The following is a 121,896-nucleotide window of genomic DNA, read 5'->3' on the forward strand; positions in this document are numbered from 1 at the left end:
CTCATTTTATCAATAATATTTTATTTACTTATATATTCATACTTTTATACTTTGTAGCTGAAATCCTGTTATTTTTATTTTTTTGAAAATGAAATCCTGTTATCTTTTATAGAGAAAATGATTAATTAAAGGAAAATAATTTTAACAATCAATATAAGCTCTACCTTCACAAGAGAAATAAACAAATGGGCATGGACATGAAAGGACATATATGGTTCCAGCAATTGAATTTGAGTACATAAAGATTGAAACACCAAAATACATAAACCGATTAGAAGAAGATATATGTAAACAGCCAACACTAGCTAACCAATTACATAAAGATATGAAGACTCAAATATTGTTAGACATTTCTTCATTGTATCTATATTGCCATCAATTGACCCTGCAATGAAAAGAGTAGGCATATGTCAAATTTCTAATCTGTAGCTGAAATCCTAAAAAAAACCAATGCTAGGTGATAACAAATGAGAGAATAGTTGTGGATGCAAGGACCCAATCAAATAATCACTTCAATGAGAAATAGAAAGGAAAACATTCCGGATTCAAAACTAAATTTCCAAACTAGTGGCAAACATGACTAACCTCACTAACATTAGTAAAATCCTTTTGCATGATCAGCAGTTTCAATCGGTTCATCGTAAAATTGTTGGTTTGAGTTAGTTCTTGTTCCACCTGCTCCTACATGTCATTTGGGTGAGTTGATAGCATGTCATTAACTTAACTTATTTTGAATCAGCAGCACAAAAATACAGTAAAATAAGTATGGTTACATGTATAAAATAATAATCATAACTTAAATAAACTTAAAAACATATGACATACAACCCAAGGGTGGAGGCTCCCTTTGAGACATAGAAACACTTCAGCACACTTTATCTAAAAGAAAGCATAATACTCTACAGTTCAGATAGATGTATTACCAACAGTATATAAAACCGTACAAATTTTGTAAAAGCAAACACCCAATCTGCTAATTGTGAGAGACAAAAAAAATTACCTGAGAAGACTCCGGATCATCTGAAGACGAAGCCTTAGCTCGACTTCTTCTTCCTTCTAACACAGCATGCACATTTAGATAGCTAACCATGGGTGTCTGCAATAAAAGAGTTGCAATGATTTTATCAATTATTCTTTTCAAGTTATCACCGAAAGAATACATGTAATAGGGCAACACTGCAATGGTTTACCTCGTCCGCAGTATAATCAGTTCCAATATTATTATCCATTTCAATCGCTGCACCGTACCAAGTAAAACTTGCAACACTACAATGGTTCTGGAAAGAGTACCTTGTAGGACCTATTCACAATGGAAAGAAGCATAAAACTTTCAAAACTCTATCGAACATAAAGACCAAATCCGACTTTACTCAAGTACACATATATACCTTCTCCACGATGATGATACGCCCTTCAAGTACACATATATTAGATACTAATATAACCATAATGTAGATAAAAATTATAAAATTACTGCCTCACTCTGACTGTATGCACCAGTTGCTCTCCCAGGAATCTGATTCAGAACTTTCCTTGATTGCTTTATTGCATTAGCACTGTTATTTTTCAAAAGGAAGATCATAGAGGGGGGAAAAGAAATCAGAAAGATAAGAGGAAGAATATTGAAATCCAGAAACTCATGATCATATCATCAACAATGAAAGCAAATTTTACTCTTTTTTGTTTCACTTCACATGACAATTATAGACTACGGCAGTTAAATAAAACAAAATCTACAAAACTAATATATATTCATTGAAAGATTCAAACTCATATGCCCCCGTGGTTCTTTGCTAGTTAAACCCATCCTGAACCAAATTGTGTTACAACAGCAATCTTGAACTCATCTAGGATTCTTTAAAATGAACAAAAGTCTCTCCCGTTCGTCAAACATGCTAATAGAGTACAAAGCCCCCTACTTTTGAAATGCAGCATAAATATACCCTAATAAAAGAGCAGGAGCAGCATAGCTTACGATTTCAAACTTTACTTCATGTTTGCATGAAGGCATTAACTCACTTTGACCCCCTCACCCAAGAAAAAAAAATGCTTACTCCAGGCAAATGCATAATCAAAGAAAAGATAAGGTTCTTAATTCTTATAGGCTACCTCACCTCAAAGACATAAATTCTTGTAACATGAGGCCCACTCTGTTCCAAAAGAAGTTTATTTTCCTGTGGAAGAAAATATCAGTGACATAGGAAAAACACTATCGGATTATTCACTGGATCACCTGCTCATAAGTCATGAAGAAACAGGAAAAGGATCAATCATAAAATATCAAAGCTGAACTTGTGTAACCTAAGATCACTACAAATCATACTTTCCCCCTCAGGAAATTAATTCTTAGTGCAGCTCCTTAACAAATACCATATCACTAAGTTCAAGTTATCACTTAAAAAGAAATTATCTGAGCTCACATTACTAGATCTCTAAAAATAATGAAAAGCAACCAAAGCATATTGAATTATGTCTATAAAGTCAAAACAACCACATATAACTGCACAGTGTTAAGAGGCAATATATGGATCATTGATCTAAGAATTTGTAATGCAGAATCAAGGGCCATAACAAAATACACAATGCTGGAGTATGCTGATAAGGGGACAGAGTTGGTAAGCAAAGACTCCAAGAAGATGGTAGTAGCGACGGTGCCGCTAGAAGTGGAAGCGAAGTGGAAGCCCATCAAATCATATGACTCGGATAATATAAAAACATCTATGATTGCTACCTAGATGAAACTATACATATACATTTCAAATCTCTCTCTAAGTCATTTCATCAAACAGCTTATGCACAATTTACCACCTCCTTGTCATTAAGTGGATAAATCAAGAGATTCAACATTGAAGCTAAAATCATTACCTAGTAGTGCAATAATCATGGTATCAGTCAGTAGTAGTAATTATGGGAAACAAATGAGTATCCTCTCACCCTTTTTTCATAATCAAGACCAACTCTCTAATCAATCTCAAACCAAAATCATGATTTTCAAATCATCTTAACATAACTCAGAACATATCCATCGCCATTTGCAAGGTTATAGCAACATAAATCAACAGTTCAGAAGCATTGTTAATCAAAATTTCCACAAATTTTCAAGTTAATCAAAATTTCCATAAATTTCCAAGTTACCCTAACTATAAGGACTATCAGAACATGAAAAAAGGTTGATCGAATCATACCAAAAGAAAAAGCTGCACAAAATCCAGTGACGAGTTTCAATGACGATGAACCTCGACGGAGCCCAACACCATTCAAAGGTATCTCAAAAACCCTTCGCATTCTGGATCTCTGCATCACCGTTTTGCAAATTTCCTGAACCCTAACATGACTCCCCCTTCGCTCATAACGTCTCCGCCAATTTCCTCTGTACCCTCGCCGCAACCCTGTCTTCGAGTTCACGGTTTCCAACGCCATCATCGTCGCCCTCCTCGCTCAATCAAGCAACTTCTCTGCCAAAAACGCCGCTGGTGAACTCTACCACGAGTTCCTGAATGGCACCAACATCGTCGTCGATCCTCCGCTACCTGAGACAGTTATCTCCAAAACGGTTCAGGATCTGACGCCGGAGTGGGTTCTAATGTGACGACGGAAAGAAAACCCTTGCTCGGAGACGGAGAAGCGGCGAGAAAACGATGATCAAGGGAGAGAAATCGAGAAAGTGTGCTCTTTTAGAGATTTTAGAAACTTAAGTAATGAATGTTTGATAATTGAGCTTTGCAGAGTCTCTCTCTAGCACACTAGTAATTAGGTGAAAGACCACTTTAGAAAACTTGCTGCCAAATAGCTACTAATTCACTAGGAATGCAGTAGTGACATTCTAATTAAATGCCAGAGTAATATCGGTTTGTTGCCAAATAGCTGCTAATTAGCTAGGAAGCGGTCCTAAATTAGTGGCATTCTAATTAAATGCCAGAGTAATATCAGTTTGTTGCTAAATAGCTACTAATTAGCTAGGAAGCGGTTTTAAATTAGTGGCATTCTAATTAAATGCCAAAATAAAATTAGTTTGTGGCAGTTTTTGGTAAATGCCACAAATATAGTGCCACTAAAAACAAGTTTTTTTGTAGTGTGACTGCATGATTACAATTTACACCACTTTGCAGGGTTGTGGCATTTTTTTAGGAGGCATTATTCTATTATTAGATAATGTTAGTGTATGAAGTAACTCTCTTGAAAGAATATACGAGTTTTATTACTGATCTAATTAGTATATATAAGTAAAATTGACTTGACTTGTACATTAATAATAATATTAATTAGTTATTAATAAAATTTAATATTATTTATTATATTAATTTCTAGTTTCAAAAGAAATTCAATTTATTATATGTAAAAAAATTATTATTATTTAAATTGTAATTATTAATGACGATTTGAGAAAAAAAATTAAAAATAATAATGATAATAATAAGTAAAAATAATAAAATTTATTTAACCTTCACATTAATAAAAAAATTAATTAGTTATTAATAATATTTTTATATTATTCATTATATTAATTACTAATTGTAGACAAATTGAGAAAAAATTTAAAATAATAGTGATAAGAATAAGTAAAAGTCAAATTGACTTGACATTCACATTAATAGAAATATTAATTAGTTATTTATATTACTTTTTGCTATCATGAATATATATATAAGGCACATTAGCCTCTACCCACTCAAAGCCAAAAGTTTCACATGACATCTCTTCACAACTCTTCAATCCATTTTCTCTTTCTCTTCCACCACACTCTTTTTCAATTGCTTTTCACTTTCACATTTCTCTATCTTCAGTTAAGAAGTCAACTCGTTCACGTTTCTCTTTCTTCATTTCATCATTTGTTCGTTCCTTCTTCTAGCCATCCACACACCAGAGATCTCTCTCATACAAATCATGTTCCTGCCTCTCTATATTGTACGATGCAACAGTGAGAATCATCAATACTCGCGGCCTCCCAACACTGCACGACGCGACGGTGACGACTTAGGTATATTTATCTTGGTTTAGGGGTAAATTGATTTAGGATTTTAAATTTCTGATTCAAACTTTGGGCTAAATTGACTTAGGGTTTTAAATTTTTTATTCAAATTTTAATCCAATACTCAATGACATGATTTATGGTTTCTTTTCTTTCCAAAATATTTTGATTTTTTATATCTTCAAGAAGTAATTTAGATTCATTTGGGCAGTAAAGGAATCATCTTTCCTTTAGGCTTAGTTTTTTTCCGCTTTGTCCACTCAAATATGATTTGATCGGTCACCATCAATGGTGGGTTCATCCAAACCGTATAGATCGTTTGATTTCACTCAACTAGAAGCTAGATTCAAAATCATACCTTAACCCGACCAAATCAAGTTAGTGGTTGTGATTGCGTTGAAGATTGTTGGATTGTAAAATCTTATAAGATTTATCCTAATCTTAATAACCTTGACAAATATTCTAGTTTTTAGTAAACAACTTTTGGTAAATACTTGAAATCAACTAATTATAAAGAAAACTTTGATTTCTTTACTTTAAATTAAACCTTTGTATGATTAGTTCGATGCATTAACAATCACAGATACAACCAACCACAAGAGACATCACACAACAAAACCAGCAACAAATCGAAGCAGCAAGCTGCTCGCAAGCAGTCATTTAGAATCAGATCAATGAAAAGAAAAAATAGGGTTTGGAAACTTGCCGGCCACTTGGAGGAACCACCACGCACACCCACCTTCCTCACCCATCGATTGAAGCAGTCAAGTACTGAAGCAATTCCAAACACCAAAGATCCAAGCAGATCGAAGGGTCAAACGATAGACAAGGTAGAATGAGAGAATGGGTTTAGAGTGAGATGGGGTTCTCAACTCAAATAATTATCTTTCTCTTAACCCCTTCTCTCATTCTACATTGTCTTCATTTGACCCTTTGAACTCCTTGGATCCTTGGTGTTTGGACTTGCTTCAGTACTTGACTGCTTCAATCGATGAAAAAGGAAGGCGGGTGTGTATGGTGGTTCCTCCAAGTGGCTGACAAGTTTCCAAACCGTATTTCTTCTTTTCCTTGATTTGATTATGAATGACTGCCTACGAGTAGCTTGCTGCTTCGATTTTGCTAGTTTTGTTGTGTGATGCTTCTTATGGTTGGTTGTATCCGTGATTATTAACGCATCGAATCAATCAGACAAATGCTAAATTTAAACTAAAGAAACCAAAGTTCTCTTCATAATTAATTAATTGCAAAGAGTTACCAAAAGTTGTATACTAAAAAATGGAATATTGATCAATGTTGTCAATATTAAGATAAGTTTTATAAGATTTCACAACCCAAAACCTTTGGCTGATAAACCACCATTCCTCTCCGGCAAAGTCAAAATCTCATCACCAATAGTGGAGAGCACAAAAGAACGAGAATGTCGACCTCTTTTCTACTTCTTTGGGCGGCCACAAGGCTTTGGAACCACTGCCTCCTTAGTAGGCTTCTCCTTCAATTTTGATCCTCAACCATTCAGCTTCTTTGTTCGCCCTCTTTTTCTAGGCTTTTCCATCCCATAAACATTGAAAGACGAAATCTCAACATCCACTCATTCATCACTTGACCGAGAGAGATCCACAACATATGATCCTCTCTACAGCTCCATCATAGATGGAAAATCTATAAAGAAAAAGTCGGGCTTTCCCCAGGACAGGATCATCCAGCAAACACCCAACATAAGATTTGTAATACATTAAAAACTAAAAACTGCACATGTATTTATTATTATTATTTGACCAGTTATTATTATTTATAGTATAAGTATCTATTCTATAAGATAGATTTAAATAAGCTCTTTCAAATGTTATAATGCAAGCACTACTTAAGATTAAAAAAATTTGTGTTCTTTACGTAAGATGGATGTGGACCATGTAGTTAATCTTCTTGCTCGTAAAATAAAATTCATTTCTCGTAAGGATCATGTGTGAATGTGATAGAAAAAAAATATTTTTATAGTTAAATAATCATATATTAGAAGTAGAAGAACTAGCGTCATATACAATCAAATGTGAAAAATAAGGAGGATAATCCTCAACCCAAACTGATGATGGAAAACAAAAAGTTATTTTGGCTAGAGTGTCGGCAACAACACTCGATTGATACTTCACATGCGAAACTCAGACCTGTGCAAAATCACTTGATAGGAAAGAGCACTCTTGGATAATAGTTGAGTGATAGGATGTTGAGGATCAAGACCAAGACTTCCAAGCATAAGCCAACACCATAAAATTTGATTCAAAATTACAGACGAATTTTTTTCCCATGATTAGTTATTGCCAAATTACCGATGGTTTTGCTGACAGGGAAAAGTCGTCGATAATTTTAAAATTTGTAATTTTTTCCTACCGATAACTTAACGGGCTTTAAAAAAATTCAAAAATGTGTTAATGACGGCCTAGGTCATCGGTAATTTCAACATTTGAAATTGTTGCCTACCAATAAATTGGCGGACTTTAAAAAATTTAAAAGATATTTATCAACAGTCAAAGCTGTCGGTAATTTCCAAATTTGAAACTTTTGCCTGCCACAGACTTTAAAAATATTCCAATGTTAGTTTCTTACGGATTGACCGACAAAGCAGACGGTAACCTATATAAATATCCTAGAAAACCATCGGTAAAGTACCGATGGACAAAACTGTCAGTTTGCAAACCCTCCTCCTCCTCAAACGGTAATTAATGACGATAAAAGTCGTTAGTACGTTAGCAATGGAAAAAATTATTGGTAATTATCGACGGATTTATGAAAGCCTTCGAAAAAATCCGAAGATTTTATGAAAGACTTCGGAAAAAGTTAGCGATGATCCAAATAGTGATGACTTTTTGGCCGTTTGGTAATTAAGCATGATATTATCTTCATTCCTTACTTGATAATTGGCGATAAAACCTCCACACAAAGAATAAAGAGGTAGGGCGAGAGGGGATCCCCTTGACGCAAACCCCTATGAGGTACAAAGATGGAAGTAGGGTGGGATGTCAATGGGTACGGGTGGACATGGATAGCATATACCCACCACCCGCTCCACATGTAAAAATTTATACCCATACCCGCTCCATACCCACATGGATATCCATTAAGTGAGTTTTAATCGGATTTTAAAATATCCGTGAATATCCATGGGCACCCGACACCCATGAACATATATGAATTCACATATATTTGTTCAAAAGAAAATTATATTAAAAATAAAATTTAAGATTGAACTTTACTGTCAATCAATGTGTAAAGCAAAATACTTATTTTCTACCATTTTTTGGGTCTAAGGACTTCTTTTTACCATTACCATTGTATAAGTTTACTTGAAGGAGAACTATAACTCACACAAATTCATTAGATATCAGGCTTAATAAACATCTATGTATATTTAAAAAAGATATTTAATATTTTATACATCGGGTGGGTATCCATGGGTATGGATACATCAATATCCGTACCCGCCCCATTAATAAATGGATAATGGAAATATCCATTAAATAAATTCATGGATACCCATGGGCACGGATAATTTTACCCATAGTGGGTTTTTATCCGCGGATATCCACGGGTGTGGGTAATTTTGACATCCCTAGGTGCACATTCAACATAATAGAGAAAGAGACATAAGTGACACACCTCATAATCAACTCCATCAAGATAGAGGAAACCTATCTAGAAGAGAGTGTCTCTAAGGAAGTCCCACTTCACCCTGTCATATGCCTTGGCCATATCGAGCTTAAGTGTCACAACTCTTTGATAACTGTTATCTTCTTCATATAGTGGAAGTATTCAATCACAATCATGAAATTATCTGTAATGAAATGGTTAGGCACATAAGAACTCTTGGCCTCATCAATAATATCTGGCATAATCAATCTCAACTTTTTTTTGGTAAAATCAATCTCAACTTATTACCGTTGTTTTCGTGGCCCGCTTAAAAAAAACATTACATAGGCTAATGGCTCGATGATACTGACTAGTATTTTTTACTTTAATAATTCTCAATGTTTTATTCTTTTCACTGATTGAGCAGACAAAATACTGATTATGTATCCATTCACCTAAAACAGTATTATATTAATATCAACATTGGTGACCAAAAAAAAATATTAATATCAACATTGGTCAAATAAAAAAAACATTGGTAAAGTCAATTTTTTTAATATATTCTTTAATTTAAAAAAAATAATAATCTAAACACATTTTCATTGACAATTAATTACAATAATGTACATATATGAATTTTAATTATTAACTTTCATCATATATCTTATATAAAATGATCATTTATAGTAATTTAAAAATGAGTAGTGATAGTTTACTAATTTATACGTACTTTAATATATTTTATTTATACTTTCAAAAAAATTCATCAAAATTTAATCTTGAATAATTACACCGTCAGTATATTTTTTTAAGTTAACGAAATTTGAACAATTACCAATTTCATCAAAATTGGGCTGAATATTATTCTTTCGCAGTATTAAGCTGGAGATTGCGCGATAACATTGTCGTTGAATACATTTACTGCTCAATTACTTTCAACTTGGCCTATTAGCTCAGTTGGTTAGAGCGTCGTGCTAATAACGCGAAGGTCACAGGTTCGAGACCTGTATAGGCCAATTATTTTTAAAAACTATTCTGAAGTGCTGTGTTGGGTTTTTTACTTTTTTTCTTTGTTCGATAATTGCTTCAATGTTCAAATGTTATGCAATTTGGCCCAAAGAAAATGTCATGCAATCAGAAAAAAAAAGACCACCTCCCTAGTCCAAGAAAATTAAACCCACAAAATACACCAAACCCAAAATTTATGATAAGGAATCGCGTCACTATTTTTTATTTCATAAATAAATGAAGAGCTATTATATAAGCTTTAAGAGAAAAAAAAAAATTGATGATTGCTTAGTCATAGAAAATATACATGTACATGCATATAAGTTAAGGAAAAGTTTCCAAATTTGTAGTTCATCACTAAATAATCAAGTGGTGTTTCATAAATCCTTTATGACGAAGCATTAATACTTTTCACGGATCGTTTACTTAATTGTATCCTCTAACTGAATGCATCTGTCAGTTTAATGCTTGTGACATTCATGAATCTCTAAGTATCTAGATTAACAAAAATTTAGTGATTTTTTTCTCAAGAAGTGGTCGAGATATTGTTGTAACGTCATTATTCATTACCTCATGGTAAATCTTCAAAGGTGTATCATTCTATGATGTGTAAGATTCATAACGCCCTCTGCCAACTTGCAGCCAAATGATTCTTCACCTCTCGCTCAAATTAATCTAGATTTGTAGTTTTTCACCTTCTCTTTTTCTCTCTTTTATGATATCATTTCTCTGATCATTTTGATGGACTCAAAATAGATAGTGCCGTTCAGAGAGATAGTAATCATCCTGATATGCAATTATCTTTTATTTATTCAAGTCGATCCAATTCAATTTGTTCTTTAAAGGAAAATTGATATGAATAATTAAGCAAGAGTAATTGTCTGGCAGTATTCAAAACATTTAAGTATGAAAGAAAAAATTTAAGATTGTTACCGAAATGGAAACCTAGCGTTTCATGGTTTAAAAATGCCGAATCCCGCCTCAATCATCATTTGTCAGGACTCTTTGGAGTTAGTTCCTTGGCTTGGACAGGACATTTAGTCCATGTCGCTATTCCGGGATCTAGGGGAGAATACGTTCGATGGAATAATTTTTTAAGTATATTGCCTCACCCCCAAGGATTAGGTCCACTTTTTACAGGTCAGTGGAATCTTTATGCTCAAAACCCCGATTCCAGTAGTCATTTATTTGGTACCTCCCAAGGGGCTGGAACTGCTATTTTAACACTTCTCGGGGGATTCCATCCACAAACGCAAAGTTTATGGCTAACCGATATGGCACACCATCATTTAGCTATTGCCATTCTGTTTCTACTTGCCGGTCATATGTATAGAACTAACTTCGGTATTGGGCACAGTATAAAGGATCTTTTAGAAGCACATATTCCTCCCGGGGGTAGATTAGGGCGTGGACATAAGGGTCTTTATGACACAATCAATAATTCAATTCATTTTCAATTAGGCCTTGCCTTAGCCTCTTTAGGGGTGATTACTTCTTTGGTAGCTCAACACATGTATTCTTTACCCGCTTATGCGTTTATAGCGCAAGACTATACTACTCAAGCTGCGTTATATACTCATCATCAATACATCGCAGGATTCATTATGACAGGGGCTTTTGCTCACGGAGCTATCTTTTTTATTCGAGATTACAATCCTGAGCAGAATGAAGATAATGTATTGGCAAGAATGTTAGATCACAAGGAAGCTATCATATCCCATTTAAGTTGGGCCAGTCTATTTCTGGGGTTCCATACTTTGGGACTTTATGTCCATAATGATGTTATGCTTGCTTTTGGTACTCCGGAGAAACAAATCTTGATTGAACCCATATTTGCCCAATGGATACAATCTGCTCATGGGAAAACTTCATATGGGTTCGATGTACTTTTATCTTCAACGAATAGTCCGGCGTTCAATGCGGGGCGAAGCATATGGTTGCCTGGTTGGTTAAACGCTATTAATGAGAATAGTAATTCTCTATTCTTAACAATAGGACCCGGCGACTTCTTGGTTCATCATGCTATTGCTCTTGGTTTACATACAACTACATTGATCTTAGTAAAAGGTGCTTTGGATGCGCGTGGTTCCAAATTAATGCCGGATAAAAAAGATTTTGGTTATAGTTTTCCTTGCGATGGTCCGGGACGGGGCGGTACTTGTGATATTTCGGCCTGGGACGCTTTTTATTTGGCAGTTTTCTGGATGTTAAATACGATTGGATGGGTTACTTTTTATTGGCATTGGAAGCACATTACACTGTGGCAGGGTAATGTTTCACAGTTTAATGAATCTTCGACCTATTTGATGGGATGGTTAAGAGATTATCTATGGTTAAACTCTTCACAACTTATCAATGGATATAACCCTTTTGGTATGAATAGTTTATCAGTCTGGGCGTGGATGTTTTTATTTGGACATCTTGTTTGGGCTACTGGATTTATGTTCTTAATTTCCTGGCGCGGATATTGGCAGGAATTAATTGAAACTTTAGCATGGGCTCATGAACGCACACCTTTGGCTAATTTGATTCGATGGAGAGATAAGCCAGTTGCTCTTTCCATTGTGCAAGCAAGGTTGGTTGGAATAGCCCACTTTTCGGTAGGTTATATATTTACTTATGCGGCTTTCTTGATTGCCTCTACATCGGGTAAATTTGGTTAATTTACTTATTTATTGTATCCACAAGAAACATCATTTTAAAATTTCTATGGAGAAGGGGAATCAATTTCTTATATTTCTACACCTCGGATCCGACTTCTATCCTACATTTTCCTAACTTCAAGATACTAAAAGCGTCCTTGGCAGGCAGGGGGAGAGCTTCCATAGCAGATGAATTTAAAAGCATAAGCAGATTGAGCTTAGCACTTTGAAGAAAGCCTTTGGCCAGTTAAGAGATCAACCTTCGTGGACAAATATAAATAGGCAGCTATAATGCCGTGCCGTGAATAAGATAGCCACGAGGAGGTTCTCTATAAGTTGAGGCACAGAAGGAACTCCAATCGAATATGCCCCTAGTCAATATACGAGATAAGCAAGGATCAATCAAATAGCCACGGGCAGCTGTTACAGAATACGCAGCACATGAATACCATTTCTGGATTGATGGTCAATCAGTGAAAATCAGTTATGCAACTTTTGAAGCGACATAAACTGACAAGCTCCACTTTTCTAAAAAACCAGAAAACTTCATTCCTATCTTCTAAGCTTATAAAGTCGAACTTTTTTAATGAAAGATGGGAACTAAGAAGAGCAAGCACAAGCAATGGGATAAATAAGGAATAGCACAGGAACCTAAAACTACCTTATCAAATCATATTAAAAAGAGAAGTCGATCCCCAGTCTGCTTTGACTAAAGATTTTATTTTTTAATACGGTAGTTATCTCTTCAAACCAATTATCCAAAAGAGCCCAATAAGGGATAGCAAGAGAAAGCCCTTGCCTCTTTTCATGCTTCCCGAGTTGGAATAGCAGTTAATCTCAGATTGCTTCAGTCTCATCTCATAAACCCAGGCTGGGGACTCACTATCATATTAATGCCTGTGACAAGGACTGAGAAGACTATTCTTAGCCTGTTATTCAAGAATCTTTCCTCAGAATGGATGATGAATAGAAGCGAGATTGGATTCACGTATATAACAACTACAGATTTGATCCTTTTCTCATAGGGAATCTCGACTAGACGAGGGAGATAAGATATAAAGGCAACGTTGACGCTACGAAAATAAAGTAATTGCATAAGTTAAGTAATGAATGAGCAAATTTATTATTATAATATAAGCTTATTATATTTTACTAGACAGGTCTCCTTTACCGGGGGGTTCACACAGAGAAGTCTTGCTTTTAGTCCATTAGTGACAGTAGGAATGCCATTCAGTCAGTAGGAGTTCAGTAGGTCTTCCAAACGAAGGAGTAGCAATCCGGTTAAAGTCTGCGGTTCTTTAAGTTCATTCACTGTAGGTTCTTTTATTTGCTCTAGTGGCTGGCAAGGGCCAACCGAGAGGGGGGAACGAATGGCTTAGGAATCGACCGGTTCCGAGCAGACTTGTGGTTGTGGAGCTGCAGCTTGTATTATCGTACAATAAGAGGAGCCGTCTTAGGATTAGGAAATGACTGAACTTAAAAGACAGATGCCGCCGGGGCAGGGGAGCTACTTGTCTGGTCTTGCGGTGCACTCACTCCCGTTACGAGAATGAAATGACGCCCCAGCTCGACTCGAGACCAAGACTCCTTCCTTACAACTCGCACCAATAGCGGCCTTATTAGGTCAGGGGCGGCCGGAGATTGATTGAAAAGGCAGCCGCCCCTCCCCCCTAGCCGCCTACCTACTCGTGCTCGTAGCTCGATCGGAGGTTAAGAGTGTGGTCCGGCGGAAAAAGAGAATTCGTCCGTATCAAGTGATACGTTAATTGCTCAGTAGTGCTTCGCCACTACCGTAGCTGGCGGAAATAGCTTAATGGTAGAGCATAGCCTTGCCAAGGCTGAGGTTGAGGGTTCAAGTCCCTCATTCCGCTCCTGGCTTCGTCGTTTAGTGGTAACGAGTGGAGTGCATAAGCCCCTTTAGAGATAGGTTAACCTAATCCTAACAAGTTGCTGGCTTTTGCCTCTTCCATACTGGGCTGGGGGATTTTATCGCTTTATGGCTTATCTTCTAATTGAAGCACATCGATGACTTTGACAGAGGAAGGGAGGCCCGGCTATTGGATAGAGAACTTTTAGAACACAGTAGATCCGTCGATACAGCTTTCTCGCTAACTAGGGTAAGCTTCTTTCTTAGCTCCTTAGCCGCATCTAAATAAAATCCATAACGATGGTTTCAAAAGTCTCGCTCAAGCAAAAGATTTTGGCCTCTGAGATGACAAAGGATATCTTTTCTGGCACTTCTTGACTCTGACTTTCTCGTGAACTACCTTTTCATCCAAGGGATGAAGGAAATTTCTTCTCTTATGCAATTGTCACAGTCGATTCAAGTTATACCCTTCGTCACCACTTTGCGGAAAATCGTTAAGTATCAATATGTTAAATACCCGTGACTCGATTGGTGAAGTAGTATCTCTCTCCAAAAAAGCATGTTTTTTTTTACCGCCGCACAAAGAAAATCTTTTGTTGCGAATGAACAAGATATTGAGGAATTGTCCATACGTAAAATCATAATTATTGATACAGGCCTTTTCCACATAAAAAGGCAATCTTTTGTTACAATAGAAGCAGAAGTGATATCGATTATTCAAGAATCGAAGTCGATTTGCTTTATAAAAAGAGGATATCAATGAACTTCTATGAAATGGTTTCACGGGATTCAGCCAATTATCTTCATCGTGGGATATCATTGAGAAATAGGAATCCGTGTTATCAAAAAATTTTCTACGATTCTTTATAGTATCGAAAGAGTCAATCATCCACTTAGGTATCTTATTGAACAAAAATGGTGATATTGTTCCTCCATTGATCAAGAATCTCGATTTTTGGGAAGTATCATGGTCATCTAATAAGAAGGGTTTCCATTTTTGAAAAAATAAACGATTTGAAGACCTATTGATTCGAACAGCTGATTACAGAGTGGATGATTCGGACTTTTCAATTCATAGATGTGGATCTCGGACCTATGAATGGGGATACTCCCGAAACTCACAAAGAAAAAAGGAAGTGATTTAGACAAAAAGAGAAGAAACTTGGAAAAAAAGAGAAGAAACTTGTACAAAAAGAAACAAAGTGACTTAGACAAATCTTTTTTGTCGATAACCTCAGACCAATCAATCGAATATTGATTAATACGTAATCGATCGAACACTACTTCAAAGCGGTCTACTAAGGCCCTATTGAATTAAGCGAGAGAAAGCTCAATCGATGGGATGGAAGGGAAGCTACTACAGCTGGGAAAGTATCTAAAGTATCTTTGGATATTGGATAGAAGGAGGGGTAAGAGAGGCGCAAAGCCCTTGATAATCTTTGAGACCAATTTCGATTTCGCTCGCGGGGTCGTACGTAATATTACATAAGATTAAGATAAAGTGAGTAAACTTGCTCCTCTTGGCATCCCTCTTCAAGTAGGCTTTTTTCTTCGCTAAGGCTTGGGAATTCTTAGCAACTCAGAGACTGAGTTTCCTTGAATTTATAGCTTTTTAAGAGCTAACTATTTCATTTCGTAACTGGGCAGGCGGGTCGAGCGAACAATCGCATACTCGCATATAGAAAGGTGGGCGAAGACTGAATTACATACAGCCTTTACTGAAGGAAGACTGTGATCCCTTGGATCTCTTGCAAACTTCTTTCATATTTCGAATTAGGGTTCCCATTTAGAAAGTGTAAAGTGAGCCTGAACGCACTTCATAAGTCTTGGTTGCCATTTCGGTAGGTTTTAAATTGAGTCATTAGAGGAAAGGAATAGCAGACCGTGGAAAGCAAGTATCTTTAAACTAAATGGAAAAAGAGCTTATCTTATAGCAGCTCTCTCAGGGAAGCTTCCTTCGGGATTAACCAATAGGGTAGAGGTGAATCAGCTTTCTTTCCTGAGGAGGACGTTTTTCTTTATTTTGATTGAGGCTGCCTTCGCACAACCGGCACAGGGTATTCATAGCTGTTCGGTGACTTTCGCGGTCGCCCTCACTGAACCGACTTGAATCTGAACTACGATTCAGATTGAGTCTTACCGAAATCGGATTTCCTTTTCGTGCCATATGCGCGGGTTCATCTCTCTCGACCTGCTGTTCAGGTTCGACGGGAAGGTTGATCGAGGGGACCCAGACTTTAGATCTCGCAGGAGAAGAACTGACTAGAATAGAGTAGGGCTCCTTCTCTAGTTTCACTTGAAAGTCAAGAAGAATTACTATATTAATTACCATATTGTTTAGAATTCAACTGCACTTGGCACTGAGGCACCTCTTTACTGATAAAAAGAATAGATAGAAAGAAAGAATGAGAACTCTTAGCGATCGGGGCTGTCTCGCCCGAACAAAAATAAAAAAATAAGAGGGAAATCCACGATTTTGTTTGTTAAATCCCTTTTCAACTGAGAAAGAAAACAAGATCATTTCGTTCCATTTTTAGTAGAATAGTTAAGGATATTCCATTAGTAATGAAAAAAGGAGGGTTGATCGAGCTGTCAATTTTGGTCCCTATAGCAAAGTTTAACACTTGTCAATTTTAGTCTCTATAATACTCCCTCCGTTCCTAATTATAGGACTTAGTTTTAAATTTTTCATATTCCTAAATATAAGACCTTTAACAATAGGGGAATGCTAACTTACTCCCACTTGATTTTATGAAGGAGTAAGTTAGCACTCAATACCTTTTCCTTTTGACAAAAAAACCCAACACCCTTTTCTTTCAAGCCAATTAAATCCTAGGTTGTTATGTAATTTTCTTTTTTATATTTTTGATCCAAAAAATATTTATTTTCTCTCTCCTCCCACTTCCCACTTTCTCTTCGGTTCTCCTCCTATTTCATCTATGGTGTCTCCACCTTCTTCTGATGAAAAAAACTCCTCCACGTTTCAGACCCATTCACTAACCACACAACATCACTCTCATTTTTTCCATAGATTCTTTTTCCATCCATGGTGTCTCCATCTTCTTCTCATAAAATTCATCATTTGTGGTCATCCAAAATTAGGAAAATGTATAAAGCCAACTAGCCAAGCACCATTGATGTTTTGATTGTTTTCTCTGGTAAGCAACATAACTAGTTTGAGGAGAGAGAGTAATTTTTTCCAAATAAATGAAAGAAGAAGCCGAGAAGGTAAAGGAGAAGAAAGAGAAAAAGGAAAAAAAGTGATAAATGAAGAGAGAGAAATTATTAATTTTAAAATACAATGAATTTGAAATTACATTAATGCCCTAAATTGTAACTACTTTTAAGAAGAAAATGTTGGAGCTTTTTGTGAAAAGGAAAATGTGTTGAGTGCTAACTTACTCCTTCACAAAATCAAGTGGGAGTAAGTTAGCATTCCCCTTAACACAATACTCCCTCCGGTCCTATTTATAAGCATGAAAGAGAAGAAAAATCTTGGTCCTTTTTATAAGAACCAAATAAAAGTTTGAGCTATATTAATTATTTTTTTCCAATGATGCCCTTATTAATTCTAACTTGTAAAATGTGTCTCATTAATTATTCTCTCTCTTTCCCACTTTCCAATACTAATAATAAAGGGTAATTTTGGAAATTTATTTTAATTCAAGACAAATTTAATGTATTTTATCTAGTTTAACTACATTTCTTAAACTATGTGAATTTTTTTTTATTGCTTATAAATAGGACCGGAGGGAGTAATATAGTAAAAAGTATTCTACTCTCTCATATATACCCTCACATTTATTGTGTGTTTTCAATTCCCAAGTTTTAATTACCACTTGTATGAAAACTGAGAGTAGAATATAGTAAAAAGTATTCTACTCTCTCATATATACCCTCTCATACAATTGTTTTCAATTCCCAAGTTTTGCTGAGAGGGTATATATGAGAGAGTAGAATACAAGTTTTGCTTATAAAAAGTTTTGGTTAAAATGTCCACAATTGTATGAAAACTGAGAGTCTCTCAATTCCATCTCGTCCCGCATTGGTTTTATCGTGTTTCAATCGGATGAGTAGATTCTCATCAGCCATATATAAATTTATCTAAGAAAATATTGTATCAATTTAATTAATTATTATGCATAAAAATATAAGCATTTAGTTTGGAAGTTCATAAAATTTTTGATTTTTGAAAGTAAATTTGTTGTGCCTAAAAGTAATATATTAGGATTAATTTTGAAATTTTGAAAAAAAAGAATGTCATGAAAATAAATTAGTAACCACATCTAAACAATGGTGGTTCAAAGAATTTTCAAAAAATGAAAACCTGAACCACATTTTTTTATATTAAAAAATAAATAACACTCATAAGGAATCAACTCCTAAAGCTTCTTATACCAAACTCATATATCTCTTCTTCCGCCAAAACCCAAACTACATTATATATGCATGTGATCACTCTTTATTTCAAAAAGATTATGGTTTTTCACATTTCCAAACTTAACCTTAATATTTCAAAACATATGTTGCTCCCTCTAATAATGAATAATTATTAATTTTTATATTTAAATAAATAGCTATTATGACTACTCCCTCCGTTCTTATATAAAAATCAAATTGAAAGTGCTCGTGGTCCTTTTTTATAAGAACCAATTTGGAACTTATTAAACATTAATTATTTTTTACAAGAAGGGCAAGGAACGGAGAAATTTTTAAACCGTTGAGCAATAAAAAATAATGTCTTAAATTCTTATAAATTTAAGTGGCAGCAGTGTGTTTAAAATACAAGTTCGAGATTCTTAAAAATTCTTTTATAAATTATAAATAAAAAATTGAATTAATATATGAGTAATTTATTTTAAATTTAAGATTTATGATATATTTTAAAATAAAACATGAATTTTAAAAATTATAGGTTTTTTATTCATAAAAAACTAAAATGTTCTGAAATGTAAGTTCCAAGAACTACATACTACATTTAATTCAAAAAAAAAAGAACTACATACTCCATAACCTAATAGCTAAGCTAGTAGCCGAATAATCAAATTGGGCCTCATAAGGCTCCATATAAAAAAAGATAGGAATCCGTGAAAATTAAAATTCTGATTTGGGTTTCCCCAGCAGCTATTCACCCAAGCTTCAACTCAAATTCAACAATTAGATCATAAATTGTTTCATCTTTATTTAGATCTACAAGATATAAATTTAAAAAGGTTATTTTAAATGGATTGGATTAACAAAAAACATACAAATCAACATGAAAGACGAAACTATGTGACATGTTAATTGGTAAAAAAAAATCAAAATCATGTAAAAACAAGGGAGGGTTTGAAAGAAGGGAAAGATGTAGGGAAAATGATTGTTGTGATATTCAATAGAAAAAAGATGAAGCACAACTGCCCATTTTCTCAAAATTGATGTTGCAGGGAACTCTTTCGGAAGAATGCATTGATTTAAAGCACAAAACCGATACACACAATCCCTGCAAATCTTAAGTATTTGTTCTTGCTATGTCATGAAAAAGCAAATTCACAAAACCCCTAAGATCTGAAACAGAAACCAAAAACCCTAAGCAACAGAAACGATGAAAAGAAAGCAAACGTTGTTTTGAGTCGCAGAAGAGAGACACATTGGAACAGCTACCAGACGCTGTGTATATATAGGGAAGTAGCAAAACCCTAAAAACGATTTTTGCCATATTGTTTGTGGGCTTTGGGCTTGTACTGACTATTGATGACTAATGGACCAGTCTTGCAAATAAAAAAATAGGTGGGAGTTCTTGTTCTCACCATCCTTTTCAATTCCATTTTTCTAAAATAAATCATCCTTCTTTCACCTATTTTGGAACATGTAAACTAGTTTTTTTTATCTTTTGGAAACTAATTTTCAGAATGAAAAAAATAGGGCTTGTTTGATTATTATATTGTAAATTAAAGTAGTCTTTAGTTTTAAAAACTGAGAAATAAACCTTGTTTTGTAACTGTTTTAAGAAATAGTTATGAGTGGGAAAAATAAAAGAAATTATGAAATTAAAGCATCATAAACAACAAAGGAATAATAATGTCTAAGGGTTCATCAATAGTAGTAGAATCAGACTGGTGGCTAGCACTAAAGGATGCAAGGCAATCTGTCAGGTTATTAGCCTTACGAGAATGTGACGGAGGTGAACATCTAAATCCCGTGCAAAAAGAAGGTGAATATCCATACAGATACTAGCGCGCATGAAACCTGAACCTGTCATGGTTAAGGGTCTCCACCACATCCAAGCAATTTGATCCGCAGTACGACTTTCTGATATTCCGCCTCTAAAGCAATTGGAGTCTCATCCTCATTGCACGGAGCTCTGATAATAAGGGATCTCCACCATCCATACTTGCAAAAAAACCAACCTACCAAACATTTTGGGAGTCACTTATAACCTCTCTCATTCCCATATGCTTTTGGGTGTGGCTACACACACCATCAACAGTGAGAAAGGCAAACCCCTTACGAGGTAACAACCAACGCTCAAAACGCAAGGGCTCCAGAACCTCTCATGGCTCCAATCAAGGCAACGACGATCCAAGTACAAGTGAACTTCACTGACCATATATCATCCCCTATGACCTTCTCATTTTGCCATCTCCAAAGCCCCCACCTACACCGCAAAAACGAAGAATGAGCACCCAGAATCTGCACGCAAGCCCAATCTTAAAACTTCTTTTTATTTTTCAGTTTCTAAAACTAAATTTTAAAACATCCCAAGGATAAATAGATCCTTGCCCTTCCTTCACGTTTAGTTTGCACATACTAAAATTCAAACACATCAAATATTTTATGGTCTTTACCGTCAAGCACTTTAAGTGAAACTATAATGATTGTATTATATTTTTTTGTCAATGATGTTTGGAATAAATACCCTAGCCAACAACACTTACATAAGTGGAAATAAATCTCAAAAAGTGATATGTAATGCACAAAAATAAAATATTAAGAACAAGCATGTCCACTCAAGCAAATTGGCTATACATACAGCTGAAACATGATGAAAACCCTAAAGATCATACAATACCTCCTAAAAACCTCAAAATTATCAGAGAAACCAATTAAATTCTTATGGAAATAATATTAACTTCCTAATTAAAAATACAATGTTGATTCACGGACAACTTTTTGGTGTCCAAACACTTATTTTGTGGCAGTTTTAGACCATCACAAAGTGAAAAACTTGACAAAATACGTTCTACAATAGTCTATAATCTTAAGAAATAGAAGTGTTGATTTACAGTACCGTGGTTCACCAATCTTTTTTGTGAACAATACTCTCATTTTAACAACACATTCGGCTCTACTAAATTGCAACTATGAGAGAAACACATATCTTGGCTTCATCAGCACAAATAGGTTTAATTTGGTTTGGTCATATACTCATATATTATTTTAAGTAGGTTTAAAAGATCTCATTTTATGATATGCTCAAGACCACATACATTTGGGTGGCCCAGATTTACTCAGTTATTATGTGGCGAAATGTGCATTTGGAAAGTGCGTGAAACCAACTTGTTCTTGTTCCACAGGAATTGACTGCAACTTAATTATATCACAACAAAAGAAACTGTGGGGAAAAATATCAACATTCTAATCTTCACTTTTATGTAAAAAACCATTCAGCTTAGGTTCAAAAAAGAAAACCAGAAAGAAAGAAAGAGCCACTACAGCCATTGCTTATATAATTTATTCACAATTGGTGTCTTTTCGTCTCAAATAAAGGTGATTTTGTAAATTGAAGAATAAAGTCACCCACAATATTTTCCGAAAAGAAAAAAAAAACTTTGTTGTCAAATAGATATGAAGTTGGATTCCTCTTGTAACAAAAAAAAATAGAGATATAAAGTTGCTTAAATAGTACACACTTTAATTAAACCGTGAATATTCCTGCTCGAATAATAATTCTCACGCAGACAACAACAATTCAGCTATGGAAACTTAGGTGTTTCCAACGTAAAGTCCGTCACATGATGCAAATTATGATTATTATTTAGTTATAATATCATATCATTGCTTATGTTATGAAATATATATAAGTTTGGTAAAGAGGGATATGAGGTAAAGCCAACCATTGAGTGAGTCATGGAAAAATCAAATTCTGTTATTACAGAATCCAACAACAACAACAACATCAAAACAGATGCAGACTCTGGTTTTGTACTTGAGGATGTTCCTCACCTTTCTGATTACATCCCTCATCTCCCTGTAATTCTCTAATTTCTGCTAGTCTTGTATATGGTTGATATATGATCAAATGAACTTGTGTTGTTTTAGTGGATTGATGCATTTATATTCATTACATGTGTTTGATTTTTCCTGTTTGCTTTCTTGTTGATTGATCATGATGCAGACATATCCTGACCCTTTACAAGACAATCCTTCCTATTCAGTTGTTAAGTAAGTTACTATGTACTTTTAAGTGTTAGTTTACTATTAGCGTGTAGGTTCTGGAGTTACTGTATTTTGTATTTTGGATTGTGTGCTTATAAGATTGTTAATTCAGTGATCAAGTTGGTTAATTTATGTTTCCACAGGCAGTACTATGTGAATGAGGATGATACAGTTGCGCAACAGGCTAGTAACTATTGACCTTTTGTTCTTTTGATTCTCATATCTCCCTAATAGCATGTTTGGACCGGCTTTTCTTTCTAACACTCAGAAACTACTTATAAAAGCTTCTGCCTATAATTGATTTTGGCTTTAAAATCAATTGTAAGAAAGATTTCTAAACATGCACTAAGACATAGTCTACCATTTGCACTTATTCTATCCAATAGTATGTTTTGTTTCACAATAAAAGACTCTAGAATCACTTCTGGTTAGAAGCTTCAAGTCTTAGCTTCGGCACAAACGCATGCTAGATTATGTGCAAATCGTAAAACCAAACATCTACTAAATTGTTCATAACTCATAAGAATCTATTTTTTTTTTGGGTGTAGATAGTGGTGCATAAAAATAGTTCCAGAGGAACCCATTTCCGGCGTGCCGGACCTGCTCAGAAGGTTTGCTTTTTTTTGGGGGTAGAAACTGATTTCTAAAGATGTAATTTATGGGGAGACAATAGTGATTTGAATGTTGTCCAGGTATATTTTGATTCAGAGGAAGTGTATGCTTGTATTGTCACATGTGGAGGTCTTTGTCCTGGTCTGAACACAGTGATAAGAGAAATAGTTTGTGGCTTGTACAATATGTATGGTGTGCACAGAGTTCAGGGAATAGAGGTACAATTTATGAACTAATCACCATATTTGTTTGAAAATTTTCACAAGTATTGGATAGTTTTTGGTGAAGGTGTTTCATCAAATTAAAATCTAGTGTGTGGTTAAATGCAGGGAGGGTATAGAGGTTTTTATTCAAGAAACACAGTTCCTTTAACACCAAAGGTTGTCAATGATATCCACAAACGTGGTGGAACCATTCTTGGGACATCATATGGAGGCCATGATACATCAAAGATTGTCGATAGCATTCAGGATAGGGGCATTAACCAGGTTTATATACTTGGAGGATATGGAACTCAAAAGGAGGCAGCTATGATTTTTGTGGTAATTAATTGATGCCATTTGAGTGCTGATACTCACTCTGCAGATCTTGGCATTTTGTTATGAGCTTATAAATAAGCGTTTATGTCATAAGGGCTCATTACCTTAACCGCTTAATTAAACTGTTTAACCAAACGCACCCTAGCTTGATGAGGTCATAGTAGATATTGTACAAGCATAAGATATGGTTACAAACTTTAGTGATAAGTTATCAACCATTTTGCATATAATTGCCAACAAGTTACAAGTGGTGTACTAATACACAATCTACTCAGTGGTAGATGTTAGAATTCTCCATAACTTTTTCCTGTGAAATCTGTACTCAGAAGGTTTAGTTATTTATGCAGGAAGTTAGAAGACGAGGCTTGAAAGTTGCAGTAGTTGGAATTCCAAAAACTATTGATAATGATATACCCGTAAGAATACACTGATTGTATATGTGAAAATCATATACATTTATATGCCATTTGAAAACACCTACTAATGTCATTACTATATGAATCAGGTTATTGATAAGTCAATAGGTTTCGACACTGCTGTTGAAGAGGCACAAAGGGCTATCGATTCTGCCCATGTGGAAGCAGAGAGCACTGAGAATGGTATTGGTGTTGTTAAGTTAATGGGGCGTTGCAGTGGTAAGCTCTATTCCTTCCTTTGGTAATTTACAACTTCAGCCTAATGCTATCATAATAATATAGTATAGATTAGAGAATGTACTTGTATGTATGCTGCTATGATAATTGTTTAGTGATACATGTTTGATTCAACTTGTGATTGGTTCAAGTGATACATGTTTGATTTATCTTAAGTAAGGTCACTAGGATCACGAGGTGGTAGATATTCTCAACTCAAGCCAATAGTGATAAAAGAGTCTATCTTAAATCCGTTTATTAGAGACCACTCACACATGAGTCACCCGAATATGTCCAGACCTGCAGATTACATACTCCAATGTCGAGTTCTCTGGGTGTGAGTGAATGTGTTAAGGTCTGACATTGACTAGATATGGCAAAATTAGTTCATATAAGAGCAATCATCACCTCTAAACTATAGCTTTTAGAAAATAGTTAGATCTAACCTGAATTATAAGAATATTGCATTCATGTCTGATCCTTTTCGTTCAATACAAGTCTATGGAAGGTCTAGTTTTGGTTTTCAGGTCAATACAAGAGACAATGTTCTTGTCATTCTTAATATTTGTTTTGTCTTGAATTAGTTGTTATGCTCACCATATGATGACATGTTGATGCAGGATTGATAGCCATGTATGCAACTCTAGCCAGCAGAGATGTGGACTGTTGCTTGATTCCAGAATCACACTTTTACCTTGAGGGTCCAGGTGGACTCTTTGAGTTTATTGAGAAAAGACTTAGAGAACAAGGGCACTTGGTTATAGTAATTGCTGAAGGTGCAGGACAAGAGCTTCTTCCTAACCACAACTCATCTAACATGAATAAGAGAGATGCTTCTCCAATGGAGTTACCTCATGATGTTGGTCTGTGGTTATCCCAACAAATTAAGGTTAAAACTCTGTAGGTTTAGCTTTACTATTGAGGTAGATGTGTTTCTTGTGGATTGTCTAAATGACTCGTGTGGGTTACTAACTCACAACTCAATAGATCAATATGATTTTTTATAAATAAATTAATAAATAAAATATAAAAATTTTAACTCACTTATCTTCAATGTGATTAAATGATGAGTTATTTAACTCAAACTTTCTTATGGGTCATTTAGACAACCTGTTTCTTGTAGTTAAATCATGAGCTTCTAAGGTAGACAATTATGAAGTTGGATAGCCCAAGAATCTATGGGAAAACCATGTGATTAAATGTAGAATTCATTGGGTATTTTCAAGTTAGCAACATAGACAGATATATGAAGCTATTAACAACTGTTATAGGTTATAAGATATTAAGCACCATAGCAATAGTATCAACAGTGGTCTAACTTGCTTTGGCTGCTTTTGAAATTCTGAATTTTTTTTTTCCAAATTCATAAGAACAAGTTCTGTATTTGAATGAATATATTTTCATACAGCTGAATTTTACACTTTGTTTTTACATTTAGAATATTTATTTCTGTTGCAGGATCACTTTGCAAAATGTCAAAAAATGACTATAAATCTCAAGTATATTGGTGAGCTCTCTCTATATATATAATATATAAATATATGTATATATTATTTTTATTTCAAATAGAAAAAACAAGTGAGAAATTATAATATTGTCCGACAGATCCTACTTACATGATCCGTGCTATTCCAAGTAATGCATCTGATAATGTGCATTGCACCCTCCTTGCCCAAAGTGCTGTTCATGGTGCAATGGCTGGATATACAGGCTTCACAGTGGGTCCAGTTAATGGCAGAAATTGTTACATCCCATTTCATGTAAGTTCTTGTCACTAGCAAAACCTGTTTGCTGTTGCACCAATTGTGTCTTGTTATCCACTTAACAGACCTCTGTTCAAGACATTCATAGGTTGCATAATGATCAAGCCAATTGCTTGGTGCTTATTTTGATCATTATGTCTACTCCTGAGCACGATGGAGCGTGTTAAAGCCTCATAATAAGTCCTTATAAATGAGGACAATCCTCACATTTAAGCTAGCTTTTGAGGATGAGCTAGGTTTAAGCCAAATCCAAGAATTGAACTATATAATCACTTCACACTAAGTAAAACTTTTTTTTTGTGCAGCTCATAAATGAGGGAGAAAAGAAGGTTGTGATAACCGACCGAATGTGGGCAAGGTTACTGGCTTCAACCCATCAGCCAAGCTTCCCGAATCCTCAAGATATCACAGGAGAAGCAGATGAAAGAACAGATCACCAAAAATGACTAAACAGGATAAAACCTTCAAAACATCTTTGATACCAAAAAGAAATTACATCTTAAATTCTAGTAATGATGATTTTGATATTGGTGGCTGAAGTTTACAACAGCAAATTTAACTTGCATGTAAGAGATAAGAATCATAAGTTAATTGACACAATAAAACCAAATCCATTGCATCTCATGCAGTACTTAAGCCATGATGATTACCTATATTTACAACCTGTTGAAGGGGGGAATTTGACATCATAGGTACCAAAAAAGAGAGATTTACACAACACTTGGAGCTTCTTTTAATTATCTCATCTGAACACAGTGTTAATAAACTCTTTCAGATTCCTGCAACATACAACTTGCATGTTTTCTATACCTACAGTTCCTAAAACTTTTTCAACTTGCTTCGGCACTACACACATTCTGTAACCCAGCTTTGCCACTGTGTGTATCCTTTTCTCAATTCTAGGAACCTGTATAAATTAATAAACAAACAAACTAGGCTTAGGCTTGATAAAATAAATAAATAACACAACAATTTGTCACATTTAGACTTCATAAATGAAAGAAAAGAGCAGTTCTTTGGGCCCAGCTTTAGCGGCAATTGGGTCCACAGTGCTGCAATCACAACCTCTCAAGGCATAGGTGAGGATGGGGCAACTAACTTCTCAAAATAATCACTTAAAGCAACAAAAAAAAAATTGTTTCATAATATATGCCCACAAGGAATTCGAAGGGATTAATTGATATTTTTCCATATAATGCCAGTATGAGAAAAATAAATGAAATAAAAATACACTTTAAAGGGTAAAATAGAAAAACAAATAATATGTTTTAAAAAGTTATCAATATTAATTGTATTTCGTAATTTGCGTATTTCTTCTCTTTCTAGAGAGCATTGTTGTTAATTGTGGAAAGCCAAAATCCCACCACACATGACAAATAATGGCGGAAATGAAGGTCATATGGCGGGATATCGGCCATGGCAGAAAGCCAAAAAAACCGCTACGGCGCTGCTATGGATATTTGATAACACTACTGGAGAGTTTTTTGAAACGGAGGTAGTACTTGACTTTGACGTATGAAGTTATGTTATTTCAGAACTAAAACCAATTAGTGCATGTTTGAAAAATCCTTCTACAATTGATTTGATACTAAGGCCAAAATCACTTCTGGAGAGAAGATGCTAGGTGCTAGAATTGATTTTGAGGAAAGATAAGCAAATGCAAGGAACACTGGTGTTTAATAAATTAATCTCTGCAGTAGTTTCATATCTATTTAGAAATATGAAAATGCCACAAAGACAACACATGAGATCTAACAAGCAACTGATCTGAAAATCTCACAAAGATCAGGCTTTTATAGCTGGATGTGCAAATTGGTATGATTAAGCCCTTCAATATAGCAGTCAGCACACCAGTATGCTATTGAAGACTCTTAATTGGCCTTTAAATATCATAGTAGCAAATAGCAACATTAAATATTAAAAAAAACATGCTCACCGTGCGAAGCTCTCCACTAAGGCCAATTTCACCAATGAACGCAATGTCCTTTGGCATAGGGAACTCCAAGAAACTGCGGGGTGGGGGGAGGAAAAAAGAAGTTATTTAACCAATGATATGAAAAATGAAAAATTGAGAATATTATACTGGCAAAGAAATCATTAGACATTGTCAGAACAAGGATGTTCAAATAAATTAGAACACACACCTGCTGCAAATTGCAGCTGCTAAATAAATTAGAACACAAACCTGCTGCAAATTGCAGCTGCTATTGCAAGATCTCCAGCAGTCTCACTCTCTTCCAATTTCATTCCACCAACAACATTTAAAAACAAAACCTGTTGTACAAAGGCAAGATAAGGAAATAAAATATAATACAAATATCAAAAAGGAAATACTTCCAACAGTTACATTATAAGCATTAAACAGACTTGGATGTGACAGAAAATGAGACAACTATTTTGGAAGATAAGAGAATTCACAAATGAACCATTACAGATTACAAAGACAAGCCAGAAGTGAATATTTATATTTGTTGTGGTTTGCACCTATCAAATGCCTTCTAAGTTCACTGAGCTATCTGCACACGTAAGTCTAAATTCTCAAACCAAAGATGCAGACCATGCTCATAAGTGTAAAATAGGATGGGTAAAGGATAAGCAATTAGAATTAGGAAAATTTATGGTATTACAGTAACAACCCCCCAGCTTACATTTTCTTGGAGATGGAGACCCGCTTGCTTTATAAGAACCTACAGTTCAATGAACAGAGCACTAATCAACTGAACAAATTTAAATCGCAGTAGATCATATATTTTAAACAAGAAAATAAATATCCCACACAAGCATCCATTTTCTCATTAAGATAGAGTAGAAAAAAATGGCCAACCAGTGCAATTATGAAAGGAAAGATAGTAAAAACATCAAAAATAACTTACACATTTGATCATATTAGCTCTATTTGTTTGGATCCCAACTAGCTGTGGAGATGATACAGAGGATTTTGGAAGGCAAAGTGCCTGCAAAATAAATTTGAAAACTAATCTATATAATATCTTTTAAAGGGTGTTGGAGTACAAATAATAAAGAGGAACTAGAAGAGTACAAGACACAGATGATGCAAATTCAGGTGTATTCAGAGATCTGTAAAATAGATACATGATGGTAACAGTGTGCTCAACTTGGTTTGAGGGGAATGGAGGGGAGGGATTTTTCTTAAACTTATCATCAGAGCCCTTTTTATTCCTACAGGAATATACTTTCCCTACTGAGGATTTAAATCATTCATAACCTGGTCACAATTTAAGCACAATTCAAATACTGGTAGAGGGTTGCATGACTTGCATCACTCATCTGCAAATCATTTTGTTAATGGGATGCACCACTCATCTGGTCTAGTTTTGCTGTGGGTGTATCCTTTAGGGGCAAAGTCAGAGAACACTCCCTCAGATGCCTCTAGTGAGCTTTTTATGGAGGTAAATTTATTTCCTGAGACACATTCAGGCTGTTTTGCATTGTCAAGGACTCTTCATTCTATATGTTGTGGGATTAAACTGTTTGCCCCTCACCAATTCCTTGCGGTTGATTTTCATTTAACTTCTCCATTCCAGCATGTTGATCCAAGTATCCTAGGCAAGCTGTTTATTCCCTTACTGTCTCTAGCCTTGGAAAATGCATTATCAGAATTACTTGTGTTGATTTGCAAACCATTTGATCCGGGAATTTTAGCTGAAAAGTCACTTGTGACTCATGAACCTCTACATGGCTTTCAAGCATACCACTTATGTGAGGTTCAACTGGTTCTCCATTTGTGGTTCTGTTTGGTGAAATTGGAACATCTTCTTCAACATGTCACTCTATGGCAAGGTCACTCTATTGGTGATGGATTTTTATGGCATAGCATTGTTGTGGACAAGTCCATTGGAACATCTTTGGCAGTTGGACGTGACTCTTGGTCTTATTTCTCTCAATCCCAACTCAAAATTCTTGAAATGGAATTGGACAAGACATGTTTGGCTTGGGACCCTTTGGTTTGCTTCAGGACAGAGTTCACTTCACAGACCTTGTACTCCTTTCATGGGCTTTGGACACATAGCACTACACTTCTTGAGTGGATTCTTATTATTGCTTGGATAGTCTATTTCTCATCCTTGAGGACAAGGATGTTTTCAAGAGGATGGTAATAGTAGAGGGTTGCATCCTTAATGGGCTTCTAAAGCTGCATCTCTTATGGGCCTAAAGTAACTAAGCCAATTATAATTAGTTATTACTATTTCTATGTTTATTTCTAGTTTGTTATTTAGATTCATGTTCTAGAATATTCTATTACTTAGGATTGTGCCACTTGTAAGGTCACCTTTCATCCCTTAGAGTGGATAGTTAGTATAAGTTGTATGGATTCCATTATGAAAGATTAACAAGAAATTTGGCAAAAGCCTTCATTTTATCTTCTTCTCTTAATTTTGTTTTCATTTTCTTTCTTTGATTTTGCTTGGTGGGGTTTCTCCCTACCAAATACCTAGATCACAAAATTTTAGTGATTGATTTATCTCAAAAGCTAAAAAGGAAATATAATCTTATTTTCAATGATAATATTAGATAAACAAACTTATAAATATCAACAGCGATAAAAGAAAATTACCTGAATTTCAATCACGAAAGCTCTTGAACCATCCATTATTACAGTAATAGCTAACCCAGCTAAAACATCAGAACCAGAGTCTTGTTCCGTGAGAAACATTTCACTGGCATTTGAAACCGCCCGGAATCCTAATTGTGACATCTCAAAAACTCCAAGCTGTTCACACAAGTCGAAGACAGCATGGATCAAACACCAATTTTTGAAGATCATCATAATTACAGATGGGGGTAAAGTAGAAACCCAAATACCACAAAGAAATTGAGATAATAGTACAAGAACTTCTTTAATCTCTATTTAGTTGAACTTGTTTACTCTTAGGTCAATGGGATATAATTTTCATTCGCAGAAGATACGTTTGGGACGGTTGTCAATACTGTATCTTAACACATTTAGATAAAATTCATATAAATTCATTAACTATCTGCATAATTAAATAAGTAGCAGCACAGTCAGCATAACTAGATAACTGCAAAATTTATATAAGTTCAGCAAATACAAGCAAAATGACCAACAAAATAAACACAGGCAAAACAAATATAGAAAAGTTCTATCAGAAAAAAGTTCACAAAGAGGTTCATTTTGTATCATACCTCATCAGTGGATCCAAATCGATTTTTTACTGCCCGAAGCATTCGATAGGTAGTGTACCTCTCACCCTGAGAATTAATATAAGCAATTGGCAAGGAGAAATTTGTAATGAAAACCAGTGATTTCAAGAACCAAACTATAAGTATTAGGCACATAAAATGCCAGGCAAACATAACACGAGATTTTAAAGTAATATCATAAAAAACAAATAGCAAGCCTATAAAAAAACAAATAGCAAATATTTATAGAAAATTTGAGTAGAGATAGCAATATCCATGTGCTGTAACCATAAAAAGTTTCTGGAAGGAATAAAAGAATTGTCACCAAACACCAATGACTATTTCTTCGCTGCTTGACCACCGCAAATAGGGCATTCTATGTGGCCTATGTTAGTGTTTTTCCATTTCATATCTTCCTCCTTTTACTTATTACAAATGTGACGTTTTACTATGGATCTTTTAATACTGTTTCATCATTACTTGAGGGAGCTTGCATCAAACATGGAAAGGCAGTTGAAAAAAGGTTGGTATTGAACAAAAGACAACTAAGTTTTCCTCAAACTTCCACAGTTAAATGCATGTTGCTCCCAAACATTAAGGTAGAATCTGCACTGAAAATCAACATGTGATTCGTCCACCATCCCCTTTCTAAAATTTTATTGTGATTTTGCAAATGCAAAACTGGAAATAGATACCCCTGGTCAAAACTTATTATCTTGCAATGCCACAATATAGTACTTTAAAGGTAGGATATAAAGGCTTCACAATCTAGGAACAGTCTTATATATCCAAAAGGGTAAGAGAGGCTACAAAAAAAAATGCCAAGTAAACTATAATGATAGGCAGTGGGCAAAAACATGTTTGTTAAATATTCAAAGAAGAGCAAGATAACAAGGTACGAACTTCCATATACAAAACAACATCAACAATATGCTCCAAGAGACGAGGCCCCGCTATATCCCCAGATTTTGTCACATGTCCAATCTGAAATTTGAAACAACAAGAAAAGTTTAAAAAAATATAAATTAACTTACGCACAAACAATACTAATCATATGAGCTTTTAGGATCATAAAGAGAGTATAAAAAGGCATTCCCATTTTTTCCAAAACAGCATATGAAAATAATTGTTGGCTGACTAAGGAGATTAAGCGAGGACTAGGACAACAAAGGAAATTCTCTGAGCTCAATGACAGCTTCCCCTAACAATAAGAATCCCTTTGTGCCGGACTCCTTTGCTGGCTCCAGAAAATCGCACAACTCCATCCAACATTCCTCTGACATTCTCTTATCAAATCAGTGAGACTCAATGGGAAAAAAAATCCTGTAATGGAAATTCAAGTTGAAGGTGTTCTTCAAGGTCACAAGCGTCATAGTGAATCCAAGGATTCCTCTGTTTTTCTCTCGAAATCGGATTGTGATCTTGGTGAAGTGAATCCAAGCTACACTGCATGGGAGGACAAGACTCCCTGCTTTACACATGGCTTCTCTTCCTTCCTCGTGCCCTTGCTTGTCACCATTCATGGCAAGTGTGAGATAGTGTTCATGAGTACTTTCACAATCTGACGCAGACTCGGTCATGGGCCTCACGGCAACTTCGACTTGAGTTGCAATCCATTTCCAAAGGAGGCCGCTTAATTTCTTAACTTCTCTCACCATTCAGGCCATTGTTGATGCACTTTCATCAATTGTGATGATGTGATCTGATTCCTCTTCGTGTGTGTTTTGACATTATCATTGAATCTCTTCCCGCCAAGTATGATCCTGATGTTGCAGCCATCAATTGAGAAATCTTACCTCCATGAGTGAGTCAGAGTCACAACTACTTGTGCTGAAGCTTGATTGGAGCATAACAAGAAGGATACCTTCGGATTGTTTTTCGTATCCCTCTCTTTTTATCTCTTCTCTTTCTCTCTTCTTGCTTATTTTTCAGTTTTAAATATTCAAAAATATAAAAATTACTCCTATCCTCCCCCTTTTACCTTATGGCTGCTTTTAGGATTTTTCAAATCCCAACACAAACTCAGGATGTTTGATAAATAGATGTTTGATAAATATAGTGTTGCTTCCCAACCCAGAGTTTGGAGGGGGCATGTCAGTGTATTAGTAGTGCCTCGGTTATATTGTGCTACACTAGTGACAGCTGAATGTCTTCAGTTCAATTAGTGAAATCAATTAACATATTCAGTTGTTCATTCTATATTCTATTAACTGCAGAAATGGATAAAACTCGCTATCTAAATATAATTCAAAAAAATTGATAGAGCATGCATGCTCACCAAAAGAACTGGGATGTTTGTTGTTTTTGCAAATCGCATCAAAGCCCAAGTACACTCCTTCACCTGTCACACACCTGTAAAAGTCATGTACCACAGAAACACCATTTGACTGAAAATAACAGTTATAGTTAATGGATTTTGACAGCTGTTGATTAAGGAGCAGATTAGAACAATAAGGTGGGGCAAGAGAAAGTAGATCATTCGTCTCAGCAACTAAATTAACCAATTAAATAATTTTAGCAACATAAAATTACTAATCATGAGTATATCCTTGTTTAAAAAAGCCTTTGTTTGACAACAACCAATACAAGAAAGACGAAGTTAGTGTGGAAAAAAAGTAGAGTTAATAAATATCAATAGATAAACTTCAAAAATATATCACCTGACATCATTTCAAAAATTCCAAGATGAAAACATAGCACACTGCAGCTAAAACATCCAACGTAAATTTAAAATATATTTAGGGTATGTTTAGGATGGAGAGTTTTGGAGGGAAAGTGAGGAGAGCGTAAATTTTTTACTGTTAATATGCATTCTCTAATTTGATAATTTTTTAACATGGAATAAATAAAATGATACTCCCTCTGTTACTTACGAACTGTCCAGAAATAGAAGAAACACATATTAAGAAATGCAATTAATTTTGTTAACTTTAAGAAAGATATTATTTGTTTTCCTATTTTACCCTTTAAAATGTATTTTATCTCTTCTAATTTATTCTTCTCACAAGGGCATTATATGAAAAAACATCCGTTAATGCTCTCTTGATATTCTTTTTTTTTTTGCTCCATCGGAAAACGCTCTCTTGATATTCTAAGTGGACAGATATATAAAAACAATTTTTATTAAGTTGACAGTTAATAAGGAATAGAGGTAGTAGATTAGCATAAATTTAATGTCCTAACTTTTGTTCATTTAGTAAACATTATATACCTCTCAATTTAAAAATAAAAAATTGCTCCCTCCCATTTTCTCCAAAACCCTCCAAACAAGCATACCCTTAGGGAATTAAATTTGGTGGACTGAAAACCTGCACAGGCCCTCCAGCACTAGCTGCTATTGCTTTCGAATAAACAGTTTGTATTGAATCAACAACCAGAGCACGCGGGGAAAGAGACTGTGCTTTCTTCAATAGATCCTGACATCATGGAGAAAACAATAAAAGATAAGACAATTAGTGAGACTTGATTATAATTAAAGCAATTAAGAGCAACGTTCTAAGTGAAACAAACTCCAGGATAGTTCAAAGACAATAACTTTTTGATGAAAATTCAAGTATTAAAATAAATAATAAAGCAGGAAAAATGGCAGCAGAAAAACCAATACAGAGAACCCAAGACAATACCTCAATATCAGTACTGGAATATAAATAAATATCAGATTTAATCCCAAGGCGATCTGCTCTGTGGCCAATTTGCTGAAGGCTCTGTGTCACATAAAAGAAATCATCATTCTCATCAATGGCATCCAAACGAAGGAGAAGATAGAAGGTCAGACCACAGAAATATTAAAAAGGCGTAGAAGAGCTTCGATCAGTTAGATACTTAGATTAATAGTGGGTTTTCATGGTTAGTGTTTTCAGTGAAGTGAATGTTTTCAACCTGAAATAGATCTAAAAGCATGTCAGAAACCGGTGAGAAAATGGGTCTTTCTGATTCAGGTCGCGAACCAAGATCCTATGTTCAAGATCATGATCCCAGTTGCGATGGTACCAATTTCTGATCTTACATGCGACCTTAATTGGAGAAGGCTTCTAGGCCGAGGCTCGTAGATCACGCAATCTTACTATCAACATGGTCATTTTGACAAAATGGCATGCTCTGAAGTTATTTGTGTGTGTGACAGAAGTTAAAAAGATTAAGAAAAAAAACTCCAATTACAAATTAAAAGAATCATATGACAATGAGCTTATTGATGGAAAGCATAATTTAAAACTATTTAGGGGTGTATTAAAAGCGAACCTCTTCACCAGAGACATATACAACTGGAGAAGCTTCACCACCCTTGTGCCCATCTGCTATCATTGCTGCCACCTTCCAATCCAATGTCACAATTAAACCAAGCACTAATGACCGTTGACAAATCCATAAAAAATGTTGATCATTGGACATTTAAATCCAGTTTCACCATCCAAATAAAATCCATACCTGCAACAACAATGTACTCTTCCCAACACCAGGATCACCGCTAACTAAAGTCAAAGAGCCTTCAAAACCACAATTATAGATAAAATTAAGAAAAAAATTCCATGAATAATCAAATTTGTTATGTGCCAAAACATCCAGCAAGCTGAATTAGGAAAGATTTTATAACTTTCCAGACGATCAGCTAGAAGTATTCAAGCACAGATTCAGTATATACAGTAGCTCTCAAATTTGTCCCATCCACAAAACAGACATTGCCAAGGCAGAAAATTTACTCAAAGCATTAGGCTTCATTAAATTAGAGTTCTGATAAATGCCCACAGTCATAGCAGATAAACTAAACTTGATGAAATTTATGAAGAATGGAATGTTTATACAATTCTTACCAGATGTATTTCTAACTTCTAAGTGAAAAAAAGTGTTAAATAATGCATCTGATAACTCTGGCCTGACTTATCCAACAAACCCCGACAAACATGGAGAAGGAAAAAGAAATACAATAATCTCAACAGCTACTGCTATATCACTATAGATAAGTAAGTTGGACTAAACCTGGTACAAGACCACCACCAAGCACTCTGGAAACTTCATCTCCAAAAGGACCAGACCTGATAACAAACAGAACTACAAAGTATAAAACTTGAGAACCACCACACAAGTTTTGTTGAAGATCAAATGCTCTGGCACACACCAAGTCCTTCTAGTTAACTCACTCACAAAAAGATGACAACTTTTTATAGAAACAATCTGTTAATAAGTAGAAATGTAGAATTATTAGTGTAGATTTTGATTACGCAGACATCGAACTGACTTCCCCAAATCAGAAAATACATTTTTTTTAATAAAAATTAAAAACAAATATAATTGTCTCTCCAACAGAGCATAGTATGATTGGATGTCAGTGCAAAATTGCAGTGGATCACAATTAAACCCTAATAAGCACTTGCAAACCTCAATGTTAGTTTTATTTATTTTAACTACTCCACAAAATTTGAATCAACACTTAGTTACAAACTACATAGAAAAGCTCCAAACCAAATACTACATGATCTGAAAAAATGGGAACTCACAAAGGAATTCTCCAATCCTGCTGATTAAATCCTCGGTTAACCTCGCCTAATTTCATGGGCCGCAACTGATCCGGTCTCTGCGGGAGCCACGAGCCCACAACATCAGCTAACCAATTTCTAGCCTTGTCATCAGCATCACCTAACTTGGGCTCATGAAACACTTTCATAGTGCCAACCATGTCGCACGAGGCGCAAGTCCCCCACCATTGCCCTGCTTCATGGCCACAGTTAATACAAACCCACTGAGTTTTCACCTTCCCAGATTTCCTCCCCACTCCTCCTCCACCCTGCACCTTCTTCACCCTCCCAGTTGGGGTTGGATTCTCCCGCGGAATGTCTTCTACTTCAGTGTCACTGTGATCACTTGGGGTTGGCTTTCCAACTTTGGCGTCACTGTGATCATTTGGTCTTTGCTGCGCAACTGGGGGGTCAAAAATGCCGCCGTAACTGCTCCAACCGGTGCCCTTATTGTCGGCGTCGCTGGTTGAAGAAAAGGGGTGGGAAAAGAGAGATGAAATGCAGCGTTTGGGGTGGAGGAGGTGGTGCTTGTGTTGGATGAAGATGGTTCTGAGGAGTCTCATGATATAGTGAAATTTGATGCTCACAACAAGATGAAGAAGAAGAAGAAGAAATCTGAACTTGAAAATTTGGTGTGCAGAGAAAACCCAAGTTGGTTTTGTCACATTTGCATAAACCCTCTGGTTACTGTTTCTAGGGTTTATGCCATGGCAGTGGACAAAATCAATCAGCAGGTTCTGCTCGGAAATGAACCGCGCCAGGGCTCCAAGAGTTCAAATTATAATTGTACGAGGCACGAGGTGTTCCACTTGTAGCCTGTTGTATTTAAATAGAATTTTGAGGGTGAAGTATGTTTTTTATTTTATAGAAAATCAGCAAATTTTTAATATACACGGGAGTGCTCTCATTTCTTTGTCAAAATATTCCCGGCGTGCGGCTCTCCTAGGGTTTGGGAAAAAGAGTCAACGTCAAGGGTTTAACACCAAAGTTGACGGCGGCGGTCAAGAACCACGACGGCAGTCAGCGAACCAGGCGTGTGTGGTGCGAGCGACGTACGAGGAGATTACTACTCTTATTAGACTGTGATCCCACGGTCTGTCTTGTTGTTTCCTGTCAAACGGTGTGCATAAGTCCTTGCTATTTCAAGCATCACTACTTCTGCAACGTGCGATTATGGAAAGGCTGCATGATATCATCCTGGAAGGGGATGAAACAGAGGTGTTGGACGTGGGGGCCCTGGAGGTGGATCCGGCGCTGGAGGACGACGTGTGGCTACTCGGGAAGGTTCTAACCAAGGCAAGGGTAAGCGCTGGGCCTTTCCGGGCAGCGCTGCAACCATTGTGGCAGTCGCGAAACTGTGAAGAGATCCGGCAGGTGGGCGCTAACCTGTTCTCCTTCAGATTCAAAAAGACTAAAGATAGGGACCTTGTCCTTAAATCTGGACCATGGTTCTTTGATCGCCACATGTTGGCGCTGAATGTGTTTGACGTGAATGCCAATCCCGTGGATATACCGATGACCCAGATACCCTTCTGGGTACAAGTTCACGGTCTCCCTTACACCTTTCAGACTGAGAAGGTTGCTCGCTCTCTTGCTGGAAATTTTGCTGGGTTTCTAGATTGGGATCGGAGGCGCAGCGGAGAATGTCTTAGAATCCGAGTGTGGGTGAGCCTTGATCAACCACTGAGGAAAGGGAAACTGGTAGCCGCATGGGGGAAGCCACCTTACACGGCTGTTTTTAAATATGAAAAGCTTCACAACTTCTGCTTCAGGTGTGGTCGCCTAGACCACTTGGATAACGATTGCATGCTTGCGGGAGTGGGTGAGGGTGGACAACAGAAGTTTGGGGCGTGGATGAGGGCACGCATACCGGGTGGCCAACGCGAAGGTGGCGGAAATAATGACAATAGGTACCGTGGTGATGGGAACTCGAATCATGGAGGAAGGGAACGTGATCATCACCAACTGGCAAGGAACCCGAGAGAGAATGGGAATAATGTGAACCAGAACGTGAAAGACAAGGCAGAAGGAGGAAAAAACAAAGGGAAGTCACCAATTGAGGAGTTGGAGGATGAGTTCCTAGATGACCTGATTGAAAATGAGGTGGCACCAAGTGATTCTGAGTTCAACACCAAGATTATGAAGGAGGCAGAAGACTTTTTGAATGAGACAGAGAACGTGAAGACAAGGATGGGTGGTATTCATATTGGGGGTGCCTCTCATGGTAACAATAATGATCAGTACAGTAGGAAGCGGCCAAGTGGTTCCTCTTCAACACAAGGCGGCATAAAATCAAGCATCTCACCTCCCTTGAAGAGGCTTAATACTGATAGTGGATTGGGCTCGGCGGCGGCTGCGGGACAGCCCCGCCAACCTCAATGAGATTTTTGTCGTGGAACTGCCGTGGGCTTGGGAACCTAGAGGCAGTACGGGCTTTGCGTAAGCTCATCCACTCAGAAGCTCCCGATCTGGTGTTCTTGATGGAGACAAAATTGTACAATTCAGAGATGTTGACCCACAGAGGGATGAGTGGGCTTGGTAACATTTTTCCGGTTCAGTGTGCGGGTAGGGGGAGATCCCGAGCGGGGGGTCTTTGTGTACTCTGGAAGAATGAGGTTGATGTAACTATTGTGAATGCCTCGTTGCATCATATTCTTTTTACGGTGGTCCATCAGGACTATCCGTCTGCTGTTATGCAGGTTTTAGCTGTGTATGGCTTCCCGGAGACTCAAGATAAAGTCAGAACCTGGGCTTTAATCCGTCGCTACAAGCCGGATGCTAACACTCCGTGGCTATGCATTGGCGATTTTAATGACATACTTTCCCCGACTGACAAGCTTGGAGGTGATCCTCCCAATTTTGAACAGTTGCAGGTGGCAACCCAAGCTTGTACAGATTGTGGGCTTTCTAGGGTGGATGGTAGAGGGAACTCTTTCACTTGGACTAATAATCGATCCCAACCGGCAACGATTGAGGAACGATTAGATTATGCCCTGGTAAATGAGGCGTGGCAAGAGTTATGGCAGGTGTCATCGGTTTTCCATTTAATCCGACATCAATCGGATCATAGTCCGATTGTTCTCCAGTGTGGAAGACGCAGCCAAGACTTCAGAAGGCAAAGGGTTAGGCTCTTCCGGTTTGAAGAGGTGTGGTTGCAGGGTGGTGATGAATGTGCGGAGATTGTCACTGAGGTATGGGGCGATACAGAATTAACGCTTACTGACAGAATTGCAGGTCTAGGTCGAGCTCTTGATACTTGGGGGAAGGCTAAGTATGGTGATCTCCCTAAACGGATTGCTGAGACAAGGGCCTTGTTGCAACGCCTACAACGGAGCCCTCATACAGATCAGATCCATTTGGCAATCAGAGATGCGGAAAAGGAGTTGGATGAGCTTCTAAAGCAGGAAGAGATCCGTTGGGGACAACGGTCAAGGGCGATTTGGCTCAAGCATGGTGATAGAAATACTAGTTTCTTCCATAAAAAAGCTGCCCAGCGGAAGAAGATAAATTGTATTGAAGAAATTGTGGACGATAGAGGCACGAAGTACGAGAGGGAGGTTGATATTGCTATAGTTCTGACGGATTACTTTGAGGACTTGTTCACGTCCTCTAATCCTACAGGAATAGAGGAGGTGGCTTCTTTGGTTGGTAACAGGGTGACTGATGCTCACAGGTCCGTGTTGTTGGACCCGTTCACAAAGGAGGACATTGAGGAAGCTTTGTTTCAGATGCATCCGACAAAAGCGCCGGGGATAGATGGCTTTCCGGCACTGTTTTATCAAAAGTTTTGGCACATAGTGGGGGATGAGGTTGCTGCCTTTTGCCTTCAGGTGCTCAATGGAACGCTTTCATCAGGTATGATTAATCAAACACTTTTGGTGCTTATCCCTAAGGTTAAGAAGTCTGTGCATGCAAACCAATTTAGGCCTATTAGCCTTTGCAATGTGTTGTTTAAATTAATTACTAAGGTGCTGGCCAATAGGATGAAATTGATTCTGCCTGATCTCATTAGTGAAGCACAAAGTGCGTTTGTCCCGGGTCGCTTGATCACGGACAATGCTCTAATTGCCTATGAGTGCTTTCACTACATGAAAAAGAGGGTTACAGGTAAAAAAGGTATGATGACTCTGAAGCTTGACATGTCCAAGGCTTATGACAGAGTCGAGTGGCCGTTTTTAAGGGCGGTGCTTACTCATATGGGGTTCCCAGCGAGTTGGGTAACTCTTATTATGAATTGTGTCATGACTGTGAGGTTCTCGATTATGCTTAATGGTAATCCACAACCGTATTTCGCACCCAAGAGGGGTTTGCGACAAGGTGACCCTTTGTCCCCTTATTTATTTATTCTTTGTGGTGAGGCTTTCTCTGCTTTGATTCAAAGATCCATAGCAGCCTCAACCTTGCATGGGATTAAAATTGCGAGAGGTGCACCAATAATTTCTCATCTTTTATTTGCAGATGACAGCATTCTTTTTGCTCGGGCTTCTTTGGAGGAGGCAGAATGTGTACAAAACATTCTTGCAACCTACGAAAGAGCCTCTGGGCAGATGATAAACTTCGACAAGTCTATGCTTTCAGTTAGCCGCAATGTGCCGGAGAATTGTTTTCAAGATTTACAATAGTTGTTGGGAGTAAAGGCAGTGGAAAGCTATGACAGGTACTTGGGTTTACCAACCATTATTGGAAGGTCTAAAACCCAAGTTTTCAGGTTTATTAAAGATAGAGTGTGGAAAAAGCTCAAAGGTTGGAAAGAAAAAACATTGTCGCGCGCAGGGAGAGAGGTGCTTATCAAGGCGGTGGCTCAGGCCATCCCATCATATGTAATGTCATGCTTTATATTACCTGATAGTTTGTGTCAGGAGATTGAGGGGATGATTGCTCGCTTCTTTTGGGGAGGGGATGCCTCCAAAAAGGGGCTTCATTGGTTGAACTGGGGAAAACTTTGCCGGCCCAAATCAGAAGGGGGTCTCGGCTTTAGAGGATTTAAATCCTTTAATTTAGCTTTGGTGGCAAAAAATTGGTGGCGGATTTACAGTAATCCGGGATCAATTCTAGCCCGAACTTACAAGGCTGTGTATTATCCGGCGACGTCCTTGATGCAGGCGAGAAAAGGATACCGCCCAAGCTATGCTTGGTCAAGTATTCAAAAAACGTCTTGGATGTTTGACGAGGGGTGTTGTTGGAGGGTAGGTGATGGCAAGAACATGAGAATTTGGGAGGATAATTGGCTCCCAACGGGGCCCCCACTTAACTACCGTCAGGATGTGGCTGATGAACATAATCTCCGGCTTGTTGCGGATCTCTTACTGCCGTTTGGTAGAGGTTGGAATAAGCCTCTTATTGAATGGACTTTTTGCCCAGCAACAGCGGAAAGGATTATTTCCGTCCCTCTTCCTCTCCATCAAATGGAAGATGCTTTGTTTTGGGCTGCTGCACAAGATGGAATTTACTGCGCAAAGTCAGGTTATCAATTTTTACAGGAGAAGGTGTCAAGGAGCTCTCCTTCATCTTCCAGTGCACCTACTTTGTCTGAAGCCCAGTGGGGTTTCTTTTGGAAATCTCCAGCGCTTCCTCGCTGTAAACAACTAGCTTGGAGAGTCTGGGTTGGAGCTGTACCAGTTAGACACTCTCTTCGCAGGCGGGGACTTGATATCGACCCGTGTTGTGTCATTTGTGGGGTCGAGGAAGAGACGATGGACCACTTGTTCCTGCGTTGTGAGGTGGTGCGTGCGACGTGGTTTGGGACGGAACTTGGAGTGAGGATTGATGATGGAGTTTCATTCCATGATTTCATGGGGCAGGTTCTGCAAACCCGTGATAAGGAGGTGGTGGCTGCGGTTCAAACAGTTTTATGTGCCATTTGGGAAGCCCGGAATAAGGTGGTGTTCGAGGGCTATGAATTCAGGTGGAGGAACGTGGTCTCGCGCTTCCAATCTCTAGTGTGCCCTTTTGATCCAGGAGCTGGTACAGCAAGGGATGCAGATGACCGTCGAGCGCATACAGCCAGGTGGAGAAGACCACCACGGGGACGCGTGAAGATGAACATTGATGCTGCAACAAATCAGAGCAAGATTGCGGGGTTTGGGTGTGTAGCAAGGGACTATAATGGTGATATTTTGGCTGCTGCCTCTTTGTTTCCTACTGTGGTTATCTCGGCTACTATAGGAGAAGCTCTCAGCTTAAGGTGGGCAATGGTTTTGGCAACACAACTTGGCTTTAGGAGGGTGCAATTTGAAACTGATAGTTTATTGCTTCATCAGGCTTGGAAGAAAAGAAGAGGCTCATCTTTTTTATTTACTGTTATTGCAGATTGTGTTAATTTAATGCATTTATTTGATTATGTAGACCTTAGTTTTGTTCGTAGAGAAGGAAATTCCGCGGCGGACTTTATGGCACGGAATGCTTCCTCTCTATCGAATGTGGTTTGGGTGGAGGAAGGTCCTCCGGGTTTAACTGCTATTTTGAACTCTGATGTATTGGCCTCTGTGCCTTCTTAATTTATGAATGAAGTTCTGTTCAAAAAAATAATAATAATATACATAAGTAAAAACTTGTGACTTATTATAGCAGGTTTTCAGGTTTTTTTTTTATAAAAAAATTCAAAAAAGATATTTTATTAATCACAATATTACTGCTAATCTTTTTCGTTGTCACCTTAACAACTAAAACCCAGAAAAAAAAAATTCATCATCATCCAACAAAAACCCATTAAACAGATTGAGCAGAAGAAAATTCTCTCCATCAAACACAAAACCTAAGCTGCAACTTCCTTCATCTTTCCCACATGGCCTTAAAGTTCAGAGCTTTTTCCAACCCTTAATAACAAGTTTGAAGCTTTTTATTTTAAGAAAGAACAAACTGCAACATTCATAGATCCAAAATAGAACAAATGGTAGTTTGAAAAAAAAAAATTAGAACAACATTAGAGCATCTCCAATGCAAGGTTCTTAGTTCTTATTTTGGAGTTAAGAACTAAGAACTAAGAACTAAGAACTTTACCATTGGAGGTGCTGACATGGACTTCTTAGTTCTTAAAAATAAGAACTCAGTTATTATATAAGGAGTTTTGTTTTTTGAGTTCTTAGCTTAAAATATTAATTATTTCTCTCTCATCCAAATTACTTTATGAGTTTTGTTTTATGACTTTACTAGTATTTTTTACCCGTGCGATGCACGGGGGATATTCATATTTTGTTTTTTTGTGTGAATTTTTTAAAATTTGTGTTATTTTTTTAAAGATATTTCACGGGTTAAAAGAACACCTTTTTTTAGACATATATGAAAATAAGAAATCATAAATTTGTAAGTTTTTTTATCTTTTTTTTTTTGCATATGGAAAAAGTTTTTTGTATTGAATGTTTGTTTTTATTTTTTATTTTTGAGTTACAATTTATTTTACCTTTTGTTTTTTTTCTCCCGAATGCTTGATTGATGGTTATTTTTTTATGTATTAAATAGTTTATTACAGGGAATTGAAGTAATATGTATATGCTAAGAATATACGTTAAGTTACTAATAATATTAATAATAATTTTTATTTTTGTTACAATTAAAAGTAAGCTTAAAGGTCAAAACAGATTTTGTCCATGATTCCATGACAATCTATACTCTAAATTTGTAAGAGCAACAATGTTCTTGAATTAACACTTTAAAGTAAAATAATCATGCATTTACTTAATGCAACCATTATTATAGAGGTGTCACCCCCTCAATGTTCATAAATCAAGGATCAGATACAAAGCACACCCATGATATTATATTATATGGTTTAGCTAGCTTTCTTGTATGTTCTACTTAGTCACACCCATAAAATACATCTTTAAAAAGGAAGAAAAAAGAAGGCAAAATCTTGTACAAAAACTCAATTATTCAAGTATCTGAAATGCAAAAATCAACAGACAAATATGTAGATGACAAATAAACAGGATGTTGTTAATTTTATTATTTATCATTATTAACACTGCAGTCCCATTTACTGATCACATTACTAATAAGCTCAAAGCCATGCTAGGTTCTTCAAAGGAGTAAGAACTGTCTTCCTTTGCAAACTACGTTACTTTTTCTCTACCCTGACCACTCATCTTGTATCCAACAAAGGTAATTGCAGCATTCAAGAACAAAGAAGCTGAGTAGATAAAAGTAAGGATGAAACTTGTCTTCCCCATGGTATGAATTGAATTTTAATTCAATATGCATCTTTTTCAAATCAAAGTTGTTGATAGAATGCTCCATAAATCCCAAGTGACCTGAAATTCAAACTTCAATGTGTAAAGCTAGATAAACCTACACTTAAAATAATGAATAACAACATCCATTATTTGCATAAATTAAGAGGCTTCCACCATAAAAAAGATGGATACATTAGAAATAAAACAATTTACTTAGTCACATGGAGTAATACAGTTTAACAATTCATTCACTAACAACATTTGCATGCACACAAAAGTAAAATGAGAGATGTTTCCAGAGACATGCTCAAATCCCAGGGGAGAGATTCTTTCGCAACTGATACATCTTAGAGAATCAGGAGGGGGATATGCTCAATGAGAGATGTTTCCAAGGACATGCTCAATTTCCAGAGGAGAGATTCTTTCACAGCTTATATGCCTTAGAGAAAGTCTCAAGAGGGGATAAGGTGAAACATTATATCAAAATAGAAAGTAGTGAGCAAAGTAAAAGCATTCTTATTTGTCCTTCCACTGCACGAAAGCTCCATTTAGCAACCTATCTTCTATAATTTAAGTTAACAAACAAAGGAAGATCAATGTCGGGAAACAAAAAAGCGTATGAATATCAAATTACAGTAAAAGACTGTAAGCGGGTGGATACATTTTCTTGTTAAAATTAACTAATGGCATAAAATGGTAGCAAACAACACATTTAACAATGATAGAGAAATTTAATAGTACTATGTGGTATGAGACTAAGAGAAAAGGAACCATTCAAAAAGAGCAAATGAATTATGACATAAAATGGTAAGCTAAAGTGGTAGTCTACTTATCAACATTACTCAATTTATGATTTTCCTCATGGGTCTATCTACTTACTCTATCTCTTGACCTTTCTTTTAATAGATTTATCTCCCTTTCCTTCTCTCTAGTTTTATCTTTCCCCTTGTCCTTCTCCCCATCTTTATAGCTTACCCTCTTCTCTTAACTATTTGTATGCTTCTCTCGCTCTATTTCCTTTGCCTTATCCCTATCCCTTTGATTCAAATAAACCAACACCTGAATTAGAGCAAATACTACTAATTAACTATAGAAACAAACATATCTCACACTGCAAAAAAAAATTAAAAATTAATGAGCCGAGCTAAAGCAACAGCTCCATCATACCAAACCTCCTCATCTCTGTTTTCACGACAGTCTACTTTATCATCAACATTACTCAATTCATGATCTTCTTCATGGGTCTCTCTTGGCCTTTTCTTTATCTTGATCTATCTCCCTCTCCTTCTCTCTATTTTTATCTTTCTCCCTCAGATGTAATGACAATTAACTAAGAAAATGATAAGGAGGTGACAATCTGCAATCAAAGTAAAGTCCAAGCACAAAGAATTTGGATCAGTTATGCTTGAGTCATTCCACATGAAACAAAATCTGTCAAAATGGATATGAGGAAACAACTTAAAGTCATTGTCCAAACTGAAACGACTGAATTTTTATCACTATGCTAAAACAATAGTCTAAAATTTCTGCAGGTTAATAAAGCAACCAAAGCATTCATGATTAGATCACATTGCCAATTTAGCATCAAACTAATGCACATAAGCCCTTCGTAGACATAAGAGAGACATAAACTGCTCTAAAATTTAAATACATAATTAATCACTAGCACAAATAAAACATTGCACATACTCAATATTATCTAATAGAAATTTGACTGGTTCTTACAGTTATAAAAAAAATTTGTTTCAAAATTTCATTATAGCTTAAAAGTATACAAAAAGCAAGGAATAACTAATCAAATCAATCATTATTAAGAGGAGCAATTAGATTAGCTAGAGAGGGACAAAGAAGTTGTACCCAGTGCAATGCATAAAGTTGAACCCCGTGGAATGCATAAGCTTCATTCTGGAATACATGAACATGGATATAGTGACTTCTTTCATATGCCAAGCAGATTAAGACCCAAACAAATTTGATCCGACTCCTCAAAGCTCGATGATCCTGCGACTGAAGCCAGACTCAACACCACCGCAAACAGGAACACCGGTGACTGCCGAGTCATCTGTACTCTCACTCTCCACTGAAACTCTGCAAAGCTAATCAAGAAACTTGCATCATAAAATACGTACATCACATCATAAAATTAAGATCAGACTTTTCATCAATGTTCGAGGATGTTTCTCAAATATTGATACAGACTATAGAGAGTCTCATGTAGGTTGATCTTATTTGAGCACTCAATCCATCAGCTAGTTGCCTCTGGATGCTCTCAGTCATTGCTTCTCCATTTTCAAAGCAATTTGGGTCAGGTAAAGAAATTGCCACAAAAATAAATAGGTTTCTCAAACCAAAACTGAATTCTCAAATCAACACCATAAATTTCAGATTTAAGCTAGTAATGAAAACCACAATTAATAACATCGCCCCCACTATATAAGACCCCAACCCTTATAAGCACAAAGTTCTCTTCAGATGTGAACTAATCAAGAATGCAAAAGAGTGATGAAAATTAATAAAAAAAAAAGACAAAAGATGGTACCATATGTCGTTGTTTGACACTCTTTCCCCCCTCTGATATCTTGAACCAACAAAAGGGTAGTTCTAATTCAGAGTTCAAAAGATATACAATTAGATAATTCAAAGCTCAGGGCATTTAATAGCTTTAGAAATGAGAAAAAAGGACTTTCAAAAGCCATGTTGATGATCCTTTGAAAAGATGAAATATCAGAACCTACATAGTCAACAATCTTGAGAGAGGATATGAGATACCTGCAACCCTTGCTTGTTCTTCTTGCTGTTCTTTTTTTGTCTCTTGTTTGAACTGGTTATACTGTTTGAGCAATTCCATAGTAGTTATTTGTAACATAAAACTGAATTTTAGGAAAGGAACATGGCAAAATTAGTGTAAGCAAGAAATAGACAAAGAAATACCAGAACGCAATGGTAACGCAAATAAGCAAAACATGATCTTACTCACCGAAAGAACAAAATCACAACAACAAAAACCTAACATCAATATAGAGTGCCAATGGCGATGCAAGGTCCATGCTGGAAAGGGGCAGAACCCTCTTGTCGATCTGAAACCCTTTCTCTGTTCTTGTAGACTAAAACTAAAGCTGCACAGGCACTGCAAGAATGCATCCAATTCCAATTAGATATGGAGTTTCCCTTTAGGCTGCAATGAAATTAATCAGAATCTCATTAAAACATTCAAAATTGAATTTAGCTTAAGTAAACTTGATTTTTTGCATAGCCTAAAAATGATAGTTATTTCCTTCCCACAAATTCAATTTGAAAATCACATTCTGGGCAGCACCGAAACACTCACTGATATCAGAAAGTTCTTTCCTTTTCCATTATTCTCTCAGAAACAAAGCAAATTTCATAAAAAAACCCAATACACACGCAGTCACCAATTGACAATTACGAAAGAAAAAGGGAAAACGTACGAAACAATGAAGTGAGAGGGAAAAAGGGGGAACCTATGTGGTCGGAAGGAGAGGATTGAAGCTCGTACTGAATCTCGTTGCGGAGGAGTTCCTCTCACGATTTCCCCTCCGCTCTGGTCACCATTTTCGATCTCTCTCTTCCTCGCGATCTCGCTCTCTCCTGGTGAACAGTGATTGCTAAATATACAACGACAGTTTATAGATAGATAGATAGATGAAAATAAATAGTATAAATAATGTGGTTGGTACCAAATGAATAGTGGTAAGAATTAAGAACTAAAAACTAAGAACTTATGGTTGGAGCAAAATTGCTTGAGAGTTGCTTAAACACATGTGCCAATACGGGCCCACATGAATAGTGCTAATAACTAAGAAATAAGAACTAGCATTGAAGATGCTCTTACAATGGAAAGTTAGAGATTGTGCTCTGTTCTTCAAGGCCGTATTTGAGGCAAAGGAGGTTGTTGTGCTCTAGGCCCTTGGCGTATAGCAGACCATGAACCTCCTCTCATGTCCTCAATCAAATTAGAGAGTGTGGGTTCTTCCATTCTCATGCAACCTGATAACAAGCTCCTTGAGCCATGAAAATTTTAATAAGCTCCTTCTCCAAGCTGAAGTCGGTGCACCGTATGCCAGGTTAATTTTTTTCCCATTTTTTAATCGATGGTAGCTGCGTTTTCATATACGCTGTTGAAGCGAAACCCGTGTGCTGCTTCAAGTGATGCCTCTCCTTCACCCTCTTCATGGGCCTGCTCCTCACCTATGGGATGGTGGCTGTGATCCTCGGTGCTATTGGTGTAGCCACAAGCTCTAGATCTGAAGAGGGGAAGACCAACCACTACCACAAGCATCGGATCGGTAGAGGGTTGAAGGCTAACCCCATCAACAACCTAACCCCAACTCATCCTCTGCCTGAAAGGTTTGCATTTTGGTTGAAGCCAGATCTGGTTTGATTATGTTCCTGGCTTAAAGGTGAGTTTCAGAACTCTTGTTTCCGATCTGGATTTACGTAGACTGTTGATGAATTTTGTTTTTGTTGAGGGTTAAGCTTTGTCTGAGGAATGAAGAAGAAGTTGGAGGATGAACATGGAGGATGAAGATGAACTTGGATGAGCTTAACCTAAATCCTTAATTAATTAATTCACTAATAAATATATTTTTTGTTTTTGAATTATTTTTGTAAAAAAAAATATGGAAACCTGCTACCACAGGTCAAAAGGTACTTGTGCAACCTTACACAAGTTTTTACTTGTGTATATTAAAGGCCTCCAAAAAATCAATAGCATGTTTGATTAAAGTTTTTGAAAACTGTTTTTAAAAACTATTTTTTGTTTTTAGAAACTACTTTTTCAAATTTTACTGAAACTCATCTCTTAACATTTTTTTGGTTACACCATCTCTTAACTTGTTGGTGTGTGAGGTTTTGGTTATTGGGGGTATTTGGTTTATGGTGTGGCATGGTAACATGTATGTTTCGAGTGATGTGAATTTTATCAAGTGACCAATACCATCTTACGTGGAGAGGGACTAAAATGAAAAATAAAAAAAAACTTTTATTTTACTTCATAACATATATCTTCATCCTTCGTCATATTCATTGGGAACTTAAAAATTCATCACGAACCCTTAAATTCAACAAAGACTCATAGATTCATAAGTTATTTAATGAACCTAAAAATCCATTCATTACATAAGACCCAAGCCCTCCTTTTTCAAAGTCACAATCACCATCAACCACCACCCCTAGCCTCACTAAATCCAAATCATTAGATAAACAATTAACATAATTCAGAGAAGAAAGAGAAAAAAACGCAATTCCAAATTTTTTTCTTCCACATTTTCAATTCTTCTTCCATCTCTGTTCATTCTTCTTTACACTCTCTAACATCGGTTCGAACCCAAAGACTCATAAATGACAACATTGATTCGAACCAAAAAACACTATAAACTAGACCCCTCAAATATCAAAGTTCTGAACAAAACTTCAAATGGTTGGGGAAAGAAGGAGAGAAGAAATGAGGAAAGATAGAATACAGAGAAACGGTGAAGAGAGGAAGAGAGCGAGAGAGGGCTCGAGGGAAAGAGATGAAGAAAATGAAGGGTTGCGTGGAAGGAAACGTGAGGAGTTTCAACTCAAAATTGAAAGATTTGAAACTTGAAAGCGGTGCATGCTTCCAATGGTGCATGGTGGAACCAATAATGATTTTCACAAGAGAAATAGAAAAATTTTGAATTTAAAAATCATAAATTCTGAAGGGAGAAGATGAAAGAACAAAGTGGTGCATATATAACGAGGAAGATAGTGGGAGAGAGAAATGAAGGGGAAGAATCATTTAAATGCAAATATATAATGTTCATGGAAGAAATATAAATGATTTATTAAAGAAGAATACGTTGAAGTGTAGGTCAGCTAATAAGAAGAAAGGAGAACGCGACACGTCAGACATGAGCTCTAATTCCATGAGAGAATGACACTTAAGCATTTTGAGTGGGAAAATGATTCTAGGAGCAAATTGAATGTGGGAATGACTCGTCAACAAAGTAGCTCTCATAATGATTCTCTATTCTAAAGTATATAAATATAAATACATCCCCATAAATAGATATAGATTACCCAAACCCTAAATTACATTCGGTTCCTTTATCTCTCTCGCCTCTAAGCCGTTAATTATATTTTGGTTAACTAAGTTGCGAGTAATAGGCACGAGTACGGGTCCAAATGGTACGGTTACATGTATTTAAGTTTCTGCCCGCGCGCGTATGAGAAATGGTACGAGTAAGTTTTAAAAATGCGGATACGGAGATGATACTACCCGGACCCTACCCATTGCCATCCCAACACTGAACCGGCCCAAACCGTTAAAGTACCTGTTTCACCGTCTTCGTCCGGTTTTCTTCATCCCCAGTTATCCCGACTCACAACCTAAGACCACCGAACTTCCACTTCCGCCACTCTCCTCCCCCAACCGCCATGTCCTCCGCCAAATCGCGCAACTTCCGCCGACGCGGCGGCGACACCGAACCCGACAACGACGACACCACCTCCTCCGCCGCCACCAAACCCTCCTCCTCTTCCTCCGCCAAGCCCAAAAAGCCCCCCAAACTTCTCAGCTTCGCCGACGACGAGGAAAACGACGTAACCCCTCGTCCCCGCTCCTCCACCGCGAAACCCTCCCGCTCCGGCAAACCCTCCTCCTCCTCCTCCTCCTCACACAAGATAACCAGTCTCAAGGACCGAATCGCAAATTCCCATTCATCTTCAGTCCCTTCCAATGTTCAACCCCAAGCTGGAACCTACACCAAAGAAGCACTTCGTGAGCTTCAGAAGAACGCGCGAACCTTGGTCACTGGTAGTGCTGCCTCTCGTCTACCTCCTCCTTCTTCCGATCCTAAACCCTCATCGGAACCTGTCATTGTCTTGAAGGGCCTGGTCAAGCCTCAGAGCTCGGAATCCGATTCCGACGAGGAGCATAAGGAGGTTGAGGCCAAATTCGCCTCCGTCGGCATTCAGAACGGGAAAGATTCGGACTATCCGGACGAAGAGACCATCAGGGCCATCCGGGCGCAGCGGGAGCGCGCGCGGCAGGCGCGACCGGCTGCACCGGATTATATATCGTTGGATGGTGGTAGTAATCATGGCGCTGCTGAGGGGCTGAGTGATGAGGAGCCTGAGTTTCGGGGCCGGATTGCGTTGATTGGGGAGAAGGTGGAAGGTGGGAAGAAGAAGGGTGTTTTCGAGGATGTGGAAGAGAGGGATGGAGGGTTCAAGGGTGGTGGGGAGGATGAAGTGGGAGATGATGATGATGAGGAGGAGAAGTTGTGGGAAGAAGAGCAGTTTAGGAAGGGATTGGGGAAGAGAATGGATGAAGGGCCTGCTGCTAGGGTGGGTGGCAGTGATGTTCCTGTGGTGCAAGCTGCACAACAGAATAAGTTTGTTGTTCCCTCTGCTGCAGCTGTGTATGGTGGTGCTGTTCCAACTGCATCAGCAGGAGTGTCTGTGAGTACCAGCATTGGAGGTGCATTTCAACCGACACCGGTTTTGGATGTTGTGCCTATGTCTAAACAAGCTGAGATCGTGAGAAAAGCTATGTTAGATAATGTGAGGAGGCTTAAGGTAAGTATCAATAATGATATCATATGGCCGAACTGGTTGTTTATTATGCTGAGTTGTTACTTATTAGATTAGTATTCTTGCTTGCTTATCTTTTGTACATGATACTTGCACTGATTTTTTTTTTGGTGACAATACACACACTGTTGTTGATTAAATTAGCATGAGTTGGAGCCATTAAGTGTGTCGGATGGAAACTCCTGCATCTATAAAATGATTTTATTATTTTCTTTCTGACATTTGTACCATCTAGTACGTGTATTGGTATTGGGTTGGTTCTTTTGATCAGTAGTCATTGTAGTGTAGCCCTACCGAAATCAGAATTTGTGAACTTGAGGGACTTGTAGCAATTGAGAGATGAACTCTGTTGTTAATTCTGATTGCTCTCATAGCCAGTATAACAATAAGTTGTAATTGCTTCCATTGAATTGTTGGATGAAAAACGTACATCTAGGATTTAAATTTGGATTTAAATTTTGTTGTGGCCATTATAGGTTGATGCGGGTAAATTCTGTTTAATGCGGTTTGCAATCGCTTCCTTATGCATTTGCAGTAACTGCAACAAAGACGTTGCGGCTGTATCACATGATGTGGTTCACAATTTATTACCTTGATTATGTATGATGGAGATTGCTGACATGCTTCCTGCCTATGTCATAGTGGGTTGTAACCTGTAAACTATGGGGGTCAAAAGAAAAAGGATGGCCACAGTAGTGGAGGGACCAATAAATAATAAGACAAGCTTAATACATTCATTATTTCAAATACACATGTACTTAAATGGGTCAAATGGACTCTTTTCCAAGCATTTATGTTGTATAACAATAGATTGTTCAATTTTTTCTTATAAGCTATTTAATGAAGCACCAGGAATAAGAACTGGTGTGGAATTTTATTTTTAAGAAGCTAAAAGTGAGCCTTAACTCCCACAAGGGAAGTTCAGAGCTAAGCTCCTTAGAGAAAAGTATTTCTATGGCTAAAAACAAACATAAACTGACTGAATGATCTCACATTACTCTTCTCTTCCTATATTTGCACCGCATGGCCTAACAAACTTGCCAACTTAGCAGCATAACTAATTCTCTCCCCCTGTGCCTTTCTTTCCTTGATCAGCAATCTTCCAAACCTTGGGCTTTTCATGGTGTGAGCCCAATAGCTGGTCCAGTGGTCTTTGCCGTGTTAGTTGCTTTAGATTTCGGACTTGCTCTGGCATGAAATGAATGCATTTTTCTCTTCTGGTGGGTTCGTATCTTTTCTTTATTTTTTATTGCTTTTCTTTTTTATGACAGGAATCTCATGGAAGGACAATATCAGCATTGAACAAAACTGATGAAAATTTGTCTGCCTCCCTCTTGAACATTACTACTCTTGAAAACTCTTTGCTGGCAGCTGATGAGAAGTATAGGTTTATGCAGAAGCTCAGAAATTATGTCACAAATATATGTGACTTTTTACAGGTAATTATAATTCTTGCATCTCTTTTCTTCCAATGTTCCAAGTTCCTTACCTTCATAACTAAGCATAAAGTGGGATTATGTTGCAATTTATTATTTCTTGGAGTTCTTTTTTTCCCCATATCACTTGTTTTGGTTCCAACGTTCCTCTATGTTTTACTAATGAGATAATATGACAGCTATTTTGATTTACGGTCGAGAAATGCTTTATGGAGCTATACTACCTTTAATGTTCATAGCTTGGAGAATTAATATTCTAGTCATTTGATCTATCATCCATTATGGGGTAGAATTGGTTCTGCGGTCCCTCATTGGTGCTTAGTTCATGATTTCTTTATGGTAGTCTACCTAATATTTAAGTAGATCGATAAGAGAGCTTTATTGCAATGACGAGCTTTGTGTTTTGTTTGAGGAGGCTAGCTTAACTTGTCCATGTGTATTTAATTCTTTGTTCTTTCTTGCCCAATGAACTTTCTCTTTCCCATAAGGACTGAAAATGTTAATTTAAGAAAATAGGGAGGCAGTCATCTATGAAATATGTATTGATGGAGGGGGCACTTGAATAAATCAACTGAAAAGATTAGCTGGTGGTTTCCTGATGTGTTCATTATATACGATTAAAGGGGAATTTTTCATGCTAAATTGATTGGTATTGTCCAAAATGTTAATAACATGCAGAGTGTCTTCAGATTTTGTATAGATAAAAGGTAGATCCAGACAAATGAGGACAAGGAAATAACATTCTGAGCTATGCAGAATAGATTGGAAAATTTACATTGTCTTGTTATTAGATTAGTACTTGGTGGATCAGTTAACCATGAAATGGTTTATCTTAGTACATGGTGTGGTTGTCAAAATTACAGTCTTACTAAAATTGTACACTTTTATGTGTTTGAAAGGCTGGAGTTATCCTGAACCCACTTTCAAACTTGTTTTACTGGGATCGTGGTGGATCATGTTTCAGCTGGTAAAATGAGCAGGGTTTTCCGGTGCTTCTAATCCCAGCTAACCCTTCAGATGCATGTCTTTAAACCTAGCCAAATCCATAAGAAAAACATTTCTGTGGGGACATTCAATATTTGACAGTTCTGAAAATCAATGGGTTTCTCATTATTCAAAGTTTTATAGCTGGTTCTAAATTCCTAACGCACTTTCCATCAATTTTAGTATTTTTTTTGAGACTGTGAGAGTTGAAGATGCTTGAAGCTCTAGAGGTGCCGTTAGCGTATGAGTTTATGTCCAAAAGAAAAGGTATTAAGTAGTAAGTGCTAACTTACTCCTTCACATAATCTGGTGGGAGTAAATTAGCAAACCCCATATATATAATCAGTTAATGGCTTCCCTACCCAGACTTATGGTTTGTTAAGTTTTAAGAACTGAAATGAACAAGCTGCTTAAAAGTAAAAGCTACTTTAAAAACATGATAGTAATACTTTTAATAAAGTTGAAGAATTTTATTTTCTTGTTGCCAGATATTTTATTCTTGAAACTTTATTATCTGCTTGTCATTTTTGCTAATGCTTCTGTGTCTGTGACTTTTACTTTCAGCACAAAGCTTCCTACATTGAAGAACTTGAAGATAAAATGAAGAAACTTCATGAAGATCGTGCATCAGCCATTTTGGAAAGAAGAGCCTCCAACAATGATGATGAAATGGTTGAGATAGAAGCGGCTGTGAAAGCTGCAATGTTAATTTTAAGCAGGAAAGGTGACAATATGGAAGCGGCTAAAAGTGCAGCTCAGGATGCATTTGCTGCTGTAAGAAAACAAAGAGATTTGCCAGTGAAGTTAGATGAATTTGGTAGAGATTTAAACCATGAGAAACGGATGAAAATGAAAGTGAGGGCTGAGGCTCGCCAACGCAAAAGATCTAAAGCATTTGATCCTAACAAACAAGTTCCCATGGAATTGGATGATCATAAAATAGAAGGTGAATCAAGCACTGATGAGAGTGATAGTGAGAGTCAAGCATATGAGTCGCAACGTGATATGGTGCTGGAGACTGCTGATGAGATTTTTAGTGATGCTTCTGAGGAGTATGGTCAATTATCCTTGGTCATAAAAAAGATGGAAGAATGGAAAAGAGAGTATTTGTCAAGCTATAATGATGCTTATATTTCATTGAGTCTTCCAATGATCTTCTCACCATACGTAAGATTGGAACTCCTGAGATGGGACCCACTTCGCAAGGGTTCAGATTTTCAAGATATGAAATGGTACTGACCTATTATTTGTTTTCCTCTTTTAACTATGTTTTTATTGAAACTATTGAGATGCATTCTTGGGTCACGGGCTAGTTTTTCCTGGCCATTTAATTACACGTCTAATGTGTATACAATACACACACACATATGTATGTATGATAAATAATACAAACTACTTTTGTTTCTCTGCGTATATATAACAAAAACAACAACTAAAGCCTTTTCCCATTAGGTGGGGTCAGCTGCATGAATCAAATGATTCCATAATATCCTATCATGAATCAAGTCCAATGATACACCATTTAAATCTAAATTTATCTCTTTATATTCAGGTATAAATTATTGTTCACTTATGGTTTGCCTGAAGATGGAAAAGACGTCCATGATGGAGATGTTGATCTTGAGCTTGTGCCAAATTTGGTGGAAAAGGTTGCACTTCCTATTCTGCACTTTGAAATTTCCCATTGCTGGAACATGCTTAGTCAACAGGAAACAGTGAATGCTATTGCTGCTACGAAATTGATTGTGCAACATGTGTCTCATGAAAGTGAAGCTCTTGCTGAACTGCTAGTTTCCATTCGCACAAGTTTAGCTGATGCTGTTGCTAATCTTATGGTATATTTTCATGTACCTTTATTTTATCTTAATTCAATTATGCACATATAGATCTCTGCTTTGTTCATTTTCTGTCAGACCGAATACTGATTTTTTGACTCTACTTAGCTTGTACAAACTTGAAATAAAGAAGCATTTGATTGTAACATGCTCTCATTTTATCTTCTTTGTAGGTCCCTACATGGAGTCCACTAGTACTAGCTGCTGTTCCAGATGCTGCACGAGTTGCAGCATATCGATTTGGTGTGTCGGTTCGGTTATTGAGAAACATTTCCTTGTGGAAGGACATATTTGCGATGCCAGTGTTAGAGAAGCTTGCTCTAGATGAGCTTTTGTGTGGAAAAATTCTACCTCACTTTAGAAGCATATCAGAAAATGTTCATGATGCAATAACAAGAACAGAACGGATTATTACTTCCCTAACTGGGGTCTGGGCTGGCCCAAGCATCGTTGGAGATAGAAGGTATGTTGATATTGCTTTGTTATAATTGTCAAGACACTGGTGATTACATTTGTTTCTTTTGAAAAGACAATTTGCACATTCTTGAGACTATTTTAAATCAGTAACTGTCTGTTTGCATTGTTGTACATGCACTTGGGATGCTGATTAAGTGCATACTCTGGTTTATTTGGGTAGAGGTTGTATTTTAAGTTGTGGCAACCACTTCCTAATGAAGTTGGTTTTTTGTAGTTATGAAGTCATTAAACTACTTGATATCACATACTGCATATGACATTATTATTGTGTTATTATGATCTTACTTTCATTATGTGTTCTATTATTATTTTGGTCAGCAATCTAATACTACCCATTCTCCTCTCTTCTCAAATTGCAGCCGCAAATTGCAGCCGCTGGTGGCTTATGTGCTGTCACTTGGAAAGATTCTGGAGAGAAGACATGCGCTGGAGAGTGATACGAGTCATCTAGCTCGTCGATTAAAGAAAATACTTGTTGACCTCAATGAATACGATCATGCTAGGAGCATGGCTAGAACCTTCCATCTTAAGGAGGCATTGTGAGCTCAGAGGGAAATCATGTTCCACTATACACAGTTTCTTGATATGTCAGGGAATTTGGCCCTAAGTCAAGCCTCTCAAGTGCGATATTCGCAGATAGCTTTTTGAAATTTGACCTCACATAAGTTCATATCAGGAGCATGCTTTATGATTGCATCTGGACCATAAAATCCTGAAGAAGCATCTTTCTCTCCCACAGTAGAGATAAGGGTATGAACTTACTGGAACAACATACGGAACTAATTGAAGACCTCCATTGCCCCCTTTTGTCACCATTATGGGTAAATTTACTAGGAACCAAATAGTTCATAATTACCATCTCACTTGTGGTGCCGAGGGAGTGTTTTTAACCGTACTTTCCTCTTCTCTTTGTCGTTGTTTATGCTGGGGTCTGTGGAGAACAAATATTGTCAAATTTTCAATGCTGTCCTGTGATTATTTAGGTTATATCTGATTCTGAAATGAATGCCTGAAGGAACTATCTATGGCATATATTCTAACGTTTCCAGTACATTGTGTGGAGTTTGCTTTTGCCAAGGTGTTTATATCATCATTTGAGTTCTCATAAATGTTGTGGAGGATATAATTTGTTACTTTCTTTCACTAATTTGTCATCACATGAACTTGCAAAATGTATCCGTTTATATTTATAACAAAGGGATGCTGAGCCGGCTGCTGAAAAATTCTCATGTCTACCTAGTGGCAATGTTATTTGAATTTATATAATTTTTACTTCTTAGAAATTGTGTTTGGAGTTCTAAATGAGGCAATAAAGAATGTTAAAACTTAAAAGTAAAAGGGAATGAAGTGACAAAACATTCTACATTTTATATTTAATCTTATTGCGTTAAGTCAAGCAGATGGTTGAAATCAAATGACTGAAATTGCTGTTGAGCTTGATGCAATTTGTGATGATGGGATGAAATTGAAAAGGAGGCCGGAAGTGTGGTTTAATAGGAACTTTGATATGTTCACACTATCGTTTTTCTTTTACATATCATTTTCACCAATTTTTCTTCTCATTTCTCTCATTTATTTTATTACATCACTTATCATCTCACTCACTTCTATCTCCTTTATTTCTATATTTCTCTAGAGGTGTGAAAGCAGCATTTTTCGATTTAGCAGCTTGGATCACTTTAAAAGCAATCACTCTCGTAATGAGATGAAAGAGAAAGTCGATCACTCTTAATTTTTTAAAAATTAATTTTAAAAAAGCCTATAAATTAGTTTAATTTGAGGTGTCTTGTAATAATAATACTAATGGAATGGGTAGTTGTTCGTGCTTATTATTGTGCTATAAACACCTCATACTCACTCAGATAAGAATATGCTTATTTCTATTTAAAACAAATCTGCGGTTTTACTTTCCAATTAGCCATGCTTCGCTTTTGTGGTTTTTCTTTTCAATCATATCTTACCTACCATATTGGTAAATATTTTCTGACTTTATAAGTTATCTATGCCGTAGCAAAGTTGTAAATCCTATCTGTGATTTTTTTTTAATAAGATGTAAATATAAACTGTAGGGATGTATAAAAGGTCAGCAATGAAAGACAGACTTGTTTTTTTAATACTTTTATTAACGTGGGGTTTTACTTTTTAATAGTTATTATTATTATTATTATTGTGTTGATATATGGTTGTCGTTTTGGTCATGAGAGAGACAACTTGACACGCAACCAAAACTGTTACTAAAAGACAACATGAAACCCCAACTATATAACTTAGTACAGCTCCAAAAAAACAGATACCTTTCTGTCCTTCACAGTTCACACTCGAGTTGTCCCATTTTTGATGTTAATCTGTGTTTGGATTCATTTGGGTATGTACCTTGTCTGTTTCATCATTTGAATTGAGTTTTTGCTTCTTCACTTGTTCCCTTCCATACATATAGTTTTGAATTTGATACTGATAGATAGATTATGTGCAAATCAATCTAACCTAGCATGTATTAGTAGGCCTTGTGTGATTTGATTTGATGTGAGTAGTTTCTGTTCTTATGTACATGTTGGATTTTCCGAATTAGTTCATGTTCGGAAATCTTTCTACAATTGATTCTGAAGTCAAAATCAATTATGAGGAGAAACTTATGCGAGTAGCTTCTTGGTGACGGAATTGATTCTGAGAAAAGAGAAGCTGACAGAATTAAGTTTGATGTTTGTTGTGTATTAAGGCAACTATCCATGAATGAGTCTTGTGTGATCTTTTTGCTGTTTTGAGATGGAGGATGGTGATGAACAAGAGCTATATGATCATGATGTTTCTCTGTCTTCATGGATTAAAGAGCAATTAGATTAATTAGGACGATGAAGATTAGAGAGGAGACGGGTATAAAGCCAACTCTGCTGAAATTTGGTTTTGCTTTGGCTCTTTCATTTGCTGGATTTCTCTTCTCACGCCTCAGAATTCGACGAATCAAGCCTCCTCCTAAGTCACCTACTGGGCATGCTTCAGGTTTGTTTCTACCTCATCAATATTTTATCTCTTTTTCCAATGATGTGAGTTCTATTGTTTTTATTGTTAATTTTAATTTCTGGTGTCTTTCTCAGCTCATGGGAATGAAGTTAATTTAGGAGAAGCATTAAGCACTTGCAACACTGTCTCGGAGGAAAAATTTCTATATGCTGTAAGTGTTTTTTTCTGGTTTGGGTGCAAATACATGCTCTGTTACTAGAGGAATTAATATATTTCTAGTTTTATAGCTGTCATTTTAGGTAGGATTTAACTGTGATTCATATCTTTTACAATAACTATGTCGTAATGTGCAAAGTGCAAATTCTTTTTACCAAATCAATTTCAATTTGAATAATTATTGATAGCTTAATATGGGGTCTTCCTTTATATAGCATCTATCTATAATTCTATATAGGAATGGCTGGCTTATTCTCTTTCTTGAAATGATATTAATGGATTGGAAGTTCAAAACAAAATGGCCCTAAGAAATTAAAACCATGAATTTATTATTTTTTTCATTTGCAAAAATAAAAGGAAAAACCAAAAACCTTCTATGTTACGATCATTGTGTCTAAGATACTTTTGTGGAAACAAATAAATGTGTCTTTTATCTTCATATCATCCTTCTGTAACTAGCAATCGATAAAATTAATTATTCACATTATATAAAGTTGGAAAAAGCTTCCAAGATGCATTTTGTTTTTGAAAAATGAATCTAAAACAATGTAACTAATTTTCCTACATAGCAGGAAGAAACATGCATCAGTGGGGGGACAAGTGACAATTCTCCTAGAAGTAATCAAAATGGAGCTAAAGAAGAGTTCTTGCTTCCTGAATTTAATGATCTTGTTAATGAAGTAGACTTTGGAGCCACTATTGTTGGAAATTCTTTTAAAAAAGCTATAGAATTACCAAGGTTACAAGTAGGATCAGGTCCCGAGAAGGATGATTATGAGCAAGAGGCAAGTCAACTCAGGAACATGATTAGAATGCTTCAAGACAGAGAACAAAGTCTTGAGGTCCAACTTCTTGAGTACTGCGGTCTTAGAGAGCAAGAAGCAGCTGTGGCAGAGCTCCAAAATAGATTGAAGATAAGTAATATGGAGGTAAAGATGTTCAATCTGAAGGTAAAGATGTTACAGTCTGAGAATTGCAGGTTAAAGGAACAGGTTGCTGATCATGCAAAGGTTCTGGCTGAGCTCGAGACTGCGAAAGCGAAAGTCGAACTTCTCAATACGAAAATTAGGCATGAAGCTAAACAGAATAGGGAGCATATCAGAACTCTTCAAAAAAGAGTCGCCGAGTTGCGAGACCAAGAATGCAAAGATGTTACTTTTGATCAAGATATTCAAATAAAGCTGCAAAGGCTAAAGGGTCTTGAATCTGAAGTGGAAGAGTTGAGAAAAACTAATTTAGAATTGCAGATGGAAAATTCTGACTTAGCTTGTAGATTGGATTCTACCCAAGTCCTTGCAAATGCTGTTGTTCTAGAAGACAATGAGGTGATAAGATTATAGTCACAGATCACGATCCTCTCATGTGGATACTTCGCATGACAATGTCATTTAAAAATTGTGTCTATCTGTCTCTTCTCACCTATTAAATAGGTGACGGAGTCTCTGAACATTATGAAGATAGAAATAGACACATTGGATTTGGGTTCCTTGAAGGGGAATCATAAACCCACACAGTCAACGAATCTGAGTCAGTCAATCAAGATTGGATGACTCATGTGTTTTATCAAAGATCGGACGGCGGATATAGGCTTAAAATATTAGCCATCGGATCTTGGTAGAATATTTCAGATTCCTTGACTGCGTGTGTTTAAGATTTCTCTGACTGCTCGGAATCCTAATTCCAAAGTATCATGTGATGTGAGAGAATCATAATCCCTATAACCACATACCCTCTTTCTTCAGTCAATTTTATGCACAGCTTTGATCTCTTGCTTGTGGAATGCAGGAAAATGCTTCGGTGCAAGAAAGGGACCGTCTTAGACAAGAAAACAAGCGCTTGGTGAGGGAAATTGAGCAACTACAATGTGATCGATGTTCAGACCTTGAAGAATTAGTGTACTTGCGGTGGGTAAATGCATGCTTAAGATATGAACTGCGAAATTACCAGCCCCAACCCGGTAAAACAGTTGCAAAGGACTTAAGTAAGAGCTTAAGCCCCACTTCCGAGAAGAAAGCTAAGCAGCTTATACTTGAATATGCAAATAATACTGATGGACAAGGGGGGATTGTGGACTTTGATTTAGACCAATGGTCCTCCTCACAGGCTTCTTTTCTGACCGACTCCGAAGAGATCAGTGATGAGTTTTCTTCTGCTGATAATTCATCTGCTGTCAAAGCTAGCCCCACAAGCCAGATCAAAATTTTTAGCAAGCTTAGGAGACTGTTACTAGGAAAAGATAATAATCATCAGCATAGACATATTTCATCAGGATATCGAGAAGACACAAATTCTCCGCGGCCGAGTAAATCAACCAGAAATGAGGGTAGAACTTCCTTTGATTTCTCCAGGTCGACGAGTATGAAGGAAGGGGGTAGGAGATACTCAGGTAGCATGGTCATGGGATTGGGAAGCTCAAATAACTTGAGAAATGAAGGTTCCTTATCATATTCCTTAGACACAGAAAAATCTGATATAGAGAAATTTGCAGAAGCTTTAAAAGATTCTAGTGTGGGTGCTAAACATCAAAGGCGTAGAAGAGCAGCATCATACAGTTAGTGTGTTTTAAATCATTATCAGCATGCAAAGATTTTCCCATTTTTTTTACTGTGAATACTATGTATTAGAAGCTTAGCATGTATATTACTAAAAGCTGTTAATTCCAGTTCAGACACAACCTGTGTTAATCATTGGGAAGCATTAGTATATCAGTAATAGTATTTTAGCTCAGATTATCCCAGTATATTTCACATGGAAAATGAAACTCTTGTGAGAAGTCTTTCACAATTAGTTTTCCTAAGTGTGTGTCTCTAATTATTAGTACCAGACTATATTTAGCACATCTAGCTGATAAGTTAGTGGAAAGTTGAAAAACTAGCTAAAAGATTATAAGCTAGCTAAAATAGAGGGTCACCATTGACCACTTTCTAACTTTCATAGTATTGAAAAATTTGGGACCACTTAATTAAAATTTTCAAAATTAAATAATATTTAATTCACTAAAATATCCCTTTCTTCAACCTATCCCTAAAGGTTTATGTCCCAAGACCCAGCACCACCACCTCATCCCAGCAATTCAATCCTTAGTTTCTTAACCTAAAAGCTTGACAAAACTTCGAGTCTTCCACAATCATTGATAAGACTTTCACAGGCTTAAAATCTAAACTTTTCCCAAGTTCAAACCTCCCTTGTTCTTTCACTCTTCAACATTTCTCTAGTGGAAATCAATTTCTTAGACCCTACAACTTCTTTCCAAAAACATCAAGCTTTTAATCAAAAACCTATTTCTAAAACTTGGCTAACAACCATCAAAATAAGGCCAATCTTTCTCAATCTTTCTATCACCAAGTAACCACACTTAACCTGAAATTTTCTCTATGCTACCCATCCTCTAACATCTCACCTCCGACATTTGGATTGAATCGCTAATTGCCAAAACAGCCAACCACTCATAGGCAAGTAAAACTTTGAATCTTTCTTTTCCTCCTAGGCATAAAGCTCAACTATCCCTACACACACAAGACATTCTACTAGAATTTCTTCCCTAATTTCTCTCTTCTCTTACCGACACATATAAGTACAAAACAAATTTCTAGGCCTAGCAAAACTTCTCTAAACCCCTTTACAAACTCCACAATTGATAACACACAAGAAAACTAGCCATCAATATATCAATGCAAGAAATTTCACTTCATACAAGTCAAACATTCAATTTTATCCGTCAACCCTCAATTTATCGACCGACACTCAATCGACTGATCACCGAGTTCATACAACCTAGCACAAAAGACCTATTCCTCGACAAGCGTTGCTATTCTCAACCAAAGCTCTGATGCTAATTTTTAGGGGTTTTACCATAGTGACTAAACGTGGAAATTAAACATGCTCAACCATCTGTAACCACGAGTAATTTTTTTTTGAAAAAAAACATGCATACATATGTTTGAGTGCATGTGAGTACATATAAATAAAGGACAACATAGTTAAAAGACACATTACCCTTGAGCTCAAAAGAAGTTCGGATGTCGCTCGACACAAATCAGAGAGTACATTGGGCATGTATGACTCCGTACTTGATATACTTCCTGCAATCTTGCACAGGAGAATCACACGCGAAGTAATGACACCGAACTCTACCCAGATGTATACCCGAATATATGAATTCATAATTTTTTCTTTAATTAATGGTTTGAAGTTATCAAAAATAAAAATAATTTTTCAAAATTTAAAAAGAATAATCAGGGATGGAAACCAAGGATAACAATTTCGTAAATTAATAAATAAAAAAATATTAGTGTTTTTTTAAAGGAAAACAAATATATATATATTTTTTTGAAAACGAAATGAATATTATTAAGAAAATGCTTGAGCCAAAATAACTCAAGGCAAGAGTACCGTACAATCTGAAACAGAATGGTCCTGATAAACGAAGTGCTTAAAAGAGCACCAAACCCACCACCAACCCGCATGATAGCTTCTAACATGTTCCCAAGAAGGAGCCTCGTTAAAACCGTACTGAGAAAAACCCATTGGGAAAAAACCCAGTAAGGAAAAAGAGTACCACCAACTTGGGAAAGCCACCATGCATCTATAAAGCATGCGAAATAGCCCAAACGGCAATTGGAAATTCGTATACAGTAAAAACAGCAGTATTCCAATCTCTGTAGCATCAAACCAGCTAATAGAAACAGCAACCAGACGAAAACAACAAAACAACATCCAACAACTCCAAACAGCAACCAAAAAACAGCAAAAACATCAGTAAAATATGGCCGGAATTTCCACACTCAGTTAGTTGACGGCCAGGACCTCATCAGACACCAACCAGCGATCCAAACGACTCCAAATCCCCTCATTCCGACTGGAGAACCAAGTGTACTCGCCATTGTTCAGTGGCAAATCCAGTAAATTGCTGTCTTGTACAAACTGCTGAAAGGATGAGTCACCCACGTCAAGAACACGTCCTGAAGAGCGTTCAGAGGCCAATAGAACCGCATTAAAATCACCCCTTATACACACCAGACCACCGTGGCGCAAAACTCGTTGCTTTAGAGCTTCAAAACAGAGATTACGGTCCGTCACAGAATGATGGCCATAGACATTTCCAATCAGCACTGTATGATCAATATTAGGCAACTTCACAGTCAGCAGGATAAACCAAGTTTCTATAGCCACTGTCAGAACCTGCAAAGAACTCTCCCTCCACAAACACATCAATCCACCAGCTGTTCCAACAGAACTAGATAGAGCATGCTGCATATTCAAACTTTTAGTCCAAGAAGTTACTGTACGCCCCCGTAATTCATTCAGTTTGGTTTCATGTAACAGCACCAATTCTGGTTTCAAATGCAAAAGTGCTTTTTTCACTGCTTCACGCTTCGCTACTCCTCCTTATCCGCGTACGTTCCATGTCAGCCAAGATCCTAACATATCAATTAAGATGTGGGTAATTTTGACGAATTTGTGTTTCTAAACCACGAAGCATCAAAGCCTCTGACCCTCGCGGTTTCAAACCCAATCGTTTACCAAGTAACCATGTTCTCTGAGCTCTAGTTGACACTCCATCCTCCCCTAGCGTGTCAAGGTTTTGCCGTTTTGCATTTTAGAAATTTATTAAATTAATATATACCTTACACTAGTTATCTGAAATAAAATTAAAGATATATATTATCAAAACATATTTTATAAATGTCTCCACATTCCATAAGCCGTTTTTTTTTTAAAAATTAGTATGTTAGTTCGTGCAATGGACGTGCAAAGCATTGAAAATATGTTTCAAAATATTTAAATTTGTAAAAAATTGTAAACAAAACATATATTATTAAATTCAAAATAAATAAATATAATTTTACATATAGAAACGAAAATCTAGTTTTTTTTTGAAAATGAAAGTAATATTATTAATAATAATCCAACCATGAGTAAAAAGCTCTCAAAGCTGTCAGAAAGTACAAATATAATAACCCGTAAACACTGACACTGGCAACCCGAAAATCTAGTTTTAAAAACCATAAATTATAAGTGTACAATAGGAATATAAAATATTATTATTTTTAATTAATAAATAAAAAGATTTAATCTACTTTGCCACAAAAAATAAATAGTTTTAATTTCTTTTTTGGTGCTTCGGAAAATTGATTTAATTTATTTTTAAAGTAAATTGAAACTTTTTTTGAAATATAAATAAAATAAGATATTCAAATAAATTTATTTTTATGGATTAGACTTATTTTTACAATTATTCTATCTTTAACTAATTTTTGAATAGATTTATGTAGAAAACAAGTAAAATGATTTAAATTATATTTATTATAATTTATTTTGTTTCCTTATAATAGTATATTATTCTGACTAATTTATTTCTAAATATAGATTTACTAAATAGATTTTTTTTGAAAACGTACATAAATAACTATATATAAGTCTAGATAATCTTATAATTCAGATTATAATAAGAATATTAAAATTTGAAAATTGTTTCGTATTATATTTTTTAAGTGACCTCAACTAAATTAATATCTTTCTTATTTTAATAAAAAATTAATAAAATACATTTTTGAAATATTATGGTAATAAAATAAGAGATTAATTTCTATGCACCGACGGTGTAAAAAGTTTTACACCATCATTCAATCACAACCTTTCATTTCCTATTTTTAGATATTCTTAAATTCAAAATTAATTGTAAGCTAACAAAATGGAGGGATGTGATTGAATGATGGTGTAAATCTTATTTACACCGTCGGTGCATAGAAATTAATCTCATAAAATAATTAAATTTTAATTTTAGTAAAAATATCAAGCATTTTATTCTTAAGCAATCACATTCTATAAATAATCTAATAAGGAATATTCGTTTTTTGGAAAAAAACTAGAACAAAGTTAATATCATTAACCTGAATTTAAAAATTATTTAGAATAACATAATAATTATACTTAATTATTATTTATTTAATAAAATTCAAATAAACTAATTGTTTAAATTTTATCATATAAGTTTTTTCAATTATTAATTTAAAATAGGAAAAGATTTATTACTATTGTGGAGGGAACAATCGGTGGTGGTGAGTGAGTTCATTAATGGGTTAGCATGCAAGGTGGGGGGTGGGGACTGTGTTCGTTTTTGGGAGGATATTTGGATTGGTGATATGTCTCTACAGATAAGGTTCCCAAGAGTCTTTGCTTTGTGTCTAAATAAAGAGGTAGCAGTGGCTGAGGTTGGCTCTCGGCTAGGAGGAAAATGGGAGTGAAAATTGGAATTCAGAAGGCGTTTTTTCGATTGGGAGGTGGAACAATATCAGAGTTTTCTGAATCTCATCAATTCTTTTGTCTCCAGTGGTACATATGACCTCTTGTTCTGGAAAGGAGATGCAATGGGGATGTTTTCGGTAAAAGGCCTTTGTTGTGCATTGGAAGATAAGTGGTTCCAAGAAGCGGGATGGGTGGTGTCTAGGCCAATTCGCAAAATGGTGCCCGCAAAGGTGACTACTTTCATGTGGCAATTGCAGAAAAATAGAGTGGCGACGAAGGCAAATCTGTTAGATCGCGGGATAAGCTTGCCGGATTCAGGGTGACATTGAGACCACCTCTCATCTGTTTCTTCACTGCAATTCAGTTTGGGCTGCTTGGTGTGCAATACTGTGTAAGGAGGGAGTGTCTTGGGCAATACCAAAAGCAATGAATGAGCTGCTCCTCGAGTGGAGGGAATTGAGATCAATATCTGATGTTGTGGTGTGGGATATGATACCATATGCTCTTGTGTGATCAGTATGGTTAGAGCATAATGGGGTTGTATTCAACAATAAAGAGTTTTGTGTGAATACAATGTGGGATATGCATATTGCAAGACTTACATGGTGGTTAAAAGCATGGTGGAGTTCATGCCCGTATAGCGCAGTGCAACTTGCAATGGGGTTACAGCATATTGCTTTACCTAAACCAGCAAAGATTCGTAAAGCACAACAATGGGTTCCGCCGGAGGAGCAGGTACTGAAATTTAATGTTGATGGTTCGTCTTTAGGAACGCCGGGGAGAAGTGGTATAGGGGGGTGTTGCGGAATCATAAAGGGGAAGCTCTGGGGTATTTTGCACAACAAGTAGATGATATGTGGGCTTATGAGGCAGAAGTTCATGCAATTCTTCAAGCGTTGCTTTTCTGCCAGGAATTCAATTTCAGAACAGTTCTAATTGAAAGTGATTCAACCTCAGCGATGGGATGGGCATGTAATGATTCGCGGAGGCCATGGAAGTTGCATCAGATCCTGAGCAAAATTGATCTACTTCAGCCCTTGGTTAATTGTGTTGGCATTGTTCATGTGTTGAGGGAAGCAAATGAAGTAGCAGATTTTTTGGCAAAGAGTGGAAGGGATGGGAGGGTTGTACTGTGGCATGCCTGTGTTTGAGATCTTACTTTGTCAAAGGGTGAGAGGGGCTCCCAGAAATAATTTAAAACATGCAGTATTGTGTTTAAAAGTCACTATATAGTGCAGTGTTTTGGGTTCTGTAATAAGCAGGAGTTGGCAGAGATGATTGTTCTATATTCTCTGTCATAGTACTAGATTAGCTTCTTAAACTGCAGGAATGAGTGTCATATTTTGGGCGCATGGGCTGGCTGTTTTTCTTGGTGTTGTTTTATACTTGTATGGGTGGCAGAAACAGTAATGCAAATTGTGCTGCATAGGATAAGTATTGGATTTGATTTGAAGATGGGAGTACAATATATATTGGCATGTTGAAGCTGTTTTTGGATAAAATTGCAAGAAGGATGTTATGTGCTAGGCATTTGCTACTGATTACTTTGGTTGTTCTTTAAGGGGATGCTTTATATTTTGTTGTGGGGTTTTGTTGCCACTTTGGATTATCTCAGGTGCATATATGGATATATTAAGGTGGTTCAGGTTTTAAAATCTCATAAAGATAGTGTACTTTTTTTCCTTCTCTAAGTTTTTTCCCCAAATGGGTTTTTCCTAGAGAAGGTTTTAACGAGGCACGATCTCTATGCTTGGATGTTCTTGGGAAGGGATTTGTTAGCATTGTATCTATGTTTCCCATGTCTTGAGAGGGTTGTTCTCAAGCTACTTCTTTCAATCAATAAATATCATATGTTGTCAAAAAAAAAAAAAGAATTAATTAAGAAATATTTATTCTAGATATAAAATATTTTCATTAATAACGTTTAAATTTTTATATTTTTTTAAGTAAGATCTAATAAATTAAAGTTTTACTTGTTTTCATTAAAATTTGATTAAATATATTCTAAATCTTTTTATTAGAATAATTTATTTTATTTGAACTAATTTTTGAAACAAATATTTTTATATAGCCACTTTCATTAAATTAATTTAAAAATAAATAAATATAATAAAGGTTATTTCATAAACATACATTTAATAATAATTTTTGAATGATATAAAACTTATATTATATTTAATTTTTTTAACATAATTAAAAAATATTTAAATTAATTTTGATCATATATTCATTTACAATTAATTATGTAAAATAGAAACTAATTTATAAGTAGTTTAATTTTTAGATAAAATAATTTAATTGATAATAGTAATTATCATTTAATTACAAAATAGTTAAAAACTTTGAATTTAAACTTCTTCTCCTCGGTATTACATTTTAAATAAGATAATATATATTTTTAGTTTCAGATTAACTTATAATTATTTTAGTCCAAATGTAATAAAAAAAAACTTATGAAATATGAAATGTAAGAATTTGATATTTATTTATATAATTTTTTAGTAACCTCTAATAATTTTTTTTACTTTTCAAATGAAATTTAGTAAACTATATATTATAAATTAATGTATTTCTAGTTTAAATAAAAAATTCAAGAAAATTTTCTTAAATACTTTCTCTATTTGCTCCTATAACAAAAAAAAAATCACTTTCAATTCTATGAATCAATTTAGGAATAACTAAATTAGAATTTTTTTTAGTTCAAACAAAAATTAGAATTTTTTTTATTTCAGCAAATTACATTTCATATAATTTCTAAATTATTCTAATTTTTTTTGGAATAATTTAGAAAATAGACGATATTAATATACTTATTTAGTTATTTAATATAATGGAAATAAATTTTTTTAGGTAATTTTTATCATATATTCAAGAATGATTTAAACCAAATGTAATTTTAAAATAGATATATTTAATAGATAAACTCATTTCGTTAATAACATTTATTATTTAACTATTAACTGATTATAAACTTTAAATTTAAATACCTTTCCTCCTGTAATAAAAAAACTTTAAATGTAAATTTATATAATCATTATTATATTTATACTTTAACTAATATACATTTTTACTTTCAAAATAATTTCTGAAATTTGAAATGTTAGAATTCTATATATATTTCCAAATCTAATTTTAAATGACCTGTAATGATTTAATTCTTTTCTTGTCGTAATTAAATTTTAACAAAATATATTTTAAGCAATGTTTTAATGAATTAATTCAATATTGCTAAGTCTGCTGCTCTATTATTGTTCTTCAGAGGGAAAAAGATGTTGGAAATATTAGGAAGATAGCTGCGCCGTGGACGAACCACTGCCTTGAAAGCAAAATTCCGGCAGACCTCCGGTGCAATCTAGTGCCGGGTTTGCTCCCCAAGGTTAACACAGCCGCATGCAAGGCACTGTGCACTCAGAACCTACACATGCTGGAGTCTCTACAACAATGCTCAAAAAGAGTTGGAATAAAAACCAAAACCCAATGAATTAACATGGTTTCTTATATATAAGCCTCGACCACTTAAGCTGGAAAGCTTATTCCTTCTTTCCAATTCATTCCAACGTACACCATATAAATTAATTGTCATAAAAGACAATCCGTTTTACCAATTAAGAGATAAACCAAAATATAAAAGCCTTAAAGCAGCTCGTAACGGTGGAAATTAAAAGGCTATGAAACTGAAAGAATAGTTTTAAAACACAATTAAGTTTTTGACACATGATGATATAAATGAAAAAACGGAAATTTTTTTTCTTCAATGCCATTATTCCAACAATCCCCCACAAATGGCAAGCAAGAAAACCACAAATTTTCTGAGCAAGGAAAGTTAATATTTGTGCTTAAGTGTTAATGTCCAAATGATTGGATTAACACGTAGTGAAGTGAGGCAACAACTTTTGTCAAAAGAGTGAACGAATCTTGAACTAGTTTGACTTGGTTGGAACCCCCACTACACACACCATAACTTTAAAATGTAGAGACTCCGCGATAGAATATTAAAACCATTTTCCGAACCTTGGGATTCATGTGAGTGTTTTAGAAAGATTTCTCAAGTCTTTCATAGATAGCGGCTTTTACCATCTTCACTCACATATTTATTCACATATATTTCAAATGCGTCTCACAAGCATTTAAGTGCATCTCACAAAGCACTTTCGCAACTGTGAATAAACTATATTTATAATTTATTTGAAAGTATATCAAGTGCGTCTCAAAAGCACTTTATCATATAAATATATCAGGTGTTTCTCAACAGCACCACCAGAATCATGATGAATCTCTTCGTACATCAAGTGCATCTCAAAAGCACTTTATCATGATACATCAAGTGCGTCTCGAAAGCACTTTGTCATCATACATCAAGTGCGTCTCAATAGCACTTTATTAGAATACATTAAGTGCGTCTCATTAGCACTTTGTCATGATACATCAAGTGCGTCCCAAAGCACTTTATCACAGATACATCAAGTGCGTCTCAATAGCATTTTTAATAGATACATCAAGTGCGTCTCAGTAGCACCATCAAAATTGGTTATGTATCTCTTCAAATGACATTACCGCACGTCATAAGGATGATAATGTAATGCTTAAGAGTAATCATACGGCTTCGTTTGACCTACAAATGGGTATCCACCATATTTTCCTCTTTGTTAAGTCTTAAGGCTCATTCTCCTCGACGTATCCAAGACAACTTTAGTCAATCATTTAACTAGAAGGTCAACAAGAATTCTTTCACTTCTTACGTACTCAAGAAAAATCAAACAATTATTAATCAAATTCTTAACAACATGTGCGATATGTAAATGTCTTTCTCTCTATGGCAAGCATCATCATTAACAATTTCAATTGCTCCTTATGAATCAAATTTCAACCACAAACACAAGCATAAAAATTATTTTTCCACAATACTCAAAATCTCTAGATTGATCAATAATAATCTTATCTTTCAAGATGAAGAATTTATAGCAACAACATGAACATAACCAAAAAGCCATAAGCCTTAGCACCAATGTTCTGGCTTTTAACATATGCTATTTTCACTTTAACCAAATTCCCCCACAATTTAATGATTTTCAAGTATGAGAAAAATCATTTCTATAATCCCTATAGGGTTCTTACAATTTCATCAGAAACTATGTCAAGGATATAGCAGGCTTTCAAGAAAGATTTCATCCACATATATCATACATACTATATAACTAAGAAATATAACATTCATCATTTCTTTTATTAGTTGCAACTTAGGTCAATCAGATTATATAGTTTTTCCTCTCTCTCTTTATTAATCTAGCATCACCCTTAGAGAAAGGAAGAAAAGTCTTTATGTTCCACAATTGCCTAGAAACCATTCATATCATAGGAAGATTTTCATGTGAATTATTTGCAGTATAAGCAAGACACACGGGCACTTACCTCCAAAGATTTACCCAAGCTTTACCAAAGACACTGAAACACGCCTTACACTTAATGGCTTTGTCACTCATTTTATGGTCTACAAGCATGTTCCAACTGAATTCATCTTTTCCCCTTTTTGATCAAGATCCCAAAAATAAAATGCCTACGTAAAGGAAAACAATGAACCTGATTTCTTCATAAAATCCAATGGAAAAGGAAACCAAATTAAAGTAAAACCAATAAGAACACCCAACAAGAAAACTTCCCTGGAAAATCTCCACTGTGATCACTATTTGTAATTATTGTTGCCCAAACGTCCTATGGCCCTTCAACACTTCAGTTACTACAACTGCAGCAACATGACACGGTGGATGGACGTAATTCACATAGGCTCCACAACGGCAGCATCATGATAAAACAATAATTAATTTTGCTTTCAAATTGTTGGAAATATTAGGAAGATAGCTACGCCGTGGACGAACCACTGCCTTGAAAGCAAAATTCCGGCAGATCTCCGGTGCAATCTAGTGCCGGGTTTGCTCCCCAAGGTTAACACAGCCGCATGCAAGGCATTGTGCACTCAGAACCTACACATGCTGGAGTCTCTACAGCAATGCTCAAAAAGAGTTGGAATAAAAACCAATACCCAATGAATTAACATGGTTTCTTATATATAAGCCTCGACCACTTAAGCTGGAAAGCTTATTCCTTCTTTCCAATTCATTCCAACGTACACCATATAAATTAATTGTCATAAAAGACAATCCGTTTTACCAATTAAGAGATAAACCAAAATATAAAAGCCTTAAAGCAGCTCGTAACGGTGGAAATTAAAAGGCTATGAAACTGAAAGAATAGTTTTAAAACACAATTAAGTTTTTGACACATGATGATATAAATGAAAAAACGGAAAAAAATTTAAATAAATTTTCTTGAATGCCATTATTCCAACAATCCCCCACAAATGGCAAGCAAGAAAACCAGAAATTTTCTGAGCAAGGAAAGTTAATATTTCTGAGCTCGTAACGGTGGAAATTATTAAAAGGCTATGAAACTGAAAGAATAGTTTTAAAACACAATTAAGTTTTTGACACATGATGATATAAATGAAAAAACGGAAAAAAATTTAAATAAATTTTCTTGAATGCCATTATTCCAACAAAAGAACCTTCCATGTACAATATTGTTACCTTCCATGCTCGTTGGTCCCTTATATATATGCTGATTCGTCAATGTCCCCCTTAGTTAGCAGAAGAGATAAAGTATTTGGTGAAAAATATTCTGTGTGTTGTTTCCCCTTTTTCAAGGCCCAGGTACAATTCCAAAAGCTTTCTCTCAAATTTTCGATGCATGCCTTGCTTTTCATTTAGAATTTGAGTTATTTAATTTATCGTCTTTTGCAAAAAAGTTGTGGTTGTAACATTTTTCGATTTGGGGCACGTTTTCAGAAGATTAGAGCCATTTTCTGCTACTCTTTGTGTTTGAACCAAACTTTTGTTTTTTCACCATTTCGTTGAGGCTGATTTTGCTATTGAAAGCCATGCCGATACAGATTGTGAGATTTTGTTGACCATTTGGATGAAGAGACAAAAAAATTATAACTTTACTTTTATTTGCGTGGTTGGATCTTGAGAGGAACATAAACACATTTTTGTACCAAGTAAAACATATGATTTCATATAGATTGAAAAGGGACATATTTATAAATTTTTCTTTCCGATCCATTTTCTAATCATTTCAGAGAGGAAGAACTTTCGGTGAGTCCCAAAAATATATATAGTGTTTTTCCACCCTTTTTCTATGCTCAAACAAATGGAATAACTTTTTTTTTCCAATTACTTTCGCTCCCCCTTTCTTTTTCTAAACAAACAAAATACTATTAAGTAATATATAATTTTTTTTGTCGTGTTATCAATTTTGTATACCCTTCAAACATTTATTTTCTTGAGTTTTCCTTTTTTTTTGACAATAAAAACATATATTGATAGAAAAAAATGAGTCAATGAGAACACTCCTCTCATGGTTGACATTAAATGAGTCCATGAGTTTTCCTATCTTTACCCCCATAAAGATTAAATGACATTAAATAGTTTAAAATGCTTGACATTATTAAATTGTTCATGTTTAAGGATTTTAAAGCTAAAGTTAACATGTGGTTTGGATGCTATCAAGTACTATTTTTATATATTTTATAATTTAGAAATTCATTTTTTTTCAATTTTTATGGCAATTCTTCTTCATCTTTAAGAGATGGTACTTTTATAATAATTTATTTATGCAAGTGTTTCAAATTAGTTACTTTTTTATAAAGGGAATGTTTTTTTTATTAATTAACTCATCATTATCTATTATGTTAAGCTTATACATGATCCAAAAAGTTTTAACATTCAAGGACTGCTAATTTTTTTTTTTTAATGTCGTTGTCTTTAAACCTGCTCAAGGTCTAGCATTGTATTTGACTGATGCATTTGAGTTTTTATATTTGTGTGTTCGTAGATATTCATCTGGCATACATAAGTGGAAGATAGAATTCAACTGAAGCAAAAGCAGGCAACTTGTTGTGTTGTACGTCAAGGGAGATTGCCGACCACGATATATCAACAACCATCACTTGCATCACCCACAAGCAGGATTGTAGAGAAAATGAGATTCGTTGATTATGAAAGCAAAAAAGCAAATGTTGGTCCTCATAGTGGAAAGTTCTTTCTTCAGCATTATTTAAACTATAAGAAGAGTGGAAAACCTGAAAGTGTGATGCTCTATAATAATGGCGAGTGGTTGGACTATCCTAGGAATGTTGTTAACTTGGTTAAGAACGAGTTTGAAATGAAAAAGGTAGTTGTGGAAATAAGATTAAATGAGCGTAATCTTATACTAGATTTTTTACATATGTGTCAGCTGGACTTGAAAATTGGTTTGCGTCAACCTATAGGATGGATTGATGAGGTAGGGGAATGCTTTTTCCCTGAAATCAATGATTTTTCTGGTGAAGAATCTCATAAATTATGGAATCAAGATGGTGTAAAATTAGGTATTCAAGTAGAAGTGGATGGAGTTGATGAATTCAATTTAAGGGAGTGTATTGAGAAGTCCAATGGTGGTGAAGTCATTCTGCACAATCATGTCAGTTTAGTGCCTTCTGCGGAATCTGTACAAAGAAAACTGGATTTGGATTTTGTAAAAATAATGTTCCTTACCGGAATGAGTATTTTTGAAAGTACTGACTTTGAGATACTGGAGACATACCCATGCTCAGGCACATCAATGCAAGTACGATTCGAGCTATTCCGAGCACAAGCTAAAATGACAAAAGAATGTCATGGGGAGGCCAATGTTCGATATGCTTGGCTTCCTTTTTATAAAGGAGAACTATCTAAAATGATGGAGTATGGACTGAGACATTGTACACTAGGTGCGACCAAATGTACATACAATGGCGGTGTTCATCTTGCAGCTGTCACATGCCCTTATGCTAGGTTAGTTTTTATGTGATTACCTTTGAAATAAAAAACTTTTATTACATACTAATAATAAGATTAATTTTTTCCATAATTACAGTGCTCGTTACTGTGATATTGATGAAGGTGGTGTTCGACACTTGGTCCTTTGTCGGGTAATAATGGGGAATATGAAAGTTTTTTATCCTAGCATTGCCACCGACACGGGTCTGTTTCAACCCAGCAACTCTCAATATGATAATGGGGTGGATGACATTCAATGCCCAAGATACTATATAGTCTGGAATATGAATATAAATACTCACATTTACCCAGAGTTTATCATTAGTTTTAAGGTCTACGGGGATGCTAAAGGTAAGTTATATTGTTCCTTATTTTTTTATTTTTTTACAAATTGGAGGGCCAAAGGCCCCACTGTTCCGTTTTTTGTGTGTGTTTCCTATTGACATATGTTATGGACATATGCTTTCTTATCATAAATAAGTTTTACATTTTGGTAATAAATTAGCACTCAAGGAGTTAGTAAAAAGCAAACAAATTGATATTTGATGTTTCATTGTTTTCATTTGGATACAAAATTAATGTTCTAAAAGATTTGGTATTGGGAAATATGATTACATTCATAATTTATTATCTCCTTGTGGTTGGGCTCTCATACATTCAATGTATTGATGACTTATCACTGGTTTAATGAAACACTTCGTCATTCTAAGCTATATAATGTTATTCCTTTTGAGAAAAAAAATGTTTCTTCTCTATCACTAATACTTGATGCATTGTTATAGGACATTTTTGTGGAACCATGGGGGAGAAAAATGATTCAAATAGTAATTCTTCAATGGTCAATTCAGCTAGTCATAGTTCTGGTGACCTATTACATGTAACCTCTTCAATGGATAATAATGTAAGCTACTTAATTTGAGTTTTTCATCTTATGTTTTCCAAAATTTTAATGTAAAACGTAATGTTAATAGTTAATACCATAATTGTTGCTACTTCTTCGAAACACTTTACCTTTTCAAATTGTATTTTAAATATAACTGTTTTTTCAAGTTTAATTTCTGTTGATAAGAAAGTTGACGTGCCTATTCTATTCTAAAAAAAATAAAAAGTGGTTAGTTTGATATACTGTTTTTAGTGGAAGAATTTGTGGATGGAACTAGCAAATATGCTGCCAATACTAAGGGACATGTCATGTAAACATTCTTTTTGTAATTGAGTACATCTAACTCTTCTCACCCTTATGGAATATAGCTCTTTAAGTCGTCATTGTTTTACTAACTCATTTTGTTTCCTCTAATATTTTACGTGTGAACTTGATTGATTGATAAACATATTCTTGTATTCATGTACAAGTTGTAGGGGCTTTATATTTTTTAGATTTATCTTCTAGTTTTAAGTCCTATATTGTTTAGTTTCAATGCAAGTATGATGAACTATTTTTTTTAAATGGGACACCTCAGGGAACTAATGGAGTTTCTAGCACACCACAAATTCCTAAATCTCCTTTGATTCCTTTTCACATGCTTATTGTTGCTATCAGTGACAAGATTCCTACTAGTGATACGAGCCTTATCCAAGCACATTATGAATTATATAAGGTATGTGCAAGAACACCAATTCTTGCATGTTCATCTTCACTAGTGAAATGTATCTAATATTTCATATTGTTCTAGTTCAGGCAAAACAAATTTCTCGTCATGATTTTGTGAAGGAATTAAGGTTGATAGTTGGAGACGCTAAATTAAAAGATACAATAACAAGTCTTCAATTCAGGGTACGTAATTTCGTTTTATTTTTCATAAAAAAGTTAACATGGCTTCGACTTATTGTGCTTGTGGATTGTCTTCTGTTGTGGCTATACCTCCCCTGATCAGGGAAGTTCAGTATGATAGGTTATAAGTTTCAATTATTTGAGAAAGAAATTGCAAAATCATATGTGCATTCTTCAGTTATTGTGGTTATGCCTCTTAAGTGTTTAACTGATTTCTTATAGATACCGTCAATTGAGGAATTGAAATGCTCAAACCAGAATGATAGCTAAGTCTAACCAGCTATGATGAATTGAAGAACTTTTCACCAGCTATGAGGAGTTGAAGAACTTTTCACCGAGACAACTAATGTCAACTTTTTGTTTGGTAGTCATCAACATGAAGTTGTTTTATTGTTTGCTCTTAGGAAAACTGTGTTTTACACCACTTTTTCATTTATTTCTATTCATGCTTTGCTACTATAATTTCATTAGAACTTATTTTGTAACCATTTAGACTCACCATGTGTTAGAGTTTTATAATAAAAGTCGTTAGTTGGATAGTGGGATGTTCATTTCACTTTTTTCACTTTAAAATTTTGGTTTCTTTGAATAAATTAAGTAGAGTTAGATGTTGATTCTGAATTGGGAAAATTAATGGTAGGTGGTTTTCTTGTTTTCAAAAACCAAATATTGGGATTTTTTTTTACGGTCATTGGGTATATATTTGAAAGCAAAGTACTTGTAAGAAAAAATTAAATAGTCTTGTGATAATTGTAATTAAGTATTTAAAATCGAAGATCAAACAATGGGAGGAAGCGCAAAGAAACTAATGAACCAGATCATGGAACTCAAATTCACCTCAAAATCACTTCAACACCAAGCGAAAATGCGAGAAGGAAGAGAAATCCGAGAAGCTCAAGGAAGATTAAAACATATTTTATAAATGTCTTCACATTTAATAAGTCATTTTTTTACATTAGTATATTAGTTCGTGCATTGCACGCGCAAAGCATTGAAAAAATGTTTAAAAATAAATTAAATCTCTTTATTTTTTGTGGTAAAATAAATTAATTTTTTTTAAATATAAATAAAATAATATATGAAAATAATTTTAGTTTTATTGATTTGACTTAATTACTTAGAAAATAAGTCTATTGATTTACAATTCATTTATCTTTATCTAATTTCTAAATAGGTTTATTTAGAAAGTTAGTAAACAGATTTATAATAGATTTATTATACTTTAAATTATTTTCTTATATATTCTGACTAATTTATTTCAAAATAAAGGTTTACCTTAATAGATTTTGTTTTGTTTTGAAAAAGTGCATAAATAGATTTATATACCTCTGGATGATATAAGAATTCAGATTATAATATATTAAGAGTATAAACACTATGTAAACAGTCTTTTATTGAGATATAGTCGTAAATTGTAAATAATACCTTTCTTACATATGCATGAAAATATTGGATTTCTAAATATGAATGAATTCTATGTTCAAAAACTTTTTACACACCTTTTTTGTTAATTTTTTTTATGAAACAAAAACTTCTAAAATTGAGTTAGGAATAAATATATTACAAATTAAACATTAAGTTAAAAAAAATTACAAAAATTTAATTTCATCAACTTAAATTTAAAATAATATATAAATAAGTTCAAATTATATTCAATTATTTATCATCTTAATATAATTCAATTAACACCTTTCTAGATAACTCTTATGATATACTTCAAATAGATATATTTTAGATATTAACTAGTTCATAGCTTATTTAAAACATTAAGTTTTGAATACTAGTCGTTAGTATTACATTTTTATTAAGATAAAAAAATTACTTTCAAAATAATTTTTTATTTAATTTGTTTCATATTATATTTTTTATTTATTCTCAACTAAATTAATTAATTATTATTTAAATAAATATTAAATAAAATATATTTGAAGAAATATTTTAATAAACTAATTAACTTACTGTAACCAAAAAACTAATTAACTTACAATTTTAGTAATATATAGCATTTATTATTAAGTAATCACTTTCTATAAATCAAGTAAGGATTTTTTTCGATAAAAAAAGTACAAAGTAAATATCATAAATTTAAATTTTAAAATTATTAATAAATATCGTAGAATTTATATTTAATTATTATTTATTTAATATAATTCAAATAAACTAATTGTTTAAGATTTATCATATATTTATTTTCAATTATTATTAATTCAAAATAGGAATTAGTTGTAAATATATTTCTTTATAAATAAAATAATTTAATTAATAACGATGCTCATACAATGCATAACTCATTTTAAAAATAACTCTTAAATAATTTAAGATTGGAAATGAATGAATTTGATATTTATTTTTTATTATATTTTCTAGGTAAGGTCTCATGAATTAGAGTATTAATTGTTTTAATTAAATTTTATTAAATATATCATAATAATATTTTATTAGATTAATTAGTTTTGATTTGAATAAAAATTTTGAATAACTTTTTTTTAAATATTCACTCTCTTAGAACAAAGTTTATATCAAAAATATAAATTAAAAAATAATTTATAAGTAATAGAAAACTGATATTATATTTTTCAATCTTTGGGCATAATTAAAAAAACTGTTTAAATCAATTTTGATCATATATTCATTTACAATTAGTTATTTTAAATATAAAATAATTTATAATTATATTTAATTTTAAAATTAAATAATTTATTTCATATTATTAATTATCATTTAATCAGAGAATAATTTAAAACATTGAATTTAATTAAAATACTTCTCCTTAGTATTAAATTTTAAATAAGAAAATTTATATTTTAAGCTTCAAATAAACTTATACATTTTTTATTCCAAATGTTAAAAAAAAAACTTATGAAAATTTGAAATGAAGAATTCGATATTTTCTGAACGCTATAATTTTTAAGTGATCTCTAATAAATGTTTTTTTTTTGAAAACAGAAGAATTTATTAGATAAGTATGAAAGTTATGGGAACAAAGAGAAATGTTATATTTTACAACTAAAAACCCAGACGAAAATTAAATGACGATTTCTAATGTGGTCAAATTGTTTTAAAGGAAAAAATGATGTTTGACCGAAATTCCGAAAATATGGGAGTTTGTTGTTATTAGCCAATTAAATCTATTCGTTTCCTATCGTGCATGGAACAATGGTACCATTAATCATTATCCGGGTAGAAAAATTTACTAAAACATATTTTAATTTTTTTAATACAATAAAATATATTAAAAATTAGAGTTTAATGGATATGTACTGACAGTGTAAAATAGTTTTACACAGACATCCAATTGAATTCCGCCAAATCAGAAAATATCTTATTCTTTTATTTAAAATTAAAGTCAAATGTAATTATCTCTCCTATATGGCATGTTTTGATTGGATGACTGTGTAAAACTATTTTACACTGTCAGTGAATATCCATTAAACTATTTATAATCATAACATGAAAGTCCGCAGTTATAATCATACCATGATTAAAAAATATTTATAATCATGCAATAAAAATATAAAATACATCTAAAAAATATTTTATACTCATAAATATTTATTAGAATTTATTAGATAAATATGAAAGCTATGGTAAGTAAAATCTAATAAAATGATTTCCGTTGATTAGAATTTAATAGTTAATACCATAATTGTAGCTACTTCTTCGAAACACTTTACCTTTTCAAATTGTATTTTAAATATAACTGTTTTTTCAAGTTTAATTTCTGTTAATAAGAAAGTTGACATGCCTATTCTATTCTAAAAAAAAAAAAGTGGTTAGTTTGATATACTTTTTTAGTGGAAGAATTTGTAGGTGGAACTAGCAAATATGCTGCCAATAATACTAAGGGACAAGGTCATGTAAACATTCTTTTTGTAATTGAGTACATCTAACTCTTCTCACCCTTAAGGAATGTAGCTCTTTAAGTCGTCATTGTTTTACTAACTCATTTTGTTTCCTCTAATATTTTACGTGTGAACTTGGTGGATTGATAAACATATTCATGTATTTATGTACAAGTTGTAGGGGCTTTATATTTTTTAGATTTATCTTCTAGTTTTAAGTCCTATATTGTTTAGTTTCAATGCATGTATGGTGAACTTTTTTTTTAATATGGGATACCTCAGGGAACTAATGGAGTTTCTAGCACACCACAAATTCCTAAATCTCATTGGCTTCCTTTTCACATGCTTATTGTTGCTATCAGTGACAAGATTCATACTAGTGATATGAGCCTTATTCAAGCACATTATGAACTATATAAGGTATGTGCAATATATATAATAACTCCAATTTTTGCATGTTCGTCTTCACTAGTGAAATATATCTAATCTACTACTTCTTATTCTTCCACTACTGTAGCTAGAAGACCTCCAATTACACTTCGACACGTGTCCTTCTTTGACTTAACTCTGTTTTATATTTTTTTTTCCAACTCGCACAAGCAAAAACGACGCCGTTTCCTTTCACACTGTTCATCACCGTCTCTGAGTCTCTCATCAACCCTAGGTCTCTAATCGCGTGTTCTCTCCCTCTCTACCTACTGATTTTGAGTTTTCGACGGTACCCATCACATCCCGCCAGACTCTTCGCTAGATACAGTTCATCCGCGTACGACCAACTGTTCACTGATATGCTAGGTTTCCTCTTTCCCGTGATTTTCTTCTCACAAACGGCGTTGTACAACTTTCAATCAAGAAAGGGTTATTAGGTAAGGATGCAGAAGGATAAGCGAAAATCGTGGAAGGAGAAGGAGGAAGCGTGCTCTGTGCGGTTGAGTATGAGAAGGAGAAGCGAAGATCGTGGAACAACAGGTTCGTCTCCTCTATTCATTTCCTCACATCTGGATTAAAATACCATAGTTAATTGATCGTACGAATAGTTACCTAAACCATATGCAAATGATGTGCTACTGGTAATAGGGTAATGGGTTTCTCCTTTTTGTACTCAAGGTCCTCTATAAATACTGGCATCGTTTACCCCTTTATCTCCGCAGCTTATGATGTCCTGTGAATCCCCTCTAAAATTTACTGATTGAAACAACTGGAAAAATGGATGTGTAGCTATTTTATTTATCTCTTCTATAGTGTCTTCATTGAGTTTTGTTTTGCATTTTCTTTAATGCTTCAACTGCAAATTTCATTTATGGTCAAGATTACAAGTTAGAGTCATGTGATATTGTGATCTTTAATTAACTTATAATATTTTCTGCCTTTTCCATTTTTTTGTAGGGTACTCTTGCATATGAGGCAGAAATTGGTTTTGAAAGGCTTGCAGAAACGTCTGGTCATGTGTGTGGTTAGTGCATACTTCATTTCTTATTTAAAAACTTCTTTTAATGTCTTTGGTATATTCATTCATTCATTAGCTTTTTCTAGATATGTATTATGTAACTCCTTCAAAATATGGTGTATCTATGTGCATTGGTTGATTACTTTCATTAAGTATTGTTAATTTGTTGACTATTTTTTCTTTCTTAGTTTCTTTGTTGTTTTTTGTAATCTTGGTGTGTTGTTAATCTGAGGTATTGACATTTTTGACTGGTGAGGTTTAAATTTTATCCCTTTTCAAGCTCAGTCACCAACTCTCTTCCTCTTGGTGGTTAGCTTTTTTTCCCTTCCTTCCTTTCTTCTAATTAACTGCTTTGCTTTCTGATTCTCCTTCCTTCCTTTCCCCAGGTTGTTACTGATTTTCTTACTGATTTTCCCCAGCTCAGTCACCAACGCCATTATTGTTACTGATTTTCTTTGATTTCTTTTACTTTTTATTCATCTTTATCTGTGTCCCTTTGATCTGGACAGAATCTAATGAAATAATTAAATACATATGTTGCTTTGGTTTTGTTTCCTAAAGAATTATCTTATAATTATGTGTGGTGTTCCAAATCTTTAGACTTGATGAATTGTTCTTATCTAATAACATTTCATATGATTTTACTGATCTGTTTGATTTCTCCTATTCTCTTATTTCTCATGTATCTGCACACATGAAGCTAATAATTATCTTCATATAGGCAAACCTGAAACAAGAACTGAAGATGCCAAGGTTGCTAACACAGCAAACCTGCTGCTGCTGCTGGAAAAGAGGGAAAAGCTTTGAGCTTTTCTAGGTTGGATGTGTTTGCTGCTGAACCATTTGAGAACTTACCACTCCCCTTGCTGCAGAGAGAACAAGAAGGAAAGACCCTCTAAACAGCTTCAATAAGTAGTTAAGTGGATGGAATATCAATGACCACCATTATTGGGCTGTAAGCTCATCTAACCATTGTTACTCTCTCTTCAGTAATAGTACATTCTATGTTTTTTTTTTTGCTTCCCACTGTATTTTGTTCATTGTTGTTGGTAATAGTTTTATTTTATGGAACTGCCATAACCTACTTTGGAATTATCAGAAAAATGAGCAAGGAAGAATATACTTTGAATGCATCTGAAATTAGAAAGGCTGTCTATTATATTATTAACTTAATACTTTGAATGGAGCTTGCCCATAGTTCTTCTGAGAAAAAAAAAGATGGTTGTTTTGTTACTTTTATTATAAATGCATAATCAGTGGGAATGATTCTTAGAAGATCATCCATGCTGGAAAGTTTTAAATCACATTTAGACACTGCTATAATCTCTCTTTCTTGCTTTACTATCTCAAAAATGGAAGCTTTTTTTTAAAAAAAAAATTAGTGCATTGGTTCAACTATTTTTAAGTACTATATTGTTAGATAACGTCTTTGCTATACTCAATCTGCTTCTACTGTCATGGGTTTTACAATTTCTTCATTTTATGTTTCTATTTAGATTGTGTATTGGCTTAGCTTATAGAAGCATAAGCATTTGGAAGAGAAGCATAAGTATTGGGTATTATGGATTATGATGTTCAAAGTTTGGTTTCCATCCAAATATGCAAGAACAATAGCTCTATATTATTAACTTAAGTATTGGGTATTATGGATTATGATTTTTGGTAGATATTATTGGATTGATTACAGAGTACAAGATATTTGGTGGTTGTTAAGGGATTGAAGCCTTACGACATGAAGTTATATTTTCAATTAGGCTCCTGAAAACTTTGATTTCTAATCTAACAAGTTTTCTGGCTCTTCACAGGTGGGGAGATCTTTTTTTATGTTTTAATGGCGGTTGAGGCATAGAGGCATAGTCAGTGTCTATAACCAAGTCGCGTGTGGCTTGCCTGACTAGGTTATGAGGGAATGTGCATGTCAGGTGAAACTTGTGGAATAGGATTGAGCTTTCTATGTGAGGAGTGGTAAGTCATTATGAGAGCTTTAGATCTTATATATTTTTCAGTGTCTACATAATTGTACTTCACTGATATTTGTTTTCTTATGTCTGCAAAGCTAAAGGGGTTTGTCCCACAAGCTTGGCTGTGCTACGAGATGCAGTTCCAAAAATCTTCTTCAGGTGTGTTTCTCCCTTCATTTTAGCTTCCTTCATTTGATTCTGCATTTTTCCTTTCTTTATCCATTCATGAATTTCTAACTATTTTTCTTTCTTTCTTCTTCAATGATTTTTGCTTCTCTCATATTCCCAGCTGAAGGTCATTGAGGTGCGTTTTCCCTTTCTATATTTGTTTCTCCCCTTCTCCATCTTTTCGTGCATTTCTCCCTTTCTCCATCTATTCTAAAATGTTACTTTTGTTATTTTTATGAGATAAAGGATTGTCTAGACTTGATTACATGTTGTGAAAATTATGATGAAGTCTTTTTTTTAATCTTAATGAAAGAATGAAAATTATGAGAAGGGGACACAGGGGTCAAAGTCTAATTTTGATAAACACCCTCAACCACTAACACTTCTTTTTTCTTTCCATTGGCTGGATTTTTTTATTTGTTTTCATTTCAAATTCATTGAGGCTATGAAATCAGTTATTTGATAGCTTTGGTGACATGTATGACTTATATGAAGGGGGAATTAAGCTGCCTACATATATACTGAATAAAATTAATCCTTTACCAGTGTTAAAGGAAGTCTTCAGAACTGATGGTGAACAATTCCTCAAGTTTCCACCTGCTAAAGTGATTCAAGGTTCTCTACCTTTGTCAAAACAGCCACTTCCTCAAAACTGACACTTACAAGCAAAAATGTAATAACTTTTTTACATTTAGCAGCTTGAAAGAATGGATATTTTGACAATGGTTATTTCTTTTTATATGTTGAACAGTGACTAAGTCAGATTGGAATACTGATGAAGAATTTGCAAGAGAGATCATTGCTGGTGTAAATCCTGGTTTAGATCACATCCTTCAAGTAAGCTCAACATTTCATTGTATACTACATTAGTTTCAATTTGGTATCAGCAACATTGATCCACTTAATGTCCTAATGGTGAACAATTGGTTAAATTCCTCATAATTTTTTAAAATTAATTCCAGGAGTTTCCTCCAAAAAGTAAGCTAGACAGTGAAGTCTATGGGGATCGTACAAGAACAATAACCAAAGAACAAATAGAGCTTAACTTAGATGGGCTCACTGCAGATCAGGTAAAGATAAATTTTTGTTTCCCATGATAAAAAATTACGTTTTTTATGGTAAACTATGTTATTGTTTTGTTGCCATAGTCGCTCAAGTAATGTCGATATTATTCTAACCAAGTTAAATTTTGTTGGACAGACTATCCAGAACAAGAAATTGTTCCTGCTAGATCACCATTTCAGCTGTTCGGAAGATAGGACCTTTACTAAAGGTGAGGTGGTTCTGTTGCTTCATTTGTTCTAGGATGTTTTTCATGTGACTGGTTTCACTTTAAATCAAAGAAAGGAAATACATTTGAAGTGAATTTTTCCCCTGCAAAATGCTCATTCTCCCCCCCCCTCCCCCTCCCCCTCCCCCGCAAAATGCTTATTCTTTTCATGACACAAACCAAGAAAGCTGCTAATTCATTCCTTTTTGTCTCTTTTATATTATTATTGTTTTGTGTTTGGATTGAACTTTGGACCATAGAATAGTCCTTTGGCTTTTGTGTGATAGATATTAGTGCTCTATATACGATATATGCAGAAATATACATTTTTTTATCACTTATGCTTGGGACGGAACCCACATTTATATAGTGAAATTATGGTACTTTGATCGGGTAATGATGATCCACTTTGTATGTGAGATATTTTAAAGCAGTATATGAAAACATTTTTTGTTGGTTAGCATGTTCAATTGAGTTTTTTTTCACAGTTTGGTTTAGCTACCATAGTGAGATGAATGTAGGTTTGGAGTTAAGAATGACAAGTGCAGTACTTGCTACAAAATTAAAAAAAAAAAAGTGAGAATGTGGGCAAAGCTGCACATATTTGCCTTTGTGCACATTTACCTCAATACAAGTTAGTCTTTTATCTTTACTTTGCTTTACTGCAGGTCCTCTCTTAGAATCTTGAACCTTTGTATTGAGTCAGTCTTGAAGAACTATAGAAGTAGCTTATAAAGTGGTGGTTCTCTCCTAAAGTTGGTTTGCTATGGACTTTGGAACCTTTCTATTGAAGTGAGTCTTGAAGATCTATTGATCCAGCTAACATATTGGTGTATTCATTCATTCTTTAACTATTTAGTCATTTCCTAATTGCTAAATTTCATGTTTAACATATTGTGATACAATTTTAAAATGAAATATAAGGCGATTTTTTATTGCTTTACTGTGTCTCCTGAAGTTGATTGCTTTAGTAATCAACTTTGCTTATTTTATAAGTATTCAGGCGCAAGTACTTTTAAAGTTGGTCTCTTTATTCTCAAGAACTATTGATAATACAATTTGGTTTTAGAGTAGTGTAATCTAATTTATTTGTCATCTGCTACCTTGTGTTCATTTAAATTTTTACCATGTGGTGTTCATTTGGTTATTCCATTCACTTAAATGGTTTACACACGTTTCAGTCCGTATTGTTAGTGTTGTATTAGTTTTGGCAGGATATTGGAAACAGTTGGTCTGATTATTGAGCTGTGGGTTTGCTTAATATACCAAATTGTGTTTTGGTTTTTTCTAGCTGGATAATCAATTTAATTTCTAATTGTGTATTGAAAATGTGTTATTAGAATCAAACATTTTACCTTAACTGTATTTTTTTCATAATCCCATAAAAAAGTATAAAAAATGGTAAATGTATTTGCAATAGAAAAGAAAAATGTTTTTTTTTTAATTTAAGCTATAATATATTTATAGTTCTTTCAAATGCATCTGCAAAATAATTTTTTTATCTGTTTATTTTATTAGAGCTAAAGATGAGAAAATATGTTATATAAGAGATATTTCTGTACATGTTGAGAGAGGTTGATTGTCAACACTATAAATATATATATATATATATATAATATTTTAGAAAAATAATAAGAGATATTCCTATTTGTTTAGTGAATTTAGAAAAATCTCAAATACGTGGATAATAAATTGTTCCCTAAATTTATGGTTCAAAATTGTGAACAAGTTCCTTGAAGACAAAGACCATGTGGCCAAACTGCGAAGCGTTGGTTAATCTATTTGTGTAAAAATATTTTCTTTTAGTTTCAAATATCTCTCACAGTCTAATATGTTATTACATTTCAGCCAACTTTTCATCTTTTACAATAAAGATTGTGCCAAAGTGCAAGTCGACAGGGGTCAAATACAATTAACATTCGAAACTCATCTAATTTATATATATAAGAAAGATAAAACATACTGTTCAAAAAAAAAAAGATAATAACAACTTATAAGTGATTAACAGTGGAATTCTAATTCAAATACTCAATAATTGTGACTAATAGTGGAGTTCATAAAAAATTATCCGTGCATCGCACGGACAAACGGGGATAATACTAGTATATCATGTTGTCCTAGTTCAGGCAAAGCAGATTTCTCGCCATGATTTTGTGAAGGAGTTAAGGTTGATAGTTGGAGATGCAATATTGAAAGATACAATAACAAGTCTTCAATTCAGGGTACGTAATTTCATTTTATTTTCCATAAAAAATTAACTTGGCTTCGACTTATTGTGCTTGTGCATTGTCTTCTGTTGTGGCTATACCTCCCCTGAAGGAAGTTCAGTATTTGTTTTGGTTACATGAGGAAATGAGGGAAGTTTAGTATGATAGGCTATAAGTTTCATTTATTTGAGAAAGAAATTGCAAAATCTTATGTGCATTCTTCAGTTATTGTGGTTATGCCTCTTAAGTGTTTAACTGATTTCTTATAGATACCTTCAATTGAGGAATTGAAATGCTCAAACCAGAATGATAGCTAAGTCTAACCAGCTATGATGAATTGAAGAACTTTTCACCAGCTATGAGGAGTTGAAGAACTTTTCACCGAGACAACTAATGTCAACTTTTTGTTTGGTAGTCATCAACATGAAGTTGTTTTATTGTTTGCTCTTAGGAAAACTGTGTTGTTCACTACTTTTTCATTTATTTCTATTCATGCTTTGCTACTATAATTTCATTAGAACTTATTTTGTAACCATGTGTTAGACTCACCATGTGTTAGAGTTTTATAATAAAAGTCGTTAGTTGGATAGTGGGATGTTCATTCCACTTTTTTTCACTTTAAAATTTTGGTTTCTTTGAATAAATTAAGTAGAGAATGTTGATTCTGAATTGGGAAAATGAATGGTAGGCGGTTTTCTTGTTTTGAAAGTAAAGTACTTGTAAGAAAAAATTAAATAGTCTTGTGATAATTGTAAGTATCTAAAATTATATTTTCTTGAATAAGTTGAAGTTGATTTAGACAGATGGCCAGGGATGAGCCACTCAACTGGAATCTGATTGTTTTTCCATCTCCAACCTACAGCCTGAAGACAACGTCTCCCAAGTCTTCTGAATCCCTTTCCACGCTAGTGACTCATTCTGGCACCTCCTCACCCACGACAACATTGAGTCCCCACAACCATACTTACCTCTAATAACTCTGGCCCAAAGCAATCCAGGCGTAGAGACCAACCCCCCCCCCCCCAATAACTTCATAATCATAGCTTGATTTAAATCAGATGTCTTTCTGAAACCAAGTCCCCCTTGGTTCTTGGGGACACAAACGAACAATATCCCAGTTAATTTGGCTAACCTTAAGGTGCTCATTTTCAACTCCCCAAATAAAACCCCTTGGTTGTGAAATCAAAGCTCCTGAATTGAAGAGACATAGCTAAATAAATAGTATCTTCACATAGGAGTAACATTTTAAAGGTTACTTTATGTTGTGAATACTGAACAAAAGTACTTGGTTCCGAACCTTATCTTTGTGGAGGCGAAATTTTGATGTCACAAGGAAGATATAACAACAAACGTGTATATTGATAGGAATAAAATGATTCCTATTAGCAAATCTCAAATTCATTGTCCATTGCTGAATGGTTGACCAATGACAACGGTTATTAAGAATATATAGTTTTAGCTTTTTCCTCTTTGTCTTTGATCACTTACTTAGAGCCTTACCCAATATTTGCTGCATTCTCTTGAGCAATACAATTTTCATGGGATTTAAAAATTTGATCCGTGACTGAAACAATACATCCTTATATTATGGTATAATCATGACATGTAACATCGAAGAAAGCTGAATGAGTGAGCAAGAACTATATGATACCGACGAGTACCACATCGACGGAATAGATATTAATAATAGCATTTATAAAGCACAAGTGTAGAAGTTATCGACATCATCAGGACTACGAGGTGATGTGAATGGGCCCGTGCCTTGTGCTGGGCTCAGGAAAGTCCCCGGGCCATTTCCGCAGAGATGTGGGCTCGGTAACGAGTTGGTTTTAAGTGAGATTTGTATCACACTTCGGTGTGATGGGCTGAGACATGTGTGGAGCCTTTGCAAGTCTTCACTGAAGTAATTGGTCGACACTACAGTCATTCACATGGTCCTTGTGACTAACAGAACGGGGCTTACATCCTCGTGGTCCAACCTTTTTAACTTTTTTTCCTCATTAAAATTTTAATTAAGTAACACAAATATGGAATCAACATTACAATGTAACAACACCCTCTTCTCCTAATTACAACAACACATTAAGCCAACTATGCTTACTACATATCCCACCAGAATAATTAAAATTAGCATCTCCACTCTCTTCTTCTAAGTGGTAAGTAGTGGGGGTTGTCCTATGTAATTGTCCGTTTTGAGAGACATTTTTGATCGATCTATCTTGGAGTTTGTATATAACTTATATCTTAATTCCTAAGTTATTAATTTTATCTAGTTGTTGCTATCTTATAATTCGAATATGATAAAGATTGATCACATTTATATCTTGTAATTTATCGTTCTTTTTTTGTCTAACTTACAGTCACCAAACATAATATTATTGCTCACTTTCATCTTGTTCTGTTCTGTTTCATCCTGATATGTCTTGTCCGGTTAAATTACCAAACACTATTTAATCTTAGGGGAAAACTTAGATACAGTACCAATGGTACTGTTGGTACTGTTCACGAATAAAAAGATGACACATGTACTGATTTATCCATACCATTAACTCATGACTAACGCCGTTAACGTTTTAAAAAAAAACCACTGTTCTCTGTCATCCTTTTCTATTTGTTTATTTTCCCAAGATTTTTTTTATAACTTCTCCATCTGTCTGAATCGTACACCAGTGCTTGAACCAAGACATTCATGGTTGTTATTCATCCAATTTTGCAAAGGAGAAAAAGTTGCATGCAGAGCAAAACCCACGGGCAAGAGAAACGCTGATGCAAGGGAGAACGGAGGAGAGAGAACATAGAAGAAGGGGAAGAAAGGAATTATGAACGAGTAAAGCGGTGGTGGCCTGGCATCTCCGGCGGCGGAACAGGCTTCGGCGACGGCTTCAAATATAGGTAGGAATGCTAAAATATATTTTATATATATATATACATAGATGTATATTAAGTCTAATATCTAATGAATTTGTGTTTGAGTTATAGTTCTCCTTCAAGTAAAATTATACAATGGTAATTGTAAAAACAAGCCCTTCAACAATAAAATGGTAGAAAAGAAGTATTTTCCTTTACACATTGATTGACCGTAAAATCCAATCTTAAATTTTATTTTTAATATAATTTTATTTTGAACAAATATATGTGAATCCATTTATGTTCATGGGTGCCGGGTGCCCATGGATATTCACGAATATTTTAAAATCCGGTTAAAACCCACTTAATATATATCCATGTGGGTATGGAGCGGGTACAAGTATATATTTTTACTTGTGGAGCGGGTGGTGGATATATACTATTCATGCCCACCCATACCCATTAACATCCTACTTGCATGTGATAATTGCAATTAACAACAACACCCCTCTCAACTCATACTTGGGGCTCATTGTTGAGGATATTAGAAGGCTAGCTAGCTCTTTTGCTTCTATTTCTTTTAGCCATAGGTAGGAATGCTAATAAGTTGGCACATAGCTTAGCCAAATTCTCTCTGCTTAATGAGGATGTTGTTTGGTCCTCTGCAACTTGATGTTGTTTGGTCCTCTGCAACTTTCCCATCTTGTTTTCATGCTTGTACTTTGTCGGATATTCTTCCGCATATTTTTAATTAAATGATTGTGTTTGCCGTAAAAAAAACACTCATTTAACTAATTTCTGAATAGATTTATTTAGAAAATAAGTAAACTGATTTAAAATATATTTATTATAGTACAAATTCTAATTTAATTTATTTCCTTAGAATAAATATATTTATTGTGACTAATTTATTTCTAAATATAGATTTACCTAAATATTGTTTTTTGAAAACGTACAAAATTAGCTTTATATAAGTGTAGATAATCTTATAATTCAGATTATAATAATAATATAATTACTATGTAAACATTTGTTTTATTTTATTGAGATATAGTCATGGATGGTGAATAATACCTTTCTTAAAGATGAATGAAAATATTTGGTTTCTAAATATGAATGTAATCTATGTTGTAAAAAATATGAATGCATTCTAAATGTATTTCTTAACTTTTTTTTGAAAAAAATAACTTCTTTAAATTTAGATAGGAATAAATATGTAAGAAATTTCAATTAAAATAAGTAAATATAATTTCAATTTTTTGGAATTTTAATATAATTCAATTAAAACCTTTCTAGACAAATTTTATGATATAATTATTTAAAATTATTTATTTAATATATAAGTAATATTATAAATAGACATAGTTTAGAAATAACCTAATTTCATTATTAATAATTATCATTTAATTCAGAACTGATATAAAACATTAATATTTGAATACTAATCGTTAGTATTACATTATAATTAAAACAAATGTACTTAAAATTTTAAAATTGTTTTATATTATATTTTTAAGTAGCCTCAAGTAAATTAATATATTTATTATTTTAATAAATATTGGATAAAATATTTTTGAAGCATTATTTTAATATAATAATTAATTTGTAATAGTCTTAAAAATCTCAACCATTTGATTCTTGAGTAATCATTTTCTATAAATCAAATAAGAAATATTTGTTCTTTGGAAAATACTAGAACAATGTTCATATCATTAACCTTAATTTTAAAATTATTTAGAAATACTAGAATAATTATATTTAATTATCATTTATTTAATATAATTAAAATAAAATAATTTTCAAAAAAAAAAGAAATTCAAATAAACTAATTGTTTAAATTTTATCATATAAGTCTTCTCAATTATTAATTTAAAAAAGGAATTAATTTAGAAATATATTAATTTAGATATAAAATAATTCCATTAATAACGATTCTTTTTAGCATTAATTACGATTCTAAGACAAATCATAAATGATTTAGAGAATAAATCTTACATAATTTATGATTGAAAATTAAAATAATTTGATATTTATTTTATTATTATATTTTTCAATTAATATCTAATAAATCAAAGTTTTACTTGTTTTCATTCAAATTTTATTAAATACATTTTAATTTTTTTATTAGATTAATTCATTTATTTTTGAAACAAATATTTCTATATAGTCACTTTCATTGAATTATTTTAGTAGTAATTTTTTTTTGAAAGAACATAGTAATAAATAATTAGAACAAAGGTTATTTCATAAAATATATTTTAAAATAAGACAAAAATTATATTTCATTTTTATATATTTAAAATTATTAATAGAATGTTTAAATAAATTTTGATCATATGTTAATTTACAATTAATTATTAAAAGAGAAAGTAATAATATGTAGACTTAATTTAGAAATAAAGTAATTTAGTTTATAAATGTAATTATCATTTAATTAAAAAAAATTCAAACCATTAATGTATTTCTAGTTAAATAAAAAAATTCAATAAATTTTTTTAAGTAATCGCTTTTTCTATTTCCTCCCGTCACAAAAAATCACTTTCTATGAATCAATTTAGGATAAAATAAATTAGAACATATTTTATTTCAAAAATTAAATTTCATATAATTTCTAAATTGTTCTTAATTTTTTAGAAAAAATTAATTGACTTATTTAGTAATTTAATATAATGGAAATAAATTATTTAAGGTAATTTTGATCATGCATTCATGAATTATTTAAACAAAATATTAATTTTCAAAATAGATATATTTAATTGATTTTCTCATTTAATTAATAAAGTTTATTATTTAATTATTAACTAATTAAAAAATTTAAATTTAAATAATTATTATATTTATACTTTAAATAATATATATTTGTGCTTTCAACATAATTTCTGAAATTTGAAATTTTAGAATTTGAAATTTGACCTCTAATGATTTAAAAAAATTTCTTGTCGTAATTCAATTTCATATAATTTCTAAATTGTTCTTAATTTTTTAGAAAAAATTAATTGACTTATTTAGTAATTTAATATAATGGAAATAAATTATTTAAGGTAATTTTGATCATTGCTATGTCTGCAGAACCTTCCATGTACAATGTTCTAACCTTATATGCTGATTATTCGTCTATGTCCCATTAGAATTTATGTTTATAAATATAGGATTTCTGCTCCTCTGAAACCAGTTAGCAAAAGAGATAAAGTATTTGGTGAAAAGTTTGACTAGGTTTATTCTGGGTGTTGTTTTCCCTTTTTCAAGGCCCAGGTACAATTCCAAAAGCTTTCTCTCAAATTTTCCATGCCTTGCTTTTCAATTTATTGTCTTTTGCAAAAAATTGTGTTTGTAACATTTTTCGATTTTGGGCTCGTTTTCAGAAGATTAGAGTCATTTTCTGCAACTCTTTGTGTTGAACCAATTTTTTGTTTTTTCATCATTTCGTTGAAAGCCATGCCGATACAGATTTTGAGAATTTGTTGACCATTTGGATGAAGAGAAAAAAAAAATTAAAACTTTACTTTTATTTGCGTGGTTGGATCTTGAGAGAAACATATAAGAACTTTTAACATTTTAATACATAAGATTTCGTATAGATTGAAAAGGGGCATATGTATCAATTCTTCTTAATTTCCCGATCTATTTTCTAGAGGAAATACTTTTGGTGGGTCCCAAAAATATAGTATTTTCCCACACTTTTTCTATGCTCAAACAAATGGTCTCAAAACCGTCACTGAAAATGCTTGATGTGGAATTGAATAAATTTTTCTTCCAATGAAATGAAATTGTTCATGTTTAAGGATTTTAAAGTTAAAGTTAACATGTGTATTGGATCGAGCACTATTTTTTATCTATTTTATAATTTAGACATTAAGTTTTTTCAATTTTTATGGCAATTATTTTTCATCTTTTTAAGAGATAACACTTTTGTAACATTCATTTATGCAAGTGGTTCAGATTAGTTGCTGTGTTATAAAGGGAAGGTTTTTTATTAATTAACTCATCATTATCTATTATGTTAAGCTTATACAAATAAAAATAAAGACACAATACAGTAGAGGAAAAAGTGCAACGGTGGTATAGAGAAGAAAAAGAATATTGATTGTGTATAGATTCAAGAGAAGATTGGTACATATAGTCATATAGAATACAAACTAATGGTTATATTATTATATTATGTATCATGTAAATCTAATTAGGAGACTTTATGATATTTATTTGGTTTGACTCCATGAATTAATGCAGCACATTCATTCAAATTGTCTTCCAATGGTTTGGTTGGTTTGTCTTGATTGGATGCTATAATTGAGGAATCATCATGATTCTTTGCATGTACATGATCCAAAGTAGTAATCCAATGTTCTCAAAAGTTTTAAACATTTAAGGGCTGCTAATTTTTTTTTTATGTCACTAGCGTTGTATTTGACGGATGCATTTGAGCTATTATATTTGTGTGTTTGTAGATATTCATCTAGTATGCATAAGAGGAAGATAGAACTAAACTGAAGCAAACGCAGGTAACTTGTTGTGTTGCACGTCTAAAGGGAGCTTCACGACAACCGATATATCATTAACCATCACTCGCATCAACCACAAGCAGGATTGCTGAGAAAATGAGATTGGTTGATTATGAAAGTGAAAAGGAAAATGTTGGTTCTCATAGTGGAAAGTTCTTTCTTAAGTATTATTTGAACTATAAGAAAAGTGGAAAACCTGAAAGTGTAATGCTCTATAGTAATGACGAGTGGTTGAACTATCCTAAGAATGTTGTTGACTTGGTTAAGAATGAGTTAGAAATGAAAAAGGTAGTTGTGGAAATAAGGAAGTAGGCAGGAATATGGAGGTGTATGTGGATGACATGATTGTAAAATCCGCCAGGGCTAGTGATCATGGCGGCGACCTTAAAGAAGCGTTTGATCAGTTAAGAACATATCAAATGAAGTTAAACCCTGAGAAGTGTTCTTTTGGGATCCAGGGAGGAAAATTCTTGGGATTTATGTTAACATCAAGAGGAATAGAAGTAAACCCAGATAAGGGAAGGGCGATCTTGGAAATGAAAAGCCCAACAAGTATAAAGGAGGTTCAGCGTTTGACAGGGCGAATGGCCGCCTTGTCACGTTTCTTGCCAATGGCGGGTGACAAAGCGGCCCCGTTCTTCACATGTTTAAAAAAGAATTCAAAGTTTCAGTGGACAGAGGAATGCGAACAAGCTTTTACCAAATTGAAAGAAACATTGGCCACATTACCGGTACTCTCCAAGCCAACACCAGGCGTTCCATTAGTGCTCTATTTGGCGGTTACTGACAAGGCGGTAAGTACGGTTTTGCTCCAGGAAGAAGGAAAAAAGCAGAAAGTTATATATTTCGTGAGCCATACTTTACAGGGGGCAGAATTGCGGTACCAAAAAATTGAAAAGGCGGCTTTGGCGATTCTGAAAACTGCAAGGCGCCTCAGACCTTACTTCCAAAGTTTCCAAGTCAAAATTAAAACTGATGTTCCCTTAAGGCAAGTACTTCAGAAGCCTGATTTATCAGGGCGATTGGTTAGCTGGTCGGTTGAGCTGTCAGAGTATGACTTACAATATGAGCCAAGGGGCCAAGTCACAGTCCAGAGTTTAATTGACTTCGTGGCGGAATTAACACCCACTGAAGGAGAGAAGACTCAAGGAGAATGGGTCCTGTCTGTGGATGGATCCTCTAATAACACTGGAAGTGGGGCGGGAATAACAATCGAAAGTCCAGATAAAATGATCATTGAACAGTCTCTCAAGTTCGAGTTCAAGGCGAGCAATAATCAATCTGAGTACGAGGCTCTAATTGCCGGCTTAAGGTTGGCCATTGAATTGGGAGTCCAGAAGTTATTTATCAAAGGAGATTCGCAGTTAGTGGTTAAACAAGTGAAAGGTGAGTACCAGGTGAAGGATCCGCAACTGTCCAAATATTTGGAAGTGGTGCGCAGATTGATGATGGAGGTCAAAGAAATCAAAATAGAACATGTCCCGAGGGGACAAAATGAGAGGGCTGATGTGTTGGCAAAGTTGGCAAGCACAGGGAAATTGGGCAACTACCAGACAGTCATTCAAGAAACCCTGCCTCGCCCGAGCATTGATTTGGTAGAAATAAAGTTGAAAGCTGTAAAGTCAGTCAGTGAGGGCGAGGTATCTTGGATGGAATCGATTAAAACCTTCTTAGAGAACCCACCAAAGGAGGATGATTTGAACACGAGAGCAAAACGAAGGGAAGCCAGTTTTTACACACTGGTGGGTGGAGAGTTGTATCGGCGAGGAATCATGTCTCCTATGCTCAAATGTGTCGATATCAAGGACGCCCTCGGAATAATGGCGGAAGTCCACGAAGGCGTGTGTTCTAGTCATATTGGCGGGCGATCCTTGGCAGTTAAGGTGATAAGAGCAGGATTCTATTGGCCAACGATGAAGAAGGATTGTTTGGAGTATGTTAAGAAATGTGAAAAATGCCAAGTCTTTTCTGACCTACACAAGGCTCCACCAGAAGAATTAACAACCATGATGGCGCCTTGGCCGTTCGCCATGTGGGGGACCGATATCTTAGGACCATTCCCTGTGGCGAAGGCACAAATGAAGTACATCATCGTCGCGGTTGATTACTTCACTAAGTGGATAGAGGCTGAGGCAGTAGCAACTATCACGGCCGCTAAGGTCAGGAGCTTCTTATGGCGAAGGATTATTTGTAGATTTGGGGTTCCCAGGGCATTAGTAATGGACAACGGAACACAATTCACAAGTAGTGTTACCCGAGAATTTTGTACAGAAATGGGAATCGAGATGCGATTTGCCTCTGTAGAACATCCACAGACCAATGGGCAGGCTGAATCGGCTAACAAAGTTATCCTGAAGGGTTTAAAGAAGAAACTGGATGAGGCAAAAGGGCTTTGGGCGGAGGAACTACCAGGCGTTCTTTGGGCATACAACACCACGGAGCAGTCAAGCACAAAGGAAACCCCGTATCGTCTAACTTATGGAACTGACACCATGCTCCCAGTGGAAATTGAAAATCAAAATTGGCGAGTGGCTCGGTTTAATGAAAATGACAACGGAGAAAACTTAATAGCAAATCTAATTATGCTGCCCGAGGAACAACGAGAGGCCCACATAAGAAATGAGGCGGGAAAAGTGAAGGTGGCAAGAAAATTCTCAACAAAAGTGGTGCCAAGAAAAATGAGGGTAGGAGACTTAGTGCTCCGAAAAAATACAATGCCCGATAAACACAACAAACTCTCACCCAACTGGGGCGGGCCTTACAGGATTATTGGCGATGTTGGAGGAGGAGCTTATAAGTTGGAACAACTAAGCGGTCAAAAGGTTCCACGAACATGGAACGCCTCTCATCTAAAGCAGTATTTTAGTTAGTAGAAACAACAAATGTGAACAAAGTCGCACTCTTTTTCCCTTTCTTTGGAAAGGTTTTTAATGAGGCGACAATTGTAATGAAGGGACAATTGTTCCCATACGAAAGAAAATTAATGAAAAGATCATTTCAACAGAATCATATATGTTTTGAATTTTTATTACGAGTTCATGCAATGCAAATCGTATCAAGGTATGCAATACCGCGAGTAAACCTTTCGGAATAAGAAAGTATCGCCTTCAAAAGTTAAAAGCCTAGGCAATTCTAGTGGCCACTAGAAACCAAGCCTCGTCGAAAAATCGGCTAAGGTATATAACAACGAAAGTTGGGAACAACTAAAAACAACGAATGAACTTAAGATGATATCCATTTAAAGTAGAAAAAAGGGGGCGATGCCCATACATGATTTGGAATGAAAATAAAACAGGGCAATGCCCAAAGAAAAATTTCAACTTCGTAAAATAAAAACAAATTCAAGCCAGGTTCTCGTTGTTGGCGTTGTTGCCCTGGCTTGTCCCAGCTTGAGGATCTTCCTTCCCTTGATCCTCATTCCTGTGCTGCTCATTCCCATCCTCGCCATCTTCCTCAGGCTCACTCTCATCATTGAATTGGGGAAGGAGATCGAGGCTAATGTCATCATCACCAACTACTTGACCATCCTTGATCTCCTTCAGCCACCCAATGCGGGAAAGATCAAAGCCCGGCTCAACTACACTGATCTGCTCTTTGGCCGCCAGAAAGCCTTGAGCATATTGGAGAGAAGCACGCCCTAGGATGGAAGCATTCAGGCGATCATGTTTCTTCTCCAACTTTTGATATTTGGCTTGAATGGCAGTGTGCTTGTCATTTATGGCTTCTTTAAGAGACTTGGTCTTTTGAAGAAGCAGGTCCGAAGCAGCCAAGTCTTCAGTTAATTTAGCACACTTCTCCTCAGCAGATTTCAGCTTGTTGTTGGCGGTCTCAGCATCAGTTTTAGCCCGTTCATAGGCTGTCTTGTAATCAGCTGCCTTCTTCTCAAAACGGTTTTTGGCTGAGATCAACTCTTTCACACACTGAGCCATTCCCGCTACAGTACTGGCGGCAGACAGTGCGTGATGGATCGCCATGGAAGCAATGTTGGGGGGACCCTGACCGGAAATGTCCTTGTGAATCCGGTTGTCAAAAGTACGGGTCATGAATTCCAGCCCATTGAAGTGAGGATCCGACAAGCTCAGCAAGGGGGGAGGAGCTTCGCCACCAATGGCTGAACTAGGCCCAGCCTGGCCAAATGGAGTTGATGGGCGGTTGATCAGCGTGCTTGAATCTTGTTGAGGGGGCGGGACATTGTCATGTCCCTTCTTTTTCTCAGCGGGACGACTTTTTGAATCAAGAGTTGATTGGTGGAGAGGCTTACCACCAGCAGCACCTGAAGTTTTTTGACGTTTAGGGTCCCTGACGTTGTCAGAACCCGAGGTACCTTCATTCTTCTTCTTCTGCTCAGTTTCGGCGGCCCTCTTTTTCGCCGCCGCAGCAGACTGGGCGAGGTACTCCTTCATCTTGAGTGGGTTCGCGTCAACCTTGCCTTTTCCCATCGTAGCTGTACGGAAAACATCAATTAGACGAGATACATGAACAAAAAGAAAAAGAAGTTACGTACAAAGATTATAAACTTACTAAAAAATTGATTTAAAGTGCCGGATTTCGACGCCTCAATCAAGTCGTGACCGGAAATTACTGGTAGTGTGCGGAGGTAATCGGCGACGCCTTGTTCAGATTCATCCAAGGCGTCGTATGAAACAGATATTTTTCGGCGAGGGTTCTTTGTCCAGTAAAAAGGGAAGAGGGGGTTATTGTCAGAATCTCGGAACAAGTTCTTTATTTCGGGCGACTCCACAACTTTAAAGTATTTCTTCTGCCATACTTTGTAATGGCTTTTAAGGGCGGTAAACCGACTCATGTTCTTACGGGCTAATAGTGGAACCCATTTCACAGAAGTAGGTTTAGTGGTGACTGATTTATAGAAAAGGAAGAACAAGGGATAGGTTGGAGTGAAACTCAAGTGTTCACAAAGAATTTCAAAGCAGCGGAGGAAACCCCAGGCGTTGGGCTGGAGTTGGCAAGGCGCCACATTCAGAAAAGAAAGAACGTGACATATAAACGGCGAGAAAGGAAGTTTAATGTTTAAATCTAAGAAGAAGTAGCCATAAACAAAGAAAAAATCGGGCGATCCATCGTCTGGTTCTTTACGCAACAGAACACAGTCATCTTCGCCACATGGGAGGACATTCAACAGATGATCTTCATTATTCGAGGTGGCGGGATCTATCTTCGTGAACCCTTGAGCAGAAATTCGAAGCGAACTAATGCTCCCAACGCTGCTCCAGATAGAATGCAACAGACATTTATCTTCAACTAAATGCACGTCAGAGCGCCATTCAGGTGAAGACAAATCTCCGTTAGAGGAGAGAATTGAGTCTACAGAGCCGGCGGGACCGGAATCATCATGGGTAGAAGGCGAGGAATGAATTTCAATTATAGAAGGGGCGACAACTTCCTCCTCCGTGGAGGGTGAAGAAAGTTCTAGGGAAGAAAGGCTAGCGTTTGGTAAAGACATGCGAGGCAGTTTCATAAAAAGAAGATGAACAGAGTTAAAAGTAAAAAGAAGATGAACAGAGTTAAAAGAAGAAAGAAGATGAACAGAGTCAGAAAAAAGAAGTAAACGAAGAGTCTCAAGAAAGAGAAAAACTAACCAGAGGGAGAAACGTGAATTTGAGAAAGGAGAACGTCGGCGATAGGGGAGCACCGCGCAATGACGACGGCCGGAGGAAGAAAAGGTTCACCGGAGTTCAAAGAAGAGAATGAAAGCTGCGGTGAAAAGGGTTTTCAGAGCAAAAGTGAAAAATGAAAAGTGAAAAGGGGATTTTATAGAGAGAAAGGAAGAGAGAGAATGAGTGGGGGAAGATCGTGGGATCGTGGGATTTGAAATTCGAAAAGTTAGGAAGCGAAAAGACATTACTCCTCGAGACGCGCAACTGAAGATTGCATTTATAACAAATGATGACGAAATCCCGGAAAATAAGGATACGTGCGTCAGTTGAAAAGACGTGGTTGACGGTTATGATTAATGGCGACATATCTTTGAAACGGCAACAAAGGTGGCGAAGCGTGAAAATGGCGATGTAACAACGAAGGTAAAATGGCGATGAACGAATAAACAATAGAGGCGAACTACTAGGTAACATGATGAAGACATTTCAACTCTTTACTCGAGTCTCATGTCTTGGGGGCATGTGGACTGGGCGGGACATAAAGAAGATTATGTCCCGCCCAAAATGAACAATAAACCATTGACGATAGCCAAGGCGGGAAAGGCAACATGACGAGCTTCATTGCCCTCCCTTAGGTGATGGACCCACAAGCCAGCTGGAAGATTCCTTTGGATTTGTCTTATGTGTACGGGGATTTGGGCCCTGATTGTCAGGCCCAAATATAGGAAAGATCCATATCATGACCACCCCCTCTATAAAAGGGGAGGTCATCCACTTGTACGAGACCAACTTTTTCAGCATTAATGAGAATATTCCTTTTATGGTAGTTTTGCTATTTTAGTGCTCTGCTAGGGTTTACCTTTTGTCTTTCTCTTACATAAGCTTGCCCTAGTACAGAACAAAGGTTAAATGAGCGTGATCTTATACTAGATTTTTTACATATGTGTCAGGTGGACTTGAAAACTGGTTTGCGTCAACCCTTAGGATGGATTGATGAGGTAGGAGGATGCTTTTTCTCTGAAATCAATGATTCTTCTAGTGAAGAATCTCATAAACTATGTGATCAAGAGGGTGTAAAATTAGGTATTGCAGTTGAACCGAGCGAAGTTGATAAATCCAATTTGAGGGAGTGTATTGAGAAGTCTAATGGTGGTGAAGTCATTATGCACAATCATGTGAGTTTAGTGCCTGTACAAAGAAAACTGGATTTGGATTTTGTAAAAAATATGTTCCTAACGGGAATGAGTATTTTTGAAAGTACTGACTTTGAGATTCTAGGGACATACCAATGTTCAGGCGCATCAATGCAAGCACGATTCGAGTTATTCCGAGCACAAGCTAAAATTACAAAAGAATTTCATGGGGAGGCTAATATTCGATATGCTTGGCTTCCTTTTTCAAAAGGAGAACTATCTAAAATGATGGAGTATGGACTTGGGCATTGTACACTATGTGCGACCAAATGCACATACAATGGCGGTGTTAATCTTGCAGCTGTTACATGCCCTTATGCTAGGTTAGTTTTCATGTGATCAACTTTGGAAAAAAAAATACTTCTATTACATACTAATAATGAGATTAAATTTTTCCATAATTACAGTGCTTGTTACTGTGATATTGATGAAAGTGGTGTTCGACACTTGATCCTTTGTCGTGTAATAATGGGGAGTATGGAAGTTCTTTATCCAAGCATTGGCACTGACACCAGTCTGTTTCAACCAAATAGCTCTCAATATGATAATGGGGTGGATGACATTCAATGTCCAAGATACTATACAGTATGGAATATGAATATAAATACTCACATTTACCCAGAGTTTATCGTTAATTTTAAGGTTTACGGGGATGCTAAAGGTAATTTACATTATTCTTTAGTTTTTTTTGTGTGTTTTCTATTGACATATTCTTTCATATCATAAATAAGATTTACATTTTGCATTTTGGTAATAAATAAGTACTCAATGGGTTTATCAAAAGCAAACAAATTGTTATTTGATGTTTCATTGTTTCTATTTAGATGAACAATTAAAGTTATAAAAGATTTGGTATTAGGAAATATGATTGCATTCATAATTTATTATATCTTGTGGTTGGGATCTCATACGTTAAATGTATTGATGACTTATTTCTGGTTCAATGAAACAATTCCACCTTCTAAGATGTTATGCCTTTAGAGAAGTTTCTTCTCAATCACTAATACTTGACGCATTGTTACAGGACATTTCTGTGGAATCGTGGGGGAGAATAATGATTCATATAGTAATTCTTCAAGGGTCAATTCAGCTAGTCATACTTTTGGTGACCAATTACAGCTAACCTCTTCAATGGATAATGTAAGCTAAGCTACTTGATTTGAGTTTTTCATCTTATGTTTTCCAATTTTTTTATGTAAAATTAAAAAATAATGTTAATACCAAAATTGTAGCTACTTCTTCAAAACACTTTACCTTTTAAATTGTATTTTAAATATAATTATTTTTCAGTTTTAATTTCTCTTGATAAGAAGCTTGATATACCTTTTTTTAATGGATGAATTTGTTGGTGAAGCCGGCAAATATGCCGCCAATACTTGGGACATGGTCATGTAAACATTTTTTTAATTGGGTACATCTACTTACCCTTAAAGAATGTAGCTGAGTTCAAAAAAAAAATGTAGCTCTTTAAACTGTCATTGTTTTACTAACTCATCATTTTGTTTCCTCTAATATTTTACATGTGAACTTGGTTGATTAATAAACATATTCATGTGTTCATGTACAAGTTTGTAGGGGCTTTACGTTTTTTAGATTTTTAAGTCCTATATTGTTTAGTTTCAATGCCCTGTATGATAAACTTTTTTTTATTATGGGACACCTTAGGGAACTAATGGAGTTTCTAGCACACCACAAATTCCTAAATCTCATTGGCTTCCTTTTCACATGCTTATTGTTGCTATCAGTGACAAGATTCCTACTAGTGATATGAGCCTTATCCAAGCATATTATGAACTATATAAGGTATGTGCAATATATATAATAACTCCAATTTTTGCATGTTCGTCTTCACTAGTGAAATATATCTAATATATCATGTTGTCCTAGTTCAGGCAAAGCAGATTTCTCGCCATGATTTTGTGAAGGAGTTAAGGTTGATAGTTGGAGATGCAATATTGAAAGATACAATAACAAGTCTTTAATTCAGGGTAAGTAATTTTGTTTTCATTTTCATAAAAAATTAACTTGGCTTCGACTTATTGTGCTTGTGCATTGTCTTATGTTGTGGCTATACCTCCCCTGAGGGAAGTTCAGTATGATAGGCTATAAGTTTCATTTATTTGAGAAAGAAATTGTAAAATCTTATATGCATTCTTCAGTTATTGTGGTTATGCCTCTTAAGTGTTTAACTGATTTCTTATAGATACCAGCCGTCAATTGAGGAATTGAAATGCTCAAACCAGAATGATAGCAAAGACTAACCAGCTATGAGGAGTTGAAGAACTTTTCACCAGCTATGAGGAGTTGAAGAACTTTTCATCGAGACAACTCTTGTCAACTTTTTGTTTGGTAGTCATCAACATGAAGTTGTTTTATTGTTGCTCTTAGGAAAACTGTGTTTTTCACCACTTTTTCATTTATTTCTATTCATGCTTTGCTACTATAATTTCATTAGAACTTATTTTGTAACCATGTGTTAGACTCACCATGCGTTAGAGTTTTATAATAAAAGTCGTTAGTTGGATAGTGGGATGTTCATTCCACTTTTTTTCACTTTAAAATTTTGGTTTCTTTGAATAAATTAAGTAGAGAATGTTGATTCTGAATTGGAAAAATGAATGGTAGGCGGTTTTCTTGTTTTGAAAGTAAAGTACTTGTAAGAAAAAATTAAATAGTCTTGTGAAAATTGTAAGTATCTAAAATTATATTTTCTTGAATAAGTTGAAGTTGATTTAGACAGATGGCCAGGGATGAGCCACTCAACTGGAATCTGATTGTTTTTCCATCCCCAATCTACAGCCAGAAGACAACGTCTCCCAAGTCTTCTGAATCCCTTTCCACACTAGTGGCTCATTCTTGCACCTCCTCACCAACCTACAACCATACTTACCTCTAATAAAGCGATCCAGGCTTAGAGACCAACCCCCACCCTGACTTCATAATCAAAGCTTGATTTAAATCAGATGTCTTTCTGAAACCTAGTCCCCCTTGGTTCTTGGGGACACAAACAATATCCCATTTAATTTGGCTAACCTTAAGGTGCCCATTTTCAACTCCCCAAATAAAACCCCTTGGTTGTGAAATCAAAGCTCCTGAATCGAAGAGACATAGCCAAATAAATAGTATCTTCACATAACATTTTAAAGGTTACTTTATGTTGTGAATACTCAACAACGTACTTGGTTCTGAACCTTACTCATAGCACTTACTCATAGCCTTACCCAATATTTGTTGCATTCTCTTGAGCAATACAATTTTCATGGGATTTAAAAATTTGATCCGTGACTCAAACAATACATCCTTATATTATAGTATAATCATGACATGTAACATTGAAGTTAACTGAGTGAGTGAGCAAGAACTATAAGCAGTTCTGTGTTTCTAGACGAGTTCCACATCGACAGAATAGATATTAAGAAAAGCATTTATAAAACAGAAGTGCTGATGTAAATTTCAACAATCGGACTGCGAGGTGATGTGAATGGGCCGTGCCTTGTGCTGGGCTCAGGAAAGTCCCCGGGCCATTTCCGCAGAGATGTGGGCTCGGTAACGAGTTGGTTTTAAGTGAGATTTGTATCACACTTCGGTGTGATGGGCTGAGACATGTGTGGAGCCTTTGCAAGTCTTCACTGAAGTAATTGGTCGACACTACAGTCATTCACATGGTCCTTGTGACTAACAGAACGGGGCTTACATCCTCGTGGAACCTTTTTAACTTTTTTTCCTCATTTAACAATTTTTAATTCAAGATTCGACCCCAGAAACTTAGGATTAGCTCAACTTATAGTAAATTTTAATTCAGCAACACAAATATGGAAATCTGACATTACAATATAACAACACCCTCTTCTCCTAATTATTCAACACTAATATTCCATTAGAAACCTCTAAATTACAACAACACATTAAGCCAACTATCCTCGCTACATATCCCACCAGAATAATTAAAATTAGCATCTACATACTCTTCTTCTAAGTGGCAAGTGGTGGTGTGGCAAGTGGTGGTGGTTGTCCTATGTAATTGTCTGTTTTAAGAGACATTTTTCATCGATCTATCTTAGAGTTTGCATATAGCTTGCGTCCTAATACCTAAGTTATTAACTTTATCTAGTTGTTATCTTATAACTAGGATTATCCCCGTTTGTCCGTGCGATGCACGGATAATTTTCACGAACTTCACTGTTAACTACAATTATTCAACTGATGTATTTTCTAAGTCATACAATTTTAATTAGTTAAACACTTATATGTCGTTATTATTTTATGTTTTATCTTTCTTATATAGATATATATATATATATATTAATTGTGTTTGATGAGTTTCAAATGTTAATTGTGTTTGACCCCTATCGATTTGCACTTTAACGCAATCTTTACCGTAAAAGATGAAAAGGTGGCTGAAATGTAATAACATATTAAACTGTGAGGGAGATATTTGAAACTAAAAGAAAATATTTATACACAAATTGATTAACCAACAACACTTCACAGTTTGGCCACAGGGTCTTTGTCTTCAAGGAACTTGTTCACAGTTTTGAATCATAAATTTAGGGAGCAATTTATTACCCACATATTTGAGATTTTTCTAAATTCAATAAACAAATAGGAATATCTCTTATTATTTTTCCAAAATAATATATATATATATATATATATATATATATATATAGTTGAGAATCAACCCCTCTCAACTTGTACAGGAATATCTCTTATATAAGATATTTTCTTATCTTTAGCTCTAATAAAATAAACAGATAAAAAAAATATTTTGCAAATGCATTTGAAAGAACTATAAATATATTATAGCTTAAATTAAAAAAAACATTTTTCTTTTCTATTACAAATACATTTACCATTTTTTATACTTTTTTATGGGATTATGAAAAAAATACAGTAGTTTGATTTTTATAACACATTTTCAATACACAATTAGAAATTAAATTGATCATCCAGGTAGAAAAAACCAAAACACAATTTGGTATATTAAGCAAACCATAGCTCAATAATCAGACTAACTGTTTCCAATATCCTGCCAAAACTAATACAAAACTAACAATAGGTACTGAACCGTGTGAAACTCATTTAAGTGAATGGAATAACCATATGAACACCACATGGTAAAATATAAAGAAGCGATCCTAAAAAATTAGAACCTCAGGAGCCACTTAATAAGGGATTCCTTTGAAAGACAATGGACCCTGATCTGCAAATTACATAAGGTATAAGAAGGGAAGAAAAAACAAAGAACCATTTTTGGGTTCAGTAGGTCTCATAGACTAAATCTCATAAAAAATTCAGCAAGAAGAGAAAAAAAAACTTAAGAAAATCCTCTTTAGAAACTCCTCATACAGAATCTTTAGTGCTACTGGTGTGTGATCGAGATTGCATTTGTATATTTTTCCACACCCTAAGGACATTAAGTTCAACCATCAGTCTTCCATATGGTTCTTGTTAATTAAATCGACCTCTGATTGGCAAGCACACACTCCTGTACTCCGAGAAGCATCCTAAATCACGTTCTTCTTGAAGCACTCTGATTCAAAATCATGAAGAGAATGATTTTTTATTTCACAAAATAGCGAAGAAAATGATTAAATTAAAATTTTTTAAGAGTAAATAAGAAAAGTAATGATCAAAGTTAAAGGTTGAAGATTCAAACCTCTCCCTTTCTATCAGTTGACTTTGCTCATGATATACTTCTTGATAGTTGCCTCTAATGCTTCAACTTGCATGAACTTCAACACACTCATAGAGGCAACCCCAGTTAAAAGAAAGCAGGATAAAAACATTTCTCAGCTTTTGAATTAAAATAACATTCTCCTCTACAACAAAATGGGATCACAGTGAATGAAGAGTAAAAATATAAGGTAATATGATTAATTACAACAAATCATTTTTGTCAGAGCTATTCATCCTAAAATTTATGAGACAAATCAGTAAATCACAAAATTAAGAAGCATAGACAATGTAACAATCCACCATTTGCAATACAAATTCCCAATGTGAAAAGAAAATATCTTCAACTTATTCACTCAAGGGGTTCACCATTTGCACACTAAAAGGATGCACAAATTTGTAGAGGGAGTAAATAACAATGCACCAACTAAATCAAACCAATTTAAGTATTAATATAAATAGCAATGAAAGCTTCTGAAAGGTGTTAGAAAAAGTTTGACCATTAAAATTAAGACCTGCCAAAAGAAAAAACACAGCTTTTGCCTATTAGAACCAAAACAATCTGACCAGCAAGATCAATACCTGCCATTGAAAAACATATATAGCTTTAGAACAAAACCAAAATTTAAAAAAGAATAGTAAATCTTCAAAATACAGAAACCTAACCTGCAAGGACTTGCCATGTATGACAGTCTTCCACATTTTTTGAACAGTTCTCTGCCTGCATTGAGTCATATCAATCCACACTAAATCTCCAAAGACCAACATGAAACCCAGTTTCTCTGCAATTATGTCCCAGCTGTAAAAGACATACAAAGAAAAGGTTAGCACAATTAAACATGTGGTTTGAGTTGTACTAACTGCTAAGTTACTAACACACACCAGTTAGAAAAGCTAAATTACTAAGACACACAATTCATAGAAAATTAGAAACAAACTATAAAGTAGTTGGTATAGCAATATGACTTGCAAGAAGCTGCTTCATTAACTGGCTACTTAAATGACAAAAAGCTAAATATGCACCGAACATAAATTGTGTAAATGGTGTTGGAGTGAGGGTTGTGTGAGAATTTATAAGCAAAGGGATCTGATCAAAAATTCAAAGGAGAAGAGGTTGTGCATTCCACCTATAACCCTAGACCTAAAAACCTTGTCCTAACTTCAAATCAGAGTGGAAATAACTGATGAACCCAATCTAACCATGGGTAATGGTTGCAAAGCAAGTACCAAACCCCCCAATCTAATAAAAAAATATTAGATAAAAAATTCAAATAAAGGATGAATATGCTTCATACCGAGGCACTTGTGGACCTTTGAAGCCCCATACCTGAAGGGAAAAATAAACAAACAATCTCATAAATGGGAAACAAAAGCTCTAATAATGAAATTCAACTATGCTCTTAAAAATCGTGATACAAACTTGTGAAATTCAATAATGAAAGAAAGTTGGTTATTTACTAACTTAGTCCATCAAAACTGGTTATTTATGGAAACACCATACTCCAAACCTCCAAGGAGGCAACAGGGCAAAGGAACTCAGATATGTAAGTTAAAGAAAAGTAAATAGAATTTCAATGCACTTCGCTATCAGCCATTTAAACAATAGTTTATAACGTTTAGCATATGTTCTTTACTCTACTGTTGCATAAGATAGAGCAGAATTTGATTGCTTGCATGCAGTACATTCATGATAACATGTCAAACTCAACATTTTCATAAAGGTAAGAAATGTTTAGCAATATCATCTTTTCAAATACCCCTCTACCATGAATTGAATTCCATGTGGGCTGACTATTAGTTTGTCCCCAGGTTATTTAATTAGGAGACCTCGTAGGGATGCATTCAAAAGTAGAGTAAGAGGCATTCTTCAAAATATAATATGTACGATGACATGTTAAATAGGTGCAACTATAATGCAATACATAGAAATATAAATACAGATCTCTTAGGATTTGCTGAATTTTCTCCTGAAAAGTTTCAGGAGAGGTTTTAGCTGAAAAGTTTTAAGCAAACAATTAATTAAAACCAAAGTGGGTTGTCGCATCTTCTGAAATAGAGAAAAAGAAGAAGTCAGTGATGCTGAAATAATTGGATAACCTCAAGGAACACAAAATAAGCGAAGTCACTGAAACTAAAATAATAGGATAAACTTAAGTCAATAAAACTATATATATATCACAACAATGCAACACCAAACACACAATCTCTAACTTATCTGCTAATTGCCAAGGAACTTATTAATCATGACAAAATTTCCAAGTTCAGTAGCTTACAAACATAACACAAAAAGGTACAAAGATTTCTAATGGAGCATTATTGGCCCAAGTTCCTTTCTTATATTTTGAAAACATTTATTATCTGTTGATTTTGAATTCATTACAGCTCAAATAGGAATATAAAAAGCAGTAGCAAACTAAACAGAAAACAATTTAATCTTGGTTTGATTACCATCATGTTATCCGACAGTCTTTCCCCACAACACACCTCAAATAGCATTGCAACACTCTCTTGTACTTTTATTTCTTTGCTACACTTTCCACTCTCTATACCCTTCTTTTCTTAGTCCCACTTGTCATTCTTCAACAGCAGGAACCCAGAGTGAACAAATCCAATAACCTGAAACAAAAAAAATAACATAAACCACAAAAAGAAAAGAGTTTATCACTCACCCTTCCACATTCAGTATGCAACTTTCAAAACCGCAGAGCAAAAGGTCAAATGAAGGAAAAATTGACGAAATCACTATACAATGAATCAGCGCTCAAATAGCTTTTTTCATGTCTGCAGATACAAGATAAATAAAAGGACAGGAAGATTCAATCAGATCAGTGAGTGAGATAAAATAGAAGAGGGGGGTTTTGGAGATATGGGAATGGTGAGAATGGGAGTTCACAACATGGGGTACTTATAGCCAAAATTTGAAAGTGAACTGACAATAAACGACCTCAATGAACTGACAATAATCATCATATATACATGTAAAAAAATTATGAACTCTCTATTAACAAATTGGAGTTGTACGAAATATATTCAACAAAATGGCCAAAATTAATTAGGATTGGGATTGATACTGACCATTTGCTAAAGTATTCAACTTCTGCTGATGCATTCAACCATAGTAGTTAGGGTTCTCGTGAGGAAAAATGACAGATGAACAGCGGACGATTTGAGCTGTCGATACGCGATTGATTCTACCATAATCGGCGGCAACGTTAGCTTCAATTACACATCAAGCGGCGGCCGAAAGCAATTCATCATCAGATCAATCAGAAAAGACTCTATTGATGGATTGGTGAGAAGTAGGTTGAAAGAGGAAGGCTAACACGCAAGAACAGCTAGGGTTTGAGATTCATGTGAGGGAAAGCAAGGCTGTGAGAGAGGAAACGAATTCAGAAGGTGATTAGTCGTACGGAGGAGTGGGTAGAAACGCAGAGAACACACGCGATTAGAGAGATAGGGTTGATGACAGATTGGGGAGAAACAGTGCTAAAGTTGGAAACGACGTCGTTCTTCCCTTGTCGAGTTGAAAAAAAAATAAAAAAACAGAATTAAGTAAAGGAAGGACACGTGTCGAAGGGTAATTGGCGGTTATATAGCTACAGTAGTGGAAGAATAAGAAGTAGTAGATTCGAATATGATGATCACATGTATATCTTGTTGTAATTTATCGATCTGTTTTGTCAGCAGTCACCAAACAAAATATTATTGCTCAATTTCATTCTGTTCTGTTCTGTTTCATTCTGGCATGTCTTGTCCGTTTAAATTACCAAACACTATTTAATCTTAAGGTTATAACTTTTTTTACATCGGAAAGATAAATTGCACCCGTCAAAGATTGATCCATGGATGTCCCCCACCCAACCTACATGTCCTCTATTTTTTACCACTTGAGCTATCATTTAGGTTATAATTTATCGCAAATACTTTAATTAAGAAAATAAAAATCAAACGTTTGAGGCGCGGGAGGTACGCGGAAAGAGAAAGGTTCCATCCAAGAAGGATCTCAATGAATCGAATTTTAATTTTGAGATAATAATAAGATAGAAAAAAATGAATATTTTCAAAGATAATAAAAAGCAAGAAAAAGGAACATAAATTCAAAATCCTCATTCTCTCTCTCTGTTCTCTGAAATTCCCAAATCAACAACCCTAACCCTAGCACGAGGAAGAAGAAGAAGGAATCAAATCAACCATCAATCATGGGAGGAAGCGCAGAGAAACTGATGAACCAGATCATGGAACTCAAATTCACCTCAAAATCTCTTCAACGCCAAGCTCGAAAATGCGAGAAGGAAGAGAAATCGGAGAAGCTCAAGGTCAAGAAAGCAATCGAAAAGGGCAACATGGACGGCGCACGAATCTACGCCGAGAACGCCATCCGCAAACGCACCGAGCAGATGAACTACCTCCGCCTCTCCTCCCGCCTCGACGCCGTCGTCGCCCGTCTCGACACCCAGGCCAAGATGAACACCATCAGCAAGTCCATGGGGAACATCGTCAAGTCGCTTGAGTCTACTCTTGCTACTGGGAATCTTCAGAAGATGTCTGAGACTATGGATAGCTTTGAGAAGCAGTTTGTTAATATGGAGGTTCAGGCTGAATTCATGGAGAGTTCCATGGCGGGATCGACTTCGCTGTCTACTCCTGAAGGTGATGTTAACAACCTTATGCAGCAGGTGGCTGATGATTATGGCCTCGAGGTCTCGGTTGGGCTGCCTCAGGCTGCTGCCCACGCGGTTCCGGTTAAGGAAGCTGAAAAGGTTGATGAGGATGATCTTTCCAGGCGCCTCGCGGAGCTTAAGGCCAGAGGTTAATTGTTGTGGATGATATTTATAGAACCTGTTACGAGTTTCGATTGCGAACCACCAAAGAACACTTATTGGAGCTTATTTAATGCGTTTTCTAGTAGAGAAACTCCGATAAGCCGGTATCCATACGGATGCAGTGTTATTATAGTACTTATTGTTAAGGAGTGATTTGTGCATAATGTTGAACTGAATTTGACTTATTGGCTCCGAGATTGAGAGATATTTTCATATATGTAAACTTTGCTTGGTGGGTTTTTTTTATGCCTTTCCTATTATGTTGAACATATGTTGTTGCTGTTACATTTATCTTGATTGTCTCTGTGGACTTTGTTATGTGGGATTGCTAGCTATTCTTTATTGTTTCTGAGGAGTGCCAACATAGCCTAGTAAATCACCTTGGAGTTGTGCAGGATTTTATCTTATGAATTCATCAGAGTTAGAGAAGGAGCATTGAGATTAGTAATTAAGTATAACCCTTTTATGATTACTTCATTTTCCCCCCTAAAAGTTCTAAATTGTTGTCTCATAAAATGGATTACTTGGAATATACTGATCTAAGAATGGCATCCTGTTGAGAGATTTTATGTATCATAGCCGTTCAGTCCAGGGTGGGTTAGTTGGCTGACTTTTAAGATATAGAAATGTAATTTTTCTGAATTATCGTTGAGGATATTGGTTTGAGTGACTGGTGTAGGGTTTTTCAAAATTGAATAATCGATATGTAAATGCATCGATGGGGAGGAAGAATTGCAGCAGGATGGGGATGCAAGACGCGGGAGGGAATGAAAATGAGTTGTGCTTTTTGACGGAGGAAGAAGAGGTTGCAGCGTGCAAGAAGCCACCATAGGACCATTCAATGGAGGAAGTTTCCGATGGCAAGTCATCAAACCACTTATGGTAAATGAATTTCAGATCCTAGAATTATCATGTGTTATACTGTTCAATTATATCATTGGTTCCTTTTTTGTCTTCTGTAAAATGTTTATAGTTTTCCCCATACAACTATTCCTATTTCTAGATTCTGAAATCAATATGTTAATCAATTTTCTGCCGTATGGTAGAGACATCGATGGTGGAAATCGACCAACCAAAAGGTTCAACAATGGTTTAGTCCCATCAGACACCATGGGCTGAAATATGCTTGCTGTTGCACTATACATGCTACCATATCAGACATCAAGTCCAGCTGATTCAGACAGTGAATGAAAAAGGGGCTTTCTTAAATAGAAATAAATAAATAAAAAATCAAACTTGAATCATGTGAAAGTGTCACTTTGGAGCTTGATGATGCTAAGGAACTCTTGCAGAAATTGGCAGAAAATGAAGACTCCCTTAAAAGCTTGGTGGAAGCTCTTAGTATGTAAAAAGAGCAATATATGTTGAAGGAGGAAAACTGAATCTTTTGTTTGGAATCTACATGCCAAGATGGAAGCTGAAGTTACCAAACGAGTTGAGTTCAACATTGATTTTATTGTAATAATAATATTTAAAACTTATACTGGAGAGTGGAGACAATGCTGATTGAAAGGGTCCAAACGCGGTTTATCCATTATGTCAGGTCAGAAGGTGACTACAATTATATTTTGTTCCATATTTAACTAATATAAATTGTAAAGTCATGACTTGACGATAAAAAATTAAAATTAAGAATTGAGATGGTGATGATGTGTATGTTTACAAAACTTAAAAAAATACTCCTGTCAAAATTAGCTGTACTTAATTGACAAATATCAATGAGAACTCTACACATTCAATAAATAACAAAGCAAAGAAAAGTGCAAATGTAACTTTGGACAATTCAGTGCGAACCTTCTAATAGTTGAAAACAAAGGTGAAATGAATTTAAAATGCTGCAAAACTTGACTAAAACGGAACCCAAATAGAGATTAAAAGAAAATCATCACACTTCTTCAATCTCGTGGAGGAGATTACTAGCCCAAAAACATCACCAGGAGGTTTCTGCATTCGGTATATGTTTGTCTGTAAAAAGTTTTCAATTCAATATACAAAGTTTAGAAATGAAATGGCAGGGCTCTTGCTACTTTTAGTGTTTCAACTTTCCTGGACTCTTCCTATCATTGTTCATGCCCAGGATCAATCAGGTTCATTACTCTTATCTGGTTATGCTAAACACACATCACCTTCTTGTTTTGAGCCCTCTATTTGGAAGAGCTTTTTTGAACTTATCTTATAATTTAAACGCTGATGCAAGTGTTTGAGATAACTTATGACTTATACTTATAAGCTGTTTCAAACTAATTTTCATAAGCTGGGCAGTTTAACTTATGAATAAGTGTTTCTGCCCGCCAATAACTTGTTTTCAGCTTATTTCAATAAGCTTCTCAAATTAGCTTGTGAATGTGTTTGTGCGATAAACACTTATTCGGTTATTCCTATAAGTGCTTAATTAAGCTGTTTACCCAAACACACTTTTAGAGCTTCTGCTTTCCCCTTTAACAGGCTTCATTGGTGTTGATTGTGGACTTGTGCGATACACATTTATTGCTATACGTGCTTAATTAAGCTATTTTCCGAAACTCACTCTTAGAACTTCTGCTTTCCCTTTTTACAGGCTTCATTAGTATTGACTGCGGACTTGAGGATGAACCAAGTTACACAGATGAAACTACATCCATCCATTACACTTCAGATGTCAACTTCACAGACACAGGTGTAAGCCACAGCATATCACCTAAATATGAGGCTTCCCTTGAAAGGCAGTTCTGGAATGTTAGAAGCTTCCCGGGAGGAAGAAGGAACTGCTACACCCTTGTTGTTCCTCAAGGAAGAAGCAAGAAATATTTAGTGAGGGCCAGGTTTGTCTATGGAAACTATGATGGCAACGGCTCTCTTCCCGAGTTTGATATCTATCTTGGAGACAAGTGGTGGGAATCATTGGTGTTTGAGGATGCATCCAGTGTAATAACCAAGGAAATCATTTATGCTGCTTCATCAGATTATGTCCATGTTTGCCTATTCAACACTGGAAAGGGTACACCTTTTATTTCAGTTTTGGAGCTAAGAGTTCTTAACAGTGATGCCTATCTAGTTAACTCTCTGGAGTTGTTGGCGCGTTTTGATGTAGGCTTACGGGATGGTGAAATAATCAGGTGAGCCATCTCACAGTATAACCGTGTCATGTCATGGAACCACCCCTTGAAGGGAAAATGATATATTTTTTTCCTTTTGTTTTGAATATGATGCTTTCTGATGTGTTTCTCTTTTTCCTTTCCCATAGATATCCAGATGATACCTTTGATAGAATGTGGACACCTTATAACTCAATTGAATGGAAACTGATGAATACCTCACTCACAATAGACCAGGGAGCACCCTCATTCAATTTTTTACCATTACCACCGTCCATTGTTTCTAGCACAGCAGCAATTCCAGCTAATGTCAACGACAACATAGAATTTTACTACCATCCCAAGTACAATGCCTCCACATACTATATGTACATGTACTTTGATGAAATCAAGAAGCTCCAGGCAAATCAAATTAGAGAGTTCGACATCTTTGTAAATGGGAAGCTTTTCAATAATGATCCAGTCAATCCAGTGTACCTGAAGAGCTTGTATTACATATCAGCTATAGCCAAACCTCATTTGGAACTTTGGATTAATAGAACTAGTAGATCAACTCTTCCCCCTCTCATCAATGCTATTGAGATATACATGACAAAGGACTTCTTACAATCACAAACATATCAAACAGATGGTATGTTCTCAGATACCTTGATTTTGCTCTCAACTTATAATTAACTCCTGACCCTGCACATTATTTTTTCTCTCCAATTATAACAGCTGATGCTATCATAAATGTTAAATCAATTTATGGGATCAAGAGAAACTGGCAAGGAGATCCTTGTATTCCACTTGCTTACTTGTGGGATGGTCTTAACTGCAGCTATGCTGAATCTGATTCACCAAGGATCATATACTTGTAAGTTTGGCATGAAATATACATACTGATCCTTCGGTTTGTAGTCTTCACTCTTCAATATTGTTAATGAACTTCACTATTGTGTGCTTTCAGGAACTTATCTTCTAGTGGTTTGATTGGAAATATAGCTCCTAGCATATCCAATATGAAGTCGATAGAATATTTGTAAGTCACTGAATCTATCAGATACAAATAGCAAACTAGCATGTTTGGACTTTGGACTAGCTTCTATTTCCTCAGAAGCTACTTACATAAGCTTCTCTCCATAATTGATTTTAATTTCAAAATTAATTGTAGAAGGATTTCCAAACATGAACTACATAGTTGATAACAACAAAATGATGATTGTTCCGGAAGTTAAGTAAACAAAATTTGCCTCTATTTTAGGGATTTGTCAAACAACAATCTGACTGGGGCATTACCTGATTTCCTATCTCAACTGCGCTTCTTGAGAGTTCTGTAAGTCAACTATCTTGATCTTGGTAAATTCTTTAGAGTGCTGAAGTCCATTTTCCAATTAATTTATTGTTTGACTTGTTTAAAAATCATGGTAAGAATGACAATGTGGACCATGTTGTAAATAAACTAGCCTCTCGATAGAACTTTTTACCCCTTTCCTTATTTTGGTTTTTAATTTTATTTTCATGTGAAAGCATGTTTGTATGACTTGTTTTTGCCTTTCAATTGAAGCAACCTGGAAGGAAATCAGCTATCAGGAACAATTCCAATGCCACTCACTGTGCGTTCCAAGAATGATTTGCTTGAATCCAAGTATGTTCCATTTCAAACTTCAGTTTTAGTATATAATAATAGTCTGTTATTTAGTGATTGATCTCATTTATATTATCACAATGCATGGCCTCACTGGCATGCTAGCTAGTTCTGGTTTATTACCATTTGGTTAGATAGGACAGTATAAAATAACATGTTTAATTCTTATTGTAAATACAAGTTTTGGTGGAAACCCAGATCTTTGCTCACCAGGTTCATGCAACCAAAAGAATGGGAATAAGTTTGTAGTTCCACTGGTGGCATCACTTGCTGGAACTTTCATGATACTAATAACCACATTGATTTCTTTCCGAATATACAACATGAGACGAGGTACATGTTCTCTATTCTATGGACAATTAGTTTGAGGGAAGAAAATAAAGAACAAAAAGTAAACAAGAAGAAAATTTTGCCACTTCCATGTCATCTGCTACGTTTTTATATCTATCTTCCTGCCACATCACATCATATATCACTTCTTTCTCTTCCTTTCTTACTTTTTCTTTCTGGTGTCTACACCCCACCCCATTTATCCAACCTTTTCCGAAAAATAAAGACTACAACAGTCAACAATTAACAATGCACACAAGTAAACATAAATATGGACATTGATTGTGTTTATTTCTTCCCACAGTTTCCCCTCATCAGAGCAAGCCAATTGTTTATTCAAGAATAAAGGAGGAACTAGAGTCAAATAAGCAAGAATTCACCTATGCTGAAGTATTGAGCATGACAAGAAACCTTGAAAGGATTGTGGGGAAAGGAGGATTTGGAATAGTCTACCATGGTTGTGTAGGTGATATTGAGGTAGCTGTCAAAATGCTTTCTCCCTCTGCTCAAGGATATCTGCAATTTCAGGCAGAGGTAGTATGAATATAACTTATAATGTCATCACACAGACACACTCAAAATGTACCCTGATGATATCTTATGCATGCTATTTTCTGATTTACAGGCTAAATTTCTAGCTAAAGTTCATCATAAATGCTTGACTGCTCTTATAGGATACTGTGATGATGGCACCAACATGGCTCTCATCTATGAGTATATGGCTAATAGCGACTTAGCAAAGCATTTATCAGGTAGCTAGCATTTACAATTTGAGCCTGAAAAGTTAAAATAAACAATTTTTGTAAAGTTAAATTAAATACATTTCGATACAGCCTGAAAAGTGAAAACTGAATCGAATTTAGTTTTCTTGAATGAAGCGGAAGTTAATTTCTTTATAGCATCCTACACCAAAGGCCAAGGATAATGTGTCCTTTTCATTCCTGGTTCAAATTTTATACGTTCCTTGGTTAATGCTTGTTTCTTAAATGCAGGTAAAAATGAAAATATATTGGGTTGGAATCAACGACTTCAAATTGCAGTGGATGCTGCAGAAGGTAAGTAACTAAATATGGAAATAATCATTTCGTCCTACTCTCCTTTACCTATAAATAAGATAAGATTATATTTGGATAACTAATAATGGGTTGGATTGAATAAAATAACATAAGATAGGATAGCATGGAGTAAAATAAAATTACCACAATAGTTTGAGAATATTAGATACAAGATTTCAGTTTATCATTTGAGAAGTCAACAAAATGGTTTAAAACGAAACATTTTGGGTACCGGCCACGCTTCAAGTCCAATGAGATCATGCGTAAGGGGATGCAGTTTAAACTTTAGGATAATTAGTTCAGTACAATCTATTTTGATCAATGGAGATAATTTCAACTATTTACATCTATTTTTATTACCCTCTACCTCAAGTACTTTCATCAATTGAAATATAGCTAAGGAGCTAACATATTATGCAACCAGCCAACCAACATAACTTCAAACTTTAAACTGTAGGATTGGAGTATCTGCATCACGGAAGCAATCCACCAATTGTTCACAGAGATGTTAAATCTAAAAACATCTTACTGAATGAAAAATTCCAGGCTAAACTTGCTGATTTTGGGTTGTCAAAGATCTTTCCCAATGAAGGTGACACCCATGTGTACACAGTGGTTGCTGGCACCCCAGGATATCTTGACCCAGAGTAAGTTATTTAACTCAATCCCAAACTGGCAAAAGTCTAAGACTTTTTTTCTTTTATCTGATCACATGTATTTTTCACACGGGAAACAATCATATTCGAGCCAGGTACATCCACATTCTAGTGGGGCTAGCTTTTCCAGCGGGAGTATTTTGCATACATAAGACTTGAATTTGAGACATTATTTAAGGGGAAACAAACATGTTTGAACCAACCACCCATTGTTTACAAGTCAAATATTTGATCAGACCATTTTTTATTTTTCATTTTCACTTTTGATTAGTGTAGAGATTGAGTTGAAAATTTTCATTTTGCAGGTACAATAGATCAAGCAGGTTGAATGAGAAAAGTGATGTGTTCAGTTTTGGGGTAGTTTTGCTTGAGTTAATTACGGGCCAACCAGCTGTGACCAAAACTGAAGACAAAATTCACATAATTCAATGGGTTAGTTCCTTGCTGCTCCAGAGGGAGGTCAAAGATATTGTAGATCCCAGATTACAGGGAGAATTTGATATTGATTCTGCAAAGAAAGCCTTAGATACTGCAATGACTTGTGTAGCACCTACTTCCATTAATAGGCCAACCATGAGCCATGTAGTTATGGAACTGAAACTATGTTTGCCAAAGAAGATGAGTAATCAGCCTGAATGTGACAATAATGAGAGATTACAGAGCTGCTTAAACAGTGTGTCCTTTGATAGAATTAGTGGAGAGAGCTCTCTAGAAAGGTAGAAATAGAATAGTTAAATTTGGAAATTTTTTCTCTTTTTACTATGTGTGCCACTGTTATCTTCCAATAGCATCATATGGGTTGGCCAATAGTCAGAACTCAGAAGCATATTATATATGCCTTGTATAATTTGTTTGACTGTAAATGAGTATTAGAATATCAGCCAAGTACAATGTAAACGGTTTTTTATATCAATTCATTATTCATTAGAAGAGTTCCGTTCATTTTTATTTTATTTTAAAGTGAGTGTTAACGTCTATTTGCATTGGTGCTAACTGGTATCTAGCCTTCCAAAGCATAATATCACAACCATTTGTCTTATCCCATAAGGCAATGATCCATACTTACTTGATGGTTGTATTGGAAAGCCCAATTTGAATAATGCATTGTAGAATGGCCATTTAAAATGATCTCATGGGTTATGGCTTGAATTTTGATCTGTTAGTTTAGCAAAATTATGAAGACAGGTTGCACAATTATGATCTCCTTTTTTTAAGTTAAGCTTTGTTTTTCTGTCAATCAGATTAAATATTCTTTAATTTATATTTTATTGATATATAAGATAATTCTCAATTAAAACGGGTAGAATTCAAACTTTATATTAGAAAATAAGTACTACTT

General features: G+C 35.1%; 12 protein-coding genes, 4 long non-coding RNA genes and 3 other non-coding genes across 30 annotated transcripts; 15 read left to right on the plus strand and 4 right to left on the minus strand.

Moving 5' to 3' along the window:
- Positions 1 to 9,532: 9,532 nt before the first annotated feature.
- Positions 9,533 to 9,606, plus strand: TRNAI-AAU (transfer RNA isoleucine (anticodon AAU)). The gene has a single exon. It is a non-coding gene; the product is annotated as a tRNA-Ile (tRNA).
- Positions 9,607 to 10,740: 1,134 nt separating this feature from the next.
- On the plus strand, positions 10,741 to 12,360 carry LOC130748933 (photosystem I P700 chlorophyll a apoprotein A2). The gene has a single exon (XM_057602182.1). It carries the CDS (start codon positions 10,873 to 10,875, stop codon positions 12,259 to 12,261), a length of 1,389 nt encoding a protein of 462 aa, XP_057458165.1. The 5' UTR covers positions 10,741 to 10,872; the 3' UTR covers positions 12,262 to 12,360.
- A 1,679-nt stretch (positions 12,361 to 14,039) lies between these two features.
- On the plus strand, positions 14,040 to 14,111 carry TRNAG-GCC (transfer RNA glycine (anticodon GCC)). The gene has a single exon. It is a non-coding gene; the product is annotated as a tRNA-Gly (tRNA).
- Positions 14,112 to 19,449: 5,338 nt separating this feature from the next.
- On the minus strand, positions 19,450 to 19,596 carry LOC130709700 (small nucleolar RNA snoR135). Its single transcript, XR_009010177.1, has one exon. It is a non-coding gene; the product is annotated as a small nucleolar RNA snoR135 (small nucleolar RNA).
- Positions 19,597 to 22,003: 2,407 nt separating this feature from the next.
- Positions 22,004 to 26,693, plus strand: LOC130748935 (ATP-dependent 6-phosphofructokinase 6-like). Its single transcript, XM_057602184.1, has 12 exons — positions 22,004 to 22,339; positions 22,485 to 22,531; positions 22,669 to 22,708; positions 23,074 to 23,136; positions 23,218 to 23,355; positions 23,467 to 23,679; positions 24,024 to 24,092; positions 24,182 to 24,311; positions 24,929 to 25,197; positions 25,767 to 25,815; positions 25,914 to 26,068; positions 26,377 to 26,693. The coding sequence occupies exons 1-12, from the start codon at positions 22,217 to 22,219 to the stop codon at positions 26,515 to 26,517; spliced, it is 1,437 nt and encodes a 478-aa protein (XP_057458167.1). The 5' UTR covers positions 22,004 to 22,216; the 3' UTR covers positions 26,518 to 26,693.
- On the minus strand, positions 26,659 to 37,533 carry LOC130748934 (uncharacterized). 2 transcript variants are annotated; one of them, XM_057602183.1, is made up of 15 exons: positions 36,727 to 37,533; positions 36,209 to 36,264; positions 35,660 to 35,718; positions 35,474 to 35,545; positions 34,858 to 34,938; positions 34,543 to 34,650; positions 33,513 to 33,575; positions 32,138 to 32,218; positions 31,238 to 31,303; positions 30,648 to 30,803; positions 28,945 to 29,025; positions 28,720 to 28,758; positions 28,257 to 28,345; positions 28,008 to 28,080; positions 26,659 to 26,978 (listed from the first exon to the last, which is right to left on the minus strand). In XM_057602183.1, the coding sequence occupies exons 1-15, from the start codon at positions 37,305 to 37,307 to the stop codon at positions 26,814 to 26,816; spliced, it is 1,770 nt and encodes a 589-aa protein (XP_057458166.1). In that variant the 5' UTR covers positions 37,308 to 37,533; the 3' UTR covers positions 26,659 to 26,813. The 2 variants fall into 2 exon arrangements, 1 of the variants encoding a protein (XP_057458166.1); XR_009022801.1 differs by having other exon boundaries at positions 26,915 to 26,978; positions 28,216 to 28,345.
- Positions 29,013 to 30,434, plus strand: LOC130748936 (uncharacterized). Its single transcript, XM_057602185.1, has 2 exons — positions 29,013 to 29,481; positions 29,617 to 30,434. The coding sequence occupies exons 1-2, from the start codon at positions 29,383 to 29,385 to the stop codon at positions 30,187 to 30,189; spliced, it is 672 nt and encodes a 223-aa protein (XP_057458168.1). The 5' UTR covers positions 29,013 to 29,382; the 3' UTR covers positions 30,190 to 30,434.
- A 7,042-nt stretch (positions 37,534 to 44,575) lies between the features above and the next one.
- Positions 44,576 to 46,071, minus strand: LOC130748041 (uncharacterized). The gene is made up of 2 exons (XR_009022574.1): positions 45,792 to 46,071; positions 44,576 to 44,990 (listed from the first exon to the last, which is right to left on the minus strand). It is a non-coding gene; the product is annotated as an uncharacterized LOC130748041 (long non-coding RNA).
- A 703-nt stretch (positions 46,072 to 46,774) lies between these two features.
- Positions 46,775 to 47,815, plus strand: LOC130742447 (uncharacterized). The gene is made up of 3 exons (XM_057594554.1): positions 46,775 to 47,008; positions 47,452 to 47,523; positions 47,668 to 47,815. Exons 1-3 carry the CDS (start codon positions 46,908 to 46,910, stop codon positions 47,813 to 47,815), a joined length of 321 nt encoding a protein of 106 aa, XP_057450537.1. The 5' UTR covers positions 46,775 to 46,907.
- Positions 47,816 to 51,187: 3,372 nt separating this feature from the next.
- Positions 51,188 to 58,299, plus strand: LOC130745146 (transcriptional repressor ILP1). Its single transcript, XM_057597288.1, has 6 exons — positions 51,188 to 52,475; positions 53,762 to 53,929; positions 55,475 to 56,142; positions 56,463 to 56,745; positions 56,919 to 57,208; positions 57,582 to 58,299. The coding sequence occupies exons 1-6, from the start codon at positions 51,333 to 51,335 to the stop codon at positions 57,763 to 57,765; spliced, it is 2,736 nt and encodes a 911-aa protein (XP_057453271.1). The 5' UTR covers positions 51,188 to 51,332; the 3' UTR covers positions 57,766 to 58,299.
- A 1,183-nt stretch (positions 58,300 to 59,482) lies between these two features.
- LOC130748143 (protein CHUP1, chloroplastic-like) lies at positions 59,483 to 63,123 on the plus strand. 4 transcript variants are annotated; one of them, XM_057601300.1, is made up of 5 exons: positions 59,483 to 59,587; positions 59,939 to 60,219; positions 60,315 to 60,391; positions 60,966 to 61,721; positions 62,182 to 63,123. In XM_057601300.1, the coding sequence occupies exons 2-5, from the start codon at positions 60,072 to 60,074 to the stop codon at positions 62,950 to 62,952; spliced, it is 1,752 nt and encodes a 583-aa protein (XP_057457283.1). In that variant the 5' UTR covers positions 59,483 to 59,587; positions 59,939 to 60,071; the 3' UTR covers positions 62,953 to 63,123. The 4 variants fall into 4 exon arrangements, with proteins under 4 accessions (XP_057457283.1, XP_057457284.1, XP_057457282.1 ...); XM_057601301.1 differs by having other exon boundaries at positions 59,500 to 59,587; positions 59,792 to 60,219; XM_057601299.1 differs by having other exon boundaries at positions 59,503 to 60,219.
- A 12,555-nt stretch (positions 63,124 to 75,678) lies between these two features.
- On the plus strand, positions 75,679 to 77,415 carry LOC130742467 (inactive poly [ADP-ribose] polymerase RCD1-like). Its single transcript, XM_057594572.1, has 3 exons — positions 75,679 to 76,511; positions 76,594 to 76,847; positions 77,279 to 77,415. The coding sequence occupies exons 1-3, from the start codon at positions 75,679 to 75,681 to the stop codon at positions 77,413 to 77,415; spliced, it is 1,224 nt and encodes a 407-aa protein (XP_057450555.1).
- Positions 77,416 to 77,955: 540 nt separating this feature from the next.
- LOC130742495 (uncharacterized) lies at positions 77,956 to 78,822 on the plus strand. The gene is made up of 3 exons (XR_009021169.1): positions 77,956 to 78,094; positions 78,175 to 78,270; positions 78,490 to 78,822. It is a non-coding gene; the product is annotated as an uncharacterized LOC130742495 (long non-coding RNA).
- Positions 78,823 to 82,986: 4,164 nt separating this feature from the next.
- LOC130749863 (uncharacterized) lies at positions 82,987 to 84,786 on the plus strand. Its single transcript, XR_009023118.1, has 3 exons — positions 82,987 to 83,078; positions 83,496 to 83,562; positions 84,278 to 84,786. It is a non-coding gene; the product is annotated as an uncharacterized LOC130749863 (long non-coding RNA).
- A 578-nt stretch (positions 84,787 to 85,364) lies between these two features.
- Positions 85,365 to 87,848, plus strand: LOC130748803 (seed linoleate 9S-lipoxygenase-3-like). 4 transcript variants are annotated; one of them, XR_009022777.1, is made up of 8 exons: positions 85,365 to 85,521; positions 85,613 to 85,676; positions 85,807 to 85,821; positions 86,232 to 86,300; positions 86,449 to 86,522; positions 86,648 to 86,755; positions 86,886 to 86,958; positions 87,624 to 87,848. XR_009022777.1 is itself a non-coding variant. In XM_057602047.1 (5 exons), the coding sequence occupies exons 1-5, from the start codon at positions 86,162 to 86,164 to the stop codon at positions 87,641 to 87,643; spliced, it is 414 nt and encodes a 137-aa protein (XP_057458030.1). In that variant the 5' UTR covers positions 85,948 to 86,161; the 3' UTR covers positions 87,644 to 87,848. The 4 variants fall into 4 exon arrangements, 1 of the variants encoding a protein (XP_057458030.1); XR_009022778.1 differs by having other exon boundaries at positions 85,619 to 85,676; XR_009022779.1 differs by lacking the exon at positions 86,232 to 86,300 and having other exon boundaries at positions 85,368 to 85,521.
- Positions 87,849 to 91,826: 3,978 nt separating this feature from the next.
- Positions 91,827 to 105,835, plus strand: LOC130749564 (inactive poly [ADP-ribose] polymerase RCD1-like). Of its 3 annotated transcripts, XM_057602939.1 has the most exons (8): positions 91,827 to 92,054; positions 103,074 to 103,298; positions 103,402 to 103,639; positions 103,724 to 103,977; positions 104,341 to 104,456; positions 104,982 to 105,119; positions 105,209 to 105,304; positions 105,520 to 105,835. In XM_057602939.1, exons 3-7 carry the CDS (start codon positions 103,428 to 103,430, stop codon positions 105,296 to 105,298), a joined length of 810 nt encoding a protein of 269 aa, XP_057458922.1. In that variant the 5' UTR covers positions 91,827 to 92,054; positions 103,074 to 103,298; positions 103,402 to 103,427; the 3' UTR covers positions 105,299 to 105,304; positions 105,520 to 105,835. The 3 variants fall into 3 exon arrangements, with proteins under 3 accessions (XP_057458922.1, XP_057458920.1, XP_057458921.1); XM_057602937.1 differs by having other exon boundaries at positions 103,074 to 103,639; XM_057602938.1 differs by lacking the exon at positions 103,074 to 103,298.
- A 2,539-nt stretch (positions 105,836 to 108,374) lies between these two features.
- On the minus strand, positions 108,375 to 112,532 carry LOC130749422 (uncharacterized). 3 transcript variants are annotated; one of them, XR_009022918.1, is made up of 7 exons: positions 112,068 to 112,524; positions 111,441 to 111,608; positions 110,288 to 110,319; positions 109,659 to 109,791; positions 109,508 to 109,574; positions 108,976 to 109,138; positions 108,375 to 108,849 (listed from the first exon to the last, which is right to left on the minus strand). It is a non-coding gene; the product is annotated as an uncharacterized LOC130749422 (long non-coding RNA). The 3 variants fall into 3 exon arrangements; XR_009022916.1 differs by having other exon boundaries at positions 108,976 to 109,574; positions 112,068 to 112,532; XR_009022917.1 differs by lacking the exon at positions 109,508 to 109,574 and having other exon boundaries at positions 112,068 to 112,521.
- A 530-nt stretch (positions 112,533 to 113,062) lies between these two features.
- LOC130742665 (ESCRT-related protein CHMP1B-like) lies at positions 113,063 to 114,082 on the plus strand. The gene has a single exon (XM_057594767.1). The coding sequence runs from the start codon at positions 113,192 to 113,194 to the stop codon at positions 113,804 to 113,806; it is 615 nt and encodes a 204-aa protein (XP_057450750.1). The 5' UTR covers positions 113,063 to 113,191; the 3' UTR covers positions 113,807 to 114,082.
- Positions 114,083 to 115,638: 1,556 nt separating this feature from the next.
- Positions 115,639 to 121,499, plus strand: LOC130742664 (putative leucine-rich repeat receptor-like protein kinase At2g19210). Its single transcript, XM_057594766.1, has 13 exons — positions 115,639 to 115,902; positions 116,373 to 116,910; positions 117,039 to 117,520; positions 117,607 to 117,745; positions 117,839 to 117,910; positions 118,133 to 118,204; positions 118,436 to 118,516; positions 118,698 to 118,849; positions 119,151 to 119,380; positions 119,472 to 119,598; positions 119,839 to 119,901; positions 120,359 to 120,548; positions 120,863 to 121,499. Exons 1-13 carry the CDS (start codon positions 115,773 to 115,775, stop codon positions 121,275 to 121,277), a joined length of 2,691 nt encoding a protein of 896 aa, XP_057450749.1. The 5' UTR covers positions 115,639 to 115,772; the 3' UTR covers positions 121,278 to 121,499.
- Positions 121,500 to 121,896: the final 397 nt, after the last annotated feature.

This window comes from Lotus japonicus, chromosome 3, assembly GCF_012489685.1.
Source record: "Lotus japonicus ecotype B-129 chromosome 3, LjGifu_v1.2".
Lineage (NCBI taxonomy): Eukaryota > Viridiplantae > Streptophyta > Magnoliopsida > Fabales > Fabaceae > Lotus > Lotus japonicus.

What these genes read in the sequence shown, in the direction of transcription:
- LOC130748933 (XM_057602182.1), top strand. Translation starts at nt 10,873, where the DNA reads ATGGCACACCATCATTTAGCTATTGCCATTCTGTTTCTACTTGCCGGT.
- LOC130748935 (XM_057602184.1), top strand. Translation starts at nt 22,217, where the DNA reads ATGGAAAAATCAAATTCTGTTATTACAGAATCCAACAACAACAACAAC. An exon ending in GTGCCGGACCTGCTCAGAAG is followed by an intron (nt 23,137 to 23,217) that starts GTTTGCTTTTTT and finishes AATGTTGTCCAG; the next exon opens with GTATATTTTGATTCAGAGGA. An exon ending in CTATTGATAATGATATACCC is followed by an intron (nt 24,093 to 24,181) that starts GTAAGAATACAC and finishes TATATGAATCAG; the next exon opens with GTTATTGATAAGTCAATAGG.
- LOC130748936 (XM_057602185.1), top strand. Translation starts at nt 29,383, where the DNA reads ATGCACCACTCATCTGGTCTAGTTTTGCTGTGGGTGTATCCTTTAGGG. An exon ending in CTAGTGAGCTTTTTATGGAG is followed by an intron (nt 29,482 to 29,616) that starts GTAAATTTATTT and finishes TCTCCATTCCAG; the next exon opens with CATGTTGATCCAAGTATCCT.
- LOC130748934 (XM_057602183.1), bottom strand. Translation starts at nt 37,307, where the DNA reads ATGAGACTCCTCAGAACCATCTTCATCCAACACAAGCACCACCTCCTC. An exon ending in ATGTTGTTTTGTATATGGAA is followed by an intron (nt 31,304 to 32,137) that starts GTTCGTACCTTG and finishes ATTAATTCTCAG; the next exon opens with GGTGAGAGGTACACTACCTA. An exon ending in CTTTCGTGATTGAAATTCAG is followed by an intron (nt 29,026 to 30,647) that starts GTAATTTTCTTT and finishes TTTATTTTGCAG; the next exon opens with GCACTTTGCCTTCCAAAATC.
- LOC130742447 (XM_057594554.1), top strand. Translation starts at nt 46,908, where the DNA reads ATGATCCTGCGACTGAAGCCAGACTCAACACCACCGCAAACAGGAACA. An exon ending in TCCACTGAAACTCTGCAAAG is followed by an intron (nt 47,009 to 47,451) that starts CTAATCAAGAAA and finishes AAAAGATGGTAC; the next exon opens with CATATGTCGTTGTTTGACAC. An exon ending in AAGGGTAGTTCTAATTCAGA is followed by an intron (nt 47,524 to 47,667) that starts GTTCAAAAGATA and finishes CAATCTTGAGAG; the next exon opens with AGGATATGAGATACCTGCAA.
- LOC130745146 (XM_057597288.1), top strand. Translation starts at nt 51,333, where the DNA reads ATGTCCTCCGCCAAATCGCGCAACTTCCGCCGACGCGGCGGCGACACC. An exon ending in ATGCTGTTGCTAATCTTATG is followed by an intron (nt 56,746 to 56,918) that starts GTATATTTTCAT and finishes TCTTCTTTGTAG; the next exon opens with GTCCCTACATGGAGTCCACT. An exon ending in AGCATCGTTGGAGATAGAAG is followed by an intron (nt 57,209 to 57,581) that starts GTATGTTGATAT and finishes CTCAAATTGCAG; the next exon opens with CCGCAAATTGCAGCCGCTGG.
- LOC130748143 (XM_057601300.1), top strand. Translation starts at nt 60,072, where the DNA reads ATGAAGATTAGAGAGGAGACGGGTATAAAGCCAACTCTGCTGAAATTT. An exon ending in ACCTACTGGGCATGCTTCAG is followed by an intron (nt 60,220 to 60,314) that starts GTTTGTTTCTAC and finishes TGTCTTTCTCAG; the next exon opens with CTCATGGGAATGAAGTTAAT. An exon ending in TTGTTCTAGAAGACAATGAG is followed by an intron (nt 61,722 to 62,181) that starts GTGATAAGATTA and finishes TGTGGAATGCAG; the next exon opens with GAAAATGCTTCGGTGCAAGA.
- LOC130742467 (XM_057594572.1), top strand. Translation starts at nt 75,679, where the DNA reads ATGAGATTCGTTGATTATGAAAGCAAAAAAGCAAATGTTGGTCCTCAT. An exon ending in GTCACATGCCCTTATGCTAG is followed by an intron (nt 76,512 to 76,593) that starts GTTAGTTTTTAT and finishes CCATAATTACAG; the next exon opens with TGCTCGTTACTGTGATATTG. An exon ending in GGTCTACGGGGATGCTAAAG is followed by an intron (nt 76,848 to 77,278) that starts GTAAGTTATATT and finishes GCATTGTTATAG; the next exon opens with GACATTTTTGTGGAACCATG.
- LOC130748803 (XM_057602047.1), top strand. Translation starts at nt 86,162, where the DNA reads ATGTATGACTTATATGAAGGGGGAATTAAGCTGCCTACATATATACTG. An exon ending in ACCTGCTAAAGTGATTCAAG is followed by an intron (nt 86,301 to 86,448) that starts GTTCTCTACCTT and finishes TGACTAAGTCAG; the next exon opens with ATTGGAATACTGATGAAGAA. An exon ending in ATGGGCTCACTGCAGATCAG is followed by an intron (nt 86,756 to 86,885) that starts GTAAAGATAAAT and finishes TTTGTTGGACAG; the next exon opens with ACTATCCAGAACAAGAAATT.
- LOC130749564 (XM_057602937.1), top strand. Translation starts at nt 103,287, where the DNA reads ATGCACAATCATGTGAGTTTAGTGCCTGTACAAAGAAAACTGGATTTG. An exon ending in GTTACATGCCCTTATGCTAG is followed by an intron (nt 103,640 to 103,723) that starts GTTAGTTTTCAT and finishes CCATAATTACAG; the next exon opens with TGCTTGTTACTGTGATATTG. An exon ending in GGTTTACGGGGATGCTAAAG is followed by an intron (nt 103,978 to 104,340) that starts GTAATTTACATT and finishes GCATTGTTACAG; the next exon opens with GACATTTCTGTGGAATCGTG.
- LOC130742665 (XM_057594767.1), top strand. Translation starts at nt 113,192, where the DNA reads ATGGGAGGAAGCGCAGAGAAACTGATGAACCAGATCATGGAACTCAAA.
- LOC130742664 (XM_057594766.1), top strand. Translation starts at nt 115,773, where the DNA reads ATGTTTGTCTGTAAAAAGTTTTCAATTCAATATACAAAGTTTAGAAAT. An exon ending in ATGAAGTCGATAGAATATTT is followed by an intron (nt 117,911 to 118,132) that starts GTAAGTCACTGA and finishes CCTCTATTTTAG; the next exon opens with GGATTTGTCAAACAACAATC. An exon ending in CTTAGCAAAGCATTTATCAG is followed by an intron (nt 119,599 to 119,838) that starts GTAGCTAGCATT and finishes TCTTAAATGCAG; the next exon opens with GTAAAAATGAAAATATATTG.